A 116474-nucleotide genomic window follows, 5' to 3' on the forward strand; every position below is an offset into this window, starting at 1 on the left:
CCACGTGCTGGGATCAAAGGTGTGCACCACCATGCCCAGTCAATGCATGGTGTCTTCAACTGACACATAATGAATATCACGACCTTAATGTCATGGAAAAAAAAAAAAGGAGAAAAACATTCAAATGTAAATAGTGGTGTCTGGCAATAAAATGGAGTAGTTTATTTGCTTATGCTTTTCCTGTTTCCCAATGTTCTGTCATAAACACACATTTTTATAATCAGAAAACGATGTTGTTTTTTTTCTTTGTATAGAAGGAAAAAAACCCCCTCATTAAGGTAGGTTCAACATCTACATAAAGGACAAGCATGGGGCACTTACCTGGCCATGCTCCTGCCAGGTTTCCAGAGCTGAAATGCATGCTCGGGAATGTACGACTGTACGCTAAATTACTTATAAAATCTCAACAGTTAACTTCTGAAACACGATAAATCCAAGAACAGTATCACAAAACACATCGCTGAAGTATACTAAAATAAGGTTATTTACTGAAAAATGATACATTGGACATAATCTGTATATAGAACAAAGCAATTAATGGTAAACTTAATAAGGCACCTTTTAAATCAGATGCTGTACAAAATACATTTAGTGTGTTACATATCAAAGATGAATCTATATTTTTGGTGTTTTACAATTGCATAATAAAAATGCTTTTTTTTAACCTGTCAATGCCTTATGTACAATCTCCCTAAGTCATTAATATTTTCATTTTATACAACATATGCTACATTTTAGTTTTTAAGTGGGAAAAACAAAGGTCACTAAAGAGCTTAAATAATTCCACTGAAAGGAAGTACAGAGCAGAACCTAAAATTACAGTATTACATCTAACTCTTTGCAAAAGCCGTCCATACAGGCTTTCTTTATGGAACGATCCTTCCCATGCCCTGTGGGTTCATACAGGACCCCAGAGAATCAGGTTCTGCTTGCCCTGTTTTCATGCCTCTTCCAGCCCGGAGGCGAGATAACTGTAACTGTCTTAACCTCTGACTCAAGTCAATTTGTGTTATTACCACAAGGGCTACACCACGTTTCTTTTCACGAGTGACACTTCTGTTGAAATTATCTTAGGCCTTTGGAAACATTTCAAAACAATACAGATCTGAAAAGACAAGTGTATCACTTTTGAAATCTGCCCTGGAGTAGAGTACCCAATATCCAATTTGACCTTAGGCCAAATCAGAGATGTATGGTTCTTGAAAAATTATTCCTTTTATTCTAAACAAGAAAAACATCTAAAAAGAAGAACACATTGACTATTATTAGGATGAATAAATGAAAACTGGCACACTCCAGGACAACAGCTGATGACAGCAAAAGGTGACTTACAGGCTTAGAAAAGGTTCTAGACACTGGAAGGGGAACATAGCTCTCTGACTAAAATATCTTTTGTTAGAATATTTCCAGAGTAATCAGTTCAGACTTTATACTCAGAACATTACTGAGTGCTGTAGAAACCTCACAGAATCAGGCTGGGGCAAATCTTAACATGCTCTGTACTAGAGAACTACTGGTCATACAAACCACGTATGATGTCTTCCTGGATTACTTGGTATATATTTAAGCAGTTTGGGGTTTGGGGCTTTTATATTTAAAAAACACATGGCTAAAATCAGCCATCCTTTAAATAATTAAATATTAAAGGATGGCTGACTTTAGCCATGTGTTTTTTAAACTCTAGATTCAAAGAGGGACCAAATCATAGTTTCCAGATATTTACAAGTTGTTAATTAAGTAACTACATAATACTTAATACATTAACACAGAGGGTTCTATTTTTTTTTTCCTTAAATTACTTTTGAGAATGTGGAGTGAATGGTGTGTGTTTCGGGGAGCGGGCATGCCATGGAGTGTGTGGAAGTCAGAGGATAACTGGACGGTAGTTGGCGCCCTCCCGTCACTGTGTCCGCAGTCTGAACTGAGGCTCGCAGGCTTGGCAGCAAGTGTCTTTACCTACTGAGCATTTTCTCACTGGCCAAAGGTCTGATGCACTCTTAAATATTTCACTTACTGAATTTTAAATTTAAGAGTAAGAGGGGGAGGAGAACACAGTAAATTTAATGAAACTTTCGATTTTGGGAAGCCAAATAAGGAAAGACAGCAGCATTTGCCATTTGCGTAAGCGCAGTGATGGCAGTGTGGGAAGGCAATGACTGGAGCACTTGCTGCCTGCCTTACAATTAACTCCTGATGGCCTTTCCTTAGAGCACGCTAAGTAGACAAGAGTCATTACAGTGGCCTCCACACACAATTTAAACATGTAAAATCAGACCTCAGTGTTCTCAGGGCTGAGGAACAGTAGATGAGACTCATTAAACAAAACAGGAAAACAAATTTGTGGAATATGATCTGAGGTACTTTACTAAGTTTAGTCATGTCTGTAGATGGACAGATGGACACATGCCCTACCTGCCTCCCATTTAATTTAAATCGATCTATGTTTTGATATAACCATCTTTAGTTTGTTTTATCCAAAGAAACAATGTCACATGGCTTGTTTGCTTAGAATAAACATCTCAATAGTATGATATTGGTATAATAAGTTTTAACCAGAACTGTTCTTTGAGATAACAAGGCCTCTATAAAATATACATTTTTTTATTTAATAATGTTCAGTGTAAATGTGGGTAGACTGGGTACTTCTGCCTCTTTGTCTTCACAAGTTAGGGACCAGAAATTATAAAACCAAATTTCAAAAGATTTAGATAGCTAAGATACATTTATAGTCATTGAAAAATCAGCTGACATCCTCATAAAAGATATGAGACAATATCTTAGTAAAGTGTTAGTGTGAAGTTTTTAAATACATGAATTCTGAAATTCGTACACAGCTCTACTTTAAATCATTTCCACTGAGGATCAGCCGTGAGACCCGAGTGAGCTGTTTTGTACAGAATGAGTATGTAGGTAAAAATGGCTAGAATAAAGGCTATGAAGATTTTGAAAATAAAAGCACACTACACATGATACACAATTTCCCTTTTTAAGAGGTACCGAGAACAAAGACTCCAGAATTTGATCAGAGGTATGCACATGGTGATCAGATGCAGTAAGGCAGACTCCAGGAAGAGGCATTTCTTTCAAAGTATGGTTCAAGACAGTGAGCGCCAATTCTGGATAGGAGGAATTATATAACAAAAATAATTACCAAAAGGAAAACAAAATGGTGACTGGAGGAAAACAGTTCGAGTCTATGGACACTTTATACATAGTTTGGCCTTTACAACTATTATGCTAAAAATAAAGTTGGTAGAGAAGTTACTTCAGTTACAAGGTAGATGGCTTTTATGAGATTGGCGAATGTCGATTAGATATTGCATATTTAAACCACTGGCCACAAATACCGTCCTGTGCAACCTTCACATTCTTGTCTTGTAAGCCCATGGCAGCAGAGGAAGTCTGGTATGCATATCAGAGGCATGATGCACCATCATCAACCAGGCAGCATCCCAAAGAGATCATAGTCCAGGCTGTTTACAGAGACAGAACACAGACAGATATTTTCTCTGTAGAGGGCAAATATGCCTTTCTCCATCTCTGCTGAGCTCACTAATTTCCTTAAGGCTTTCACAGAAAGCACCACTTTATGGACAGGATAGTGAGTAACCAGAGTTTGACCAGAGACTTCTTATCAGGATTGGAGTCTTGATGCAATTCATAAAAACCAAAAAGGCATCAAAAGCCCACATTTAAAACAAAGCTGTCCATACGCAAAGAACAGCATGTCTGAAGTCCTATGTCTGAAGCTCCAACCCTGCATTCTGCAGAGTCCTGAAAGGTTTACTGTTAGCAGCCTGTGAAGATGTAGAGGAGAGAGTCTGGAAACCAAGCCGACATCCTAGTCCATGCTAACTCCACCCTTCCTCGGGTGAATTTCTTGCAGTCTAAATTCTTTCTCAAAACTGTTTGTCAAATCTTTACATCCTGGGATTCAACCATCTTTGCGAGCGTCTTCTTGATTCTCAAAGCTGTGAGTCTGGATGCTGGATTATGGGCCCAGCATTCTGACATCAGCTTCAAAACGGCTCGAAGACACTAAAGAGAAACGCAAACAGAGTGTGGTGAGCATGGAGTAACCCGCACTCGCTGATCACTTTACAGGGACTTGGCTCCAACTTACTTCATCACTGTTCCAGCGGTTAGAGACGATTGGCCGCAAGCGTTTCACACACACGACCTCACGCATGTCTTCATAAGATGGGTCACTAGGCACCATGTTGTAATATGGTAATTGATATTCCTCCACGATTCCTGCAGGGAGTGAGAAAACAACAGTGAGCAAAGTCACAGCCGTGCAACAGCTCTCGGTCGACGTAGAGAGCATCTCCCACTGAACTGTGGGACTAACAACTGGTTCCTACATAAAGAAGAAACACAATCTGAATGGCTCATTTTTAATAATAAATATATATTTTTCTATTATTTATGACCCATTATTCCCCCTACCTCTGACAGAATGAAAGTCTATCAGCAATGACAGTGTTTCTTTGTGGGTAGAGCACTTGAGACTGAGAAAAGAGGGCTGTGATTTGAAGCCAGCCTGGGCTACTAGTAATGAAACACTTAAAACTAAGGAAACGAGACCACGATCTTTCTTAAAGGCATTTTAGTGTAAATGTCTATTTACATCTCTGTTCCTACTTGTGAGTGTCTTTATTACTCTCTGCTACAAGAGAAAGACTGCTCACCAAGCAGGCCCACTTCTGCTCTTACAAAGGAAACTGTGGTGAGCCTTGCCTACTGTCTAGGACCCGAATGTGAGGCACTCTGCGTGCCCTCTGGCTGATGGTCACTGCAGACAGTGCTGTCATGCTGTATCCGCCTTCTTCTGAGAGGCTGGAGTTGGGGTACACACTAGCAGAGCCAACAGACATGGCAGGCACACCGAGCTTCCCTGACGACAACACTTCACCCTGTCACAGCTGGCTGAGGGAAGGGAGAAACCAAGCATGCTCTCTCTCCCTGAAGAGACTGAAGAGAGCTGTTGGAAACCTGCATTTTCTGAGGACTGCTCTTGGCATCTTTCCCCTTAGACAACTATGTGCATAATTCTGATGAAACCAGAGGGTTTGAGAGTGGTCCTGGGAAACCCTGACATAGGTGACATATAAATTAGGTAATTATTTTTTAATCGACAAGTAAACGAATACAGTTAGAAACACTGTTCAAATCCCTACCTCCTGTAATACAGCGACGGGCCATCTCCCAAATGATCAAACCAAAGCTGTAGATGTCAGCCATGATGTAGGGCTGGAAATGGTTTTTACTCAGGCTCTCGTCCAGCACTTCTGGAGCCATGTACCGCCTGGTGCCCACCCTGGTGTTCAAGGGTATGTCAACTTCATTTGTGTCACTAAGACAGGAGGAAGACAGCGGTCAAGTAGAGGACCAAACAACACTTCATCTCTGTACATCCTTATAAATATTTTTCTGTCGAGGACATGTAAATTCTTATACTCTTTACTATCAACTCTTGAAGGCAGATGTGTTAGAAGTCGAGTCCTTTACAGATTTAATGTTATGTAATGTTATGAGTCCTTTATAGAATTAATGTTACATAATGCTGATATTACATAGCATCCCAAGCAGGAGCTGGGACAGTCATTCTGACGTTGGAACCATGTCTGCCACAGATCGCTGACCAACCTTTCACACTAAACTGGATTACTACAAACACCTTTCGTAGATTCAGCTGAGACCTGTCACCAAAGCAGCTGTTTTTATCAGAGGTAACACCAGTGAGGCCCGGCTGGTGTAGCGCTCGTCTGTATAGACACAGGAGGCCCAAGTTCCGCCCCCAGCACCACCTAAGTCCAGTGTGGTGAGTCATTTTTGTCACCTTAACACTAAGCTCTGAAGAGGTAAGGGCAGGATGACCAGAATTTCTAGGTCATCCTTGGCTAAATGTCTCGTTCCAGTCCAGCCTGGGCTACATATGCCCCTATCTTAAAAAAAAGAAAAAAAAAAAGGATGACAATATTTTTTATATAAGACAAGTACAAGAACAGGTAATTATATCTGAGAAGTTGAGTATAAAAATAAAAGAAAAATAATTTATTTTCAACATTTTTATATAACAAGTTTAACATTAAAATGCAGAATTGAAATTTATTTCTCATGGATCCAATTTATTTATATTAGAAACAAAGTAATATCTACATAGTCAGTAATAAATGACTTTTTACTTTTCTGGGGTTTGCACTGAATTTTAGACTTGAAGACATAAATGTTTTGTTACTGCGACTGGAAAGTTCTAGAAACCACTTTCCAGTGGAACCAGTACAAGGTATTGTATTTTGTTATAAAACATCTCTGATGGTTAATTTTCATTGTCATCTTGACTAGATTTGGAAGCAACCAGGGATGGGGGTGGGGCAGGGGTGGAGGTGTGCTGTTTCTGAGGGCATTTCCAGAGAAATTCAGTAGAGGAAGGACAGATCTCCTTGAATGAGGTGATACTATCCTGTGGGCTTCAATTCCTGAATAAAAATGTTAAAAGGAGAAACAAGAGAACCCCCACTTCACATTCAACTCTCTCTGCTTTTTTACTACAGCACAATGTGACCTCATACTCCCCCAATAATGTTTCCCCTATCCCGATGGACTACACCCTGAGAACATGAGCAAAATAAGTTCTTTCCTTCCTTAAAAGTTGCTTTTGTTAGGCTGGCACCATAGTTTAGCCATTAAAGGCTAAAGACAAAAGGTGCTTTTGTCATATTTTGTCACAGCAACATGAAACAATGTATGAAGTTGGTTCTTAAGGGAAGGCTCACTGGTAAGAATACTTGTTACACAGGCAGGAGGCCCTGAGTTTAATCCCTAGCCCTCAAGCTGGGTGTGCCATCAGTAACATCCGTGCCATGGAGGTACGAGAGAGAAAAGGTTCCTTGGGGCTTCCAGCCACCTGGCTAGTTCCTAGTTTAGTGAGAGACCCTTTCTCAAGGGAATACTAGAATGATAAAAACAGGATTTTGGAGGTCCTCCTGTAGTTTCTGCATGTGCAACAGTCAATAGCACACAGAAAGGAGGGGTGGGGCTGTTGCTACAATACACCTGACGATATGGTTGCTATGCCTTTAGTTACTATGGGGACAATGTGGAAGCGTCTAGACTGACGTGCCAGGGGAGCCTGCAGACTTACGGAGCTTCCTCATGGGAGTGGGAAGACCAGAATGCTGAGAGAAAGGTACACAGCGGAGGCCTGGCTCATGAAGTTACAGAGAAACTTAGGCAAGAGGCTACTTGTATTCTATCTTGGCAAGAATCAGGCTGCATGCTCACAGGAGTCCTGAAAACTCACGTGAGGATGAATTAAAAACAATGGAGTAGGGACTGGAAAAGATAGTTTAGCAGTTAAATGTACTTGATACATTTCCAGTGGACCTGGGTGCAATTTCTAGCACCTATACAGTGGCTTACTACCTACCACCTGTAATTCCCGTTCCAGTCATCTTCTGACCTCTGGAGAACTGCTTGAATGTGGAATATAGACATCTATGCATGCAATATATACATAAACATAAAAATAAAACCAGGAGTCGTGGTGCATACTTTTAATCCCAGCAGTTGGGGGGCAGAGGTGGGGGATATAAATTTGAGACCAGCCTGATGGTCTACAGAGTCAATTCCAGGACAGTCAGGGCTACCCAGAGAAACTCTGATTTGAAAAACAAAACACCCCCATATATAGACACATGTACGTGTACACACACACACACACACACACACACACACCCCAAACAACAACTAACTAAACTTGCTTTTTAAAAAAGATTTATTTGTTATGGCAATCAGCTTTTGTAGGAAATAGGTAGGACACTGGCAGGAAGGGGAGGATTCTGGGAAATAGAGAACAAAAGGAGACTAAAGAGAGGCACAAGAAGGATTTGAACTAGACACTGAGAGCACCATGAAGAAAGACGCAGGCTGGGACTGAAAGAGAGGTAACTAATCAAGTGGTAGACACAGCACAGTTTGAATAGACTAAATAAGTTAGTCAGGGAATGAGCCTAAGGTTATAGCCTAAGCATTTAATAATAAATAATTAATCTCAGAGTTGTCACTCTGGGAGCCAGGGCTGGGAAAGAAAATCTTAGAATTTATAACAACTTCCCCTCAAAACAACAAAAAGAACACTGCTAATGACCAAGAAGATGCCCCATACAATTTTAATTACTACTGCTGCTGCTACAAAAGAAAAAAAGAGAGAAAGAAGAAAAAAAAGAAAGAAAGAAAAGAAAAAAAAAAAAGCCAGGTGTGGTGGCACAAGAGAACCTCTGTGAGTTCAAGGTCAACTTGGTCCACAGAGTTCCAGATCAGCCTAGTGACAAAGTGAGTCCTTGCCTCAAAATGAACAACAACAAAACAATTACTTATTCATTCTCTATGTGCATGTATGTGCACCCGCATGAGGCCACATGTTCCAAGTGACTGCAGGTCTGTGAAGGCCGGATGCCCTGGAGTTGGAATTATAGGTAGTTTTGAGAAGCTTGATGTGAGTGCTAGGAACTGACCCCAGGTCCTTGTAAGAGCTTAAGTAAGTGCTCTTAACTGTTAAGTCATCTCTCTAGTCCCTCCACTAGTAAGTAAACTAGTATTTTTACTTTTTGGCTTTAAATGAATTCTGAAATGTGAAACAACTGCTTCAACAGTTCCTTGAAATTTTTATAGTTCTAATTGTTTTGGAAAACTAACAACATCAAAAGAAAGTGCCTAATTATCTTCCCCTATTTTCACACACAATACCATTCTGAAGCACTATTTTACAATATGCCATAAGTAACTATGTGGAAACTCTCCAGGAGCCTCCCTTATCTAGAAATCTATTATGAATAAAAATTGATGAGGCTTGCCCACCTGGCATAGCTGTAGCCATTTTGTCCCATGCCTGCCAGCTATTTCACAATGTTGCTATAACACACCTGCCCATCATTGACACAGAGAAATAACCTGACTCGAGCAGGGTCGTGCTGACCACAGACCCTGTTATGCTCTGCATGTTATGAGGTTTGTTAATCTTAAGAGATTCCAGGGAGGCTGGAAAGACGGCTCAGTAGTTAAGAAAACTGCTCTTCCAAAGGACCCAGGTTCAAATCCCAGCACCCACCTGGCAATTTGTAACTGTCTGTAACTCCAGTTCTAAAGGATCTGAAAGTCTCATACCAGCACACATAAAATAAAATTAAATAAATTATCTTAAAAAAAAAAAAGGAAATTCCACAACCATAGCTTCACTTAGGACCCATCAAATTCAAGGCTAATATGAATTGCTTTGTCTAAAATACCTTGAGTCAAGGCACCTGCACATGAGCTCACTGTAGTTTTAACCTCTAAGCTAGTCCTGGGAAAGGTTTGGGGTACTTAGCTTTAGCTCCCAAACTGTGATCGATCAATCTTGTGGTGTGTGCTCAATAAACTATCCCTGTCTGACTGAGATCAGTGTTGATGCATGTGGTTTGTGGGAGGACTCCTGAACCCCAACAAAAAAAATTTTTTTTTAAAAAACATTTTTTTTCGGGGTTGGGGATTTAGCTCAGTGGTAGAGCACTTGCCTAGCAAGCACAAGGCCCTGGGTTCGGTCCCCAGCTCCGAAAAAAAGAAAAAAAAAAAAAAGAAAAAAACTTTTTTTTCAAAGATTTATTTATTCATTTATTATATATATGAGTACACCGTAGCTGTCTTCAGACACACCAGAAGAGGGCATCGGATCTCTTTACAGATGGTTGTGAGCCACCATGTGGTTGCTGGGAATTGAACTCAGGACCTCTGGAAGAGCAGTCGGGTGCTCTTAATCGCTGATCTATCTCTCCAGCCCCCAACAAAAATATTTATGCAAGTGTTCAAGAATAGACTTATATTCATAAAATTCAATAATGTTCGTAATACCCATTTTTGTTGTGGTGTTTTGCTTTGTGTTTTGAGACAGAGTTTCTTTGTATAGCCCTGGCTGTCCTGGAACCCAGAGATTCACCTGTTTCTGCCTCCCAAGTCCTAGGACTAAAGGTGCGTCCCACCACTCCCAGCTTCATAACCTTTTTAGAAACACAGAGGAACTGGAAGCAAACCTAACGCCCATTATTTAGGTTACTTTATATTTAACATGGACAACTATATTTGCAAAAAGAGCAAGTAAAGGTAAAGTGAAATAAAAGCATCTTATTTAAATAAAGCATCTTATGGCTTAAAAAAGGAAGTCAACAATCACGCAGAGGCTGGGAGGCCATTTAGCCGCAGAGGGTGTGCTTAGCACTCGTGAGACCTCAGGTTCAATCCATAACAATCCCCAGAGAAGTACAGTCATATGCAGCTTTGTAAAAAGAAAAAGAAACAACCAAACCTGAGGATAAATACCTGACAGATATTAAAAGAATTTCCAAAGAATCATTTACCTGTTGAATTTAACAGCTAGGCCCAGGTCAGCAATACAGCAACTACCATTTTTCTTAATAAGGATGTTTTTGCTCTTCAGGTCTCGATGAGCAATTGCAGGCTTGCCTTGCGTGCCATAAATTTCTGTGTGGAGGTGGCACAGACCACAGGCAGCAGAATAAGCTAACTTGAGTAGGGCTCTGGTGTCCAGGGTGGCACATTTCAGGAAGTCATAGAGAGACCCATTCTCATGGTAATCAGTAATCAAATACAGCTGAGTCCAGGAACCGGTGCCTTTAATGTCTGCAGCTATAAAACCTGTTTAGTTAGAGAGTTCAGAGGTTAGCTGTGTGCAGAGACACCAGGCAGTTACTGATCAGGACACTGGGAATGAACTGCTACTATGTACACAAAGTACTATCCTAACCTGGCTGGCAAAATGTTTTGAGAGTATCACCAAGGACTCATTTCCTATGATTTATACACATCACTACAGTTTTACAATAAATGTACAGTATTTTTAATTTGTGTGTGAGTGTGTATGTGTGAGTGAGTGAGTGTGTGTGTGTGTGTGTGTGTGTGTGTGTGTGTGTGAAGGAGATCAGAGGGCTGTTGAATCCCTTAGAGCTGGAGCTGCAGGCGGCTGTGAGCTGTCTAACGTGGGTGTTAGGAATCACACTCAGGTTCAGGCCTTCTGCGAGGACAGTATGTGTTCTTAGTCACTGGGCCATCTTTCAGGTCTAGATTTACAGTATTTTTAAACACAGGGTTTTGCTATGTAGTCCAGGCTATATTCAAACGTGTGGTCATCCCCACTCAGCCTCTTGAGTGCTGGGATTGATTACAGGCATGTGCTACCACATACAGCTAACATGACAACCCTGACATTGATCACAGCAGTGATAATAATATGACTAAGAAAAACCATATATTTATTATACGATATCCTGCAAGTGCTATTTGCCTACATGACTCTCTCTTGAAAAGGTTCTTTACCAGGGAGTGGTGGCACAAGTTTGTGATCCCAGTACTCAGGAGACAGAGGCAGGAAGACTGAATGAGTTAAGGCTGCCAGAGCTACAGAGGAAGACTATTTAATGGCCAGGAAAAGAACAAAAAACCCTACCCCTGAACCCCCAAAATAAAAGCTCTCAATTTCAAGTTGAAAAATAGATATTTTAAGTTACACTGGAAAAAGGGTCTTTGTAGATAAAATTACATTTCCATGAAGCCATGCATGAGAAGACTGTGTGCAAATCCCCGCATCAGTGTCCCTCTGTATGACGTGGTCAGAAAGACTCTATGAAGTACTGAGAGGAGGGCTGTCTGTAAGTCCAAGGACACTAATGACCCCTTCAGTCAGGAAGGAACCTGCAGAGAGGCCATGGTCCTGCCAACAGCTTCATTTTAAAGTTCTGGATCCTAAAGCTGAGGGGATGGTCAGTCGCTCCCCTTTTTTTATGTGTGCACAGGTAACACGTACACATAAGAGTGTGAGTAGATGTGGAGGTCAGGGATGACCTGAGGGGTCATTCCTCTCCTGCTTACAACTCTTGAGACCCGAGTGTTTCACTGGCCTGGAACCCTGCCAGGTAGGCTAGGCTATTGGTCAGAGTTCCAGGAGTCTAAACAGAATCTCCACCGTCCATATCTTACCATCAAACTTCACTCTTTAAATACATTCTACACTCAGGTTCCAACCAACTAGTCAACCCCTTCAACAGTAAACCATCTCCCCCCAACACCCTCCTCTATTTTTTTTTTCTGTGTAGCAATGGCTATCCTGGAACTCACTCTGTAGACCAGGTTATCTCTGAACTCAGAGATCCACCTGAGTGCTAGGATTGAAGGTGTGTACCATCACACTCACCCATACTTCTGATGTTTTAAACCACTCAGCTTGTGCTGGAGAGATGGCTCAGCAGTTAAGAGCACTGACTGCTCTTCCAGAGGTCATAAGTTCAGTTCCCAGCAACCACATGGTGGCTCACAACCATCTATGAGATTTGATGCCCTCTTCTGGTGTGTTTGAAGATAGCTACCGTGCACTCATATACATAAAATAAATAAATCTTAAAAAAAAAACAAAAACAGAAACAAAACCGCTCAGCTTATGACAATTTTTTTATAGTAGCCACAGGAAATGAACATAAATGTCTGTACATGGCAATGGGCAATGCACTTTACAAATTAAAAGATGAGAATTCCAGAATCTCCAGTCTCTTAGCAACAGAACTATAGAACTCCCACAGACATTTGCAGGATAGCATCTATATCTGCCAGAAGTGGGGACAAGAAGGACATCTGGTCATCTCAAGCTTCCACCTCCTTAAGTGGAGGGCAGAAAGCCTCATTATGCCGATCTGAAGAAATCCTGACCTGAATCAGCACAGAACTTGCAGATGAAGCACTGTTTACTGCTCGCTCCCATATGAATCCTATGCTCAACAAGGAAAAGCAGGCAAAAGACCAAGGCACTCAGATATCTGGATATGTGTTCTTCACCAAGACCCGAAGCACTGACACCCGCTCTGACAGAAATCAAACCCAAACCAAGGCACACCTTCTGCCATCTCTTTGTGAAAAGGGAGCATTCCCCAACAGCCTGACAACTGGAGGATAAGCTCAAGTCCTTCCCTAGTACTGCGCTCTCCCGGCCTCTCAGCCTCTCCCACTATACCCCTCAGTAAAAACCTCAAAGCCCCTCTTCTGCAACTGGCTAAGCCTCCCATCTTGGGAAGAACTCCTGGTCATATGCAAAGTCACCTTTGAAACCAAGGAAATCTTCTGGAACTGTTGCAGGACCCTCCACCCTCCATGGAAAAACACTACTGAGAAGAAATGGTTTTAATAAAGAACCAGGGATCCTCCCCACTGCATCCCCGCTCCCCGAAAAAAGAGAGAGATAATGAAGTAGCAGCTGAAAAGAAAACTCAGAAAAGCTAGATCTGTCCCCATTCTAACGATTAGATAGCACTTCACCACTCTATAATGAGGTGGTGGTGAGAGGAAGATGTATTAGGTATAAAAACACAATAAAGTCACACACTGGAAATAAAAAAGGTCAGAACTGGGTTTTTCTAATGACGAAAGGGAAAAGGTCGACGCAGTTAAAGCTACCCTAGAAAAGCACTGAAGTTCTCTGCCAAACACTTGGCTCCCATTAGTCCACAAGTCCAGTAAAGCAGCCTTTTCCATCCTTCTAAAGCTCAATGTTGTTTAGAGCAGGAAGATGCTTTCTCGGCATCCAGGAAAGAGTTCTAGTTCACTGTGAACTCTACTAGATTGCCTTTAGCTACATAAACATTTGAATCCATATGCACATGGCAGGCTCTCCTGTGCACCCTGAGAACCTTGCCAGAATGAGGAACTTGTAGGATACTCACCAAGTATATTTTCATGACGCATTAACACCGTCTGGTAGATTTCTGTTTCTCTAAACCAGCTAGCTTCTTCAGTGGTAAAAAATACTTTGACAGCCACTTTTTCACCACGCCATTTACCCATCCATACTTCTCCATACCGGCCCTTACCAACCTGCCGAACCATCTGAATCTGTTTGGCAATAGTTCGCTGAACCTATACAGAAACAAAAACAGAGTTTATGAAAAGAACCCTTTAAGGTCATCCCATTAGAAAGCCTGGCATATCCAAACAGCCCCAGTGTGTACAGCATGCAAAAGCAGCAGTGAACACGCACTCTGGTTAGCCGGCCACCCTGGGAGCTCTCCTTGCCCACACTCTTGGGCCTTGGACTACAGAGTAGTAAATGTACAACAAGTAGTCCTCACAGACGCTGTGTATCTTAACCTGCCTATCTTTCTGCTCTCATGAAGCACCGCGCCAACTGTCAACCCCATGAACTGGGATATAGTTTATCAATTGCTGCACAAGTCTCGAAAACAAACTTTCTAACAGACTCATAATTATGAGAAATAATAAATGTTTTTGGCTTCAAGCCACTGAGTTAAAGGTGATTTACTATGCAACGAAATCTAAATGATAATTAAAATCCTTCAACTCAGCCTCCAAGATCCTAGCTGATCTGACACCGCCCCAGTTTTCACTACTTACCTACACTCTCCTTATTCTAACAATTTTAAGAATTTGATTCTTTATACAGTATATTTTGATCATTCCTTTCCCTCCCCAAATTCCTCCCAGGTCTTGTTTGGTCAGAGGTGAGCTGTATGTCTACTTCCTCTTCTCCGTGCTGAGGTTTTGTCTGAGGCTGCGCACATGGTTAGTCTCTGAAGTCCTATGTACACCAGTCCTGCTGTGTCTGAAGATGCGATTTCCTTGGAGCCATCCACTTCTGGCTCTCACAATCATTTGACTGGGCGGCTGATCTGGCTATGACACATCTATCACCAGGTTAACTGCCAGGATTAATTCCGCTGAGCTGGATGTCCAAACAGGCACCTCTTCCACTCGCCCCCTCCACTGGATCCCTCTTGAAACCTCCCCAGATAGAGGAGGACTGGTCTTCATAAGGGTAGGGAAGCAGCTCTGCTACCTCCTAGAACCTCCAGGCAGATTCAGCCCTGCTTCACATGTCTGAATGCACCTGCTTCTCCTCCTCTTCACGGCTCTTGCTGCAGGCCTAATTGTCTGTAGAGTGCTGCTTGTCTAGCTTCAACAAGCTTATTCTCTACCTCCTTGGCTGTACTTGTCAGAATTACAGTTTTGTTTTTATACACAACTTCGTTTAAATTCTGTTTCTGGCTCAGAACACAGGTAGTTATTGGGACTAAGACCTGAAGTATATACTTCATCTTTCATCTTCAGACTACTAGTAATTTTAAATGAAAAACAACGCTGTATCTGAGGCTGGAACTATGCAAAGCTGAACTGGTTTACATCATGACCACTTAGCATTAGACTGTAGTGTTTTAAAGCCAGGGTTATTCAAATATAACTTATATATAGAATAAAATGTATCCCTTTTTAAGACTGAGCAGTATGTTCTGTTAAATGCCTAGCCATCTAATTACCAAAATCTCATTTACGACTTAGTATTTCCACTTCCTAAAACAATTCCCACTTTCATTATTAATTCCTTCCTGTTGTCTTGGCATTACTTATCCATTTTTGTCCTACAGTTTTATTTTTCCTAGAGTCAGATAAATAGATACATTATGTAGTTTTCTGTATCTGGTTGCTTTCCCCCTAAGCATAAAGTGCCTTTGAAATCATCTCTATTGTTATTGATTTGTTTCTAAACATTAATGAATGTGTAATAATTTGTTTATACATTTGCCAAATTGGTGGGCTTTCAGACTATTTGTAATTTATTTATTAGACTATATTTACTATGGACAGCCACCTTCAGGTCTTTTGAGTAAACACATTTTCCCATCTCTGGGGTAAATAACAGAGGAACTGTTTTGTTGTATACAAGGTAAGCTTGCACACACATTTAATCACAGCACTTGGGAGGTACAGGCCAGCAGATCTCTGAGTTTAAGGCTAATCTGCTTATAGACCAAGTTCCAGGCCAGGACTACGCAGAGAAATTGTCTCAAGAAAAATAAAAATAAAATAAATATAAAAAAGAAAGCTTATGCTTAACTTGCTAGTCACCTTTCATCACTTCGCATTTTCAACAGCTATGTATAAAGTCTACGATATTCTCTCAGGCCTTGGTGCATTTGATCTGCAAGTCCTCCATGATGCAATGAGCTCATGTCAGGGCCACTCTGACTCTTGCTCAAATCTCCTGTCCAGTTAAAAATACGAAGCTGGAGCTGTTAACTGACTCATCTTTCAATTTTGGTTCTTTTTTGTTGCTGTTTTGAAACACAGTGTCTCTATAGCTCTGGCTGTCTTTGAACTCACAAAGCCCTGCCTGCTTATGCCTCACAAGTGCTGTGAATGCTTTTGATGCAATAAGAAGTCACAATGACATTTCTTAAAAACTCCTCTGGAGGTTTTTCTAGTTTAATTTTACATTAAGTTTACCCTGTTAACCACAGTAGCTTTAAAGTAAGCCAGAAGCCATGTAGTTAGTCCTTTGCCCTCTTTTCAAACAACTTCAGCTCAGTTTTTTTTTTTTTTTAAATAAATCTGCCCATCTATTTCCGTTAAAGTCTGATTTCTATTGGGATTGAAATGAAACCGTGCTCCCATGGGAGGCTACCTGACACTGACAGTACTGCCTCAGTCATGAACAGGTAAACGCTTCCATCTCTTTAGGTCTCCATTAACGTCAACAATTAATAATTTTCAATGTACAAATTTTATAACGTATAAATTTGCTAAGATTGTTTTTAAAATATTTTATGCTTTTGGATACTCTTTTTCTTTTTCTTTTTTTTTTTTTCTTTTTCCGGAGCTGGGGACCGAACCCAGGGCCTTGCGCTTCCTAGGTAAGCGCTCTACCACTGAGCTAAATCCCCAGCGCTTTTGGATACTCTTAAATAATACTACTTAACTTTGTTTCCAGACTATCATCTTCAAGTTGCCCGTGTATGTAAATTCGGTAAAAGCTGAAATAATGACTGTATTCTGCAAACTGGCTAAGCACTGGCTGCAGCAGGTTTATGTATAGCAAATCTTACATTTCTTACATAATCATATTGTATGCATTCAAAGATGGCTCTATTCTCACCGTGACTGTTAAAGTTTAGAGCAAAATACATAGCTACCCTGCGCTTACACAGGCCTCCATATCCTAACATTTTATGTAACTATTAGACTTCTTACTCATGGCTTTATCTTGCCCATCCTGTTCTTCTTGGCTCAAATTTCTTATTTTTAATTAACTTCTTCTTGTATTACTACGTGAGAAAAAAAATTATCTATTATCTCCTAATCTGCAATAACCACGATGCCGACTTACCAACGGCGTCACGTCTTCATCGACACAACATTCGTATTTGTAAGAGGCTTTGGGCTTACCAATAAAGGTAATCCAGATCCACTACCAGAGCTTTGTGACTGGTCAATCAGGTCTTTCAGTGATTCTCCTACTGGAATAAATGCTTCATCCTGTTCCAAGTCACGGTTGTAACGACCTCTGCTTGAGATACTCTTACAGTAATGTCTTTAAAAAAGCAGAGAACAATCTACTTTAAAATTGGACCACTGTGGTACCCTGAGCCTCCAGGAGGAATTGCAACCTAATCAATCTTTACCACAGGGGGGAAAAACCTATTATAGTCCAGTAGAAATAGAATGTATGAGATAGAATGCTGTGTGTCATGCTAACATGAAGAGCTGGCCATGGTCTATTAGCAAGTGAATATATATGTATGTATTTGTATGTGTATATATATTTACACACACACATAAATAGCAGAATGTGGTGGCTTACATCTGTAACCCCAGATTTGGGAGGCAGGAGGAATAGGAGTTAAGGGCAGCTTGGGCTACAGAACCAGGCCTAGATGGGGAAGTGTCTTGTCTCCTTTAAAAAACAACAAAAAACAAAACAAAAAACCCAAACAAAACAAACCAACCAACCAACCAAACACCCCCGCCGGCCCCCTAACACCAACACACACTCCTCCTGCCCCAGAGGCCAGTGGTGGTGGCACTAAGAAGAGTTAGGTAAGAAGATCTTGATTCAAGGCCAGCTTGGGTTACATGGTTAAGATTCTATCCCTCAAACCAAAGCTAAACAAACCCCCCAAATATCCCCTTTTCCTACAGAACGTAAAATGACGTCACAGCTGTAAAAAGTATTAAACTGTAATTTTTAACATCTTTAAAACAATCTGAAAGGAGACTGAGCATAGAGAGTCACTCATCTCATGTATCTATAGACACACACTCTCACTAACTGTGTCTCTGTACTAAAGCTGTACACGCCCTAGCTCCAGCACTGGAGAGACGTGGCCAGCTGATCCCAAGGCCAGCCAGGTCTACACAGAAACCTTCAGTTGTATGTTTTTTTTTAAAGACAACCTTTTACTATGTGGCCTGGCTGGACTCTAACTCAGAGACCCACCTACTTCTGCCTGCTGAGTGCTGGAAATAAAGGGTATGCACCACCATGTCCAGTTGAGTCTTGTTTTAAGGTGGGACATCAGCTGCATTTAGTCTGGTGATAATTATTCTCTGTCACTGAAGCAAGCTGAGCACTTTAACCAAGACCTATGATTTCACACTCTCAAAGATGGTGGTTAAGAGGCACCATTCCTGGCTTTCGGTGAGCACCAATACTATTTCCTCCAGTCATTTCAGGCCTGGGAAATTTTTCATATGAACATGCTGAATACTGCATGGGGTCATCTGCTGAACTCAAGTCTTCTCCTGTGATGCCCTCTATTCTCTAGTACCCTGTTCTATGAACATAGCTGATGACATCCCCCAGACTGTCACCTACATGTTCTCATCTGAGAAAGTCAGCGACTACACTCTGCTCCCTCCACGTGTCAGGCAGGAGGGAGCATGGCAATCTTAATGCTTCCCTTCTTTCCCTCTTTCCAGGAGCCCGTGTTTACTGTGAGACTGTGAGCGCCTGCAGAGCTAACTGGTACAGGTTTAATCTGCCTGGGCCATTTCACATAACTCTCATCAGTATCTGTAAGTCTTTTCTCCCATCCTGTACAGGTTTCCCAAGAATCCTATCTGGTTTATAAGATACAGGCTTGGCTAATAAGTCAAGGCTACTAAATTGTAATTAAATGTTCACCACATCTTGTTTTCATTATCATGTCTCACCCCATAACCGATAAATTGGTTTTTGTTTGTTTTCAGAATAAATTTTCATTTTTTGTGAAACAGGGTCTCACTATGTAGTTCAGGCTGACTTGGTCAATCTGTTATTTTTTCTAAAGAAAAAATATCTTTGAACTGAGTGGTGGTCTGGCACATGCCTTTAGTCCCAGGACTTAGGAGGCAGAGGCAGGTGAATCTCAATTCTAGGCCAGCTATAAAGAGAAACCCTGTCTTGAAAAACCAAAAAAGAAGACACAATCTTGTGTAGACATGTGAGGGGCTCAGGTGAGGACAGTCAGTAAAGGACTTGCCATACGAGGACCTGAGTCTGAGCACCAGCACCCATGAAGACCTAGGGCACACCGCAATCCCAGCGTGGGGCAGAGACTTTTGGGAGGAGCCCGAGGCTGACTGGCAAGCCCCTCTAGCCCACAGCAGTGACTCCAGCTTTAGCAGGAGAAGCTGTCTCGGAAACTACAGTGCAGAATGACCAAGGAAGAGGACGTTAGCTGGTGTGGCCTACACTTAACTTCCACTCCAGTGCCGGAGAAGTAGAGGAGGTGTGAATCTCTCCACGAGTTTCAGGCCAACCCGGTCTACACAGTGCGTGCAAAGCTATCCAGGGTGACACCGTGAGATCCTTTCTCAAAAAATAAAGATCTTCAGAAAGCCATGCATATTTCTTTAAAAACTTGTCTCCATTTTTGTCTATTTGCTGAATTGCACGTTTTGGTTTGTAGATTCTCTTTTTATGTGTGTAAGCAGTCACTTGCAGCAATTAGAAGCCAGGAGTTTTCATGCATTCTGTTTTCTAACCTCTTGAGATTTTTTGTTTTTTTACCACACATTTCCCTTTTTATGTAGCTAATACTATCATATTTTATTTACTTCCTTGCTTGTTTCCAAGTTGAGGCAGATTCAGAAAGGTTCTCCAAATTGTGCATAAGAATATATAGTTCTAATCTAATCTGATTCAAATTTATACAGTGCAGGAAATTGTCCCAATTTTATTTTTTCTATATAGCAACCCAGTATAAAATCTACTTATTGACTTTATCTTTTCCTCCAGGTTCTTAAACTTGACAGCTTCATATATTGTAAAGTTCTTTATATATAGATTTATTTATATTACTAACCTATTTCATAGATGATTTCATTTCACTGAAAAATCCCAAATTATTAAACTAGAAAAGAAGTTATGTTATCTAGGAATCTGCTTTAGAAATTCAGATAAAACAAAGCTCACTATTATACAAATAAGAAAGCCATGACTATTCTTAAATATACAAGAATGAATTAGTATTAAAAGTATTAATTGGCAATTAAGTTCATTTTTCCTCCTAGTGAAGCTATAACACAGTTGAAAAGCTGAAACCAGAGAATATTAATTAGTGATTTCTGAATTTCTGAAGTGCACACAGTAGTCACTGGTTTTTACTTTCTTTTTTTTTTTTTAAACACAAGACTAATATAAAATAGCTAGCAATATATTTAGTATAGAAATAACTATCTTACTTGTAACAGAAGCAGCTGGAGAAGACGATCATGGCGACAATACAGACAGCCATAGAGATGAGCACAGCCAGCCATCGGACGCTGCCATCAAAGAATGGGCCTGAGAAAAAAGGCGACAATGAAGTATGGGTCTTCCTGCTGCACCACAGCACTGAATTCTAGGTAGTGTGGTTACTGTTACAGACAAAGAACTTACAGAGAGTCATGCCTGCACATCTCTGGGCTGACCTACCTATAACGACAGGGGGCAGTGTAGGCTGCAAATATTGGTTGCACAAATTGGTCCGACAACATTCTATTGTCCTGCGTAGCTGGGCTTTTGGTGAATCCTTTAAGACAAAAAAAATTAAGGACTTAACATATTAAATTGAGTACAAATATCTTTAGTATTGGTAAATATTATTTATAACTCGGAGAAAAGGTTTTCCAAACTTTAGGCCAAAAAAAAAAAATACTAGCCAGGAATGGTGGCACACACCCTTAATCCCAGCACCCAGGAGGCAGAGGCAGGTGAATTTCTGTGCTTGAGGCCAGCATGGTCTACAGAGTGAGTTCCAGGACAGCCAGGGCTACACAGAGAAACCTTGTTTCAAAAGACACAAAAAATTAATGAAAATTTATATTTTTTTCTTAAGACTGTAAAAGACACTAATTATAAATTATAAAGGAATGAAGAATAGAATTGTGATTTTTTTTTTACTTCAAACTTAGTACATTTGAAGTACCATTCAACTAGCTACTTTTAGTTTTAAAATGTAATTATCTTCTAGAAAACATAGTATTTTATTAGAATCATAAACTGGTATGAAAAATATAATCACAGCAGAAATCAGATTTGGGTGAGACTTAAGATCAGACTACAGAGTGGGGCGAGAGGTTCTAGTCAATGGGGAGAGAGGTGTTGGTTAGGAGAGGTGGCTACAGACCACCCACCAGATACGGGGTGTGCCCTAAAAGATCAGAAAACAAGTGACTTCAGCCATCGAGGAGGGATCACATGCTGACACCTCAGTGTCCCCTGGGTGAATGCCATCCTGAATTAAAATATGAATAGAAAGAGCCTGCACAGCATTACAGAAGGAGCAAGAATGTAAACAGAAACTGACCACATTATTTTTAAATATCAGACGTCCAGAATGGAAATGCCTCAGTACAATCAAGCTGTTACCTAAAAAAGGTGACTGAGGATCTATGGCTTGAATCCCACCCTGGGAAGACAGTAACATTTAGAAATATTCAAGTGTATAAATTCTACATTTTAACTGAATTTATTTTTAAAATAATTCTTTTGAAATTATCATAAAGACAGAGATATGATAGGACTTATGCTGCAAACTCTGAAATAACTCACCTAGAGAAAAATCAGCATAAAAGAAAGAATGATTGTATAACTGATGATGAATAAATGAAGCGCCAAACAGTCATTCCCAGGAAGGCTGAATGAAGATTGCCTTGAGTAGATTAACGTGAAAGGAAAACAAAGATGGACATCTTTGGCAATCTTGGGTGAAAGATCTCTAAGCCACGGAATACTGCCCACTTCTCATTTTCTCTCTTGTCTCTGTCTTCTCTACTACGGATGACTAGAAGAATAAAAGCAGACTTCGCCCCAGACAATGGTCACTAATGCTCCACAGCTGTGCAGACAGTCACGTGCGTCCATACCTTCTAACAGGAGTGAGTACGGAAGACGAAGACACTTGTAAGTATAAGGCCTCAAAGATAAGTCTAACTTAAAAGATTCTTGAACAGTGAGTGTGGGAAACTAGACAGCCATACATCATATGACTTCATTTAAGGGAAAGAAAAATTTTCCCAATAGATAGAAGGTAGCTTGATATAATTAAAAAAAAAAAAATCAGCATAAATCTTACCTAGCCTTGCCAGTCACTCGCTTTGTGACCCTAAGTGCCTAATTTCTCTTTAGTTTCCTCTGGAAAGCACCAGATAAAGAGTTTTGCCTTACAGAGTAACCATAAGGCAAGAAGATGAAATGCACCAAATACTTAGCAAACTAAATGCAAACAGGTAATGTTCAATAAATTGATTTCTTCTTTCTCTGGTGAGTATGACATGAATTCCAGACCTTCAAGACCTGATATGCCCTTATCGCAAACAAGCTATTGCAGACTCACCTCACATCTTTCTTACACAGGTTAACAATATGTCAGGTTTTTAAAGCAGGATCTAGAGCAGGGTGACAGCTTTCTCTCTCCTACACTCTTCCCTATCTGTAGACTAAGGTAGGGAATAAAAGTCCTAGGGGAGGGGATGAGGGGAGGGGACCTGAAGATCAACCTCAGTGATTAAGAGCACTGGATGCTTTTCCAGGACTCAGGTTTGCCTCCAAGAACCTACGCGGCAGTTCTCAACCTCTGTAACTCCAGTTCCAAGGGATCTGACACCCACTTCTGGCTTCCTTGGGCACCAGGCATGTTCATGATGCACATACACACGTGTAAGGAAAAAACTATATACATAATTAATTAATTAATATCCCAGAGAACAATTCGTTTGGCAACTATGAAATGGAAGAGTCTGGCTTAAGTAAACACTATGTGCTTGGGCCAAAGGATACTCAGAGTGCACTGAAGGCAAGTGATAACAACATGGGAGTGAGGACTCTGAGGACTGGCTCCTCTCACAACGGGTGTGAACAAGGGACACAGGACAGTGCTCTGGCAGTGAGGTAGCAAGAACATGAAGTACATAGGCATCATTTACCATACCTCTACCTAGCACTGTAAAGAGATCAAGAGGGATATCAAGAGACTACCCACCCCCAAGGATCAGGAGTAACAGTGCTGAATAGTTTCTGTCAACTTGGCTCAAAGTAAAATCATGTGAGAGGAGGAAACCTCAGTTAAGAAAGTGCCTCCCTAAAATCTGTGTTGTGAGCCAGCCTGTCAGGTATTTTCTTAATTAGTGATTGACAGGCTCAGCCCATTATGAGTGGTACCATTCCTGGGCTTGTGGTCCTGGGTTCTCTAGGATAGCAGGCTGAGCAAGCCAGCAAGCAGTAAGCCAGCAAGCAGCAAGCAGCAAGCAGCAAGCAGCAAGCAGCAAGCAGCAAGCAGCAAGCATCACCTTTCCCTGACCTCTGCATCAGCTTACTCCAAGCCTGGCAATCTGAGTCAGACACAGCACACACAGGGCAGAAGAGCAGCCTCCACATGTGTCCTCTGACTTCCACACACAACGTACTGCACATACTCTAATGGATAAATGCAAACCCCAAACAACCAACCCGACAGCCACCTAAGATGCCAACATATTTGATGCCCCATGTCCTTTTGCTGGTATTTTCATTTCTAAGCATGATACTGTGTAGAATCTTCAGATTCTGACATCCCAGTCCCATGATCTATAAACTAGAAGAAGGGTGGTTATGGAAGGAAGGAAGGGAGAGAGGGGGGGAGAAAAGGGGCTTGAGAAGTTCTGTTCAGAAGCATACTTAACAAAAGAAACTTATCAAGTATAGGATCTTAAAACCATGTGCTCAAGATTCTACCGTGCAGCAGTGTGTGCACACGTAGGGATATGGGCGACATAATTGGATACTGCTCAACGCGAGGTAGACTTTAACATTTACTAAGCCCTTACTATGCTATTTCATTTGATATATAAAATTCCTAAGAAAATAAGCTCCTTGCCCAAAGTTTCACAGCTCTTATGAGGAAGCATTTGAGTTTGGACAGATTAATCTTGAAAACTAACTTATACTAAATTTTGGACCAAATCAGTCTAGAAGTTTGTAGGATTCTTGTCAATACTGGCATAGCTCAGAGCCTGTAACCACTGCTCCTCCGTGAAGTTTTAAAAGTGATTTATAAAGGCATACACAGTTGATAACTGGTACCATTCCTATCTACTTATATCAGAGGACCAACATCACTAGTGAAGAGTGGGGGTGGGGTGGGGGTAGCATGGAAGCAGAGTGACTACTCAAAGACATGAGGATTTAGTTGGCAAACGTGCAATGCCTCAAGAATACAGCACAACTGCTAAGACACATGCGGCTGCATTCAGAGTGAGAGGTCTTCTTGCTTACAGCACACTTGATTGTGCGCTACACCGGATCATTAGTGTAATAACTGAATGACTATGTATGTAAAATCTGAAGACACGGGTCTTTCCTAAGATGAGAAGACCTGTGGAAACAGGATGGAACAGTTTCGCTCGCACACTCAGAAGCACTTGGAGGAGAGCTTAGGTCTGTTTGTACCAGAGAGACGGGTGGATTTAGTCACTCGCCCAGTGACTTCAAGGATAAATCTAACTCTGTAGTTTTCTATCAAGCCTGCCAGTTCTAAATAGGGTTAATTTTCTGGCATAGCTCACATTTAAGGTTCTATCCAGAGATGCTTTTCAAAAACACTGGCGGCATCCTTTAAGAAACTCACACAATTTGAATTCTCTCTGCTGCTTCTCTTTTCATGTAGTTGAACAGAGACCTTGTATTAGCTCTCCTCACTCCTGTGATCAAACACCAAGACCATGACCAAAAGCATCGTACAGAACAATGAGATCCTTTGGGTTTGTGGATCTAGGAGTTAAAGTAGTCATGACAGGAGAGCAAAGGCATAGCAGCAGCAGAATAGAATCTAAGGGCCACACCTCAAATCCCAAGCAGAAAGCAAATTAGCAGTAGGTAAGGTTTTATCCTCTTGTAACTTGCCTCCAGTGACACACTTCCTCCAAGGCCACATGTCCTACACCTTCCCAAACAGTACAGACAACTGGGGACCAATATTCAAATGCTTGAGATGAGACTATGGGGGACATCTTATGCAAATCACCACATACTGAAATGAGGACTTAACAGTGATGTCATGGGGAAACAAATGTTACTATCCACTATCTTAAAGTCTTTTTAATACATTTTACACTCCACAAATAAATGTGACATTCATTAATTTTTTTCATTAACCACAATGTGGGATAATTTAAAACTGAACGTAAAGCAATCTAGAACGTCAATTAGTAAAATCTTGTTACTTGCTGAGCCAGGCTTTGTTAGAAAACTGGTTTTGTGAGCACAGTAGTGTGAAGGGCAGTCTCCTTCTGCTGGGGAGCTCAGCTCTGTTGCAGAGCTCCGCCCTTCTTTATTTCTGGAGTTATTGCTGACATAATCTCTTGTGTTCTTTGTGTCATTCAAACGTTGATTCCTGTACAGGCCCAGTATTGTTATCTGTAGGAAGCATCACCTATCTCAGTGTTTTGTGACACTTCTTCTCCATCATCTCCAATTGGTATAATAAAGAGCTGAATGGCCCATAGCAAAGCAGGAGAGGATAGGCAGGACTTCTAGGCAGAGATAGGAAATCTGGGAAAGATTCAGGCATGGGATTTGCCAGCCAGAAATGGAGGAAGAAAAGGTTCCAAGACTGAGAAGAGGTAACAAGCCATGTAGTAGAAAAGAGATTAGTATGAATGGATTAATTTAAGTTATATGAACCAGCTAAGGCCAAGCTTTCTTTTTTTTTTTTTTTTTTTTTTGGTTCTTTTTTTCGGAGCTGGGGACCGAACCCAGGGCCTTGCGCTTCCTAGGTAAGTGCTCTACCACTGAGCTAAATCCCCAGCCCAGGCCAAGCTTTCATAATTAATAAAAGGTCTCGAAGCTATTACTTGGGTAGCTGGCAGGTTGAGACAGTCTAGCCATAGGTTACAAATTAGATCTCACCTTGCATTGAAAATCAGAGCCTTCATACTTCATACACCCAGAAGTTAACGTGGTTTCTCCCTGATCATCTTCTTCTATAATGGCAAAGCAATGGCCATTAGTTCTATAAGAGAGAAAAACAATAATACCATTTCATATTAGAAAGAGCACGGCAGTACAAATCCAGAACATGAGCACTCAGGAGACTAAAGCAGAAGAATCTTGAATTCCAGATCACCCCGAGCTACATAGAGACTGTCTTATAAAGAAGGCCAAAGAGACAGCTCAGTGGTTAAGAGTACTGGTCACCATGAAGACTGGAGTTTGATCTCTAAAACCCAGATGGTGACAGGAAAGAACTGAATCTGGTAAGCTGATGTGTGCACATACACACCAAATAAATGAGTGTAAATGTTTTAAATAGACATACAGAAGAACTGAAGATATATGAATTGAATATGGCCTTCAATACCTTGTTTTTTATATTTAAATTGCATTCTCACATGATTTATAGCAAAACCAATTTAGATTTAAGCTAAATCAAAGGTAGTGTGTTTAAACTAAAGCCTGAAGGGCCACTGAGAACTCTGTCAAGTAGAAAGGTGACTAAGTACTTTGCTAGTCAATTCATGATCACACACTATCTCTACATGGTAGGAAATGAGAACAAGCTTTTCAGAAAAACATTTCAGCAGACTCTAATGACACAGGAAGTATATTCGGGAAGAACAAATGATTTAGATTCTGAAAGTACTTTGTAATAAATGTGACCAGAAAGCAGAGAGGAGGTCTGGACAGTTCATTTTAAAAAATTATTACATAAATATATTTATAAAGTTTTACCTCTTTAATGTCAGTGTTCTTGAGTTTTTTCCCTTACCAAATGTAGGAAGGATAATTTATACAATTTCATGCAGTAAGTTCTAGGTAAGCGCTCTACCACTGAGCTAAATCCCCAGCATGCAGTAAGTTCTATAAATTATATCTACTTTATTCAAAGAGCACAGACAACTACAAAATTTGGCCTTCTTTACTAATTCTATAGCAAGAAGACAATGGACTGATGAGATTGAACTGGACACAGTTGTTTTGTTGGCCAGAAGTGTAGTGAGAATTTTGCTCTCTTAAAAAAAAAGTTATGTGAACATGTTCTTTGTGCTAATCCTAGGTGTGGGGTGTGGGCTGCTTCAGACTGTCCACAGCAGCTGACCATGGTTTGTCTCGTGCTCTGGCAGGGGTGGGATTCTGCCAGCTGAAGACAGTTTACACTTGGAATTCTGGGACTCTGGAGCGTATAAAATGCCAGAGCCTCAGAGCTCTGGCTGCAGCGGCAGCTGTCCCCCTGCTGCTGCTTCTTCCTGCTGCTGCTTTGGCTGTTTTGCTGCATTGCTAGCTGGAGATTTATTGACAAGGAAGACTGAATTTGTCCCAAGGAACTCAGTGCTCCTAATCAGCAGAAAGTAGTCTGATGAGTTCTATGGTCCCCTTTCCCCTCTAACCCTCTTTCTCTGCTACCCAGTGTTGGAAGGTTGGAAAGAAATGAGGTGGTAAGAATAGCAGATATTAAGAACCTAATAAAGTAGCCAAAAAGTATGGTAACACAGAAGAATCTACAATTCTTCAGTATGTTCCGAGATACGGCCTATGGGCACAGGACGGCTGAGCAGGTAAAAGTGCTCGCTGTCTAGACCAACAATCTTGAGTTCCACTCTGGGATCCCACATATAGAAGAAGAGACTTCTGCAAGTTATCCTCAATCTCTTCACGTATACCCACACACATCTTGCACACACGTGAACTCAAGTTACATGACCATCTGTGAGTGGACTGAATGGCTAACATAAAGTCACATAAAGCAGATGTGGACTAGAAATGCTCAGAGAGGAGTAACGAAGCCATCACAGTGCACTCCTGTGTATCTACACGCTGCTGCAACTGGCTAAGGAAACAATGAGCAAACATTTTGGGTTTTGTTGTGGTAATCTACAAAAGAGAAAACATTTTCTACAAGGAGCGCCATTAGGTTCATAGCTTTAAAAGTCAGTAAAGAAACAAAAAGTAAGCCAGAAACAGTGCTGCACACCTTTAATCCTAGCACTCTGATCTCTGGGAGTTCAAAGCCAGTCTGGTCTACATAGTCGAGTGCCAGGTCTATACAGAAAAGACCTTGTCTCAAAAATCAAGACAAACAAAAGAGAAGCTGTATCATGATATAACTAATAATCATCGGCTGTTTAATGATAGACAATATTTCTATATTCAAGCCAAAACTCCTTTCTTTCTTTGGAAGGATAATATATACAAAGGGAAAAGAAAAAAGAAAAACCCCTTGCCTGAGTTTACTATTCATCTAACTCTTTTTTTTTTTTCTTTTCTCTTTTTTTTTGGAGCTGGGGACCGAACCCAGGGCCTTGCGTTTGCTAGGCAAGTGCTCTACCACTGAGCTAAATCCCCAACCCCTATTGATCTAACTCTTAAGAACTGGATCAAATACTTACATGCATGTGTTATTAATAGCGTCATCTGGGCAGTGTCCTGAGCAATAGCATTTTAAGAAAGGTAAGGTGTCCTCTGGTGCTAACGTCACTCCATTTTCCGGCTTCTTCTGGTCCACGTCTGATTTCATACCAGTACCATGGAGCATACTATCTAGATTCTGCCCTGTATTAAAAATGACATTTGTAGACAATCAAGCTTGGAAGGTTGTTTAAATCTTCAATGAAGAAAGTAACATTTCCTTTATCATACATGATACCTTCTGGTAATATACTTTAAAAAGTAAATTTCATAGTATCAATTTATAAAGTATTATATACAAAACTACTGTACCAGATATTGAGATATGAGACGCCCAGTTGCAAGTTTTATACTAATGAAAGACAAACAAAAATGACAAAAAAGATCAGAGCAAAGAATCCCTCTCCTTAAAGGTATCTGGCTAAGAGCTAAGCACTGTAAGCATCTTGTGTTTTCATCTCCCCCACCTCTCTCTCTCCCTCCCTGCAGGCTCCTCTTCTCCCCAGCACCCTTGACTTTTCTTTAAATAAACTATTTGAAACAGCCAACTGGCTATTTGATTGACAACTGGCACACCCCTCCCTGGTGCCTAGCTGCCCCGAGTGAGGAGCAGCTCTTTCACAACTAGGAGTGCCCTCGCTGTGTCAGACTGGCTTTCTTTAACATGCCCGGGATTCCTGGGAGGAACTCCACCCCTGCTGCAGGAACCTCTGGAACCACTACTTCTGAAGTTACAGCCCAGCTTCAGAAGGCCTCAGTCCTCACAAGTGCTCCAGGCTCATTTATCACAGACATATTCATAAAGGATTAAAAAAAAAATGCTAGTCCTAGGAACCAAAATCAAAATCACCACAGACAGAAGCTGCTAACAGAGGCCTGCAGACATACTGAGGTGACGAGAAAGTGTGAACAGCTAAGCTAGGGCCCTGGGTAGCTGGAGCTCCTGAAAGCTTCCTAAAAGGAAGATCCAAACCTGTCTTAAACAAAACCCAATCAGGAAACAAAAACCAAACAAAACCAACAACAAAAGAGGCAAGGATTCTGATGCCTTACAAGGCCCAGAGTGCATTCTGATCTGAGTACCCAGAGCACTAAGCCTCTCATTTTCAGCATGGGATAAGTCTTCTTTGAAAACTTGACCTATAAGCCTACGGAGTTCAGAGCTGCCCACACTTGTGTATGGCAGTTACAACCTCCGAGGTATAAAACAGAGACTTCAGGAAAGGCTGGGATGATTTCTAATGCTTTCACAGCGTGGTGAGGGTGTGGGGGGGATATTGACACCTCAAATTTTTTTGGTTGAAAACTTGCAACTAGCTTTTACAAAAACATCATTTTTGAATGTCTCTGTGAAAAGGGAGTACCTAAGCACCTTACAGAGAACCCTACCTGCCTAAGTAAGGGAACTGGAAACACGACACAAGTCCTTCCATGCCAGGGTCATTCATCTGAATCCAGACTCACGGTGAAAAAGTTGTCAAAGGCTTATGTAACAAAGCCAGGATCTTACACTACAGAGTTTATGGCCTCAAATTACAAGTAATAACATACATGACACCGAATTTTTCAAACAAAATCATGTGGAAAAATGGTAGAGCCAAAAGGATTAAAGAAGTATGAATTTTTCATGAGAGGCTTTGCCAGAGCCTGACAAACACAGAGGCAGATGCTCACAGCCAAGCACTGAACTGAGATCGGGTACCCAATGGAGGAGTTAGAGAAAGGATTGTAGGAGCTGAAGGGGTTTGCAACCCCATAAGAAGAACAACAATATCAACCAACCAGACCCCTAGAGCTCCCAGAGACTAGACCACCATTCCAAGAGTACACAGGGTTAGACCTATGGCTCCAGCTCCATATATAGCAGAGAATGGCCTTGTGGGGCATCAATGGGAGGAGAGGTCCTTCTTTCTGTCAAGGCTCAATGTCCCAGTGTAGGGGAATGTCAGGGCAGAGAGGTGAGAGAGCACCCTCATAGAAGTAGGTGGAGGGGGGATGGGGTAGCAGGTTTCTGGAGAGGAAATGGGGAAAGGAGATAACATTTAAAATGTTTTTAAAAAAATCCAATAAAAGAAAATGGAAGCTAAAAAAAAAAAGAAATTTCACTATAAATATGAAGTGGTTCAGTAATGTGAACTCAACTGCAAATTTAGCAATACTGATAAACAACAAAATAAGAACAACAACAACAACAACAACACACACACACACACACACACATATACACACACACTGACAGCAGGAAAACAGAATGTAAGAGCTAGAGATTCTATAAGTTGTATGTATGTATGTATGTATGTATGTATGTATGTATGTATGTATAATCTATGTGTGTATTTTGGTTTTTCATTGGCCTCTAACTCAGAGATCTGCCTGCCTCTGACTCCTAAGGGCTAGGATTAAAGATGTGTACCACCACCACCTCATAATTTAAAATGTAATGATCTTATGTCTTTTATACATTTGCAAAACATGACTTTATTTTATGTACATTGGTGTTTTGCCTCTATGTGAAGATGTCATATCTTTTGGAACTGGAGTTACAGAGGAGGAGGAACTGTCTCAGGTTTAAGGCAAACCCTATGTGAACTGCTATGTGAGTGCTGGGAATTGAACCAATGTCCTCTGGAAGAGCAGCTAGTGCTCTTTTTTTTTTTTTTTTTTTTAAGACTTACTTATTTATTATATATGAGTACACTGTCACTGTCTTCAGACACACCAGAAGAGGGCATCAGATGTCATTACAGATGGTTGTGAGCCACCATGTGGTTGCTGGGATTTGAACTCAGGACCTCTGGAAGAGCAGACAGTGCTCTTAACCACTGAACCATCTCTCCAGCCCTTAGTTGCTTTTAATTAATCTGATTAATTAATTAATTAACTAACATCCCAAATGTTGTACCCCTTCCAGGTCCCCCCTCTCAGCGTTCTTCTCCTCCTCTCCCCTCCCCTTCACCCAAGAAAAGGTACCCCCCTCCTCCTGGGTATCCCCTTTCTCGAGTCTCTAGAGGATTAGGTACCTCCTCTCCCACTGAGGCCAGACAAGGCAGTCCTCTGCTACATATGTGAGAGACCTCAGATCAACTTCTGTATGCTCTTTGGTTGGTCATCCCTAAGTTTGTTATACTTAATATTCAGAAAAGAAATTTACCTCAGAGTAAATATTTGTTAATAAAAACACACACTGCAAAGGAATATCCTTCAAAGATCCCTCAAAACTTAACACAGAGGTACTGTATTATGTATTCTCATATTTTGCAGATTTAAGTGGCTTTGAGCCATTGGGCTCTGTTATGAGCAAAGCAACAATAAGGCAAATATGAGGAAGCTATGGACGTCAGTGTAGTAACTCGAAAACATAAAAAAGCTTTATGCTGTTACCCAGATTTTCCATGTGGATGAATAATCCTCAGCACTCAGAACTAAACATGAAACTGCAATTTACAAAGCCAAAACCTTCTGAAAATGAAGCTGGAAGACAAGGAGGGGGCTGGGCGGTCAGAAGCCAGCCTAGTCAGTTAGCAAGCTCCAGATTTAGTCAGAGACCCTTGGGAGACACCCAATGCCAACGCTGGCCTCCACACGCAGACGCACATGTGTGCACAAACATTAACACATACACGAACACACACTTCATATATTTTAAAAAAGAAAAGTGGTAATTTAATCTAAGCTCTTACAAAGCAATGCTAACTTTTCAGTTCAAAATATTGTCCTAATCAAACCAATCAGGGGAAACAGTCTGCACGAACATATAATTCATTTGATTTTAAGTTCCAGTTTGATCTATGAACACACAGTATGCAACAGAGACACAAATAGACTGTTAATACTCTATGGAGAAATTTTAGAACTCAGCACAGACAAACAAGTATATTGATTTTCCAAATTCGTCTCATGACAATTAAACAATTTTGAATTATTATTTGTGCTTGTTCCTTGTTGCGTTTTTAAGAAGATGGGACATTCTAAAGCTCAGTCTCAAATCCGTACTGCTTTGTGGTTAGGTACTGGGTTGCAGACGACTTCATGTCACCTGATCCTCACCAGGTGAACCTCAGGCTGGATCCCTTGCCTATGTTACAGAAAGAAAAAAAGGTTCAGGGAGGCTAAGATTTTTAAAAGGTGTCTACACTCTGGATGTTTGCTCTTTGCTTCTTTACTTAAGAGCTGTGCTGGTATGGCTGACCGTTTAGAAAGGAGCATGTGCTCAGAGGAGAACAAGGAATTTAAGTGCTTTATATATAGAAATGACTTACTGAAACAAGTATCAATTTACCTTGAACATGAGAAATGATGAACAGACAGGCTCCCAGTAATCTGATGTAAGTGTATAGCTGAGTCATTGTCCAATTCGCACGTGTCCTGTCCGGCCACCTTGATTACTGGTCCTGCTGTTTCACTGAAGTAAACGGCCTTACTGAACGAGGTTTCCTTACAGAAGAACAAAATCACTTGACAATGACTTTCACCTGCTGCTTTCTTCAGACTTCTGGAAAAGAAAAATGAACAAGGCAATGAATATAATGAAAAATTGGAACATTTTCAGATGTGGAGAAGAAAACAAATACATCCAGGCTTTTAAATACAAAAATACGCTTTTAAAAAAAACTGTGGTATGCACTGGGGAATCAACTCTTGGATCTGTATATGCTAAGTGAGGGCTCTATTGCTGGGCTACATACAGTTTCAGCTCTGCTGAAATACATTTTTAGAGATTAAAGATATCCTTTTTTTTTTTAAAGGCAACTGTATTTACAAAGTCTAAATAATTTAATAGAAAGTTGCAATTTCTCCTAACCTCAAATCAGCCAAGACAAGCATACTGAATCTCACTCAACCACCTAGTGTAATGTTGTGCACACATTAGGTCCCCACTACTTGGGACGCCGACAGGACAGAGTCCCTTACACCCAGGAGTTCTAGGGCAAGCAAGGCAACAGCAAAGCAACTCCAGCTCTACAAAAGTAACAAGAAAAAGGAGAAAGGGAGGGAAGGTGGGAGGGAGGGAGGACAGACTCTCCTCAGTAGCTTTCTGTTTGCTGTAATGTAATTATTTATTACTGTAATGAATGTGTCAGTTGAGTATGACAGTACATGCCTCTGCCTCTAACTCTAGCAACTGGAGTGGAAATGGGTCTAAGACAGAAATACTATGAGTTCTAGCCAGTCTGGGCTACATAACCAGAATCTGTTTCAACGTACCCACCACCACTACCACCAATATTAAGAAGAAAACAGAAGCCTTTAATCTCAGCACTCAAAATGCAGAGGCAGGCCCACCTCTTGTGAGTTTGAGGCCAGCCTGGTCTACAAAGCGAGTTCCAGAACAGCCAGGACTACACAGAGAAATCCTGTCTTGGGAAGCAAAAACAAGCAAACACACAAACAAGAAACCCGTGGTAACTAAATACTCAATGTAGTATCAATGCAGTAGGATGCGGGACATCCTAAACTATGAATTGTAACCTCACCAGCTATCAGTAGAAACACACTGCTATTACCACAGACGCTAGTTTACAGGAATGCAAAGGACATACAAACTGTTTCATTTATATATAAATGAAACAACAAAGGGTCACAGGATATAAGAGGAACAAACAGCAGAAAGGGAGACAACACTAATGGAATGGGTCAGTAAATCCCTCCAATGCTCAAGTCCTGTGTAACAGTGTTCTTGCCAGTAGTTATTATTCATAAAGAGCTTATTTTATGCATCGGCATACATATCACACACCAAAACTATAATCATGATAGAAAAACAGACCCATCTTTCTTAAAGTTCATAGTCTCCAAATGAGAATTAACTACTCTAACACAGGGGGTCCTAGCACCATGATAGAGCTGTTTGTGGGAGGTTCTGCATCTTAGGGGAAAGGAATTAAAGATGGAAATACTTTTGACACAGAACAAGACAATAAAAAAATAAAATGTAAGCATATCTGTACTAAGTGCAAGGTAGGAAAAAAATGTGAAACCCTGGAGGGTCCAGATGTATTCAAGATGGAAGAGCTTTCCCTCCACCCCCATTCTGAGGAGTAATACGTAATACTTAGGGCACTACGTGAAGACACACAGTCAGTCAAACTAGCAGTCTGTGCAGAGATTTCTGAGGAACAAAAAAAACAGAGAACAATGCTTCTGAACTATGGAGAATACAGTAGTGCAATACAAAAGAGGTTGGAAGACAGAAAGGACAAGGACTCTATAAAAGATCTGGGCTTTAGAATGTAAGATAGGTGTTAGTCAGTCAGTTTTTATGCGATGAACCACAGAGGGCAAGAGGACTGCTGTGAAAATGTAGGCGAATGCATGGGACCACAGTGGCAGGAACACAGCGAGTGAATACAATTGAAAAGCAAGACTCTACAGTACTTGGTAATGGCTGGATACTGGGGTCAGGGAGCACCATGAGACAAAGGTGACTCCCACACTGCTCGTCTGAGCAATTACTGAAATGTGAATAAGCAGATTTTTGGATGAAGTGAAGAAAAAGAGCTTAAGGGTTCAGATTTAGACAGCTGAGATTACCCAACAGGAATGTCTCTTGGGCATCTGGTTCTCAAGCTTAAAGGAAACATCTGGGGCTGAAGATACAAATCTTCCATTATGTCAACAGCTTAGAGATACCGAAAGCTAGGGCTCTTGGATGAAAGAGTCCTGCAGCACTGTTTACTGAGAAGCTACACCAATGGCCAGGCACAGTGCTGCATGTCTATAATTTCAACACGGATGGCGTACACAGAGGTGGATCAGCACTGCTACACACACAGTAAGACCCTTATCTAAGCTCCCTCCCCATTAAGTCAAAAGATCACTGTTAAGGCCTGACATATGTTCACAATCACTTTGATACATCCTTCAAAGAGTGAAGTCTTATTCCCCTCCCTTGGATATGGGACTAGATTTAGTGACTAATTTCTAATGAATAAGTGACTTTTTCGACTAGGTCATGGATGTAATCTTACTGAAGCCAGCAGCCATATCCTAAGCATATTCAAACAGTCCCTTAAAACTTAGGAGCAACAAACTGGCAATGATTCTCCTGCCTCAGCCTCCCAAGTGCCAGGATCACAGGTGCGTGCCCTAGTGTCCTGCTGCTTTTGGTGGACTCTTGAGAACACATAAATGCTAGCTATTATGAGTTAATAAACTTTGGAACAGTATATTGGGGATAATAGATAAACTAATTTTGTGAGAAATGTACCGACACATAAAAGCCTAATCACCATAACCATAATCAGGAGAATACAGTTACACCCATACAAAGTGCCCAGAGAAGTGTAATATTATGGACGTGTTTCCTCAAAGAAGTAGCCAAAAGCATACTGTTAACGTTATTTCCACAAGACCCACTTTGGAGAGATATAGAACAGATTTTTAAATTCTGCATTATTATAGACTTTCCCCCTTTATGTTATGCTATAGATTCAATTCCATAAAAATGACCTTAGTTTATTTATCTAGGTAAAGACAGTTTTCATACTATATTCTAGAGAGCAATTTTAATGGGGTAACTATGATAGCAATCTGCTTGGTTTCAAATGTCAGTTCAAGTTCACTTGACTCATGACTTTGACAATGTTGATTAATCAAGGAAGGCTTCCCTTCTTCCTTAATCACAAAATTGGAATACTATTAACCTAGATGAATTAGTACCTTGTACCCCAGTATTACATATTCAATAAATAGGTGTTACTCCTTTAATCATTAGTAACAATAATGTTATTATCTCTTTGTCTCATGTTAACGTTTCTACAATATTAATGCAGCAGAAAAATTACCTAATTTTATTTTATTTTCAAGATAGGGTTTCTCTGTATAGCCTTGCTGTCCTGGAACTCATCTTGTAGACTAGGCTGGCCTCACTTATAAAGATCCTTTTTGGTCTCTGTCTCCTGAATACTGGATTTTAAAGGCTTGCACCATGCCCACTGCAATCTTATTTTATCATCATACCAAGACTGATTTTTTTATCCTAACCTTTGAAAATATATGCTTTTTAAATTTCTAGACATTTCACCAGAATCCTTTAAAAAAGTTTTTATTATTATGTGCTACTTGAGTAAGGAGTTAAAAACAATTTTGGGGAAATCAATACTGTCTGATCACTGAGTCTGAGGATGGAACTTGGTTTGTCATGTTTGAGAAGCAAGGACTTTTATCAGCTAAGTTATCTCACTGGTATTCATTAGACGTTTCACCATAAATTAAATATATCTACTTGGGCTGGTGAGATGGCTCAGTGGTTAAGAACACTGTCTGCCTTTCCAGAGGTCCTGAGTTTATATTCCAGTAACCACACGGAGGCTCACAACCATCTATTAAAGGGATCTGATGCCCTCTTCTGTCATGTAGCTGTACGTGCAGATAGAGCACTCCAACATTCAAAAAAATACATACATAAATAAAAAAATTTTTAAAGGTTTAAAAGAAAAAAATCCTACGTTTGCAAATGTTACTCACATAAGGACAGAGCCTAAGTCCAGTCTCTAAAGTGTTTCCATGTAGGTATGAGGGCCCAGAGTTTGACTCCTAGTAGGCCCATAAAAAGCATGTGCAACTATGCGTGTACATCTATGAAATCCAGTGCTGGGAGGTAGAGATGGAAGTCTTTTTTTTTTTTTTGGTTCTTTTTTTCGGAGCTGGGGACCGAATCCAGGGCCTTGCGCTTCCTAGGTAAGCGCTCTACCACTGAGCTAAATCCCCAGCCCCGAGATGGAAGTCTTATGGGGACATGATGAACACCCCAATAGATCCGATCTCAAAAAGAGTGACAGAGGAATCAATGGCACACACATGCATGCACACAGGCAGATATTTAATCAATGGCGCACACACACATGCATGCACACAGGCAGATAGTTAATCAATGGTACACACATGCATGCACAGAGGCAGATATTTAATCAATGGCACACACATGCATGCACACGGGCAGATATTTAAAATGCCACTTAGTCAAAACTGAAAAATGATGCAAGAATTTAAAAGCTATAGATTGGCAACTAACAATTGCATATACCCATACTGATAGCTTTTTTAAAAGAAAGACTTACCTATTACCTCTTATTATTTTTACTTATTTGTTGTTTTCAAGACAGGGTTTTATGTATAGCCCTGATTGTCCTGGAACTCATTCTATGGACCATGCTGGCCTCAAATTCACTGAGATCTGCTTGCCTCTTCCTCCCAAGAGCTGGAATTAAAGGCGTGTGCCGCCGCTACCACCACCATTTAAAGAAAGATTTACTCCTGTATGTGACTGTTTGCCTGGATGCATATCTGTGTGTGTCTAGCCAGGGACTAAACTCACAGACTATCATGAACTATATAGGTGCTGGAAATTGAACCTAAGTCCTCTGAAAGAGTAATATATACTCCTTACTGTGGAGATAACTCTCCAGACCCAAGAGTATCTTAAGCTAAAAACATATAAAACTTCACAAACAAGAAGGTTGAATTAACAGTCCTGTCATAACTAAAGCACAAATAGAAAAGAAAACCCCAAACGAAACAGGGAAAGTCTGAAGTCAGCTGAAAAAACAAATCTGCAGTCACTTTCCTTTTCCTGTCAAGTTTCCCCCATACTCTTCATTTTCACTTAATACTAGAAAGGTGTGGGAATTTCCAGCAAGCAGGCCAGCTACTAGTTCCATAAATCGGCAAGGAGAGCCCCCCTTCCAAGGAAAGCCCCCCTTAGACAGCTCCAGGCGCCTGCTCTGACAAGCTTTCTGAGAAGCACTATTCTGGCTGCAGACTTTCCGGCTCCACAGCCATTGTTTGTGTGGCAGCTCTGCTCCTTATCCAGAGTCTGGATTAGCATAAGAATATCCTCTTTTCCTTTAACAAGCACTCATCCATTTTCTTTCCCAAATTTCTACCTTCTTTCCCAGCAACCCTAACCCCAATATACACATGCACAACTGCAGCAGCCTGGTCAGGGTTATGCTAGTCATGGTTATTTTTATAGCAGTGAAAAATCCATCTCATCCAAATCTGAAGAAAATATTTTCCTTCAAGAGCTATGAGTGTATCTACAACAACACAAGCCTGGTTTTTAGCATTTAAGGAAAAGAAAATCTTTCTGTTTGAATATGAACAGGAAACAACAGTCTCGGAAGCTGCTGGCAGCTACTCTGGGACCAGAAGACTACGCAGATCCTCAGAAATACTGAATGCTAAGCAATCTTGTTTGAGGCCTCAATTACTTAGGAACTTTTCGGTGAAGAGGCAGTAAATTTCCATTGTGGTGGCATATGCAGTAAGATTTGCTGAATGAGGCAGAGGCAAGAGGATCAGAGTTCCAGGTCAGCCTGGGCTACACATTTTACAGCTGGCAGTGATCATGAACACCTTTGATCCTAGCACTCAGGAGGCAGAGGCAGACAGATCTTAATAAGCTTGAGGCTAGCCTGGTCTACAAAATAAGTTCCAGGACAGACAGAGCTACACAGAGAAAAACCCTGTCTTGGGTGACAAAGGGGGGGGGAGAGGAGCAATTACCGTAAAGTTTTGAGGTCACTGAAGGTTTTTTTGTAACAATCAAAAACAGTGTCAATGAGATGAGGATTAAGAAAGGCAAGTTGAGCACCCTAAGTTAGTTTAATAACAATGACTGGTTAAGAGAGGGTGCTGTTCCTTCCACGTTCAGACCCTATCATACAGAACCTGTGCTTCACAACTATCTCTAACTCCACTTCCAGGGGACAGAACACTCTCTTCTGGCATTCAGATACCTCCATATATACACATGTGAGTGTCCATACATGTACAGATTGATGGACACACAGACACACATGCCCCTTTAAAAGGAATTAGTAAAAAACTCCATAGAACACATACCAAAAAACAAAACAAAAAAACAGAAAAACAACTCCAGGCTGACAAAAGGAACACTGTTATACCATTTGCAGGAAAATAAATAAAACCAGCGTTAATCTTATTAAAAGAATTAAGCCAGAGAGAAAATGATTCCTAAGATAACTCAAAAAGTATGTAAAGTGACTTAACAATTTTATCAACAGCTATATAATTTAGTACTATTGATATTTCCTTTCTTAAATTTCCTAGACCTGTGGTGTTTCCCATCTTAACTAACAGTGACATTTCACTTCTATTTCTTCAGACTTAAGATGCCAGTCATTCACTTGTACTCTCCCTGTGGTGGTTTGGCCATAGACTCAAGTGTCTGAATGCTTGGCCCATATGGAATGACTATTAGCTGGTGTGGCCTTGCTGGATTAGATGTGGCTTTGTTGGAGGAAGTGTGTCACTGAGGTGGCAAGCTCTGAGGTGTCATATATTCAAGCTAAGATTCGTGTGGCAGTCTCCTTATCCTGCCTGTGCATCCAGATGTAGAACTCTCTGCTCCATGTCTGCCTGCATATTACTCTGCTTCCTGTCATGATGATAATGGACTGAACCTCTGAAACTGGAAGCCAGCCCCAGTTAAACATTTTCTTTTATAAGAGTTGCTGTGGTCACAGTGTCTCTTCACAGCAACAGAAACCCTAACAAAGACGTCCTCTCAGGCTCCTGTCATCAAATCAGCTGCTTCTACCTTCAGTTTATATCCTGAGCCTACACACTTCTCACCAACTCCTCTGTTCTCTAACCTATTGAGACATTAGCAACTTTCACTTGGATTATTCGCACAGTTTCCTAAAAGGTCTACAAATACCTTTATCCACCACATATTCCCCACACAGGCAGCAATCCTAACTATGATGTAGGTAAACCACACTTCTGTTTAAAGACCCTCAGAGTAAAAGCTTAAGTCTACAGATGTCCACCCGACTCCAGCTGCTCCTCTACTCCAGCTGCACTGACCCACAGCTCTTCCTTAAACAGGCCACACCAAAGCCTTTGCTCTAGGACTGGCACATGTACAGGATATCAGAAAAGGTGTATTGCTACATGGCCCCTGTGCCAATTAGAAAACAACAACAACAACAACACCACCACACTTGTCTTATTCAGTGACCCTACCCTATCCTAGTCAAACTGAAATGGCATTGCTACTGAAAGCTTTCTTGTTACCCCAGCCAGGGTTTTGGTTTGGTTTTTCTTTTTCCTTTAGCACTTGGCATATTTTGATATTCCATCCTCTTGTTTTTATTTTAAGATATGATATCAGTCTATAGTCCAAGCTGGCTTAGAACTCACTTAAGAAGACCAGGTTGGTTTCAAACTCATAGTGAGCCTCCTGCCTCATTCTTCTAAGTACTAAGGAACAGAGCTGAACCACAGCACCCAGCTTCATTTACGGTTTTTATTTTCTGTTTATTTTTTCTAGACAGGGTCTTATTATGTAGTCTAGACAGTCCTTGAACTTGTGACCAACCCTCTTGCCTCAACTCCTAGACTGTGATACATTTATGTATGCCACCATGCCCGACCCTATTCTTTGTGCTGTTCACTGCTTGTCTACTGCTCCAGAGGATAAAAGTATCTACAGCATTCATGACAGGCACCTGGAACCTTGTTGGGACTATACTGGTAACAAATCTATATTCCCTAAGGAAATGACTGAATAGGGCAAAAGTAATTTAAATGTTATGCCAGTTATTTATAGTTTATATATAAACAAAACTTTTCACCCAAGTGGCCAGGGGAAAAATTATTTTAAAAAAAAAATTCATGGGGCTGGGGATTTAGCTCAGTGGTAGAGCGCTTACCTAGGAAGCGCAAGGCCCTGGGTTCGGTCCCCAGCTCCGAAAAAAAAGAACCAAAAAAAAAAAAAAATTCATTTATTTTATGTACATGAGTACACTGTAGTTGTCTTCTGACACACCAAAAGAGGGGACCATCAGATCCCATTACAGATGGTTGTGAGTCAGCATGTGGTTGCTGGGAATTGAACTCAGGGTCTTTGAAAAAGCAGTCAATGCTTCTAATCACTGAGCCATCTCTCCAGCCCTAATTCTATTTTCTTAATTACGATAAAACCAAATGACACAAAAATCATACCACTTCCTTCTGGCTCACTTCCAGTTCTGTTTTGTGTCAAGATTCAGTGAGAATTAATTCCCACTATTTTCATGATAGCTCCTTCACTTTCAGATATAAATAAATAAAAGGTCTGAAGAAACCTTAAGCACATGTAAACATAACATCCCCTAACTAACAATATTGTTCACAGCAAATAATGGCCGGGTTTTTAACTGTACCACACACTTATACCAAGTTAAATGACATAGTTAAGTAACTATGAAAATACAAATACAAGGGGTTGGGGATTTAGCTCAGTGGTAGAGCGCTTGCCTAGCAAGTGCAAGGCCCTGGGTTCGTTCCTCAGCACGGGGGGGGGGGGGGGGGGGGATACAAATACACACATGACACACACACTCCTCTAGTACAAACCTCTTTTACTCAAGGATTGGGCTATGTCCCACCTGTAACCTTAACTACAAATGATTCTAAACTACCTGTTCCAGAAAATAGAACCATGCCTTTGTTTCAAAAACTTGTTTATAGCCATCTTGCAACTTTACCTTTGTTTCAAAAGGCTGTTATGACTACCTGTTATTAAGACTACCTTGTTCCAACCACTTGCCTTTGTTGCTGGAGGTCTTTATGACTAACTTGCTACACTTATGTTCTGCTCCTGTAAGCCAGCCTATTTTGCCCACCACATCCCCTCTTTGAAAATCCCCTACTTCTAAAATCCTTGTCTTCCTCATGTCCAATGCTGACCTTTTGAACCTTAGAGGTTGGCAGCCTTTCATGTACATGAATAAAGAAGCTTGTTTTAATTAATATGGTAAAGATGACTTGGGTCAGTGGTCTTTCTCTTCAGGTCTGTGAGATTATTATACCGTCTGAAAAGTCCCCAGAATTCCAAAGGTCACATAATCACAGAAACTATCTGCAGCTGTCACAAACCATGTCCCTGCTAGAGCACGAGGCAAATCAGGCAGCTGCTGTGGACAGGCTGAAGTAGCCTTGTATCTCACACCTGGGATTAAAACGAAAACACATTCCCATATTTCTGTGTTTTTCAAAGAAACTACAACTCTAAATTTGTCACTATACAGGTACATAGTTTAAAGATCACAGCCTTCTCAAAAGGAAAGTTATGATCTAAATTAAAGGGACAGTGTTAAAGGTTAGAAAAGTTACAAAGGAAAAAAAATAAAAAATGAATGAATGAATGAATGAATGAATGAATGAATGAATGAAAGAAAAGTTACAAAGTGGGGTTGGGGATTTAGCTCAGTGGTAGAGCGCTTGCCTAGCAAGTGCATGGCCCTGGGTTTGGTCCCCAGCTCCAAAAAAAAAAAAAGAAAAAAGAAAGAAAAAAAAAAGTTACAATGGGTCTAAGTAAATTTTGTACTAGCCACTTTGCTAGTCAAAGCTGAGTAACAAGTGTGAATACCTCAGAAATGCAGTGTCTCATACTGTGCCAAAGACCTACTGAACATGGATTTCTGTTTGATGCAGGCCACATTCTATGTCTTCCTTTTTCTCTTTCTTGGTGGTATTTTTGAGACAGTCTCACTGTGTGGCCCTGATTGGCCTGGATCTCACTATACAGATCAGATTGATCTTGAAATCACAGAAATCTGTCTGCCTCTGCCTCCAGAGTGTTGGGATTAAAGTGTGCGATGACATCTGGCTTCAAAATAACTTCCATAAAAATGTCCATAAGCTGTTCAAAAAGAAATCCACCAAGAATATATAGCTACAAAACTGTGCATAGTAGCAACTAGAAAATATGGCAGTGGTAATTATATTGGACAGTGGTGTCTAAAACTAGTATTACTGTTTGATTCAATGGCAACGTTGACAAGCAGGTGTAAAAGTGGATATAAGGTACAGAAGTTGCTAGTAGATCATCAAAAATTTAATGATTAGCAACAAACCATGGAAGCTGGACTTCAAAGCCAAAAACATGAAATAATGAAGTCTAGGAGCTAGTATGAGTTTAAAACACTGATGACAGATAATGGAATGATATAATGCTTGAATAAAAGGACAGAATAAACAGAATTACAGGAATCAGAAACAAAAGCATAACAAATAGGGTAAGACCCATCAAACCAAAAACCAACATAGTACCAATTACGACTTTCTTACATACAAAGGGGTAAGAAATAACTAAAAAATAGGTTAATTCATGAGGTTTCTCACATGCTAAAGCCTGAACTTTACTCAACAGACAGTAAAAAATCATTCCAAGCTTTTGAGCAAAAGAGTTTGCCATGATTTACAAAGATCACTGCTGAAGTACTGTGAAGATAAGGGATAGGGCTGAAGAAGAGAATCTGAAGTGAATTGTAACACATTAAAAACATAACTGAGCATGCTAAGAGGAGATGGAGGAACTACTATGAAGGTTGAGTTGAGAGAACACAGCAACTTCTAGATGTGCAACTACAGATGCTCATGCTAGAGACTGGAAATCATCAAGAGCCACAGACAGACGAAGCCTTAAAAAATAATGATGATGGTCTCATATAATCTAGGTTTACCTTAAACTGGCTACAGTTAAGGCTGAGCTTGAACTCCTGAACCTCCTGCCTACCTCCCAATTGCTAGGATCACAAATGTATACTGCTCTACTCAGCTGTAAACTTTTAAGAACAAATGAAACAAAACAAAACAGTCCACAAATAAGAAGCTCTAAATTGGGCCAAATGAATGGACGAATATGTATATTTACTATTTCAAGGTCAAGGGCTAACAGAAATTACAGTTCGAACATGAGGTGTTCACCACAGGCTCATGTATCATAGGCACATATATATGGGCAGTGCTACGGGAGGAGGCTGTAGATTTAAGGGTGGAGTGAAGGCTTCATTCTTTGTTCCTATCCATCTTGAAGAATTTCTTCTATACACACTCCCACACCATGATGGCTAGTGATGGCCTTACCAAGGCCAAGGACTATGGACAGAAATCTCTGAAACCATGACCATAAATAAATCCCTCCTCCCTTGTTTGTGAGACACATGGGCACAGCAATGAATGACTAACAAAGACGTTAAAATTATAGATGTGTACACACACACACACACACACACACACACGTACGCACGCATGCACGCACGCCCATAATCACAACAAATATATGATAAAACAAAAATGGTTAACAAGGAAGTGAGCATATTAAAATTTATTAACTATATAATCAGAAAAGTGGAGTTCCATCTATAAAATCAAAGGTTAGTGCTTTGAAAAGACATGAAACACACATACACGCACACATGAAGTCACAAGTGAATAATATTAATAATGAAGAGTCCTAGCAATAATTATAACTAGTAATATTCAGTAACGATAAAATCAATATTAGCGTCAACATTTAAGAGTTCCAACTGCTGGGAATGTAGCTCAGTGGTACAGTAATTGCTTGGCAGGCACACAGGCCTGGATCCAACGCCTAGTACTACTCCCAGTACCGCAGGAAAGGCCTCTTTAGAGGAGCTCTACTGGGTCAGTCATATTGCTTGGTAGATAAGGGCTCCTGTCAAGCCTGATGACCTGAGGACGTTTCCTGGAACAAACATGGTAGAAGGAGAAAACTGCCTGGCCCACGATTTCCTCTGACCTCCACCTACGCACAATGGCAGGTATCCATCCCCATACCAATAGATAAGTCAGTTTAATGAAAGAATTATTCTACATCCTTCACTTTGTCCTCATGCTTTGTAAGCGGGTATTCTCATTACACATACTTTTATAAGAATAAATTTGGAAATCAAGCAGTTAGACTGAGGATAGCTCAGTGGTCACGAGAACTTGCTGTTCGTCCAGAGGACCTGAGCTCAGTTCCCAGTACACTCTCTGGGTGGCTCACAACCACTTGTAATTCCAGTTCTAGGGGATCCAACACCATCTTCTGTCTTCTGTAAGCACACACACAGATAGATATTAAAATTAACTCAAGATGGTAGGGGATACATAAACAGACCAATAAATTGATGATAAAAGACAGGACACCAAGACAGGTGGAAGGGAAGTTAGGGAGAAGAACAATGGAGCTGATGGTCATGAAAGACTTTCATGTATGTTGCTTGCAGTTTTGTGGATCTTTAAAATTAAGGAAATGGGTTTCTGAATCACCTAGATTAGAAATTACTTTATTAACAGTTACAACTATAAAGTAGTACACAAATCATTCAAATGAAGGACAAAGTTATCACTAAAGGACACGTCACTGAAGAATATCAAATGACTAACTGCTGTGGTTAAGAGGAGTACAGGAGTGCAGGGTAGCACAGCTGTGAGACAGTGCAATCCTCTAGGCAGCCATCAGGTCAGTGAGGGTGTGCTTCTGGAAAGCACACGAAGCCCAGTCTTCTCTCTTACACGGTGCTTAGGTTAGCGATCTGCTTTGCCATGGACGTCTAGCATGATGTGCTGCATTGCTAGAGGTCCAAAGCAACAACAGAGTCACTTGAACCCAGAACTCTAAGCCAAAGTAACTCTTTCCCCTTTATAAGTTAATTACCTCAGAATCTCATGACACTAAGGGAAGCTGACTAACACAGACGAAACTGGATCTCAAGGCATTTCTCGAATAGTTGACCATTTATTTGTAACATGAAAATATATTAAAATTATTAATTTGTAAGGAAGGTGACTCAAGAAGCTGAACGGTTGACACAAAGTTCCGATGCTCCAAGGACATTAAAGGACCACAAGTGAAGATGCAGTGTACACGGTGCACACACAGACTATCTTCAGTGAGTAACCACTTCCTGTGACTTGATTCTCTTAATATTTTCCTTACCTCAGAGATGTGGCTAGATAAAACTGTAGTTCCAATTTCTCCAAACAGCTTTGACCTATGTTTCCATCTCATGAATTCCAAGACAGTATCAAAGCGATGCATATTTTCATAAATCTGCATTTAAAAAAAAGACTTATTTAAGAAAAAGCTTTTTTACTGTCAGAATAAAATGTGTAAAAGAGCACTGAAAGTTTTTCATAGGTGAAATTATTCATTTTCAAAGTAAAGTCAATGGAGGATTACTAGCCAAAGAAGAACATACATTTTTTGGGAAATGAGTCAGTGTAATCTTCTAGGTAATTAGTTATAAATGTCTATGTCAAGCTTAGGTTTTAATGAACAATACCAATTAAAAATAAACAACAACAAAAAAAAAACCACTGAAATGAACAATTTTCTTGTAATCTCACTTTTCCCCTCTCTTGTGAAATGGTGAAAATAGGCTATTGCTGTACCTTTATTTAACAATTTTACCAGATAACTGCAATGGATCAAATGATGAATAACATGCAAACTGTTGTTTATTACAACACTAGTTATTATAACACTGTTTTCACAGCTAAAAAAGGTTTGAGTTTTAGGCTAAATTTATTTTTTTTTTTAAGAGAAACACATTATCCACCTCCAATGTCCAAATATACCATAATTCAAAAATCTAAACTGTCTAATTTCCTGTTGTACTCTAATAGGTGACTAACAGAAAAGTAGTCTCAGAAAAAAATTTTAAAAAGCTCATCTTGGAGGTTGGAGAGATGGCTCACAATTAAGAACACTAGGTCTAGGGGCTGGGGATTTAGCTCAGTGGTAGAGCGCTTGCCTAGTAAGGGCAAGGTCCTGGGTTCGATCCTCAGCTCCGGAAAAAAAGGAAAAACAAAAAACAAACAAACAAACAAAAACACTGGGTCTAGAACCTGGGTTCAGTTTCTAGCATCCACATGGTGGTTCACAACCATCTGAAACTCAGTTCCAGGGGATCTGACCTCAAGTACAAGAATTCAAGTGATATACAGTCATACATGCAGGCAAAACACCCACTAAAATAAATAAATCTTTTTAAAAAGCACAAACAAACCTAATCTTAAAGCCTACTGAGAAAATTTTTCTATACCTCAGAAGTAAACAAAAGGCAAATGAAATAAAAAGATTTGCTTCACAGTACAGGGCTACAGATCGTTTTTTTACATACTAGAAATCCAAAAAAAAATGTAGGACAAAGGCCTCTATAAATATATACGAGTATAGATATAGGATTTACATTGGCAAAATAGTCCAAATCACTTAACTTACTAGGTCACTGTTAGCACTGTATATGTGTGTTCACAAGTTTTTGCCCCCCCCCCATTTTCATTTTTTAAAATAACTTTTTACTAAGAGTTTCACATGATGAATCTCCTCTTCCCCTCATATCCACCCTTACAAACCCCTCCCCAATAAAAAACACACAAACAGAACAGATAGAAAACATTTCGCCCTGCAAGCTATAGTGTGTCATAGTGTGTCCCACAATATACCCCTCTGTCCATACATCCTCACTTGCGTGTTCAAGTCTAACTTTGTGTTCGACTAGGGATCTTATACGAAGTCAAACACTGGGACTGGTAAGATGGCTCATCAAGTAAAGGTCCTACTGCCAAGCCTAGAAGCCAGAGTTCAATCCCCAGAACCCACAACAGAAAGAGAAAACCAACTCCTGCAAATTTCCCTCTGACCTTCACACTTGAACCATGACGCATGTCCATGAACACGAACAAAAACATACAAAAACGAATTGAATGTAACAACAACAAGACGAACACCAAACACATAATTTTTTTCACCAAAGATTTTAGGCTAAAATTTTCAAGCATGTTAATTTAAGATGGAGAAGCTTAAAGTAATTTTAAGTTTCCGCTTAGATGGATTTATGCTGTACCATATAAGACAAACCTTAATACAAGAATTACTAAGTAACGGGGTTGGGGATTTAGCTCAGTGGTAGAGCGCTTGCCTGGCAAACGCAAGGCCCTGGGTTCGGTCCCCAGCTCCGAAAAAAAGAAAAAAAAAAAACAAAAACAAAAACAAAAACTAATTACTAAGTAATATTTAGACACTTAGGGTCAATCACAATTGTACTATCATACTGGTGTCTATTCCTGGTGGTTTCTGTAGGGTTAATGGATTGCCCCTGGCTAAATTTTTGTGGTACTGGGAGTTGAATTCAGGACCTGGCAGATGCTTAGCAAATACTCTTATTACTACTACAGATATACCCAGCCCTAGACGTGGTTAAACTACCTTGATAACTTAAGATTTAAAACATTTACTTTTCGAGAGATCTTTTAAGAGGGAAAGAACAAGATACAAACTTGGAGACTATATTTACAAAGTACACAAGTAAAAAAGACTCATCAAGAATATATGAAGCCACATCAAAGCTCAACAACAGGGGTGGGAGTACAGTTCAGTGGTCGAGTGCTTGTAGAACCAACGTGGCTCTAGGTCCAATATCCAGCACTGAAAAAACAAACCAACTTCAACAGTGGAAAGAAAAAAAAATCAATAAGAAAATAGTTTTTTATAAGCGACAAAATTCTAAGACATCATATGATTGACAAATAGACATAGAAGACTATTAGTTACTGAGAAATACAAGTTAAGCTTGATAGAGATCTCACTACACACTATAGGAAAGACAGATTCAAACACGCTGGCCAAGATGTGAAGAAACGGATTTTCTCAAATACAGTGAGGAGCAAGTAAAGGAGCGCCCACTCTGGAAAGGAGTTTGGCAATTTTTTTTCATTTTAATTTATTTTACATATATGAATGTTTTGCTTACATGTATGTACATGAGCCTGATATACATAGAGGCTAGGAGAGAGTGCTGATGCCCTAGAACTGGAGTTACGGACAGTGGTGAGCTGCCGTGTCATGTGGGTACTCCAGGGACTTGAAATTTGGTCCTCTGCAAGAGCAACAAGTGCTCTTAAATGCTCCCCCCCCCCCCGTGCCACCTCCAGCTGTCTCTCCAGCTAAGCAATTTCTTTTAAAAACTAAATTTATACATCAGGCCACCAAGGTGCATTGCTATATTTCTAGCAATCAGAAAGCGTGGTAAGAGGATGATACGTTCCAGATCAGTCTAGACTATATAGGAAGATTCTGTCTCTCCCATCCATCCAATGCTTCCTGAAAACACCCTAAGTAACACCCAACCCACTAAATGTAATCCTAAACACTAACAAAGGTTCTCTGCTCCACCAAATTTCTCTAAATTTTCTTCCACGCAGGCCTGTTTGCCTTTACATAAAATCCAGTCTTAAATGAAACCAGCTTAGCAGGACCGTCGTCTACTACCACCTCATGTCTGATCCAGTCCCTTCTCCTCTCCATCCGTTCAAGTGATGCTGTATCACCCTGACTCTAGCCTGACTTCAGCAAAAATCCTGTTATGTACATTTAGCAAGAATATCTGCTTAGCCTGTGAGTTTCTCCCTAGTCATTTCCCACCCACCCTCACCCTGCTGACTTGCTCTAGATAACCATGTTATATCTGGAGATAAATTCAATCCCCCACCATACCTTAAAACAAGACTCTGAAGCAATGATGCTGCAGCAATGGCCCTCAAGAGTCTTCTTGGGGGATTAGAGGCGTAGTTCTGCAGTTAAGAGTGCTCATTATTTCCCCAGAAGACCAGAGTCTGGATTGCAAAGTGCACATCAGGGAGCTCACAATCGCCTCTAAGTCCAGTTCTGGGGGACCCTGTCCTCTCTTCCATCGTACATGGCCACTGAACACACACCATGTCTTTACACAGATGTAGAAAGGCAAATGTCTTGAGGAGGTCTCACTGTGCAGCTCTGGCTATCCTGAACTTACTGTAGTCCAAGTTCCACTTGCTCCTGCTTATTTAAATGCTGGGCTTAAAGGTGTACACTACTACACCCAGCGTTTTTTTTTTTCTTCTTAAATTACAAAGAAAACTTTCAAGGGAACCCCAGTGCTGCAATGGCTTTCCCTTCCTAGTGGAATAAGGAGTCCTTTTAGCACCAGACTAAAGAACCCAGCAGCAGCTCCTGTGCCAGCTTTGCGTCCTTGGCCCTCAGTACGGACAGCTCCTGTGTCTCTGCTCTCCCTCCTCTGATGAGTGCCCGCTGCTCTAGGGGAAAGCTGCAGCAGAGCCAGTCCACAAAAGCCACCTCTCTGCTCAATTTATCCTAAAACCTTAATTCTTCCATATAAATTAACATACTTGATAATCATCTTTCCTTTCCAATTAAACAGAATCAGTAAAAAAATACATATTATCCTCTTTTTCTGTAAAGAGTTTAAGAAATTATCAAAGGTATTTATTATTAGCTAAGATGTAAAAGTACCATCAAACAAGATTCTTTGAACATAGCTACACAAGACAGTGAAATTTCTACTATCAAACATCATTAGAGAGTAATTCTAGACTCCTAAGTGCAACATCTGCTGTTGGACCTTCCTGATCATAAAAAAACTTGTAATTAATATTGTAATTAAATTTGTGAAAAATACCAATACTGAAAATACCAAGAGTCTTGCTACAATAAAATGAGGTCACCAGGAATGAGTTCTAAAGCCCCAAGAGTGCTGCCACTGCTTCCTTGCTTCTGTATTTGTTCCAGCTTGTATCTTTATTTTCTCTCTCCTTTGCTAGGAACTTTTTTTTTTTCATGTCAAGCCAGGAGAGGAAGAGAGAGAGAGAGAGAGAGAGAGAGAGAGAGAGAGAGAGAGAGAGAGGGGAAGAGCGGAAGGGTGAGAGAGAGGAAGAAGAGTGAGAGGAACTTTTTTGTTTTTCTTTTACACCATTCATGATAGCCAGAAAACTACTTTAATATATCAGTTATTCCAGCTCTATAAAAGATAAAAAAAGACCATAGTGATGGCTTGGGATTTAAGATGTAAGAACAGAATAAATTTTCTATTATATAGTTGTAAGCTGCCATAGTTGATGGAGAGAATGATGATGACAAAGACCACTTCAAGAAAGGAAAGAAGACATATCAAGATAAGTCAGACCAAGGGAAAAAAAAAAAAACCAAAAAAAAAAAAAAAACAAAGACAGCTCAAAGCCTGTTCAGTACCACAAACTAGGTATGTTAAAACTCATAAGCACACAGACCAGGACTCATCCTGACTGTCCACCCTTTCACAGGCCTGCTTCTCTCGAACTCTATTCCACTTGGTTCAATCTAGAACTGTTCAAAATTAAACTCTACCATTCCTCAGTAAAGTATACATACTCAGTGCCACTAAATTTTAGCTCTATAACCTGAAGACACATACAATTAAATTCACAGCAGCATTCCTTAATAGCAATAAAATCTAATGTATACCAACAATAAAATAAGTAATAGTATATTCATAAAATGGAACTATCATAGTGTAAACAAAATCCTGATACTATGTCAATATGAACAAAACCTGAAATTTGTAACTGTAACACTTCTGAAGGAGGAGGAGGAGGAGGAGGAAATAATCTTCTCCTTTAAAGAGCTAACAAAAAAATCTGAGAAAATATGTACTTACTAGCTATAAGATAATTATATACAGAAGTTTAGTAAACAATGTTGTTATAACAGAAGTTATTAAAATCAAACCAATAAATCTACACAAAGTCTCAAGGAGCTTTCTTTAACCGGCAAATTTTAAATTTTAGAAACTTGTTTTTTCTTTTTTTTTCTTTTTTCTTTTTTTCGGAGCTGGGGACCGAACCCCAGGGCCTTGTGCTTTCTAGGCAAGCGCTCTACCACTGAGCTAAATCCCCAACCCCTTGTTTTTTCTTTTAAAGATTTTTTTTTAAAAATGATGTATCTGAGTGATGTGTCTCCATGCACAGGCTTTTGTACCTGTAGAAGCCAGAAGTGGGCACTGGATCCACTGCATCTGGAGTTATGGATGGTTATGAATAGTCATGTAGATGTTGGGAATCAAACCAGGGTCATCTTGAAGAGTAGAGAGTATCCTTAACCACAGAGCCATATCTTCAATCCCAAACTGCTCTTAGAAATTGAATGAAAATTTAAATTGCTCTTAGAAGATTAAAGATTATGCCTATGTTTCTGTTGTATAGCTATGTCTTCCTAATTAGAATATGGATCTTGCAGAGAGGAGGGAAACTCATAAGACTTGGAAGTTTACAAAACCTACAAGACTTACAAAGCTCCTCGCCAAAAGTTTTGTAATAAGCAGTAAGAAACTGTTGGCAGAGAGCTGCAGTGACGTAGCTCTTCTGTTAAGTCTTGGCCATGTTCCTAAGGAACCCCAGTAAGCTCACTGGTTCACCAAGCTACACTTGGGTGGCACTGTTTCTGTCATTTGTTGCATGTTCCCTATCTGAAATGAAGTAACATTCTATTCACCTTTGTGGGGGTGGGGGGATCACACAACTATGTGTAACAAGCAATCTAGAGACATTGGAGAGGGGGGTCAGTTTGCTTGGTCTACACTTAACTTACAAAAAGATTTTACTTGATATTGAGGAATAAAATGTAACTATGTCAATCCATTATTAAGACCTACCTTCCCCCTATTCTCACCGTTGGGTTTTTTCCAAACAGGACCTCATTTAACCCTGAACTTTTAAGTGAAGTTGCCCAGGCTAAACTTAAACTCATTATCCCTCAACTCATACTCTAAAATGCCAGGATTACAGATGTGTGTCACCAAGCCAAGTGCAGTTCTCTCTGTATGTTCTATTTCTAAATGCCCTAGAGAACAGAAGAATACTTTCAAACTTCCTTCTCATAATAGACTTATTTTCTAATGATGCATAACTAATTTTTTTAAGATGGGTGGTGATGGAACACGCCTTTAGTTCCATCGCTAGGAAGGCAGAGGCAGAACCATCTCTTATGTTCAAGGTCAGCCTGGTCTACAGAGAAAGTTCCAGGACAGACAAAGGTACACAGAGAAACCCTGTCTTAAAAATCTCCAAAACATAAAAATAAAAATACTGCAGAAAATAAAGCTACTTTCTGTTAACTAACCCTTATAAAACCCATCTCTTATATAGGAAGATGTAAACTAATTACTTCCGATAAGAGGGGAAAAAACAGTCTAGAGACTTCTTCAGAAGGCTACATGTCAACAGAGGAGTAAATGCTTGGGAAAGAAAGTGTTAGATACGAAGCCTACATTTAAATTCTCGTCTCTATGTAACAAGGGGCAAGTAGTTAACTGCTGTACTGTGCCAGCTTTCAAACAGTGAGTCACATGCCTGTATACAGGGTGAGCAGCAACTAGGGCAGTCAAAGCCATTTCATGAGGAAGCAACAAGCCTTGGGAGAGTTTCAGACAGATAATTAGAAGCAACTATCCCAACATAATACACATAATCCAACTGCCTGCCAGGGAACTATTGATCTTGCAAAAACCACACCATATTCTCTGGGGCTAAATTTGGAAGGATCACTTTGCTTGAATTTCATAAAATAACTACTATCAACCAGAAAATGAGACAATAAGAGAAAACTTAAAAACATGTATCAATTATTAATTCTACGGTACTTCTATAGGTACTGTAGAATATTTTAACTATTTCAGACAGTTTCCTGCCACAAGCTACATTAAGTAAACATGACTCATCAAGCTATAAGAAGAAAGTGAGGTGGGTTCAAATGAACATCAAGAAGACAAGGATGCCCTATGATGATGGGTTTTAGCTCCGCTCAGGGTTCAGATTCTAGGCTAGTGGAGAACAACCATCAATGTGTCTCTGGCACAGGTAAAAAGCACAACAGCAGGGCTAGAAAGGTGGCTCAGAGATTGAGTCCTTGCGGTTCTTCCAGAACCAGAGCTCTATTCCTAGTACCCACATCAGCTGTTCATAACTGCCTGGAAGTCCAACTCCTGGGAATATGACACTCTCTCTGGCCTTTGTGGGTACCTGCACACCTTAAAAACAAACAAAACCCACATGTACTCAGAGGCCCACGCCCACAGCAGACATCACCGCCCACTGAAGTATCCTTCAAACAGCATTAAAGACCTAACTGTCGCAACCCATCTCCATACAGAACCACCAAACAGCCAAGGTTCCAGAACACCTGAGGTGCACGTACAATTCTTTTGGGAAGCAGAGTAGTGATGGATACAAGAAACAGAGTGTGGACTCTACAGTCAGAATGAGAACCAAGGTTAAAATCCTGCCCCTGTTGTTAACATGCTGCAACCCTTTGACCTTGAACTACTTGCTCTGTAAAACTAGAACAGTAAGTGAGAGGTAAGGATCAAAGGAGTTAGAAAAGTAACCATTCTTAAAATATTAGCAGTCATAGAGCAAGCACTTCTAAATACAATCAACTACTAGCATTCCCAGCATACATCCAAGCAATAACAGAAACACCACTCAGGAATCAGAAGCAGTGCCCAATCAAACACGTGCTGGCTGGCTTACGAACAAAAGCATGGCACCGTGGTAGTGGCACACATCTTTAATCCCAGAACTTAGACGGTAGAGAACTCTGTGAGTTGAAGGCCAGCCTGGTCTACAAAGTGAATTCTCGGTCAGTCAAGGGTACACAGAGAACGCCTGTCTGGGAAAAAGAAACAAGAACAATGGCCTGGCAACAATGAGATATATTGAGCCCCATTTATTGAACACTGTTCCAGTTCTATGTGTTAAGTTCTACAGACTCACTGTCATGTTCAGTCCCTTAAATAACCTATTAGAGGAGCATCCCTATTGATTCTATACTACAGACAACCTCATGAGCTATCAGAGAAACGAGATGGAGACTCCACACCAATCGATGGCAGCATTTAAGAAGACAACAAATGCTGGTAAGGACTTGGATAAAAGGGAACCCTCATAGACTGTCAGTGGGAAAGTAAACTGGTCCCAAAATGGAAGCAGTGTGGTAGTCCCTCAAAACCCTAAAAAGTAGATCTACTGTGCAACCCTGCTACGTCACTCCGGTATATTTATTTACTCAGAGGACTCCAACATTTCCCAGAGATGCCTGCAGCATTGTTCACTGTAACACTATTTATCATAGCTAAGTTATTGAACCAATGTAGGCAACGGCCACAGGAAAATGGGTAAAAAATATGTGGCACATAAGTCACCATCGAATTTTTTTTAGAATGAGCTCTTTGAAGGAAAATGGGTGCAAACATGGAAAATCATTATTAAGTGAATTAAATCTGTCTCACAAACTATGTATTTTGTGTTTTATCATTCTGTAGTTCCTAAATTTTATAGATATATAAAACCTATAGACACATAAAGTGTATGTACATGATATATTCAAACATGTAGAGGAAAGTTGTCTCGGAGCACAAGGAGAAGTAATAGGAAGGCTAAGAAGGGCACAGATGAAGGTAGAAAACATATACATGGTATACAATACATACTTGTATGAAAATGTCCCCATTAACACTTTTCATGGACAAGGAATATACACAATGAAAATTTAAAAATCAGGGAGAGGGGCTAGAGTTGGCTCAATGGGTAAGAAAGCTTGTTGCTCTTAGAGGTCCTGGGCTTGGTGCCCAGAACCCACAGGGCAACTCATTACTGCCTGGGCCTCCAGTTCCAGGGGATCCAATACCCTATTCTGAACTCAAGGTACACATAAAGTTGCTTGCACACATACAAATAAAACAAACCTTTTTTAAAAAATTAAAGGAAATTTTTTAAGCAGGAGAGAGAAGAAAAGGATTTAGAAGGAAGAAAAGATCTTGGAAGTAAAGTGGAAAGAAATAAAACTGACAATAATTTGGTACCCTGTTAAAGTAAGAAGTGAAGTCATCTTCCAAAATCAAAAGAATAGGAATGATGTGTAGAGTAAGGAGCAAGGAGCAGTGGGGAAGTTGCTGGAGTACTTTTTACCAGAGATGGCAGAGCCATCCGTCTAATCACATGGTTAGCAATTACAGAAACAATCCACACCAGACAAAAACAACATATTGGAAGAAAGCAGCTGCGAATTGTTTTTTTTTCTCACAGTTGGTATACACACAGATTATACTACTCCTAAAACTAGAAAATCCAGATCTCAAGATGTAGCTCAGGAATAGAATGCTTGTCTAGCATACAGAGGCCCTAGGTTTGGTCTCCTGCACTAAAAAGAAACAAACAAAAGGTGACTAGAGAATACAGGTCTGTCTGGGGACTGTACAGTAAGGTACTAAACCTTACTGGCCATCTCAAGGACAACAAGCACAACAGCCTTTCTAATTATTCTGACATTTACAAGATGAGCTACATGGTCAAAGAAGGCACCAGGGTTCAAACAATGTTTACTACTGTAGTAGTTTTCTAGGAAACCTCAGTCAGCAAACATCTTTAACTTTCTGTAACTGAAAGGCTTCCTAACATAGGCAAGTTATTATGAAGCATGGTGTTTTGAAAACACATAGAGAAATCTTTAGAAATGGAAGTAGGTTGGGGCTAGAGACAGCACCAAGCGTAGTGCTTGCTATGCCTGAATCTGAATTCTCACATAATGCCTGAACACAGCAGCTGTATATATAATCACAGCACTCTAATGAAGAAGACATAAGAGGCAGAAACAGAACAATCCCTGGAAGCTACATCAGCTAGCCTGGTGTATGCAACAGTAAATGAGAGACTTGGTCTCAAACAAGGTAGAAAGTGAGAACTGACAACCTATACACAATGACAGGGAGGGAGGGGGGAGGGGAGGGGGAGGGAGGGAGGGAGGGACAGAGGGAGGGGGAGGAAGGGAGGGGGGAGGGGAGGGGGAGGGAGGCTTTTAAAAATTAAGCAGTTATCAAGTTTTTCATTCTATGTGTGAGATCAGTGGCAGAAATAGAAGGGCAGGATAGAAATTGGTGCTCAATATGTGGCTAGCCTTACACAATTTATACATTCGTTTGCCCAATGTTTGGTAATACACAGTCGCATTTAATTTTCTCAAAATGATTCCATGTTATTCAGCACATTCAAGTGCTGTCTTCCAGGACCTAACAACCTCCACCAAAAAACCCATCTTCTTGAAAAACGTATTCTACTTTATTACTGTCTGAGTTAGGGTTTGTATTGCTGCAACAAAATACCATAAGCAATAAGCGAGTTTGGGAAGACGGGGTTTATTTGGCTTACACTTCCATACTGCTGTTTATCAAAGGAAGTCAGGACAGAAACTCAAACAGGGCAGGAACCTGGTGGCAGGAGCTGATGCAGAGGTCATGCACAGGTGCTGCTAACTGGCTTGCTCCTCATGACTTGCTCAGCTTGCTATCTTAAGAACCCTGAATGGCCAGTCCAGGGATGTCACCACCCACAGTGGGCTGGGCCTACTGATCACTATTTAAGAAAATGCCAGGGTTGGGGATTTAGCTCAGTGGTAGAGCGCTTGCCTAGCAAGCGCAAGGCCCTGGGTTCGGTCCTCAGCTCCGAAAAAAAGAAAAGAAAAGAAAAAAAAAAAAGAAAAAGAAAATGCCAGCTGGAGAGGTTCTCTTCTTAGATAGCTCTAGCTTTTATCAAAAGACTAGCTAGCACAATTCCCTGGTTATATTTCAATATGGTTAAGTAGTTTTTTAATGGAATTTGACTAAAGAGATAGCAGATACAGGATTTAAGTTTAAGTAAGTTAGTTCTCAAGTACATAGTCTGACTCAAACTCTTTCCTACCATGTATACTGCTGCTCAACAGACAGGAGCGGGTGGGGGAAGACAGGACATGAACGGTAATGCTCTAAACCAACTATTTGGTCACTTTGTATACACTACTGTCCTCACTTGGAGAACTCCTCTAATGCTTCACCTTTTGTACATTTTGCACATTACACAACAAACAAATAACTCAACTGAAAGAAATCTAAAGACGGGGCAGGGGAAGGCTTGCCAGTTACTCTACTCAGGATTTTAAACCAGAGTCCATGAGTGATATTTGTACATACTTTGTATGTATTTGGTCTTCATTTGGCTTTGATATTTAAGGTAATGTTATCCAAACATGTTCAACAAGGACTGGTGGTGTCGGTCTTTGATTGGTAGAAGCTCAGCAGTAAAGACATTAGGTCCAGGGTTACTCTGTGAGGAGACTTGATTCCTCATTCACTCTCCCCTTCATAGATCAACTCCGATTCTGGTTTTCCCATGATTCCCTCTTGTTAGCTTTTATGTTTCTAGGATCAATCCTTTTCTTACAAATAACATAGCCAATGTGTGGGTGTACAATTGTTTATAGTACTTTTTACTTTTTTAACTGTGTTCATAACAGATATTATTCGACATGGCTAAAATGCAGAAGCAACCCAAGTACTCACCAATGACTAATCAAAAAAATAAAAAAAATACTGTTCTATTCTGTCTAACAATGTTCTAGTCAATGCCTAGCTGCATATGTAAAAGTGGCCCTACAAAGAACTGAAAACTTCCTACTGTGTAGTGATAGCCTTTGACTTTTACAACAGATCTAGTGCAATGTACCATTCATGTGTTTGTGACACTACGGGGGGAAAAAAACGATTAAACTGCCAATTATATAAAAAAAAAATAATATAATTATATATAGTAAGTAATATCTGATAATAAACCACTGCAACTTGTTTACATATTAATTATACTATACTACAGATCATTATTTTAGAATGTAAGGATTCTACATATATGCACTGCTTTGGTTTGTTGGTTTTTTGTTTTTGTTTTTAAAGTTTAGAGAGAGCTCAAAAGTTACAAGCACTTGCTTATCTTACAGAGAATCCAAATTTAATTCCCATGTTAGGATCACTCCAAGTTTGAGGCCAGAGAACACACACAGACACACACACACACACTCACACAGGAGGAGGGGGAGGGAGAGAAGGAGAGGGAGAAACTAGCGCACCATCCCTAGATTGTTCTTTTTTACTTATGTACTTATTGAGAAAGGAGCAGATACGTCATGGCATACAAGTGGATGCAAGGGGGTAACTCTCAGGAGTACGTTCTCTCCTATTTCATGGGTCCTAGAAATGAAACGCAGATTGGGTCTAATTAGGATTAGCAGCTCAAGTGCCCTAACCCACTGAGAGATCTCACTGTCATTCCTAAATTCTTTATCTACTGAAATGAAATCTTATGTGTAATATATGATTATATACAGCAATCTAGACTCATCTGTCACAAACAATCCATGACTTCTGAGAAGCAACGGGTTTTATATGAACTGTAACACATGAATGTACCAGTTCCCCATTTGTCTACCAAAGACCACAGACCCTGTGCCCAGTTTGAAGCAATTATGAGTAGAGGTGCTATGCAGACCCACACACAGGTGCTGGGGCAAATGTAAGCTGTTATTTCACAAGTACAAACATCAACAAACGTGAACACTAAGTAGTATTTTATCAAAGAATTTTTGAACATTCAACTATTTTTAAAGGAATAAAAACTGCCAGAAAAAAATGTAATTTTACTTCACTTAACCACCTTAAGTCTTCCCTAAAGATGTAAAGAAATGTTTACTTCAAAACTAATGATGTATATGCTGAGGTATTTAATGTTAGCAACTTAATTTGCAATACATAAAAAACTGAGCTGAAGTCAGAGTGGGTAGCATGTACCCAGAATCCCAGCTAATCTTGAAGACCCAAGCAAGAACATTTGCACCAAGGACGTCAAGAGCAGCATAGATAGGTAACCTAACTCCATCCCCTGAAGAAAACAAATCAGATGAAGTCATCAGAATAGCAGGTGAGCAGATATGTGATAGATGGATAGGTGTTAATGATAAAACTGTTTGAACTGGTTTGGGTGTCTGAAAGTTTCTGTCAGCATGCCACAGTGAAGTACAGTACAGTTTTGTATGGTAACATGCAACCCCAGATACCACTAAAGGCATGACAAATCTCAATGCAGTCAGTAAATACTTCTGGAAGTAATTCCTGCCTTCCAAACCAGGAACTACCTTAATAAAAGACACATGTGAAGAGAATGCCTTAAAATTCCTATTATAAAATCTGAGTGCTACAAATTACAGAATAATTACCTAATTTAAAAACATCTATTGTACTTAAATTTACAATCCAAAAAGAAAATACCAACTTTGAGTTTCTAGTCCAGCATGCAATTTGCTTGGAAATCACCACTCAGACTTAACAATTAAAAAGCTGACCAAGGGGTTGGGGATTTAGCTCAGTGGTAGAGCGCTTACCTAGGAAGCGCAAGGCCCTGGGTTTGGTCCCCAGCTCCGAAAAAAAGAACCAAAAAAAAAAAAAAAAAAAAAAAAAAAGCTGACCAAGCTGAAAGTCAACAACTGTCTTAAGATCTATCAGAACAGTCCTGTTGCAGGGTAAACCACCGTCCCCCAAATTAGAGACAGACATGTAGAGGATCACAATTTACTAGAGCAGAAGCCCATGAACACAATTCCCCAGCAACCAGTGCCAGGACAGGGAGCGAACCTGAAGTGCTGTCAGCAAAGCACCTGCAGGGCTGGAGAGGAAGCTGGCCCAGTCAGGTGAGGCTCACAAGGTAGGAAGAAGGAGGTGGGAAGTGAACGACATGCTACACCTTTTCTTTCCGGGTGTGAGGAAATAGCAGGATCTCTTATATAGGTTGCCCCTGAAATCATGGCAACATTCCTTTCTCCGTGTAGTTTTATAGCACAGCACCTCACAGGAACGTTCTTTCCTCCTTAATAAGGCCTACCCTCAAGGCAAATTATTACCAGAGGCAAACCCACGAGGACTTTATCAGGTCGCAAACATTCTGGAAAAGAGAAATAGAAATAGCTAACTCTAGATCGCTCGATCCTTGCAGGAGAAGGGTACTAGCTTAACACACCCCATTTAAGGAGCAGAGAAGAACCCAACTACACCTAGCCTACACCAGGACATAAATAATTTCAATTACAGAAAACACTAAAAACCCTTTAAAAGATTTATGGGGAAATGCTCCTTGCTATAGAAAAAAACAGAATTACATTCAATACCTTCTCAAAACCTAGAGAAACATAAAAATGGTGTGTGTGTGTGTGTGTGTGTGTGTGTGTGTGTGTGTGTGTGCGTGCGTGTGTGTAGAAGCACATCTCCATCCTGAGACATGGCCCTTCACAGACAGGAACCAGGGACAGGACTCAGTAGGTAAAGCACTTGTCTCCAAGGTAGACAGGCTGAGTTTAATTCCCAGGTCCACATGCTAGAAGGGAAGGAATCTTTCCCATGGAAACGCATATACACTATATGTAATTGAATTCTTTTTCAGTGAGAAAGAAAACCTTTCTCAAACATTTGAGGAAATATTACATGAAGCACTGCTTTCATGCTTGTCAACTCATTCTAGCATCTTCCAGCAGATCTGGAAGACTATTAAAAAATACGGAATTCAAAAAAATAAAAATAAAAACAGAATTCAACCAAATAATGGATTTGATAAGCTATCTCCCCACCCCCACCCCAGACAGGGTCTCTCTGTGTAGTCCTGGCTGTCCTGGAACTCATTCTGTAGACCAGGCTGGCCTCAAACTCATAGATCTATTGCCTGTGCCTCGAGTACTGGGATTAAAGGCATATACCACCAACAGTCAGCTACTTTTCAAAATGTTTTCAGCTTTCATAAATTAAAGTAAAATGTGAGGTATATGGAACAAGCCCAACATTACAACACAGATTTTATACAAGGCAGCCCTCATTTAATGTGTCCCTCAGCTATCACCTAGACCAAAAAAAAAAAAAAAAAAAAAAAAAAAACTAGACTAAAAGATGTAGAAGGTAATATGTCATAGAAACTCCAAGTTTGAAGCAGAGGAATCAGCTATGCTAAAAAGCTGAAGAAGAGACAATCTGACGCCCCTGTGGCCATCAATAGCACAGATTACCCCAAGGGACAGACACTCACTGTGCTTAACAGGTAGCAACAGAGTCAGAGCAGAGGGGCAGCTAAGGGAAGGCAAGGGGAAAGGATGTATCAGTGATGAACACACCTCAAGCATCTGTTACTACGATCCAGGAACTTGCTGTCATGAACTGTTTGTTTTCCTTACAGACACTGCTGCAGAAGAATGGATCAGTGTGTTTGTTCTCAACCTGTGGGTTGCAACCCCATGGAGATTTACCAACCCATTCAAGGAGTTTGCATTATCAGGTATCCTGCATATCAGATATTTACATTACAATTCATAACAGTATCAAAATTAGTTATGAAGTTATTTTCATTTTATTATCTTATGTGCCTGGGCATTTTGGCCTCATGTATGTCTGGATCCCCTATACAACTGGCATTAGAGACGGTTGTGGGTGCTCGGAATCAAGCCTGGTTCCTCTGGAAGAGCAGCGAGTACTCTTAATGGCTGAACCATCTCTCCAACTCTGACTTTCCTTAGTATGAATTAAGGTTTAAAGGTAGGACTTTCCAGGACTAGAGATGGTTCAACTGCTAAGAGCAGTGGCTGCTCTTCCAGAGGCCCCAGATCTGACCCTAGCACCCACATGACGGTTCACGACTTTCTGTAACTCCAGTCCAGAGGGTCTAACACCCTCCTCTGGCTTCCACAGGGACCCGGAACACACATGGTGCACAGACATACATGTAAACAAAACCCATATAAATGAAATAAAAATAAATGTCTTAAAAAGAGGAGAGGACTCCTGATATATCCATAGAAATTTTTATTCTAGTCTGATTTTCATTTTTTATTTTTTGTAATGCGGGGATCAAGCCTTGAACATGTTTGGCCTACCACTGACCTATACCCCCACCCCCAGCAATGCTATTTTGACAAAAAAAAAGTGTGTGTGTGTGTGTGTGTGTGTGTGTGTGTGTGCGCGCGCGCGCGCATATGTATGTATGTATGTATGTATGTATGTATGTATGTATGTATGTTTTCTTGTTTCTCCTAAAACACAAAGGCCCTATTTTAATTGGGCCATAAGCATTTAACTTTCTCCCTTAGCTTCACTGTATGAAAAATTTTATGACTAAAGGCACTTAGTGCTCCATGAGGGTTCAGAAGGCAACTAGGAGTTCTAGACTGCTCTTTGTTTCCATGAATGGCTGCATTAAGGAAGAATACCACTGAATACCTATCTTACATTTTTTGAAGGAACTAGAAATCTACATTTTCTTTCTGTGAAGTTTCTCAAAATTTAATTGATGACAAAAACAATTAAGCTGGGAAGCATTTGCGTGGCAGATTCAGGCAGATCTCCAAGTTTGAGGCTAGCCTGAAAAGAAAAAAAAATAGTGACAATTTTGTGGAGTTTTGAGTTCTTTTAAAAACACAGAAATATAAGACTATGTTTTTGTTTTAATCCCAGGTGTGGGATATGGGGCTGCTTCGTATGCAATAACTGACCATGATTGGTCTCATGCTCTAGCAGGGTCCTAACTTTGCCAGTGCACAGACAGTTTCTACAGTTGTGTGACGTTCGGAATTCTGGGGGCTTTGCAGAGGGTATGAAAATGCTAGGGCCCAAAGAGCTTGAATGTTGTTGACTGATGTTGCTCGCAGTTTGATGAATAGTCGTGTGCAAAGAAGAAACAAGAAATTAGATATTAATGAAGATACTAATGAAGATTAAACTTGCCCCAAGGAACTCAATGGCCCTAATCAGCAGGAAGTAGTTTAATGGCCCCTGACTTTATTCAGGGATCTCTTTCCTTTGCTCTCTACTCTTTTTTCTCTCTTTTGTCCTGTTAGAAAGTTGAAAGGGTGGAAAAGAAGTAGAGAAGAGAAGAAGAAAAAAGAAAAAAGGAAGCAAAGACAGGCTACGACCCTCCACACATACACACAATTAAAACAACTGGGCATGATGGCGCACTGGGAGACAGAAGCAGTCAAACACCTGCAAGTTTAAGGCCAGCCAGAGCTACCTTGTAAGACTGTCTCAAAAACAGATGAAGAGGAATGTGCACACGAGAAAGGGAGAGACAGCAAGATATTATATGCTGGTCAGGCAAATCTAACTGATTGCAACCAAATGCAACCTCTAGGTTGCAGAATTGTAGGTCGGCAATTTGGGGAGGTCCGTGGGGGTGTGGATAACTTCCTTCCAGACAGAGATATTATTCAAATTACACACATTTCAGAAACTCAATGCAATGCTAAAAGGTCTATTTCCAAACTGCCATAAAAATTGTACCTTTTCTGGGCTGGAGAGATGGCTCAGTGGTTAAGAGCACCGACAGCTCTTCCAGAGGTCCTGAGTTCAATTCCCAGCAACCACATGGTGGCTCACAACCATCTGGAATGGGATCTGATGCCCCCTTCTGGTGTGTCTGAAGACAGCTACAGTGTGCTGATATAAATAAATAAATCTTTGAAAAAAATTTTTACCTTTTCTTAAGTTATAGACCTCATCTATATTTTCTTATTGGTCTTACATGAATAAGAAATCTGCTTTTAAATTCACAATTACTCTTGAGTAAAGAATTGTTATGCACCTAGAGATGTATGCCACTTACACTCACAAAGCATCAACAACAACGAAGACGACGCCACCACAGCAAGCACTTTCACTTTACACTTCACTGAAGCACGACGTGTCCTGTGGTCCACTCATCTCATGTACAGATGACCTTCAAAGCTCAGTTTTCTACCCAGCAGAAACCGTGCTTAGACCTGCCTTTGACAGGTGTCATCAAAAAGAATAAGCACAATCATCTTAAATCAAAATATTGAAAACACAAAGCAATAGTCTTTGAAACTGGTAGGTGGGTGGGGAACACAACTAAAACCTTAACTTTAATTCATTCAATACTCTCTGCTTTTATCGTTCTTCTCTAATCTAATCTTAATTTAGTCAGTTACTGACTCAAGTAAAATTGAAGTCAGTTCTTATTTTTGGTCATTAAATTCCTCTCCCAGGCTTCTTGAAAACTTTGGAAAAAACAAAGCTTTTAAAATTATTGTTGTTGCTGTTTTTCAAGACAGGGTTTCTTTGTGTAGCCCTGGCCATCCTGGAACTCTACATTGTAGACCACATTGGCCTGGCACTCAGAGATCCACCTGCCTCTGTCTTCCAAGTGCTGGAAGTGTCACCCAGCTAAATTACTATTAATATAATTAAAGAGGACGAGAAAGAAAAAAGAAAGGAAGACAGGAGGGAATAATGACATTGCCACAAAGAAGTCACTGAACACATGTGTCAGGCTTCTAACCAAGACCAAGAGGAAGACTTCCCACTCACCTGAGGTTTACAATGCTGAAAAAAAGTGTAACTGATCTCAAAAAAAAAAAAAAAAAAAGATATACAAGCTGTAACTTAATTCCAATTGATAAGAACTGGGTAAGATAAATCTCACAAAGGGGATTTAAAACATGGTGCTCAAGAATAATACACAACTTGGAAAAAGAAAATAAAAAAAGAATTCTCAAATTCCAACAGACCATTTCTCTTGGCTCTTCCAAAAACCATCTTTAAAAGAAAGCCTAAACAAAAATGAGTTACCTAGTCACCCCATACTTATTAATAAATACCGTTTAATAAGTATGCAGTATGTGCAAGATAAGCCAAAGAGAAAAGGATGTGTATCTGAACATCCTCAACAGTGTAGCTGCCTCTTACTTTCCTCAGATGTATGCTAACACCAGTGTGGCCATATAATTTTTAAAACTCACAATGATACAGTGAGTATATAAACAGTAACTAGTTCATTATTTAAAATCCAATTAGAAATGCAGGATAAATAACAAGAAAAAAGCAGTACACAAAGGCATTGTAACCTCCACAGAAGAAGCACAGTTTTTCAAGACAGTTTCTCTGTAACAGAGAACAAATTCTTTTTTTTTTTTTAAAGATTTATTTATTATATGTAAGTACACTGTAGTGGTCTTCAGACACACCAGAAGAGGGCACCAGGTCTCACTACAGATGGTTGTGAGCCACCATGTGGTTGCTGGGAATTGAACTCAGGACCTCTGGAAGAGCAGTCAGTGGTCTTAACCGCTGAGCCATCTCTCCAGCCCCAGATTATTTTCTTAATGGATGCAGTGTTTAGTTGGAGATGTAATCACTTTATAAGTAATAACTAACCTCTTAAACCCTCAGAAGTAAACCAGTTGCATATAAATATATTTATAAAGTACATTTAAGTTTGAATAACCAAAAATTATTTAAAGGATTAAATATTTTTGAAAAACTTATACCCTAAAACTGGGCAAAAAAAAAAAACCACCAAAAGGTCAAATTACAACTCAGAATAGTGAAAAAGAGTTTTAGTAATTGTTTATGTGAAAGCCCTGTAAAGTCTTCGTTTATCTGTGAACAGCAAGAAACTAAACAAAAGTAGAATTGCTGTGGGTACTTTTTACTGATTTTAAAACACAAGTGATCCAATTCATTCAAGTTTATCTTATGCCAAGAAGAGATTTTTCATCAAAATATGACTCTAAATTTATTCTATATCAATTACAGATAAATTTATATTTAATGGCATGGCTAAAATATTTTAGGTTCCTAGAAAACTATTTTTTAAAACTCTGCCTGAACAAAAAATCTTTTTGCTTACCTGCTAAATTATATACAAGGCCTTTAAGCAGAAAAGTAAGTGGCAACTTTGAAAATATTGAGGTTAAGATGGTCTGTTTGAGACTGGCAGGGATAAAATCTCTTACTCTCCAACTGGGGGCAGGGTGGACACTGAAGCATGTGCACATTCTAGGCTGGCCCCACACTAACAGTGAACAAAGAATGTGTAACTTAATCTTTTTTCCTTCTCCTTTCCTTCACAGCAACACCCACCAGTAATTTAACCCCTCAAAATAAAAAGAAAAGAAAAAATCCAGCATCTTTGTGTAATAGGGGGAAAGGATTTACTCATTGTTACCACCTAAGGAGGAAAAAATCCAATCACTTTTTAAAGAGTGGTTTTTGTTTAATATGCAGTAATATGTGAGACCCAAACATTGGATACCTAGATAGCCAGTTACAAACTAAGACTTTACTAAGATTCCATTATGTAAGATTAAAACTCCAATTAGTGTTTTAAGAACAATTATTAGTCTTACTTATCCAATGGGCCTTAAATATTAATTTTGCTTCTACAATAACAACAGTTATTATTTCCTAAGAAGTTGTCAGAAAAGAAAATGATTAAGATTTTTAAACAGATACATCTGGATTTTCAGACTAGTTACTAAAAGAATCATGAAAGCTTAATAAGTACTTTTAGTTTTTAATCATCTTCCATTTGCCCTAAATAAAGGACATAAGTGAACCTGACAATGTGTTACAGGGTAAGGAAAACCCTGCTAACCAAAGATGTAATGAATCTTCTGGAAACTGACCAAAAAACAAACAAACAAACAAACACAACCAAACCCCCCCCCAAAAAAAAGAAAGAAAAGAAAAGAAAGAAAGAAGGAAAAGGAAAAAAAAAGAAACCCTTAAAGCTTTCTAACAAAGTGTCAAAGTGCTTCTTCATGTATGACTTAAGTGATCCTCACAGCTCTGTGAAATAGGCACGTCCGTCACACTTTTATTTAAGACAAACACAAGAATTTGGTAGGGTGTCGCTGAACTTTAGTCTCTAGACCAACTCAAGTTTTATTTTGATATATGCTGGAAAACAGTATCACCTTCTTTTAGCAAAGAAACAGGTCAGTGAGCCAACTGCTTCCAGTCACAATAACAATAGCAATTGTTAGCTGGCATACATCAGGCCAAGAGTCAATCCAGATTTGACCATTAAGTTACAACTATACTCATCTTTATCAAAAAAAAAAAAAAAAAGTTAAGCGGTTTAAGTTATGTAGCAAACTAAAAATAAAGTATGGCCGCTAATGATGGCCCCTGAAAAGATAGTCCATCCTAATCCTTGGAACCTGTGAACATGTCACTTAAAATGGCAAAGCAGATGGCAAATCTGACCACAGAATTTGAGATGGGAAATTACCTATCAACTGCTTGCGTTACCAAGAGTAGGAATAGGTCTTCTGACCTTGGGGACAGACGGGAAGAAAAGGTCTGAGAGTTGAGCTTGCCGACTTGCCGACTGTGAAGAGAAGCAGGCAGCAGGTCACAGGGCGGCAGTGCGGCAGTCTCTAAGTCTGGAAAAGGTACTTCAGTCTCAGCAATTCCAAAGAAGGAACACAATTTCTGAAGACACCTCCATCTGGACTGACTAGACGCATGCGGGACTCCCCCATGGTACTGTCAGTGGGTTTGTACTCTAAACTAGTATGCACATAGAGAACTAACAAACCAATCATAACCAGCACATAATTGGCTGTTTTGTATTTTAGACTATTGTCTTGCAACATTTCTTTTTAAAAAAAAAATCTGTCAATTGAGAAAATATATTATTCAGAAAATAAAGTCTTGCCTCTGTCCAAATAAAATACAAATACTGTTCACAAACTATGTACTATCTTAGGCACAAGGTCAAGAATTGATTCATTATACAACAAAATGTAATTTTGTTGCTCAGTGATGTCCTGGGTCAATGATCTGCCTCTGAAACTTGGCTATCCCATTCCTACCAAATACACACTCTGAAATAGCAAAACACAGAACTCCTTTGTCTTTCCACTCTGTGAGCTCGCCCACTCTGCCTGCCTCTGTGTGTGTGTGTGTGTGTGTGTGTGTGTGTGTGTGTGTGTGTGTGTGTGTGTGAGAGAGAGAGAGAGAGAGAGAGAAGGAGGGAGGGAGGGAGGGAGGGAGGGAGGGAGGGAGGGAGGGAGGGAGAATATGAATATATCAAGGAATGTAACTGGCTCAAACAGCCCCAAGAGGTTCAGTCAGCCATTCAAATACTGATTAAAGAGGCAAGCAATGACAAAAAGCAGAGATCTAGTCAATGTGTTGGGAGAGAAGCAAACGGTTTCAATGATCCCAGTCTTTCTTTGGGGAACTGACATGAGCTTTAAAGGTTTAAAGGGGAGGCCCTGGAGCAGGGAGCAGAGGGGTACAAATTGGCAGACCCAGTGATTACTGCTTCAGCTCTGGTACTGCAAAGTCGTCCATTATTCCTGCTTAAGAGGACAAACTGCTTCTCAGGAGATGATCCAAGACACACCCTTGCATGTCCTGCAAGGTGTGCAGAAACTGGAACCCTAGGTGACCACAACCTTAGGACAATGACATATCTATGCTTTTGGCCGTAAAGTAGGGTGAGACAGGATCGGCTGACACCACAGCTTAACATCATACCTGTGCAGCCAGGCAGGAGGCTGACTGCAAGTCAAGGAGACTCAATAAAGGCAAGGGGATATAAAGCCTAGGGGCTTTACCCTCTCTCTGTTTAGCTATCCTAATGGGCACAAACTGGGAGTCAAGCCTGGTTTTGTAAAAGAATCGCCTAAGTGCCTAAAAACACACAGCACGGCTGGGGAAAAGATGTGAAGTGACAATCAAAAAAAAAAAAAAAAAAAGAGAACATCTGCGTAACAGTGAGGGAATGGAATTAAGGAGCAGTATGTGCAACACTGAATGGACTTCAAAGAATGCTGGCCAAGGAGCAGTGGATAGATACAACAAAAATGAATAAATTAGCTCTTAGCTTCCATACTGCTATTATTACATTAACACATGGGGAAACTGGGCATAAAATAGCATTTAATAATTTTTTCTTTTCTTTTTTTCGGAGCTGGGGACCGAACCCAGGGCCTTGCACTTGCTAGGCAAGCGCTCTCTCTCTACCACTGAGCTAAATCCCAACCCCGCATTTACATAATTTTGCAAAGCCGCATAGCTAAGAAGTAACAAAGATAGGATTTAAATCCAAATATTGTGAATTCAATCCCCAGCAATTAAAAAAAAAAAAAAAGGAGTCAGGTGTGATAGCTCACACCTTTAATCCCAGCACTAGGAAAGCAGAAGCAGGCAGATATCTGAGTTCAATTTATAGACCGCCTGGTCTATAAATTGAGTTCCAGAACAGCCAGGGCTACACAAAGAACCCCTATCTCAAATAAAACAAAAAAGAAAGGAAGGAAGAGGGGGGAGGAGAATCTGAGGAGGAAGAGGGGAAAGAAGAAAAGAAAGAGGAAAGGGGGCTAGTCATAGACACTGGTTCACTTTACTAGGCTGCCATAGTTGTGCTATTAACTCCTTCAGACACAACAGAACTAACTCCTACCTCAAGAATAAAGCAGCAGATATAATTCATTTGATAAACATTGAATAGCACTAGATGACAGGTTCTGTGCTAGACATTTCTCTTACCTGAGCTGAATCATCACGAGAGCTCAGGGAGCTCTATCACTGTTTTTACAGATGGAAACCCAAGGTTAAGGTTACATAACCACTAAGCAATAGAATTCCAAATATTTGACCATCACTGTCTTAACTTTTTTCATTTGTGTATTCAACTGCAAAAACCTATCTAAGCTCTCTGACAGTGTGTGTTTTTTGTGGTGTTTGCTGGTTTGAGTGTATGCATGTGTAAATGCAGGTTCACATGCACTTGTATGCCCATGAGTGTGAGTCCACAAATCTTCCCTGGATTGCTCTCCTCTTATTTTATAAAATGAGTTCCAGGACAGCCAAGGCTGCTACTCGGAGAAACCCTGTCTCAAAAAAACAAAAAGAACAAACTTTCAAGATCTCTTCTAAGTCATACATTGAAAATTTTGAGTCACCACTATTTGCTGTTGCCAAGGACTGAACCCTTCCACTCACCACTGAACTGTACCCCAGCACCAAAATATTCTTACTGTTTTAGCAGTTAACAATTGATTGCTGAATAATAGACTTAAGCACTTCTTCAGTTATGTTAAAATTTTTTAAATTTTTTTTTAATTAAAAGCAAGCCAAAGACTGGGACCCAATAACTTTCTTTTTTTTTTTTTTTTTTTTTTTTTGGTTCTTTTTTTTTTTTTCGGAGCTGGGGACCGAACCCAGGGCCTTGCGCTTCCTAGGTAAGCGCTCTACCACTGAGCTAAATCCCCAGCCCCAATAACTTTCTTAACACCATTTGGAATATCATTTTGAAGATTGGTTCTTTCTTCTTCCTTCCTTCCTTCCTTCCTTCCTTCCTTCCTTCCTTCCTTCCTTCCTCTCTCTCTCTCTCTCTCTCTCTCTCTCTCTCTCTCTCTCTCTCTTTCTTTGTACACTGTTGTTCTGCCTGCATGTGTTCATCTGTGTGATGATATTGAGTCCCATGCAACTGGGATTATAGACAGTTGTGAGCAGTCATGTGGGTGCTGGAAATTGAACTCAGGTCTTCTGGAAGTGATCTTCACTGCTAAGCCATCTCTCCAACCATTCTGAATATTCTTAAGGTTTTGTTTCATTTTTGGCAACAAAATTCAGATACTATAAAATCCTCCCTTTGATAACTCTAAGTAGATACAACAAAAAGATCATTGCTAATTCCAGAACATTCTCACCTCATCCAAACAAAACCCATTAGAGTCCTACTCAGCTCCCTACTGCTGGCGCCCCAGAAAGCTATTTGTTTTCCTCTAATGATTTGCCTCTTCCTACCGTTTCTTGTAAATGAACTCATATAACGTGGATTTTTTGTGAATGACTTATTCACTGTTTTTCTTTAGAGTGAGGATTAGGAAGTCTAGTCTAGCTCTAATTTGCTTTGAAACTGATGAAGACTTTTAACTTCTGATCCTCCTGCCTCGTCTCCCAAGTACTGCAATGACCGACAAGCATTTCCAGGCTGGTTTTAGAGGGTAGAGCGGGCAGCATGCGGAGGCTGAAGCTGAGCTGCTTTACGAGCGAGCGTAGGTCGGCACTCCATTTCTCATAGGTGATGCTTCACTGCCCAGGGAAAGATCGAATCTGTTTCTTAGGTAATGAATATTCAGGCTGTTTCTAACACTTGGCAGTTAGAAATGAAGTTGTGAACTTTCCTGAACAATTTGTTTTGTTTCATGACAAGTCTTACAATGAGTCCAGGCTTACATGAAGGCTTCTGTGTGAACGTGAGATTTGCATTCTCTTGGGTGCATACCAAAAAAGTGAAACTGCTAGGCTGCATGGGCAATTCTATGTTTAAGTTTTTCCCTTTACTTCCTTAAAGAAGTTGCTGGCTTTAGTCCCAGCACTTGGGAGGCAGAGACAGGTAGATCTCAAGTTTCAGGACAGCCTGGGCTACACGGAGAAACGCTGCCTTGAAATAAACAAACAACAACAACAACAACAACAACAACAACAAAAGGAAAGAGAAACAAGGAAAGAAGGGAGGGAGGGAGGGAGGAGACAATTCACTCATTCTCTAATGAGTGAATTTTTAAGACATAACCGATCATTTGTGTATCTCTTGGAGGTTTATCAAAAACCTTACTTTTAAAATCTGGGTTGTTGGGCTGGAGAGATGGCTCAGAGGTTAAGAGCACTGTCTGCTCTTCCAGAGGTCCTAAGTTCAATTCCCAGCAACCACATGGTGGCTCACAACCATCTATAATCAGGTCTGGTGCCCTCTTCTGATCTGCAGGCATACATGCAGGCAGAAAGCTGTATGACGTATACATAATAAATAAATAAATGTTAAAAAAAATAAAATAAAATCTGGGTTGTTTTGAAGGTGAGTTTTTAGGCAGTGATCTTTATATACCTGGGTGTAAGTCCCTCACCATACACAAAATTTACAAATATTTTTCCCATTCTGTGGTTTGTTTCTTCAGTCCCTTGATAGTATAGCTATGATGTACCAAGTTCTAATTTTGATATAATCCAGTTTGTCTACTTTTAATGTTGCTGATGCTATTATCTAAGGAACCACTGCCTAATCCAAAGCCAGAGAGTTCTATGCTTTTCTTCTAGGAATTTTTATGGTTTAGCTCTTAGGTCATTCTTAGGTCACTCTGAGTTCATTTTCCAGTATGGAATGCAGTAGAGGGCTATCTTTATTTTTGTGTGACTGGGTTTCCTATTGTTCTTAGTGTCTTTAAAGAGCTTTTTCATCTTAAAGTTTTTCTACAAGAGGGCAAAATGTACCAGTTAAGAGCAGCAAACAGGAGAAAGAATACGTTCTTCCATATGATCAAAAAGGCCGTGGTGAAGAGGAAACCGAGACTGGTCAAATGAAGAATAATTTTAGAAGGAGCACAAATGAAGTTCAGGTGCAGAAAATTAATGCACTTTGAAAGACTCTGGATTCAATCCCCAACACCACAAGAAGGGGTGGGGGACTTTAGTTCCTGATGGTAGTATTGAAAGCTGCAAGATTTCTACAACTCTGAGGTCACTGTAGGTTCCTTAAGACACTACTACCTCAGGAGGGACAAAAGTTTTAGAGAAGCTGTGATTTAAATTTCTTTTTTAGACTTACTCATTTTTATTTTATATGTATAATTCTTTTGCCTGCATATGTATGCATGCCTGGTGCCCTAGGAGGTCAGAAGAGTGTCAGAACTTCTAGAACTGGAGTTACAAGTAGTTGTTGGCCACCATGTAGGTGCTTGGAATTGAACTTGGGTCCTCTAGAAGAACAATCAATATTCTTCAAAAGTGAGTAAACTCTCCAGGCCCAGAGAGATCTAGTTTAATTGCTTATTGAACACCCAAGTAAAGTAAGCCAGCATTTCCAAAGTGTTCAAGTTATAGATTAAAATATAAGCCATTACCATATATGAAAATATGAACAGTTTCAAAATCATGATGTAAAATAAAATAATCAAGAAAATGAGTACAGAGGTTTACAGACTGGACCTTTGCAGGTATACTGTCCTGGAAGCCTCGTGCAAAAATAGTGTTTCAAGAGGAAACCGTTAAGTCAACAGTTCCGGGATGAGAAATGGCGCTTTCTCGATGGTTGTTTAGCAGGAGGCTGAGAGTCAAAGCCTGATTCAGGAAGGCTGATGAGCAAAGAGGAGGAGAAACACTCCCAAGCACATGCTGCAGGCCGTACTCTGGTTACTGTCCAGCCTGCTCAATACATACACACATCTTCTATACATACATCAGAACTACGGATAGCTCTTTAGGGTTGGGTTACAGGAAAGAAGAATAAGCAACAATGAAGGAGAAAGCAGAATCCCAAGAATGGCTGCGTGCTACTTTGTTATGTTATTTGGGTTTTGTTTGTTTTCCATGGAGCAATTGGTCAAGGTTTATTTTTGGCAGACCAGAAAGAGAAAGTAGAAAAGTGAAACCTTCAAAGTAGAGAGCAGACAGAGCTAAAAGTCAAGTAGCTATAGCCAGAAGAATTGCTTTTAAGGAGAGAGATAAATCATGGTATGTATGTTGGTATTCAGACGAGAACTGTCCTGTTGAATGAGAATGAGGGAGGGATGAGGCTGAAGCTCAGTGGAGTCCTGAGTACTTGTTAGAAGTAAGTGAGGTTCACACCTCACCATGTGGTGGGGACAGAGAAGATGACAGACTTAATGAGTTCTAGATTCCAGGTTATGTGGCCTTTTAATTTGTTGTTCTCTAGTGTCCGGTGCCTTATCTCAGGCACCCATACTGACCCCATAGGTCCTTTATATAACAATAGCATAATTGTAATTTTTTTCTAATTTCATTTTGGACATCATACCCTTTGGCTCTTGCTTTCTAGTATTAAGAAGAAGCACCTACCCTAGAGAAATTAGAAAAAGGTAGTATTGGAGACAGGAAGCCATACAAGACACATTCTTCATAGAATGAGAGGGTCAATGGAAAACCACAAGGAGTAACAATAGAGTAAGATTTTTTAAACACATGGGTTTGTCTGGCATGTTAAAATGAGAGAGAGGTTTTAGAATGCAGCAAACCCAAACAAGCAAAGATAGCCCACTTAAAAGCTTAAAGCACACAAGTGTAGCTGTAGAGATCTCTAATCAAAGACAATGGGTTTATAGGATTTATGAGTTCTCTGAACCTGGACTGAGGGCACACAAGTACACACACACGTACGTACGTACACACACACACACACACACACACACACACACACACCCCTTTGCTTTCTTCATTAGTCTCTAACAACTTTAAAGTTTTTTTTCTTTAATTACCTATTGTAAGAGTTGGAGGGGCTGGAGAGATGGCTCAGTGGTTAAGAGCACTGACTGCTCTTCTAGAGGTCCTAGGATCAATTCCCAGCAACCACATCGTGGCTCACAACCATCTGTAATGGGGCTTGAGGCTTTCTTTTGGTCTGTCTGAAGACAGCTACAATGTACTCATAAATATAAAATAAACAACTCTTTAAAAAAAAAAGAGTTGGGAAGATACACAATAGTATTAACCATGGATGTGACTTCCTAAGCAAAGAAATCAGATAATCTCAACAAATGGCATTGCTGTAGATAAGTCAGTTTTATAAGGACAGCTATAAATCCTGTCACTGGGTTAATGATCTGGTGAAAGAACATCAGGGGGCTGGGCAGAACCATCAATTGGTAAATGTGTTTGCCACAAAAGCCTCAGGACCTGAGTGAGGTCAGTTTGCTAGCACCTACATACAAGTGATGACATATGTAATCCTAGCACGAGCAAAGACAGGATCCGCAGAGCCCACTAGCTAGCTAGTCTTACTAGTGGGCTCCAGATTGAGTGAAGACTGTCTCACAATAATGTGGAGAACGAGAGGACTCAGCCAACACTAACCTCTGCCTGCACACACTGGTGCATACAAACTTGCACCCATATGTATAGCACCCCCAAATAACATATCATTCTATCTTTTTAAAAAAGAAAGTGATTGGGGTTGGGGATTTAGCTCAGTGGTAGAGCGTTTGCCTAGCAAGCGCAAGGCCCTGGGTTTGGTCCTCAGCTCCGGGAAAAAAAAAGTGATTACTTTAAAAGCTATGTTTTAATATAATTATCTTTAATAATATTATGTGTTTTATCTTACCCAACTGAAAATATTAGCCTGAGTAGTGGAATAGAGGGAGCCCCAAACAGTACAAGGCTTACCAGAATACCTGAGGAAAGGGACCTTAAGAAAGTTTCAAGAGTTCCGGAGTGCTGGACGCAATGTGTGAGCTGTAAAAAAGGAAGCTCAGAGTGCCACTAAACAGTCAAAGGAGGGGCATAGCAGACCAGGCCTAGAATGGTAATCATAGCACTACAGAGCAAGGCAGAGTCAAGGCCGGAAGGGACTACAGAGCAAAACAATCAAGAAGGAGAGAAAGAGAGAGAGAGAGAGAGAGAGAGAGAGAGAGAGAGAGAGAGAGAGAGAAGCTATTAAGCAAAAACAAAACAAAACAACCCAAGCTGCAACACAGAATGCATAAATAAAACCATGAAATACCAAAAATAGGATATGCATTCTCACTAGTGCGGAGAGTTTAGAAGGATTCTTAGTTAGGGTTACTACTGTGGAGATGAAATGCATGACCACAAGCAACTTGAGGAGAAAAGGGTTTATTTCACTTGTTCTTTCCAATCACAATTTATCACCAAAGGAAGACAGAGCAGGAACTCAAACGGGGACGGAATCTGGGGGCAGGAGCTGATGCTGAGGTCATGGAGGGTTCCTGCTTACTGGCTAGCTCCTCAGGGCTTATTCAGCCGCTTTCTTATAGAACACAGGTCACCAGCCCACAATGGGCCAGGCAGTCCTATATCAGTCACTTATTAAGAAAATGCCCTACAGGCTTGCCTACAGCCCAACCTTATAGAGGCATTTTCTCAACTGGCTTTCCCTGCTCTCAGATGACTCTACCTAATGTCAAGTTGACATAAGACTAGCCAGCAAGATGTATTAAACAGTTAACAGTAATTACCACAAGGAGTAAACTGAGAAAAAGGGAAAGCAACAGGAGCCTCAGGGTTACCTCACTTTCTATGTACTGACTGATTCTGTGTTACCTGTAAGTACTTGCTACATTTTTTAAAATTTTTATTTTTATGATTTAGTTGGTTTTGGTTTGGTCTTTTTGTTTTTCAATACAAGGTTTCTTCATGTATCCCTCCTTGGCAGTCCTGGATTTGATCTGTAGAGCAGGATGGATTTGAACTCCGAGATCCACCTGCCTTTGCCTACTAAACGCTGAAATTAAAGGCATACACCATCATGTTTAGGATTAGTTTTCTTGCATTTACGTTTTAAGTGTGTGCATCGTGTGAATAGGAAGCTTTGGAGGCAAGAAGATGGCATCAGATCCCATGGGCTGGAGTTACAGTTTTAAGCCACCCGATGGTAGGTGCTAGGGTGAAAAAAAAATCCCATTTTCCAGAAGAGCAGCTCTTATTTAACTCTTTAGCCCCCATATTCTTCTTTTTTTTTTTTTAAGCTAACTTTAGAAAAACCTTTTTCAATTTCTCTTAGTATACTTTTTGGAATTCTTCTAGCAGGACAACAGGGCCTCCAGATTCCAGGATCCTCATGCTACATGCCCTCTGATTATAAACTTCTTTTAAGTTTATTTTTATACTGAGTGAGATGGGCAATAGAGTGTAGTTTTGGCTCTCTAGATGGACACAGAGAGCAACCAGACTTCTGTTTGCCACTGACCCTTCAAAACAGTGGATTTTCTCTATGGTAAGCAGGAAGCTGGAAGCTTTATCTTCCAGAGTGCTCTCACCATTCAAAGCATGTCTGGGATGGAAACTGCCCAGTAGGCCAAAGATCAGCAGACACATGTAGCAAATGTAGCAACTGGTGAAAGTCCCAATGGTTTATTGCTGGCCTACAGGAAATCTACTGTTCACTATATTCATATTCCAGCCACCTAATTAGTAGTTTCTTAGTTGACCATCTTGACCTTTCTTAAGTAGAGTGTATACCTGGCAAAACACACTGGTAAATACTACACACTCTTGCCGCCCTCTCCCAACCCCCGCCCCACAAACACACACACACTTTAAAACAAAGATTTACTTTTAAATTATGTGTATCTACCTCTGTCAGTACCCATGGAGGCTAGAGGTTATCAGACCCCTCTGAAGCTGGAGTTACAGGTAGTTGTGAATCTTCTGACATGCAGGAATAAATCTTGGATCCTTTACAAGAGCAGCAAATGCTACTAAACACTAAGGAATCTCTCCAGCCTTGTACTTTTCTTTAGCTTCTAATATTCCAATAGCTAAGGTCTCTATTAGTAACAATGGCATTCAAGATGCACTCATAACCAAGTAGTGGTGACATATGTCTTTAATCCCAACTTTCAAAGGTAGAGGCAGGTGGATCTTTTAGTTCAAGGCCAGCCTGGTCTACAGAGCAAGTTCCAAGACAGTCAAAGCTTCATAAAGAAACCCTTTCTCAAAAATCCAAGAGAAAAGAGAAGGAGGGAGAGAAAAAGGAAGGAGCAATCAGTAAGGGCTAATACTCATACTCAATTTTATCAAACTAAACTGGTCTTCTTTATTAAAATACTGTAAATTATACTGTAGCTTTCCTTTTTTTTTTTTTTTTTTTTTTTTTTTTGGTTCTTTTTTTTTCGGAGCTGGGGACCGAAGATACTGTAGCTTTCTAAATGTAAAATTACCCTTCAATCCTTGGGCTAGCTTTAGTCTACAGATTTAACACACATTTTTAATTAGCTGGTCTCTCTCTCCTCTCTCTTTCTCAGCTGTCTTTAATTTTGTTAGTCTAATTGGCTAGCTTCTCTTTTTTCCCCCCTTTTTCCTTAAACCTGTGTAATATAAAAAAAAAATCATAAAGTTTTTGAAGTCTTATTTTTAAAAAGTCTGCCCATTAAAAAGGTAGACCTGACAACCTCCCAGCTACTAGGTTACTTAAAGCTTTCTCAAGCTTTCTCACCACCCAATCTTGATCCAAGATCACCCTGGAATCCTGAGAGATAAAGCAATATACAACAGTATCACATGTCAGTGCCACTGAGAGCTCCTGATGTGTAAGCTCATAAAATATTGATTCAGTACTGTTGATATATGCAGGAAATCTAAATTTAATCCCCTAAAAGTGCTGTTATTTTTAGAAAAAAAATCTGAATGACTCCTAGGAAACAAAAGTACACTTAAAGATGAATTAAACATACATTGAAAGATAAAAACGAACTTACCACACTTACTGATATGAATATATACTAATGTATCTCAGACGTAGTTTTTCTTTTTTAAAAAGTGCTGTACCTGCAACAGAACCCACGAATAAAGAATGCACAGCTGGGGGTTGGGGATTTAGCTCAGTAGTAGAGAGTAGCAAGCAAGCGGAAGGCCCTAGGTTCGGTCCTCAGCTCCAAAAAAAAAAAAAAAAAAAAAGAATGCACAGCTGCCAGCAGGTGTTAGAAGTCCGTTCTCTGTGCTGGAGGGTCTAGCTTTTCGCCACAATCTGTTTTTACCTCCCTCAGGTCAGGTCCTACCTCCTTTTGAGAGCTCTCTGTTTAGTTCCACGGCCTAAGTTTTTGGTGTTTTTTTTTTTTTCTCGGAGCTGGGGACCGAACCCCACTGAGCTAAATCCCCAACCCCAGGTCCTACCTTCAACAGCCCAGTTGTGATGATGGAGGCAGCAAGGATTTGCTGGAGGAAGTGGAGGCAGGAGGATCACCAGCTCAAGGCCAGCATGTGCTACACGTTTGGGTGCTGGCTCAGGCCTTTAACTGGAGTACTCAGGAGACAGACACAAGTAGATCTCTGAGTTTGAAGGAAGCCTGTTCTACTGAGTGAATTCCAAAACAGCCAGGCTACACAGAGAAATCCTGCCTCAGAAAAGATGTCAACCAAAACAAAACAAAACCAAAACCCAGAGAATGTAGGCGAACATAACTGCATACAGCCCAGTGAATCTCCACTCTGCATTAGAGCTATCCCTTGCTCTGAATCTTACATTTTAGGTTCCAGCATCAAGGACATCTTATTTACTCAAAATCTTAAGTTATAAGAGCAACATCAGGTAATGATGTCAACTTAAAGTATCTATATTAACATTTACAGATGTCAGTTTTGAGTAGTAGGATGAGGAATTTTGTTCTTCTCAGGGCTTTCCTACGTCTCCCACTGTTCTGTTACAGCTGTGCAGGCTGTAGAGATGGCTCAGTATTTATAATCACTGGCTGCTGCTCCAGAGGACCCAGGTTCCCAGCACCCACACGGCAGCTCACTGCCATCTGTTAACTCCTGTCCCAGAAGATCCAATACCCTCTTCTGCCCTATATGGGCAGCAAGGCATGCATGTAGTACAGACATACATGCAGGCAAAACACTCATACATGTAAAAAAAATTCAATTTTTTCAAAGACCTGTTTTGAGAAAAAAAATTCTATACTGCTCTTTCCGAGGACCAGGTTTCATTTCCTAGCACCCGTCAGGTAAATCACAAACACCTATTAGCTCTGGGGAATCTGACACTCTCTCCAGGCACCAGCACACATCTGTACACAGGTGCACACATCTGTACACAGACACAGACAGACACGCACATAACTAAATATAAAATAGGGGGCACTAGAGAAAGGGCTCAATAGGTAAGGACACTCGCCTTTTGGTGGACCCAAGTAGGTACCAAGCCCCTACATAGTAGCTCACAGCCATCCATTACTCCAGTTGTAGGGGATCTGACACCCTCTGTTGACTATGTGGGCTCCAGACACACATGCAGTACACATACATACATGCAGGCAAAACATTCATATATGGGGTTGGGGATTTAGCTCAGTGGTAGAGCGCTTGCCTAGCAAGCACAAGGCCCTGGGTTCGATTCCCAGCTCCGGAAAAAAAAAAGAAAAAACAAAAACAAAAACATTCATATACATAAAATGTGAATATTTTAAATGATAAATTATACTAAGAGTGGATTTTAGAGTGGTCATGACAGCCCATATCTGTAAACCAAGCACCTGGAAGGCAGAGGTAGATCAGAAATTCAAGACCAGCTTCTGATATGTGACTTATTAAAAAAATATGCAAGGACCCTAAAGTGAGCCAGGAAGCCCTACCGTGTTATAGCTGTATAGCTCTTGAAGATTTACTAACTTTTGCATTCGGTTTCCTCATGAGTCAAAGGAACTGGTAACAGCACCTATATCACAGATATTTGTGGGCTTTAAAGAGATTCACATGTAGGATTCACAGTAATGATCTCACGGTAAGAAAATGTGAGCATTATTTGATATATCTTAATTTGCATGTCACTATTCTACATTTTCTAAACTCGGGTACATAGACATTTACATAATGGTTGAAAAATAATCTTCATAAACCTCAAAAAATGTCCTATACCATGTAAAAATACAGGGTTGGGAAATTAGTGGCATACCACTTGCCTAGGGAACACACACACACACACACACACACACACACACACACACACACAATGGGTTCAATCTCAATCCCAAAGAGTTACATAAAATATTAAATTAGTACTTAATGTTCCCAAGTTTTGATATACAATTCCATATTTGGCTTAATATCCTATATAAAAGAATTGTATGGGTTGGGGATTTAGCTCAGTGGTAGAGCGCTTACCTAGGAAGCGCAAGGCCCTGGGTTCGGTCCCCAGCTCCGGAAAAAAGAACCAAAAAAAAAAAAAAAAAAGAATTGTATACATTGTTAAACTGAAGCAAAATGAAAATACATCTCATGCTAAGATTATATGGAGAATCAGAACACACTTAGAAACAGTATTGGACAGACCAAAAGATTGTGAATGACAACAGCATCGTAGCTTTATACAGAAAAATAAAATGGAATTTGTGATGCAAGGGTCTTTAGTAGGCAGAGACCCTAGGAAAAGGAGGAGCTCCTACTCCCACCTGCTTCCCCACATAAAGCACTTCCATGGGCTGGGAGTATAAGTCGGTGGTAGAATGCTTGCCTAGTTTGTATGAGACTCTAACTTCAATTCCCTAAGTAACAAACAGAACTACTTCTACTCAACCTCCTCTTACTACTTCTGCTCCCTCTCCAGCAGCTAATTTTTCATCGAAGTTCATGGAAGGCTGGATACATTCATCAATATTTACCAAAACAGAACATCTGACCAGATTTATTTTTTATTAAACTTTTTATGGAAACCTACTTATGTAGAAGCATACATACATGCATATTACTTACAAATATAAATGGTATTTAAATGGAGTTACTTATCATATAATGGGGGAGATAACGCCCCAACTAGACATCATGTGCTATCAAATAAGAATCCCAGGATCGGGGCTGGGGATTTAGCTCAGTGGTAGAGCGCTTACCTAGGAAGCGCAAGGCCCTGGGTTCGGTCCCCAGCTCCGAAAAAAAGAACCAAAAAAAAAAAAAAAGAATCCCAGGATCAAGAATGAGTTACACCTTTTTGAGGCATTGGCTAAAAGAGGGCCCTTACAACACCATTCACATACTTTACAGCCAATGCTGTTAGTTACTCTCTACAACTTGACAGTAAGACCCCATTGCTGAAAACACATACCTATGTCCTCAAACACTGAGAAAAGAGCTAGCACTCAACTGATAGCTTCGCTCTTACTGACTAGTGCTCGTGGTGCTCAAAGGCACTACACATGCTTCCAAAAGAGAAGCAGTCATCATTTTCACCCAGGTACAAACTCTACAAGCTACAATATCAACCTGCCTCAAAATATACACTAATGCAATAACAGCACAAATGTTACATGAATAACCAACTACCTTCTGATTGGATTTAAGCCCGATCCATGTGATAGAACCTATACCTGACACCGTTAATGAGAAAAAGAACCTAAGACTAGATAGGTCACAGGCCCTAGGGGGAAATCTATTATGATCATTTTGCTAAATGGTTATGCCAATTAAAGGACTCCTGATAGTGTTTTGCTATTTCCATAGATCAGGGTACTGCTGAATTCTAGTCAGAGAAACTTTTTTTTTCTTTTTCTTTTTTTTTTTCTTTTTTTTTTTTTTTTTGGAGCTGGGGACCGAACCCAGGGCCTTGCGCTTGCCAAGCGCTCTACCACTGAGCTAAATCCCCAACCCCCAGAGAAACTTTTTACAGAGACTCACAACCAAACAATGTGAAGAGAATGAGAGATTTTGAAGTACTCAGCCTTAAATGGCCCCTCCTCTATGGCCCCTCCTCTCAAGGCTGAAGAGTCTATGCAGAAGAGGAGGATATTTAAGAGCCAGAGAAAGTGAACTAACTGCTCCAAGGAACAGTATTTTCCAGAAACAACAGGACTGATGAACAAATGAACTCAGAGACTGCAACAGCAAGCATAAAACCTACCCAAGTTCAAACCAGGTACACATCTCAGTGCGAAGGACACAGAATCTTGGCCCTAAGAAGCTATTTGCAATTGATAAGAGCCAGGAGAGAAAAAATCCGTTTTCTCCAATGCAGTGACATTGGGTGTATTAACTATGCTCCAAGACGGGCCTCATGCTTAGAAAGAGTTGGTCAACACAAAACAACTCCATTTTTTTGTTGTTGTTTGCTTTGAGTTTGTGTGTGTGGTTTTTTGGGTTTTTTTGTTTTTTTTTTTTAAAGAAAGAATATCGAAAGGTATGGGTACAAAAGGAAGGGGAACCTGGGATTTAAAGAAAAAGAATATAACAAATATATGTTGTGCAAAAAAAAAAATTTTAAATAAAAACTTTAGGAGCTGAAGAGATGGCTCAGCACTCAAGAGCAAGTACTGCTCTTTCCAAGGACCTGAATCCCATTCCCAGCACCACACTGGCAACTCACAGCTGTGTGTAACACCAGGTGCCAGGGGGATTTGAGACTCTACTCATGTGGGCATACTTTACAAGCATACATACAATTAAAAATAATAAAAATAGTTTATTTTTAAAAAATCAAGGGGTTGGGGATTTAGCTCAGTGGTAGAGCACTTGCAGGCCCTGGGTTCGGTCCCCAGCTCCGAAAAAAAGAAAAAGAAAAAAAAAAAAAAATCAAAAAACTTTTACCCAAGTTATTTGCTGACAAACATTCATCTTCACTGACATCTATCAAGCTGCTCTATAGAGGCAACATGAGTGCCCCATCGCCCTCACAGGAGCCTCTGAGAACTGTCACTGTCCTCAGTGTAAGAGTTTTAACTCTTGGGCTGAAGGCAATAAACCCAGTAAGCAGAGTATAAAGTACACAGCACGATAAATGTAAATGACTAAGCACAGGGGCTCAGAGGTTAAGAGCACTGGCTGCTTTTCCAAGGAACCTGGGTTCAATTCCCAACATCCACACGGCATGTCACAATTGTCAGTAACTCCAGTTCCTGGGAAGCTAACACTTTCTTCTGGACTCCAGGTCACTAACTAAGCTTATGAATAAGCCAAGATTCAATTAACTGTTTTTTAAATTTTAGTTTCTGGGAATCCAGATTAATGTGAAGTTACTGTAATCATTGTCACGATTAATGGTTTGTTTTGGTTTTTGGTTTTTTTGTTGGTTGGTTGGTTGGTTGGTTTGGTTTGGGTCTGTTTTTGGTTTTTTTTTTTGTTTTTTGTTTGAGATAAGACTTTCTCCTTGTAGTTCTCTCTGGCTGTCTTGGAACTTCATCTGTAGACAGACCAGGCTGGCCTTGAACTCAGAGACAACTCTGCCTCCCAAATGCTGGGGTTAAAGAAATCAACCAAGGTGGGGCATAGTGGTACAAACCTTTAATCCCAGCACTCAAGAGGCAGAAGTAGGCAGATCTCTGTGAATCTAAGACCAGCCTGGTCCACATAGCAAGTTCCAGGCTTTTAAAAGGGTGGGTGCCAGCTGCTAGAGAGATAGCTCAGTGGTTAAGAGCATTCATGGGGTTGGGGATTTAGCTCAGTGGTAGAGCACTTGCCTAGCAAGCGCAAGGCCCTGGGTTCGGTCCCCAGCTCCGAAAAAAAGAAAAAAGAAAAAAAAAAAAAAAAGCATTCATTATTCTTCAGGGGACTATGGTTCAATTCCTAACATTACCCACATGGCAGGTCATAAGAGTCAGTAACTCCACTTCCAGGGGATAACACCCTCTCTGGCCATGGTGCAGACATCCACTCAATCACTCACACAGAAAATAAAAATAAAAGCTACAAGAAATTTAACTTAAATGCCTCGGGCTGGAGAGATGGCTCAGCAGTTAAGAGCACTGACTGCTCTTCAGAGGTCCTGAGTTCAAATCCCAACAACCACATGGTGGCTCACAACCATCTGTAATAAGATTGGATGCCCTCTTCTGGTGTCTGAAGACAGCTACAGGGTACTTATATATAATAAATAAATAAATTCTTTTTAAAAAAAGACTTTGTCATTCCTCCTCACTGATATGATCAGAAGAACCTGGACAACCAATTTACTCTTTCAGCCAAATTGATATGAAGATAAATTTAAAAACAAAGAAGCATACAATTAGAGCTGAGGTATTATGCTACTCCACTTTAAAAAGAGACACACACTTTAAAAAGAGACAGCCACAGAATATATGCGGAAGTGGAAGACTATGTAGAGAAGTACATCTAAGAACATTCAACAATACTTAATATTTAGTTTTAGAGAACAGATTTTGGAAAATTCAGTTTAAAGAAATTTTACTGATGCTTAAAGTATTTTTATATAGTTTTAAATAATATTATTTTTAAGTATTTTTAGAGAAATGTCACTTTTCTTATCTCTACACAGATGCTGGGACTAGAGATGAATTTAGCCATTACTAAAGAAGAAAAGGTTTTCCTCTGCTCTCTTTAGTTTCAGCAACTAGACTTCCAGCATTAATATCTCTATTTCTCTCTCTCTCTCTCTCTCTCTCTCTCTCTCTCTCTCTCTCTCTCTCTCTCACACACACACACACACACACACGCACACGCACACACAGAGGACTCTGTCTCACAGAGTAAGACAGTACTACTTACAACACGGGAGAAAGACTGGAAACAATCTTACCATAGTCAGCACAGGACTGGGGAGCCGGGTATAATGGTGAACACCTGCATGCAATCATATCCCTCAGGACAGAGACTGGAGGACAGCCACAAGTAAGAAAGATACTTCTAACCAAGGAAGTCCAAGTGATAGAAGGAGCATAAAACAAGTAACTTTTAGGATTGGTAAGCAGTAGTTTGGATTTTTAGCCATGTCTGTTTATGTGTGGTTCCTCTAGTAAGACTCAACCTTCCATGATTTCAAAATTCCAAAAGGGAGAGCATTACGGCAGTTCAAGTCCCAGAGGGGCTTAGAGCCTATGCCAAGGGAGCTCTTTTGGAAAGCTCTGCTTCAGGCAGGTAAGGAGGTGAGGACAAAATTCCATTTGCAAATGCCTTCAGGTCAAAGTAATTTTTATGACACAGAAGCATATTTTGGAGCCTATTGCCATTAACAGACACAAATATGTATGCACTTTCTTTGTATAAGGTATTTCGTTTACACTATTTTAGAACAAAATTCATCCACTAAGAAGCTAATAAATAATAATAATAATAATAATAATAGCTAATAACTCTCAAAGTAATTTCTCTACAAGTAATTTTGTAGCAGGAGTAACTTTTCAGTGGCAGATTAGAAAAGTAAAAATAAACCAATACTAGCCATGGGGAAGAACACACAAACACTGTCCGCTGGGATACAATGAAGTTTGCACACCTCTTAGAGTAGATGCATTTGTAAGAATTTATCCTACAAAACAGTCTCACAGAGAAGGACAGTACTACTTACAACACAGGAGAAAAACTGGAAACAATCTTACCATAGTCAGCACAGGACTGGGGAGCCGGGTATAATGGTGAACACCTGCATGCAATCATATCCCTCAGGACAGAGACTGGAGGACAGCCACTTGTTCGAAGCCAAGTACAAGGCCAGCCACTGCCACACCTTCTCAAAAAGCAAATAAAATGCAAGTATATTCACAAAATGGAATACACCAATTATTTTGAAAGAATAGAAATCAAAATGTATTGATGGGGTACAAGAAAGAAAAGAACCTTACACTAACCCTATGCTGTGTAAGTGGTGATGGGGGTGAGGACTATAGAGTATCTTATGTCACTCCACTCAATCTAGGCACAGATGTGTAACTTCTGCTAACAGGAAAACAAAGAGGTCTAAAGGGGTGGGGTGGGGGCAGGTGCAATGGCATACACCTATAATCTCAGCATTCAGAGAGCCAAGAGGCCTGAGAGTTCAGAGTTCAAGGATACTGTAAGCCACATAGGGAGAATTTGCTTCAAAAACACAAAATCAAAAACCCATTAAATGGTAATTGCTTTAACACAATGTATCCAAAATACTATTTCAATATGTAATCAACATTTTGAAAACACTGGTATTTTACATTTTTGCATTATTACAATAGCTGGTGTGTATTGTAATTTATACTTATGACATAATTCAGACTAGCCACATTTCAAATGTCTAACAACCACATATAGTAAGGGATACTGCAATAATCAATACAGATCCCAAGATTTAAAACACAAATCTAGAAAGGTAATGGTTAGGTGACTTAGGCTATCAACAAGACAGTAGGACCTAAACTCCTAAGGAAATGCGGACTGGCCAGAGAAAGGCAGTCTCGGACGGTTTAGATTTGTATTGTAAGCTAATAAGAAGCCAAAGAAAACCATTTAACAAGGACAAAAGATGAGAAAACTATTTCAGATTAGAAGCCAAAGAAAACCATTTAACAAGGACAAAAGATGAGAAAACTATTTCAGTAATCTGAAAGTACTTTTCCTCACCCAGATAACATCACTGGTCATAAGCTACTCCCTTTCTTACTTGCAAACACTGCTAAGGCTAAAAGAGTGGCTTTTATGGCAAAAGTCAGAAATCCAGCAATATCATCAGGATCCAAAGTATAATCAGCAATATCAGAACTAACTGCTCTGCACTGAAGTCATGGAATTTCTCTCCCTTACTTTATTTTTCTACTACACTGAGGGGCAGTGGGGCAATGCACACTCCTGAGGGTAATAGGACAACTTGTAGGGGTAGGTTCCCTCCAACATGTGGATTCCTGGCATAGAACTCAGGTTCACATCAAGATGAGCCCTCTTCCTTTCCTTTCTTTCTCTGCAATAGAAAAATGACCTGAAAGTTCACGTTCTCCTTCCCTTTGGAAACAAGAGATCAACAGGTTCCAATAGGATCGTGTGGTATCCAAGACTGCAGAGCTACACGCAGCAGAAACAAACAGTACCTACCAGGCATTTTCCATCGCATGGGAAACTCAAAGACTTACTGCTTTCTGGTTCCCAAATTATCAGTACTAGATATATTGCTCTGATAATATAAAATAAAACTGCTGAACACATCACAAACATCCTCACTCTGCAAGCCATAGTCTAAACAGCTGTGTTCTAGACAAGCCAGGTCTCCTTGTCTAGTGTAAGATCCCTGCAACTTTCCCTGTGCAGATCTTAACAAACTACAGTTAGACAACAGCTTCCTGTCAATCTCTTTACTGAGCCCTTAAGCGGCTACTGCTTGTGATCTTTGCTAAATCTACTATCAGTAGAACCTGGGAAGAAGTCCATAGTATAACCACAAGGTTGCTCCAAAATTATTTTGTGTATATTTCTTCAGATTCTAAAAGAATTACCTTTAGAAAGCTAAGAACCAAATGGACTTAGCCTTCTCTCTCCAGAGCTATCTTTGGGGAAACTACCATTTGCCCATCCCATGTGGTCCAGGAAGGACCACGACTGGTGGTGTTAAAAGGTTCTGAGAGCTCAACTGGGTATGTAAGGAAGGCCCAGACACCAATGACACTCCATCCTTCAGGTCTCTCCAGACAGATTTATGCAACTAGAAAAGGTTTCCTTTCTCCTCCTAAAAGCAGGCTGGTCCAGGTAAGCTCGCAGTTAGTTACCAGGGACCCTCTTCTGCCAGAAAATGCACTGGCCAAAAAAAAAAAAAAAAAAAGAAAAACCACCAAAATGTGAGGAACAGACTAGACAGAATCCTAATTGTACCACTAGATTCAGTCACTTATTTCTAGGTCGGTTTTTTGTTTTGTTTTGTTTTCTTTTTAAATATAGTGGGGGTAGGGCTTTTCTTCCCTTAAGGTGCATTGGGCTTATCAAACTGCAAGCAAGTTACTTTTGAGAACTACCCAATCAATCTTGCTGTCAAAATATACAATCTATATGATCATCACTCTAGATTGTCTTCCTCTATCCCAAATCTCTGTGAAATTCCAGATCCATAAAGAACATTTTCCAAAAAAAAAACAAAAAACAAAAAAAAAACAAAAAAACCCAACAACTTTTCCTCCCTGTAATCTTTGGTACTAAAGACTGAACCCGGGGCTTCACACCTACACAAGCACGCACTCTACCACTGACTGCAGCCTGGGCCCAGAAACCTCTACTTGTCTATTTGGTTGTTTAAGAGTTGTTTTAAACTCCTTACGGTTTAAAAAAAAAAAAAAAAAAAAAACACACAGCACTAGTGAGGTGGCTCAGGGCATAAAGGAGCTGGCCACCAAGCCTGCCCAATAGAGTTCAATACCCAGACCAACATGGTAGAGAGAACTGATTCCTACAACATGTGCCCACACAGGAATACAATCAACCAGAGAGCAGCCCTAACTCTACATTTTTAACTCAATCATCAACTAGAATCACTGCTTCCCCTTAACCGAATCCAGTCCTCTCTCATCTGTACCTAGTTGCCCAAGTCTTGCCATACTCCTCTCATAATGTCCTCTCTGGGCCAGATCACTAAATCTACAGTCCTAGAGTCTCCAGGTCTGCCTGTCCTCAGACTGACTCCTCAGTGAGTAATTAGTCTCCCAAAAGGCAAAGGATCGTCTTCTCCCTGCACCTGGCATACCTCAGCCTCCTCAGATCATCAGGGAGGAGGAGCCAAGCAGCACTGGTTACACATTAGCACTGAGTCTAGGCCATAAGAAAACAAGGTTCATGAGCAGCTTAAATGGAAGAGTAATGAAGTCCACAGCATCAGAGAAAGTAAGACACTCAAAAATAACTCCAATGTGTAGTCAATTTCTACTCACTGGTTCTGTTTAAATGCCCAGATGAACCTGACTTAGGAATTCACTAACCCAAGCTGAGATGGGTTCTACTACCTGTCAGCTCCCTTAAGGACCCAGCCAGTGCACTTTAAACACATACATAATACATCTCTAAGATCTCTTTTAAGTACATACATAAATACATACTAAAATACATACATAAGTACATCTCTAAGATCCCTTGGCACACTGCTAGGTGGGTGGCTGAGAGGTTAAAAGAGTCTTGCAATGTAACTCAAGCTGACCTCAAACTCACAGTTCTACCTGAGGGTCCAGAGTGCTGTCATCTCAAGCTTAGACCCAATTTTATATTTTAAGAACTGGAAGTCTTTAAAACACTGATTGAAAAGATTGACACATGTTCAAATGACCATCTAATTATAAATTTTTTCAAAGACATATTTATGTTCACTTATTTTTTTTAACAGAGTGTTGTGCAGCCCACACTGGTCTTGAATTCCTGGTCCCCCTCTATCTCCATCTCAAAAATGCTGGGCTTCTAAGTGTGCACCACCACAGCTGGCTTAAAGTTTACTCTAAAAACCTAAGCGCAAGCGGGATGTGACATCAGGCAGCTGAATTCCTAGCTGTGACAGGAAGAGACTTATCCCAGAAGTTTGGGTCCAATTTAGGCAATCCAACAAGACCCTGCCCCTTAACAACAGAATAGCTCGCATACAGTAGCCTCTCCTTTGCCACAGGAGTGATTCCACCAACCACAGACTCAACAGAAAAGGAGAAAGATGGCAGAAATTAAAGTGGGGGAGGGGAACTACATGAAAACCAAATAAACTCCAAATAAACTCTTTTATTCAATCATGACATAGAGTCCACACATGGCACTGTTAACAGGGCCAAGAAATGTGGGCCCTAGGGGAGAACTTACTACCAATATTTTGCCAAATAAACATAGTACTAAGCCGACTGATCTATTGCTATACAGAGCTTGGTGTATCTCTCAATCATCAGAGAAGCTTCTCGGAATAGATGGCAATTAACACAGCCCCTCGACTGGTCAGTGTGCAGAGAACAAGACACTGAATGGATCCAACATACCACACCCTTCTAGACAGGTTCGAGAGATGGAAGGACAGACAGGAAGACTGTAGGAGCCAGAGGCTGCAGGCATCTTCACAGAAGCCGTGTTTTCTGGACACAGCAGGGCATTCGCTGCACACCGCACAGACACTCACAGTGGCTATGACAGTATGCACAAGACCTGAACAAACGCAAACCAAACAAAATCCCATCACTGGGGTGGAGGGATGGCATGAAATCCTACCCCCAGCTGAAGAGGGCTAGCTCTTCATCTGCTAGCTGCTGGAGAGAGAGTCGGTTTCTTTAAAGGTGTGATCCCTGCTGGTAGGCTGACCAGGCGCACTCCACGGCAGGCCTGACTCCCAAAGGTAGCTGAGCCTACACAAATTGAACGATCAGTTTAATTTTAAAAAAGTGTTTAGACTGGGCATACATCTTTAATCTCAGCACTAAGGAGGCAGAGGCTGGCAGATCTCTGCGTTTAAGGCCACTCTGGTCTACAGAGGTCTAGGACAGCCAGAACTACAAAGAGAAAACTGTGTCTCAAAAAGCAAAACAAAACAAAAAGAAACAACAAGAAAGGTTTTAAGAAAACTGGAAATTAGGTGGATAGGGAATTGAAAGTGGAGAATGAAAATAATTGAAATACACTCTATACAATTCTTGAACTAAGAAAAGGTTATTTCAAAAAATTATTTCTGGAACACTTGATAAATTCCTGGAAAAAAAAATCTGAAACTCAGGTCTAAAGTGGTGGCTCAGCAGGCCAGAGTGTGCTTCCCAGGAAAGATTTTGGGGTGGCTCACAATTAATTGCCTTTAACTTCAGCTCCAGAGAACCCAACTCCCTCTTCTGGCCTGCCTGGACACCCATATTCACCAGCACATGCATACCCACATAGAGACATGCACACATACAACTAATTAAAATGAAAATAAATCTTTAAAAATACAAAGCTTTAAAATTCAAAAGAAATAGAAATTCTACACAAACCAATAGTTATTAAATAAATAGAAAAGTCTTTTCCAGAAAAAAAAAATCCAGGTTTAAATGTATGTGTGTGTGTGTGTGTGTGTGTACATACATACATACACATACATACATATACATACGGCTGGCATGTATATATATATATATATATATATGGCATGACACAGGTATACATATATATGTATATATACATACACATACTTCTAGATGCCAGCCATTCAAGGACAACAATCCCAGTTCAAAGTGCCCCTGAAAGAGCAAGGAGAAAGCGACCTATTACCCTGACTACTACAATCCCTACACCAGCACAAACTAACACTTGTACCAGAGTGGGCAGGCGTACAAAGACCAGTCGCAGTGTCAGGAAAGAAATAGTAGGTGTAGATGTTGTCTACAGACTGGGTGGGAAGGACTGAGGAAAGATTTTGCTTGCTCCATTAGCAGGGACAAGCCAGTCAGAAGAGCTCAATCTAAACTCCATTACCACGTTCAGTTTTTTACATGAAGCAACCAGAAGAACTCAAATTCAGAAGGAAATCAGGATTTGAGAAATAATGAGAAGGAAAAATCTGAACAGTAATTCATGGGAGGGCCGGCCAGCCATCTCAGCAGGTCAAGGTGCCTGCTACCAACCAAGCCTAAGGAGACAAACCGGGACCCACATGGCAGAAGGAAAGACTTGCTCCTGCAAGCATTCCCACAGGAATGAACGTAACAATTCAAGGGACTTAGAAACATTTTTTAAGTGATGTGAAAAGTGAGACCAGGAAATAATTGAGAGGAGGAGGAAAGAGGGCAAAGGGGATAAGACCCCCTCTGCACCCAACCCGAGTTATTCTTCTCCCTTCACAACTGTCAGAATGCAAAGTAACATTCTCAGAGAAGCCTTCCTAGACTCTCTAAGCACCACCAGCACCAGGTCAGGTCTCCACTTTAAGCTTCCGTAATACCCTACACTTCAATTACCATCACAATTACACTTAATTATATAGAACTCATCCTTCCACACGTCTCCCCCACTAGACTTTTAAGCTCCACGAGTACAGGGACAATATGTGTGGTTGCCCCCCACCCTTAGTGTGTCAGAATACAGTATATGTTCCTCCAATAAAACACAGATGAAGAAAACAGCAAGGTCATGTTTTAAGGATGAGAAGTCCAGCTGGAGATGTAGCTAAATTGTAGAGGGTGTCCCTAGCAAAAAGTTCAGGCCTCAAAAACATGCTTAGATCTGATTAAGCTAGTTTCTTTGTGAATGTGAAATCCAGTCAGTAAGGAGTTAAGTCGATGGATGGTCACCAGAGTCCAGGCAGGAAAAGTAAGTCTACTCCTGGCAGTCTCTACAGGAGGGATTACGGATGACTGTGTTCTAATTTTACTTCAATTTTGCTCTATTTTGCAATTTCTCTTTAACTACTATGTATTACTTTTGTAAGAAAGAAACTTCAAGATCTTAATATAATTTGAAAAGAAAATATAACACAGCTTGAGAGAACAGCTAAACTATAGAAGTTTTTGTAAATTGAAAGATCCTAAGTACATGTACTTTTTAAAAAAAACCCATAATACCAGCCTGGGCTACAGCCAGTTGGAGGCCAGCCTGAGCTATATATTGAAACTCTGTATCAATACAACAGGGACAACAAAAAACAAGACAACAGAAAGGATAATCATGCCGCAATAGGTAAGAAAAGGAGATGAATCAAAATGTAACTAGTAAACGGGAGAGGTCCTCTGGAAGGAAAGAAAATTGGAGAAGTAATCCAAAGCAAAGAGCAAGCCCTGGACTCTTCGCTCTTAAAGGGTGGGGAGAAGGAAAGACAGTTAAAAAGGTCTCCCCCGAGAACGGGGGCCCGGGTGGGGGCGGGAGGAAAATATAAAACAGAGTACAGGTTCAATTAAAAGCCCATTCCAAATTTAAATGTTTTCCATAAACTCTGGGTTCCCAAGAAGTGTCCATATTTTAGTGTTGACCTTAAAAAGCTAAGGTAGTTTTGGTATAGCATCTTTTTGTTAGAGAACAATGATAAGCATTAAATTACTTTTTATTTTATCACGAAGTTTAATTTCCCCTCACGAGCAAACACATGTCGTTTTACAACTGAAGCAACACAGGAGTTCGTGAATAACTAGAAAACGCTCCTAAGTCCTTGTAGAATTTGCTTTTGTAAGAAGGCCATACTCTTGAATACGACGTCCCTGGGTCCAATCCCAGCTCACTTATCTAAGTTATTTAACCTCTGCGTCTCGGTTTCCTCTCCTAAAGCAACAAAGAATACAATAACCAGGGCTATCTCAAGAAAGTAAATGAAGAGACACGAGTGCTCAGTTCGTATCATATACTCAGAACAGTTTGTAAGCCGTTTAAAAGAGAAAGCCTGCAGCCCTTTAACTAAATGAAAAAGATCTACACCAAGACGGAGTCTTACAAGTTTAAAAAAAAAAAAAAAAGAAACAGGCACGACAAACATACGGCGTAATTATTTTTCTTCCCCGACGTGTTGGGGAGTTTTAGTTTTTTTATTTTTTCTTTTCTTTGCCAAATCTTTCCGCTAGGAGTCTGGAAGGGGAGGGGGATGTAAACGCAAACCAGCACAAAGTTTTCCGAAATCGAAGTGCAGAATCACAACAGACATGGCAGCGGACGGAGGCCGCTCAGAACAACAGGTGAACCAACTCGCAGGGACGGAGGGAGAAACCCGGCGCCTTCCCGCAGCCAAGTTGGAGGGCGGGCCGACCTGCTCGTCCGGCCTCCATCCCCGCACTGAACACGCTTCGTTCTCGTTTTCTAGCAGGGTCCGAGACCCAGGCCCAGTACCAGCCGCGCAGCTCCGGAGCGGGAGCAGAGCGCCGTTCCCATTTAAGGATTCCAGAAGCGTCCCCGGAGTGGTGCGAATGCGAACAAAAGAGCGAGCGCGAGCGGACCGGGCCGCGGGGCCGGGGTCTCCCGCAGGCCCCGCTGAGGCGCGTCGCGGCCTCCCCGGCGCGGCACCTTCGCCCCAAACTTCGCCGGCCTCCCGTGGCGCACCCGCACTCCGCGACCCGCCAACTCACCGGGGTCCCGAGAAACTCATCCTCCGACGCTCGGCGCAGGCGGGCACGGACAGCCGCGGGGCGGCGGGGCCCGGCTCGGCCTCCGCCCTCGGCGTGCAGCGGCCCGGGCCCGGTCGCCCCTCGCGCGGCCGTACAGTCCTCGTCTCGCGCGGGCCGACGCGCGGGAGCTCGAGCCTCCCTCCCCGCCCTTCCCTCCGCCCTCCTCCTCCGCGCGGCCGGCCAGCAGATTCCAATCTCTGCCGCCTCAGCCGCCGAGGACGCTCGCTCGCGGGGGGAGGGGCGGCGCGTGGGGGAAGGGCGGCCCGGGCGAGCAAGAGGCGCCGGCGCGCGCGCACTGGGAAGGGCCCGCCAGCTCTGCGCGCACCCGCCCCGGGGCGCCGGCCCCGCCCCGGACACGAACCGAGCCGAGAGCTCGGCGGAAGTGCCCGAAGGGCCCGTTGAGTTCGGCGCCCCTCTGCCGGGAAGGAGGACCGGCCGCCGGCACGGGGGCGCCAGGTTGCCGAGGGAAGGGGGGCCACCCCTCAGCGCACGCCGCCGCCACACGCGTGACGGAGGGGCCGCTGGGGCAAGGCTGCGTGAAGTAGACGGTGCGGGCACACCCCTTCTAGAGCCGGAGCTCGCGCTGCACGTGAGAAGCTGCCGGGTTGCTCCGAAGGCACCGAGTCTCCACGGTGCGGGATCTGTTGCCCGTTTCGTAGTTGTGGTCGCAAAGAAAAATGTAGCCACAGTGCATTCATTACTCACCCCCTCCCGTGCCCCCCGCCCGAGTTCTCTCTGGTTCTGGCTCGCCGGGTGGAACGTGGAGGTGCACGCGTTCTCAGGGTCACGTAGCAAAAGCCTGGTTTCGGCCCGGAGGCCGGGCCGCTGGGGTTGCTGTGCTCCGCGGGCCCGCGAATTCCTTGGGCGTAAGATAAGGAGCGGCGGGAGCCGGCTGAACTGAAGTCAGCGGACTATAAATACGGCTCTCAATCCACCTTTGGCTCAGCCGAGTGACCTCGGATACCCTCCCGAGTCTCATTCCATCCTTTTAGAAAATGCTAATAGCTGTCACCACCTCTTTTCTTCCTTTCCCCTCTCAGTCTCCGTGCAAAGTGCCATTAAAAGTATTCAGTGGCTTGTGGATGAAGAAAGAAAAGATAATCCCCTTTTAAACCAGTCGTGAAATACCTAACTTCTTCCGTAAGTATTTCAACAAATATATCGTGTTCGTTCGGTTAATTCACTTTTCTGAGAAGACTTTAAATCTCTTGGGAAATCGTTTAAAATAGAAGAAAGAGAGAAGGAAGAGAATGTACCAGGTACTTTATAGTTGTGTATTTACACACATTCTGGCTTGGAGGAAAAAAGCAAAACAAAACTTAGATCCCATGGCATTCCCCATATTCAGCTGAAAATATTTAAATGTCCTTATGTTCTAGTTTTAACTAACTGTTCTTCGTGCACCTTTTCTCTTCGTCCACTTCTGCCTTTAGAACCATCAGTGCCTCCATTATCTTCCGTTACATTTGACTTACATTCTCTCCTCTTTTTTTTCTGAGCTCTTGGGCTTGGGCTGTCTCGGTCTCTGTCACTGCAGCCAAAGTGTATTGTGATATCAGAGGTTTCTTGCATCCACTAAAGTTGGTCACTTTTCTTTCCCGAGGGTTCTACACACCACCCCTCTTTGAATTTGAAAGGAGAGAGCAGACCTTTTGTTCCGAGAGATTTGAACTCTTTGGCTAAAAGTCTTTTTTTTTTTTTTTTGATTCTTTTTTTCCGGAGCTGGGGACCGAACCCAAGGCCTTGCGCTTCCTAGGTAAGCGCTCTACCACTGAGCTAAATCCCCAGCCCCGGCTAAAAGTCTCTTCATGTGTTGTGACAGAGAAAACCGTGGCAAGTGGACCTAGTGTGACTTCTGCATCCTAATTTGATTGTGGGGCTAGAAACCAGCCTGTGAAATCGACAGGAATCTCAGGTTGGGGCTTTAGTGTACCAAGGCTGGAGTGCACACACCGGTGTTGCCTGATTGGAGTCACATGCTATTGAAATAAGAGCAAAGTGGACAGATGGGATTTTAATTCATATCTTTGCTTTTCTACAAAAAGATCCTTTTCAAATACTTGGGACTGTACCCTGGTTTTTCTCATGTTCTCCTTAAATCAAGTCATCTAGTACCCAGACTTACCTCCTTAGCACATCACAGCCCACAGCCTGCCAACAGTCAAGTGAGCTGAGCCGGGACATGGTTTGCTTTTGGCTCCTGGCATGTTTAAGCATGCCAGCCTGTTCCTCCGGTTTGCCTGCCCACTAACTGAACAGGGCCAGAAGCCCAAGGAGACATCTGGACACGTATGGTCTGGCCCCCAAAGTCAAAGGCAACACTTCAAGGTCCAATTTAACATTCTGCAGTGCAGGAGAATTCCTGTAAGTAGGTTACTAGAAGGGACTAGAAATGAGCCTTTTCTTCTGGGCAGTTAGTTTTATCACAGGTTCTAAAACCGGAGCAAACCAGGAAGCATTCCCTCCCAGTAGCTCCTGGCTCTTCCACAACACTTGGTTTTTTGTTTTATTTTTTGAGACAGGGTTTCTCTGTGTAGGCCTGGCTGTCCAGGAACTTGCTCTGTAGACCAGGCTGGCCTCAAACTCACAGAGATCTGCCTGCCTCTGCCTCCCAAGTGCTGGGAGTAAAGGCATTGCCTCACACCAAGCCTCAGAATGCCTTTTCTAATCCCCTATTCTATATTAAAACTCCAGACACTCATTTTCTTTATGTTGCTTCTTATTATCTGGAATTACTTTACTTCGTTTTTGAACTAAACCCCTCTACACTATAGCGTATAAACTCCAGGATCTGCTCTCACTCTCCTCCGACCTTAGCGCCTGACTTGCTACTGCGTGTTAAGTACTCGGTGCCTGGTGTTTGTTAAGTGAGTGAGGTAGATAAGCCTGGATTTCCTCTGAGCACCTCTGAACCTTGTCACCAAGACCCTTTCAGTGTTAGAAGGTGGCACGACTATGTGAAAAGGGTGAGGATGGGCCAGGGAAACTGGGGGATTACATCATCGTTAGTGAAATAGGGCTTTCTGCCTTCAGGGATCCAAGTTCAATAGATTAATCCAAGTTAATCCGCCCCTAGTCATTTTCCTGTTGTAAAGATTTTACGAGGCAAAAGGCAGCAGTAAGTCATTGTGGGCAAAGAGATAAGAGCTCAGTAAAGACCAGTGGAGGGATGCCCTTGGTAAGTGACACTTAGGTTTGTTACAAACCCAATATTAAATGGATAAATGTGTTATGGGAAGTAGAGGGGACAGATAGCAATTTCCAGCCTGGGCACTACCATATCATTAAGATACTCTAGCATGGCTTACCTATAGGGTTATCTTACTCCTCTTGCTTATATTTTACTTGTGAACAGTTTTCTCCTTCCCTTTCTCCATGTCCATTCTGCTTTCCTCTGAAGCAACACCACTTGGTCTGTGCTCCCTCCCTGTCTCTCCTCACCGTGGCGTCCAGCCCCTTTCTAAGCTGTGGGGTACAAAGGGTTCCCAGAATTCCTGTCTCCAGCCCACGCCTGACTTTGGTTGGGCATCTTTCTTCTCTGTATACTTGGGAGCCCTGACCTTGGCCCTTTTCTAGAAGTCGACCCACAGCCCCTTCGTGTACCTTGGTATGTTTGCTTCTTGGGGTTGGTACATGTCCTGGCACAGCCTGCAAGAAGAAGCTTCTAGAATTGGTCCTCTCCTCCCATGTAGGTTTCAGGCATTGAGCTGAGACTGTCAAATTATGCAGCAGGTGCCTTCACCCACTAAACCATGTGTTTATTTGTTTTTGAGACAAGGTCTTGTGGACTCCAAGCTGACCCGGAACTGACTGGAAGAGGATGACCTTGAACTTCTGACCTCCTGCTACCACTGCCTGAGTGCTGGATTTACAGGCTGTGCCACTTATCCCAGTTTAGATCAGTGCTGGGGCTCTATCCCAGGGTTGCCTGTGTGCCAGGCACTCTATCTGCTAAACTCCATCCCTAACCTCAGCCCTTTCATATTGAAATCCTGCAGTGTCAGCCTGCCTAGGCTGTGAGTTTCTCTGTCTGCTGTCAGAACTCACCCCGGTCCTATACAGACTGGCCAACCTGTGACTCTGGCTCTTTACTTGGGCGTTCTGTGTTCCTGACTATTCTATCCATCTTATCAAGAGTGCTTCCCCCATTTCCTGAGGCTGGGTATCCTTATGCCAACTCTTCTCCTAGACTACCACCTGTTGTTAGCTCACTTCTCTGGTTATCAGGTGCTGCCTATGGCACTGCGTTTCCTCCCAGCCCTGCTCCCACTCAGCCCAGCACGAATGGTGTCCTTCCTCATCCTGCTATCTATTCACTGCCCTACCCTCCCTGCACTGAGGACAGTATGTTAATGATCTATCACACCAGAATTTTCAACCCGAAGAAAATACATAAGGTATATGTATAGGTGTCATAAAATGTTATATAGAAGAAATGCATATGTATATATGTTCTGGATATCTATGAGTAATTTTTTCATGGTAAAAATATCCTAGCTTGCAACCAAGTGGCTGTGGTACATAGCCTTTAATCCCAGCACTCAGAAGGCGGAGTCAGTCAGATCTCTCAGTTTGAGGGCAGCCTGATCTACATACAAAGTGAGTTCCAGGACAGCCATGGCTACAGAGAGAAAGAATTCTGCTTGAAAATCAAAACCATCATCATAATAATAAATACTGACTGGAGGATAGGTCAGGTTCTTCTTCTCATGTACAAGGATGTAGGTTCAGTCCCCGAAAGAAAGAAAAATGGAGAAGAAAAGACTCCAAAGTAGCATCTATTTGAAAAAGCCCCTATATCTACTTTTTCCAAAAGTATGTGTGTGAGGGACTGGAGAGACAGCTCAGCAATGATACTGTATACTGTTCTTGAACAGACACAAACATTCACTTTCCGGCACTCACCCTGGATAACTAATTCTAACTACAGCTGACATCTGGTTTCCATAGTTACCTGCACATATGTGCGTGTACCCTCAGACATACACACATGTACACATGACTAAAATATTTTTAAAAGTGTGTGTGTGTGTGTGTGTGTGTGTGTGTGTGTGTGTGTGTGTTGATAACTAATCCGATTTGTCAGCTTGATGGTATTTAGAAGCTGGAAGCTGGACATGGTTCACCTTCAGTGTCAGCACTGGTAAGGGAGAGGCTGGCAGATGTCTTGGGTTCAAGGCCAGATCCAGACTAGCCAGTGCTGCATGAGGAGACCCAGTCTTTTGGAAGAAAGAAAGAAATTCTGTGGAAACAGACCTATGGGTTTATTGAGGTAGAAATACCCATTCTAAACATGGTGCACCCCATTCCAAAGGCTAAAGCCCTGGGCTGACTAGAAAGGAAACAATGAACTGGGCACCAGCATTCCTCTCTTTCTGCTCCCTGCCCATGAACACAAAGTGACCAGCTGCCTCAAGCTCCTGTCACCATCATGGCCTCTACACTGAGTCAAAACAAACCCTTCCTCAAATTACTTTTCCAAGGTATTTGTCACAGCAAATAGAAGAGCAACGCACATGTGAGTGTGTGTGTATGTGTGTGCGTGTGTATGTGTGTGAGTGTGTGTGTGTGTGTGTGTGTGTGTGTGTACACAGGCACATAAATCAAAAACACACATCCCATTTACTTTCTACTAAACACTGGTTTTTCCCTGGGGTTGCCAGTCCAGCAACCCCAGCATCTGGAACTGGTATGATGATGACCTGATGAGTGGCTGTAGGAGCAGGGTGAAGTGCCACGATAATGATTCATTCGGGCAGAGATGTATTAGATAGAATCCTTGACCATGAGTATGGAGCCACGGACAGCCACACTGACTCCTGAATGTGGGCTGTACACTTAACCAGGCTCAGCAGCTGGATATGGTCTCACCAGGGTAACCAGGCATGCTAGCTTATCCACCAGATGTGGTGGCCATTTCTAGAGAGCTGTCTCAGTTACAGGAACTATGGTACTAGTCACTCCACTCTATTCCTACTAAAATTTGATACTGTTTTTGCTATGTTCTCAGTAATCAAAATGGAACGAGCTGTGTGACACCAGGCCCTGATCCTTGGTTTCTAGCATCTGCTTGGCATACTGAGTAGGTAATAAATATCTGTTAAGCAGTGACTATATGACATTATGGCTTAGGCATCACACATGCCCCTGTCCTCCAATGAGGTAACTTTCATTGAAGTCCTAATAGCTCACTCTGACAGTTAAATGAGGCTCCATTTGCCTTTGAAAACAAAAGTGGAAACTTTCTCACTTCTTTCAGAGCAGCATAATTCTGTAATTACCCAGTAACAAATACCTGTGTTCCTCTAAAATGCAGACTATTTTTATTGGTTTGTTATGTACCTTCCAGTCTGTCTTCCTCACCGTATACCTGAACTGTGTTAGCTCTCCTCCTAAGAGGTTGTCCTCTCAGATAATCGCGCCACTCTCTCTAGGCTGCTTCTCATGGAACACCAGAGGGTATTCACTCTGTGACTTACAAACTGCTAGACTTTTCTCCAAAAACGACCATGTACCCAATCCATGTATGTGTGAGTGCATGCTTCTCAGCTACCCAGCCTAGGAAGAGAAAACGATATCAAAATTCACAAGCTGTCAGTCTTTGCCTCTGCTAATTCATTGTGTTCAAAGTCCAGCTGGAGGAGGGAAATAGTCCCAGACTTCTCGAATCAACTGTGCGCTTCTCCTTGTCTACACACACACACACACACACACACACACACACACACACACACACACACAACCGTTGTTGCTATAGTTGATTTGCTGAACATCAAGTTTGCTAGGTTACCAAGGGAAGCACTATTTAAACCCTACCTTTCATGACCGATGTTATCCAGAGTTCATTTGTTCATTCTTTCTTTTTCTTCCTTTCTTCTTTCTTTCCTTCCTTCCTTTTTCCTTTCTTTCTTTCTTTTCTTTCTTTTGGGGAGTCGGGTAGGGGCACAGTATGTATAACTCTGGCTGTCCTGGAACTCAATTTGTAGACCAAGCTGGCCTTGAACTCAGAGATCTGCCTTTCTCTGCCTCTGAGTGCTGAGAATAAAGTCGTGCACAGAGTGGTTTTTTCCAACACTTGCACACGTACCATGAAAGTACTATTCCAGTTATCATCAGAGAGTCTAAATCCGTGTGTGTGTGTGTGTGTGTGTGTGTGTGTGTGTGTGTGTGTGTGTACTCGAGTGCTTTGCTGGAGATCAAAGTCAAGCCTTTCCACACCTATTACATAGTTCAAGCAAGAAGAATGAGAACCTCAAAAGCTCCAAACAAAATGATAAGGGGATTGGAATGAGGACTGTCCAGATTTGATAAGTACATGTTATAGACTTGTTTTGAACTATTATACAACATAAACATGTACAGCTATTACGTGTTAAAGGTTTTTTTTTAAGAAATGAATTTTTAATTGTTTAATATTGTGTACCCTTTAGAGCAGTTGGGAAGATCACACACACACACACACACGCATGCACGCACGCACGCACGCACACACACACACGGCATAGAGACAGAGTATTGGGAGTGCTCTGAGTTGAAGTCCAGTGGATAGCTGGTATTTCTTCAATGAGCTTTGCCTCCATTCCATGGGTAATAACACTTTTACAGCCTGAAGCCTGGGAGCTGGAGCAGCGGGTAGCTCCGTATAGAGGGCTTGCTGGCATATGTGAAGCCCTAAGTTCAGCCTCCAGCATGAGGAAAATTAAAACAGCTAGTTGGGATCCAGGTCTGGTGATATGTGCTTGTCATCTCAGAAGATGGAAAGGGAAGGCAGCCAGAGGTTCAAAGTCACCCTCAGATACATATAGAATCCCAGCCAGTCCATCCTGGACTCCATGAAACTCGGTTCAAAAGAACAAAGGAGGGGCTAGAGAGGTGGCCCAGCAGTTAAGGGCATGTGTTGCTCTTTCTGAGTACGGGGGTCCAGTTCCCAGAACCCACATGGTAGTTCACAACCATTCATAACCTAGTTCTAGGAGATCTGACACCCTCTTCTGACCCCCAAGAGCACCAGGAATACATGTGGGACACACACATGTGCAGGCAAAATACTCATATACATGAAATAAGTCTTTTCTAAAAATGTTTAAAGAACAAAATAATAATTGTAATAATAATAGTTTGTAAAAAAAGGAAGAAATGAAAATGATAAGCTTCATTTTTGTCATAATAAAATTAGAATTCCATATAAGATATTGTAATTGAAGCTTTCCTGTATTTGACTGGTACGTTTTTCTTCAAAAGTTATTCTGTTGTGCCACCAGTAGTAACAAAGATATTTGTTATAAAATACACTATTATTTTAGATTTTAAAAAAAGCATTTCAAATTAAACCCCATCGACAAGTGGAAGACATCATTGTGGTTTTAAAAGGTTTTCTAAAACTCACACCTGCAAATTGACAAAATGTGTTTTAATGAATCGGGAAAGACAAAAAAAAAAAAAAAACAGCACACAGGCAAACGGTTTGGAATGCTGAGTTTTCTGGGGTTTTAATGTATAATCACGTTTGCTTAGTACAATCCCTAAATAGCCACGGTATGGATGTTGAATTGGGAGAAAAAAAAAAAAAAAACCCAACCGGCGGCAAAAAGCAAAACAGTGCAGTTGACTGCGTACAAACATAAACATATGAAACAAACAAAAGTGAGTAACTTATGATTCAGTCAGATAAAGTTTAGAAGAAACGCCACCGTCGAGTCACATGTTTGGATTACCTTGCAATAAAAAATTAACTTCTGGCGGTTGCTTACACCGGCGGAGGAAGCGCTGAATGTTGGACACTGGCACGGTTTTATCTTTGGAGACGATGCATGAGGCAATCACAGAATCTCAGTCTGGCAGCAGCAGAAGAAGAACTACTTCTCTTCCGGAAGCTGAACAATAGTGCTCGCCGCTCATGGGGCCATCAGGAAGAGCCAGCTGCGAATTTTGTTCTAGTACCATTAATTGCTTCCGCTGTATATAAAATTGAAAGAATTGGGTGCTTTAGTGCGGAAAAGGGATATCCTGCTAGGCAGCTCCTATTTCCTCACAGAGGCTATCGCTGAACTCTTTGCCCTTCACTCGAATGCATTGGATTTTAGCCTGTGAGGAAAGACCCACAGGCTTTCATTTTTACACTCTCTTATCTCCCACTTATTTGGCCCCTCTCTGGGGATGCCTGCTCTCCTTCCGAGCCTGGCTAATTGCTAGGATGCCAGAAGGTAGCTAATGACTGACTTCCTTCTCACACACTAATTCTGAGCCCCTTTCCCGTTCTTATCACGGAGTGTCATCTCTCATTGTTGGTCGAAGAAATAATAACAAAGAGGACAGCGGATTCTGTCCCTGTTCGAAATGACAAAAACTACACATTTTCAGTGCTAGCTTGCATTCCCTGCCCACTGTATACTTTAAGACCACTAAGGTTTTTTTATAAATTCCGCTATGTATAAATTGTCCAGCCAATGTGATAGCCACTTGACCCGCCAGTGTATGAGTACATGAATTATAAACTAGTTATAAGTAGTCGGGTCTGGTGGCACAAACCTATGAACCCTAATATTCAAAATGTTCTGTGGGCAAGCCTTAGCCTAAGGTACTAGGTACCATGAAAGCCAAGGTCAAGTTCAAGGCCTACTTGGGCAGCTTAAAAGTCCGAGCCTCAAAGTTGAGGATGGGGGCGTTGGTTAATATATTGCTCAGTGGTATGAAACCCTGGGCTCCATCCCCAGTGCCACTAAAAATATTTTTTTAAAGTAAATAAAACATTAGTTAATCTTACCAATTTAACCTTACTTGCTCACATTCTCATCTCTGCAGCCACAATCGATCAGGGTAAGATCAGTGACTGCCAAATCAGACAACACAGAGTGGACATTTCCATCTTCCTTGAGATTTCCGCTAACCAGTGTTCCCTGGGAAGCTTGTGTATATCGGGCAAGCGAGAGCTCTAGCAGCTATGACTGCAGCAGCCCCAGGGATCTTTCCTGGAGTTTTCTCTAGCCAAGTGTCTGAATGGGTACTGGCAATAGAGGTTACAACTCAGCAGACATGATTTACATGGTACCTGGAGGCTGGAGAGATGGCTTTGGTTAAGAGCACAGACTGCTCTTCCAGAGGACCTGAGTTTAGTTCCTAGCACTTACGTTGGATAGCTCACATCTTCCTATGACTCCAGCTTCGTGGGATCCAGCATTTCTTCTGGTCTCTGTGGACACTCACATGGATGTGTCCAGAAACAGGAGTAAATAAAAAAGTAAATCGTGGGCTGGAGAGATGACTCAGCAGTTAAGAGCACAGCCTTTTCTTCCGGGAGGCCAGGTTCAAGTCCCATCACCCACATGGCAGCTCACAGCTGTCTGTTGCTCCAAGACCTGATACCCTCACACACACACACACACACATGCAGGCAAAATACCAATGCATAGAAAATAAAAATAGGGTTTTTTTTTTTTAAAAAGTAAATCTTAGGGGTTGGGGATTTAGCTCAGTGGTAGAGCACTTGCCTAACAAGCACAAGGCCCTGGGTTCGGTCCCCAGCTCTGAAAAAAATAGAAAAGAAAAAAGAAAAAAAAAAAAAGTAAATCTTAAAGAAAAGAAATTCTGATTTCAATTTACATGAAATTTTTTTTTAACCACAATAAACTGTAAGAAATGCTAGCCACATCCCTTTGATAATAGAAGATTGGTCAAAATGCTAAATAGTGGTTGTTTTTTGGCAGGAGACCACGGTCACTTTTTCTTCTTTCTACTTACACATGTTTTTAAGATTTGATTTAATAAACACACACTTCTTAATTAGCAAAAATTAAAATACCAAACCCCATTCATTTTCTTTTATTGCCAATTTCAGATCAAGGTGGTTTTTTTATTGAGCACCTGTCTCTCAGAGGAGTAAGTCGTTCTGAACCCCTGCTTCCTCTCAAACTACTGCAAAGTGCCACTTCCCCGTTGAGAGTGCTACCTCTTCACCAGCCCTGGCACAGATGACATTGTCATCCTGCAGGCCTGCTGAGCAGGATCTGGAAGTGAAAGAAAGGACATAATCCAGTAGTCCCCTCCTCTGGCATTTCCTGGGTGTTCTCCAAGACTTGTATAGTTGTAGGTCCAATCCAGCATTCCATAGTCAGGGCCCATCGAGAGAAGGAGACTTATGGATCCAAGAGGGCTCTGGTTTTACCACCAAGGAGCAAACCATAAAAGAAACCTTGTTTCCTAAAAGTTCAGGCATGATCACACAGGTTTAATTAGGAACAGAAGCTGCTTACAGCAAATTATAAACCGTATAAAGCAGACTTCAGTGGACACTCCCTGGGACGTCTCTTCCCTAGTTCACGGTCAACAGATACAGCTTGGTGAGGTCAGGTTCAAAGGTGCCAGCCAGAGGGACATCCTGGGAATCCCTTGCAACTTTCCATAACTGTCACTCAGGGAAAGTCTGGCCTGTCACTCTTGAAGTGGGAAGCCAAGCCCACTGTTTCCTTGGATGTCTGCTTCCATTACCAGCAAGCCCAAGGCTTTAGCAAGGTATGGTTGGAAGAATTTACAGGGTCAAACTCTTGGCTGTGTGTCCTACTTATCCTAGTTTCTAATAACTAGAGAGAGAGAGAGAGAGAGAGAGAGAGAGAGAGAGAGAGAGAGAGAGAGAGAAGGTTTTTTTTTTAAAGAAAGGGTGAACATAAATTTATTTGAGAAGGGCTGGAGAGATGGCTCAGCGGTTAAGAGCACTGACTGCTCTTCCAGAGGTCCTGAGTTCAAATCCCAGCAACCACATGGTGGTTCACAACCATCTGTAATGGAATCCGATGCCCTCTTCTGGTGTGTCTGAAGACAGCTACAGTGTACTCATATACTAAACAAATAAATATTTTAAAAAAATTTATTTGAGAAAAGTGAGAATGAAATCCTGGATGTATAACAAGCTCCAAGAGAGGAAGACAGATTATTCACCTAATGGAACAGAAGAGGAAATTAACTAGTACATGCCAGGAGTTGGCATGAAGTCAGTGCACAATCTTAGTGCCCTTTCCTTTGCCTTCCAGAAAGTGAGGTGTCCATTAGTGTTTGTGTTCAAGAGGAGAAAGAAAAAACAACTGTCAAATGCTTAATAAGCTGTACTTCAAATACAGCCAAGGGCAGTGTAGTGCAGTGATTAGCACACGGCTTCTGCTACAATTCCCTGTCTCTGCCTTGCTCTGAAGTTTTCTCCTAGAAAACTTTGGTTGCTTCTTCCTAGATCGTAATGGCCCTCCTGAGAAATGCTTGGGTTTGAGAGGGGAGAAGAGGGCTGCAGGTGGTTAGTGTCTTCTTCTCAGACCGGAGTGCCTAGCACTGAGTGTGAGGTAAACAATCCTGCAGAGGATCTTCCTCATTTTCTTTGTTTTTGTTTTTGTTTTTCAGTAATGACTTACCATCTAGGAATGCCGCTCAGCTGAATGAGAGCTTGCTCCTGTGGCTCAAGGCCACACTGGGCTCCAGGAGACCCTGTCTCAAAAGGAGAAAATAAATGGCTAAAAAAATTACGAGGGGCTGGGGATTTAGCTCAGTGGTAGAGCGCTTGCCTAGGAAGCGCAAGGCCCTGGGTTCGGTCCCCAGCTCCGAAAAAAAAGAACCAAAAAAAAAAAAAATTACGTATCTATACATACACACATGTATGTGTGTACACACACAACATACACACACATCATAGAGCAAGGTACAGTGGCACATGCCTTTGATCCCAGCACTCTAGAGGCAGAGGCAGGCAGATCTCTGAGCTGGAGAGCCAGCCCAGTTTGCAGAACAAGTTCCAGGGCAGTCAGGCCTACACAGGGAAACTCTGTCTTGATAAAACAAATATCTGGTCTGGGCTGGTGGCTCAGCAGGTACAAGTCTTTGCCATTCAAGCCTTGCAGCCCAAGTTCAACCCTGGATCCCACATGGTAGCATAAGAAAGTAGACTCCTAGGGGTTGGGGATTTAGCTCAGTGGTAGAGCGCTTGCCTATCGAGCGCAAGGCCCTGGGTTTGGTCCCCAGCTCCGAAAAAAAGAAAAAAAAAAAAAAAAAAAAAAAAGAAAGTAGACTCCTAAAATTATAGTCTAACCTTCACAGGGCACCATGGTGCACTTGAGCACACATTGACGTAGACTGCACACATATAATATAATGAACTGGTGGCGGGGACATAGCTCAGCTGTTAAGAGTACATCCTATTCTTGGAGAGGACCAGAGTTCGGTTGAGAGCCCACCGACTGTCTGTAATTCCAGCTCCGAGAGAATCCAGCTCCTCTGGCCTCAGCAGGCATCTGCACACCCAGAAACATACTCTTACACGTAATAAAAAAATAAATAAAATAAATTTCGAGATGAAAACAAAAGAAGCTTTAAAAATATATAAATAAACACAATAAAAAGACAACAATAATCTTTAAAAAACCAACTTGAAGGACATGAGGCTTAAAATAAAATAGACCGAAAAAGAAATTTCACAATCGCAAAGTCCCTGAGAGCATTTTCCTTTGCTTTTATGGCTTCCTTATAGGAAAGTTGTAGAATATTTACTGCTGTAGGGCAGTGAAATTACGCCATGACATGCCTATTCCCTCTACCAAACTAAAATCTCTGCGAGGCATTAGACTTGTATTGACCTCAAACTAACGATCACTTGTTTCTTTTTTTTTTTTTTTCTTTTTTCCTTTTTTTTTTCGGAGCTGGGGACCGAACCCAGGGCCTTGCGGTTGCTAGGCAAGCGCTCTACCACTGAGCTAAATCCCCAACCCCACTTGTTTCTTTTTATTTATTTGCTTTATTTTATTTTATTTTACTTTTTTTTTTTTCAGTGCTACAAACGAAACCCGGAGCCCACACCTGATAAACGGTGCCCTGAGCTGCGTCTCACTCAGCTCACTGAAGGCAAAGCCTCATGCCTGGCTCCTAGCGAGAGCTCAGTGAATGGAGACTGAACTCAGCTGGCTTCCTACCGTTTCCTCTAGAGAGAGGTGCGTGATTTCAGGCCGGGTTTCTAATGGAGAAAGGCATTTCAGGGAGAGGCAGTGAACCTATATGAACCTTGGCTTCCTTGCCTTGTAGGATTGTAAAGATTCCATGGGGAAAGCATAAAGTGCCAAACCCGAAACGCAAACGTGGAAAATGTGCTATAAAATAAAAATAAAACATATCCTGTATTCCCAGCTACGCAGGAAGCTGAGACAAGAGGATCTTAGGAGTCCGGGAGTTCAAGATCCACCCAGGCAACAAAGAAAAACTCTTTTCTTTCATTTAAAGTCACATCATGGTTATGAACCTACAAGCTATAGATATGTCTAGTTATTTTAATCATTTGAAGCAACTCAAAAGGACCTGATATCTATGGTTCAGATCTAAGCGACTGCCAGAGGCTTCCATGGTACCCTTTCTTCCTTCTAACCTCCAACCTGGCATTACATACCGTCCAACAGCTTGCTTTGGCTAGCGTTACCCTCACATTAACCTGGACTTCCGAGATTGGGATACGTCAGCTAGAAGGTGGAGAAAGACGGCCACTTGTTTGGAGGTGGGAGTTGTTTCATCTCATCAGGCAATCTGATTTAGCCTCCAAATCCTCGGAGCGTGTCTTGGTCCTGGCTCTGAGGACAGCCCTGAACAAAGTTGCCAGTTTCTAACATGGAATGTGAGCCAGGGAATTGGGACCCCAAAACAGGTGGGTTCTGGGTTCTTCAGTCTAGCGGGGTGAATCCTGAGTAGTTCTGTGAGGGTCCCTTGTTTTGAAAAATCACTGTAGGGCTGAGAGCTGCTGCGATGGTCTAGGTTGAGAGAGGAAGCTGGATAATAATCCAGGCAGCATTCCTAGGCAAGCGTTTCTGATCATTTGCCTAAAGGGATCTCAGTTTGGGGTTTGACTTTGTTTTCTTCCTCCCTCTCAGGGCAGAATTTGATGGGGAGGTGGGGCAGAGGGGAGAGTCTCCATCCTTGCCCAGGTTGACCCACCATTCACTGCAAGCAGATGCAGGCTCCTTCCCGTGATCTAAACACTGCTGGGAAATGGTTTGCCTGTCTTTCCGTGCGTCGCACGGCTCTGAAGTAGAGCTAGGTAAAAGGAGAGTCAGTCTGTACATGGCAGAGTGTTCTAAGAACTTACATAATAAAACACTTCAGTTTTTAAATAGAATTTGTGAGAGAAAAAAAGGACCTAGGTCTCAACTAAGTGACAGTGACAATTTTCTTTCTTTTGTGTTTTGTTTCTGAGCCTTCCCAGTCTAGTGCCTACCCATATGTCTGGGAAAACCCCAAGGTGTAATCCACTAAAAAAAAAAAAAAAAAAAAAAAAAAAAAAAAAAAAAAGATTTAAAATTTAAATCTAAAAAGTGCAATCCAAACTGCCCACTAAATGTGTTCCAAATAGTCGTCCTTCACTAACTGCTTCCTGTGGAAACAGGTGAGCGAGTTTATGAGCGGACGGTTGTTAGATAGTGCAACAGTGAGGGGGGGTGGGGAACGCAAAGACGTGGTCAACACATACAAGGGATGGAGAGGCCAGACTAGAGAGGTCCGGATAGAACTGGGAGGCTCTGCCGGTCATAATGGAAGCTTATCTGATTGTCATGCAGGTCCCCTGAGTGGGCGGTGTGATGACTATCCCCAGGTAACTTGACTGTATCTGGAATGAACTATGATCCAGCATGGAGGGCTTTTGATCCAGATCTTGACGTGGGATGACACATGCTTTTTGATCCAGATCTTGAGGCATAGTGGCTATGAAAGCTTAGGCCCAGGCACGGTGGTACATGCCTTTAATCCCAGGAGACAGAGGCAAGCAGATCTCTGAGTTCAAGGACAGCCTGGGACAGAGCAAGTTCCAAATCCAGGCCTGATGGTCATACCTTTAGTCTAGACCATACGTTCTGCTGGAGGCCTTTGTAAGAACAATGGAAGAAGGAAGACTCACTCTTCCTCACCTGCTTGCACTTTCTGGCCAGCACATCTGTTGGAACCTACTTCTTCAGGATTCCAGCTTATACAGACAACGGGCGGAAACAACTGGCCTCGTGGGACTGAGCACCTACCAGCCAGATTCTTGGATTTCCCATTCACAGCTGCCCATTGTTGGGTTAGTTGGACTGCAGATGGTAAGTCCTTCCAATACTTTCCTCTAATATATAGAGACAGTCCGTAGTTCTGTGACTCTAGAGAACCCTGACTAAGGTAAGCGGTCAGATAGGTTTTTAAAGAGGTCCCAAATGGGAGAGGGTTGGAGGGAGACAAACGGACACAGATCAGTTAGATCAGCAAAGGAGAACCGTCAGAAGGCAGGATCCTGAGGATGGAGAGAGGACAAGCAGGACCAGGAAGTATATTTGGCAACCTGGAGTAATTACTGTTTGTCAGTAAGAGCCACCGTGGAGAAGATAGGAGATAGGGTGACGCCATAATTCTAGTTTCAATGACACGGTAGTACCTACAGTCCCCAGAAAGGGAAGCAGGTTGGGTGGTAGGGCCGAGGCTCAGTCAGTGGCAGGAGCAGAACCCCATTTAAAAAATGTAGCCTCACTACTTTGCTACATTGTGTTTAGAACCATCCTTGTTCTAGTCTCAGTCTCTCTCTCTCTCTCTCTCTCTCTCTCTCTCTCTCTCTCTCTCTCTCTGTGTGTGTGTGTGTGTGTGTGTATGTGTGTGTGTGTGTGTGTTTCCTGAACCACAGACTAGAGTGACTATATACCACTGAACCACATCCCCAGCCAAAACAATCCCAATTTAAAGAGGCTCAAGAAGGGCCTGTGGGATGGCTTAACAGGTAAAGCGTTTGTTATCAAGTCTGACAGTCTGAGTTGCTGCCCCAGAACCACACACTGGAAGGAGAGCACTACACCTACAGGTTGCCCTCTGACCCCATCTGTACTGCCCTCTCCCAATGAATTAATAATTCAAAAAATGCAATTAAAAATAGTTTGTTTTATTTCGAGACAAGGACTCGCTGTAGAGGTCTGGTTGGCTGGAACTTACTATAGAGACCAGGCAGGCCTTGGGCTCACGGAGATCCACCTGCCTCTGGCTCTGAGTGCCGGGACTAAGAGCATCCATCACCTAACCTGCTTGGGTAAAGGTAATTAAAAACATTTGTAAAGGAGCTCACAGATGAAGGGAGATTTATTAAACTACAGAAAAAATAGGCATAGAACCTAGGGTTGATCCAGAGGCTGGCGAGCCCACCGGTTTGGAGACTGTTTCCAGTTTTTGCTTCTCAGTGCCACTGGGCACTTTCTTGGACTTGTAGCACAACCACTAATGAGAAAAGAGGCTATCTCTGTATGAACTCGGTTTTAATGTACCCTTGGGGAAAATATTCTGATTTTCCTGCCTCAGTTCACAAACCCATTTCATTAGGGGTTTTCGTTTGTTTGTTTTATTTTTTGTTTTTAGTTTTGGTTTGGTTTTCTTTGTTTTTTTTTTTTTGAGACAGGGTTTCTTTGTGTTTTAGGATTTCCATTGCTGAAGAGATACCATGACCAAGGCAACTCTTATAAAGGCAAGCATTTAATTGGGGCTAGCTTACAGTTTCAGACATTCAGATAATTCTCATTATGGTGGGAAGAATGGCATCATTTAGACAAGTTTGGTGCTGGAGGAGCCAAGCGTTTATATCATGATCCAAAAGCAGCCAGGAGTAGGCTCTCCTCCACACTGGGCACAGCTTGAGCACAGGACCACAAAGCCCACTCCCACACTGACCCCAGACACACTACCTGGAGGCCACAACTACTCTAACAAGGCCACAACCTAACCACCTCCTAATAGTGCCACTTCCCGTGGGCCAAGCACGTTCACACCACCATACCATGGCTGTCTTGGAACTTGCTCTGTAGGCCAGGCTGGCCTTGAATTCCTAACAAACCCATTTCTTGGACAGGGATGTACTAGGAAAGCACACATAGTCATTCCTCCACCTTGTGAAACGAGAATACACGCAGAGACAGCAGGGGATATCCAGATGTGGCAGGATGGGAATGTAGATGTTGAGTGGCTCAGAAAAGTAGTTGATTACCTTGATAAAAATTAATGAGATGATGTATCTTATTCTCAGATAATCCCTCGGCTGCGTTTTACAGAGGTGTAACTAGGATCACACAATGGAGTCCACAGTTCCAGAATCAATGGTTCTTAAAAGAAAGCTGATCTCAGAACAGTGCATGTAGTGTGACGGCAATGAGGTAAAATCTAAGGTGTTCATGATGTGTGGGTGTGTGGACAAGCACGGATCTGTGCTACCCAGACATCCTACCCACACGGCGCTGCTGTCTCCCCAGGCTTTAGCCCACTGCATTCCAACCGTAAGAGTTCCTTCACACTCACCCTTCAACGGCTTCAACTTTGGACGCTTTGTCCAAGTGAAATGCTTTAAGAGAAAAATAAAATTCTTGTTTTTATCAGAATTCAGGTTCTCTCTCTCTACTTTCCGTCCATCATCCATGTCCTCCCTTTGCAATCAGCAGTATCTTCAGTGAGGCCAAGGCCCACTGTAGCTTCTCCCCTCCCCTCTCCCTACCTGTGTTCTGAAGCCCTGTGTCCTCAGAATTCCAGTTGCTCCCCTTAAATCCTTTACCCACCTTGTTCCCTCTGGCTGGATCCCAGCTTTGGTAGGGTTTTTTTTTTTTTTTCTTCTCAGCGTTCAACTCTACCTTCTCAGAATGGTTTTTCCTGACCACTCCATTGAAGCAGCTTACGGGCTGGAAAGATAGCTTAGCAGGTGAAGTCGTTACCAACGAATGCCTAGTTGATGAGCATCTGAGTTCATTCCGTGGAGCCTGAGAAGAAAGCTGGTTGGGATGGGAGGCATCTGTCATTTCAGCACCACTACTTCAGGATGGAAGTCAGAGGCAGAATAGCTCATCAGAAGCTCCCATGCCAGCTAGCCTGGAGTAGCCAAGGATGAGAGGATAACCATGAACGTCCGACCGTCCTGTCTCCACCCCCTGAGTGGTGATATTGCAGGCATGGGTCGCTGCTCTTTTTCTACATTGCTACCAATAGAACCCAGGGCTTCCCATATGATAAGACTCTACCAACAGGGACACAATCGCCAGGCCATTCAGTACAGTTTTTACTTATGACTATTTTCAATTTATGATGACTTTACAGGGACATAAGCAATGATACATCAGGGGGCCACCTGTTGCTCTGGTTGTATGAATGGTTCAAAGGTGAGCGGAACTCTGAGGAGGACCATCAGACCAGAGTTCCTGTCCTATGAAGGCCCGTGCTTAGAAGGACTAAAAACAGTATTTTACCTAGGCTTTCTGAGTTAGAGTTGCGCACTCCTTGAAGCCTGGGACCTGCTGCTAAACTTATTTCATCTAGAACTCTCTCTATGCTGGCTCCTTATCATGAGTGCATGGAGTCCAGCTTCTTGCCATTATTAGCCTGTAGAAGGGCTTTAAATATTCACTTAAATGTTAGCATTTGAACATTTAATAATAAGATGTTTAATAATTAATTATAAAACAATTTTAGACTATATTTAAATGCTAGTATCTAAACATAAATTTAAATATCGCCCAAATATTTTTTCCCCTCATAGTTAACATAAGGCGCGTTACTTCTCTGGCTTGACAGATTCCAAGTCCTTGGAGTTAAAGTTTTTCCGAAAGTAAATTGCTGAAGTCACAGTCATGTTCTCACTGCCCAGTGCTGTCCCCTTGACACATGACAAGTGCTCAGAGGGTTGTTGTTCTATCCAACTTGCGTTTATCGGATGGCCTCCATCAGAATGTTTTACCGTTCAGAGTGCTTTACTAAGCCTCCTCCCGAAGTTTCACTCTCTGTGAGCCTTGCTTTCCTTCTTGTAGGCTGTCAGGGGGATGGTGAGGGTGAAGGAGGGGGAGATGGAGCACACAGCCCAGGGGAGAGGGGAGGAAGGGAAGGTTAACCCAAACTAACTAGGTGTGAAAATGCTGTAAGGAAACCTTTGTAAGCCTACAGCCAAACCACAAACTTACACCCCAAACCTACCATGTATGTATGTTCACGACCACAGAGGGTTGGTTGGTGGTTGGTTGGTTTGCTTCTTGTTTGGTCGGTTTTGTTTTTTTTTTTTTTTTTTTTTTTGGTTCTTTTTTTTTTTCGGAGCTGGGGACCGAACCCAGGGCCTTGCGCTTCCTAGGCAAGCGCTCTGCCACTGAGCCAAATCCACAATCCCCGGTTTTGTTTTTGAGACAGGGTCTCACTAGCTTTGGCTGACCTGGAACTCGGAATATAGACCATGCTGGGCTCTAACTCGCAGAGATCTGCCTCTGCCTCACCAATGCTGGGATTAAAGATGTACACCACCACCCTAGACCATGGTGGTTTTATAGAATCATTCCAGTAGGAATCGGGGCTCCTACACGTGCTTCCTCCTCTGGAGGGGGGGTGAGGGCCCTTTGGGAGAGGTCTTTTTCCATAGGGAGGTCATCACCACCAGAAAAGAGCAAATATTTGTTTAATGAATAGTGAGCAAAAGAACAAGGCAGTTTTTGAGACAGGGTCTTGGTAAAGAGACCATGCTGGCCTTGAACATCCAGCCTGACTCTTGCTTCCAACTTCCAGGAGCTGGAATTGCAGGTGAGAACTGCTATATTCTAGCCCAGGACATATTTTTTATTTTGCCTTCAATCCCCTGTCAAGGTTAGAAGTTTGGTGCAGGTTCCTGATGCCAAAATCTGATGTATGTGGTTGATATTTTTGAAGTGTTATGTCGTTTGTCCCACTGCTAGTTCTTCCAGAAGATGGGGGCGGGGAGCATGGAAAAGAACAGGAGTGAAGCAATAGACAAGGGTGGACTAATGACTGTCATTGCATTTTGGTGAGAATTTGAATTGTAATTTCTTCCAGAAGTTCTATCATTGGTTTCCAAAATATAGCTGGTTCAAAAGTCACTGCCTTTTTCAGATAGATAGACAGTTGAAAAGAGCCTTTCCTAATCCCCCAAAGGGTGTAAAATAGCCTCAATCTGAACCCAGCTTTCTTCGGGCCAAAGTCTGTATTTATTTCATGGTACCTGGCTGACTCCATAACTGGCCCCTTCCCTCCCCAGACCTTTAGTCTCACATTTAGAGGGTCTCTAAAGGACCTCCCAGATACCTCCAAATTTAGATTCTATGACTTCGTGGGATTTTTTTATTGTCTATTTAAAAAATTGATATCACTTCAAATTTATATCACTACTGATGATATTGTTTGTGTTTGCTTTGGGACCAGGTCTCACTGTGTGAGTCCTGGGTGATCTTGAACTCCTGCCTCCTGAGTCCTGGGCTGGTCTGTACAGTGCTAGAAATGGAACCTAGTGCT

At 41.3% G+C, this 116474-nt stretch overlaps 2 protein-coding genes and 1 pseudogene across 7 annotated transcripts; 2 read left to right on the forward strand and 1 right to left on the reverse strand.

Moving 5' to 3' along the window:
* Positions 1 to 461: 461 nt before the first annotated feature.
* On the reverse strand, positions 462 to 96040 carry Bmpr1a (bone morphogenetic protein receptor type 1A). Of its 6 annotated transcripts, none has more exons than XM_087589202.1 (14): positions 95901 to 96040; positions 46473 to 46586; positions 33012 to 33224; positions 28714 to 28876; positions 26237 to 26339; positions 20786 to 20882; positions 20554 to 20653; positions 17275 to 17419; positions 13761 to 13953; positions 10395 to 10692; positions 5181 to 5356; positions 4124 to 4254; positions 2493 to 4038; positions 462 to 1609 (listed from the first exon to the last, which is right to left on the reverse strand). In XM_087589202.1, the coding sequence occupies exons 3-13, from the start codon at positions 33076 to 33078 to the stop codon at positions 3913 to 3915; spliced, it is 1599 nt and encodes a 532-aa protein (XP_087445328.1). In that variant the 5' UTR covers positions 33079 to 33224; positions 46473 to 46586; positions 95901 to 96040; the 3' UTR covers positions 462 to 1609; positions 2493 to 3912.
* Tenol-ps1 (T-enol, pseudogene 1) lies at positions 11608 to 12997 on the forward strand (annotated as a pseudogene).
* On the forward strand, positions 94737 to 99645 carry LOC148000380 (uncharacterized). Its single transcript, XM_087589567.1, has 3 exons — positions 94737 to 94830; positions 94895 to 96335; positions 98969 to 99645. The coding sequence occupies exons 1-2, from the start codon at positions 94737 to 94739 to the stop codon at positions 96094 to 96096; spliced, it is 1296 nt and encodes a 431-aa protein (XP_087445693.1). The 3' UTR covers positions 96097 to 96335; positions 98969 to 99645.
* Positions 99646 to 116474: the final 16829 nt, after the last annotated feature.

The sequence above is a fragment of the Rattus norvegicus genome, chromosome 16 (genome assembly GCF_021556685.1).
Source record: "Rattus norvegicus strain SHRSP/BbbUtx chromosome 16, alternate assembly SHRSP_T2T, whole genome shotgun sequence".
NCBI lineage: Eukaryota > Metazoa > Chordata > Mammalia > Rodentia > Muridae > Rattus > Rattus norvegicus.

Bases quoted from the DNA above. Each gene is read 5' to 3' on its own strand.
- Bmpr1a (XM_087589202.1), bottom strand. From the start codon at position 33,078: ATGACTCAGCTATACACTTACATCAGATTACTGGGAGCCTGTCTGTTC. The intron at 20,654-20,785 runs GTAGGTCAGCCC...CTTTTTTCTCAG, and splicing joins ACTGCCCCCTGTCGTTATAG to GCCCATTCTTTGATGGCAGC. The intron at 4,255-5,180 runs GTAGGGATTTGA...CACTCCCTGCAG, and splicing joins CCGTCGCTGTATTACAGGAG to GAATCGTGGAGGAATATCAA.
- LOC148000380 (XM_087589567.1), top strand. From the start codon at position 94,737: ATGGCAGCGGACGGAGGCCGCTCAGAACAACAGGTGAACCAACTCGCA. The intron at 94,831-94,894 runs GCGGGCCGACCT...CTCGTTTTCTAG, and splicing joins TCCCGCAGCCAAGTTGGAGG to CAGGGTCCGAGACCCAGGCC.